The 144,179-nt window shown below is 49.7% G+C and overlaps 1 protein-coding gene across 5 annotated transcripts; it reads left to right on the top strand.

Annotated features, from left to right (window-relative positions):
* Positions 1-43,328: 43,328 nt before the first annotated feature.
* Positions 43,329-137,845, top strand: LOC140389354 (G-protein coupled receptor 55-like). Of its 5 annotated transcripts, XR_011934354.1 has the most exons (3): positions 43,329-43,456; positions 66,417-66,545; positions 137,694-137,845. XR_011934354.1 is itself a non-coding variant. In XM_072473520.1 (2 exons), the coding sequence occupies exon 2, from the start codon at positions 121,675-121,677 to the stop codon at positions 122,632-122,634; it is 960 nt and encodes a 319-aa protein (XP_072329621.1). In that variant the 5' UTR covers positions 117,585-117,883; positions 121,662-121,674; the 3' UTR covers positions 122,635-124,254. The 5 variants fall into 5 exon arrangements, 1 of the variants encoding a protein (XP_072329621.1); XR_011934355.1 differs by lacking the exon at positions 66,417-66,545; XR_011934356.1 differs by lacking the exons at positions 43,329-43,456; positions 66,417-66,545 and adding an exon at positions 117,585-117,883.
* Positions 137,846-144,179: the final 6,334 nt, after the last annotated feature.

Raw genomic sequence — 144,179 nt, 5'->3', positions numbered from 1 at the left:
GATCGTGCAGAGACTTTCTTGTTCAAAGAGACTGTCAATCAAGAAGGATTTCGGTTGGTGGAAGAAGAGCAAAGAAAAATGGACTATATTATTATGCCTGTTTACGTGTGTTGTTTTTTTTTGTGAAACAAAAAAGTATTTTTACTGTGTGCATTTCTTCGTCGATGGTGCAAAAGTGAAAAATTATACCATCTTGAAGTTGATAGTTTTTTTTTTCTTGGGGGGAGGTGTCATGTGAGAGTACCTTTAAGACATGGATGTTTAAGCAATGTACCTTTAAGAAAACAGTGATGTCAGAGAGTGGGTGGAGCTGAGCTCAGGGCAGCCATTTTGAAGTCAGTTTGGAGGAAAAGAGCTTGGGGAGTGTCTGTGTTTTGCAGTGAGCTGGATTTGCTGTGATCTCTGCCATGAAAGACTATCTCTGGATCATTTGGGTGATTTAAACTCATAATAGTAAAGCCTTTAACCTGATGTGATTCTGTTTAACGGTGTTAAGTCTCTTGGAAGTGTGAAGGAACATTTTTAGGAATTATTTACTTTGTTGTAATATTTTCGGAGTTATATTTGAAGTAAGGGGTGTTAAGAGATCCAATGTTTATTTGAGATGTTAAGTTGAGTCCATGGAATAAACATTGTTTTGTGTTTAAAAACCCACGTGTCCATAATTGTAATCCCACACCAAGGGAACAAGCCGTGTGCTAGGAAAAGCAACAAATACATTAAAGGGGGAGGTTGATTGAACTCCATGATACATTTTGGGGTTCTGAAAACGCTTCGCCCATAACACAAGATTCTATACAACTGTAGCATGACTTGCCAGTTTTTATACTCGATGCCCCGTCCAATGAAGGCAAGCATTCCGTATGCTTTCTTGACTACCTTGTCCAGTTGTATTGCCACCTTCAAAGATCTGTGGACATGCACGCCCAGATCTCTCTGACTTTCTATATTCCTAAGTGTATTGCCATTTACGGTATATTTCCCCTCTATGTTCGGCATACCAAAATGCATTACCTCACATTTGTCTGGATTCAACTCCATTTGCCATTTCTCTGCCCAAGTCTCCAACCTATCTATGTCCTGCTGTATCTTCTGACAATCCTCAACACTATCTGCCACTCCACCAACCTTTGCTTTGCAAAACTTGAACAAGTAAAGAAGAAACGTGTACCTCAAATATTATATAGTTACAATGGTACACCTACCACCTCACTCCTTGACAGGAAAATAATAAAACATTGCAACTTTCACCACTGAACCACAGTAGTCTTTTTTTAATATGGTACCATGACTGTATTTAGAGGAATGGCAACCAAACATTGACAAAATTAACTGCATTTCTATTCATCTTTGACCTTGATAATTCAAGAGTACCATCATTTCAGTGGGGCTGGTTAGTTTAGTTGGCTAGATGGCCAGAGTGTGGTAAAGTGAGATGTCAATGGTCCCGATTCAATCCCTGTACCTGCTGTGGTAGTTCAGAGATGCCTGCCTCTTTGCTTTGCCCCATACTGGATGAGGAGTGGTGCCTCTAAAGTTAGAAAACCACTCGTCCCTCCCTAACAAAGAGAGTAGCCTATGGTATCTCGTGAACTGGGGCTAATTACCTCCCTCATTGCAGTGGGTTGAATTTCATGCTTTAGGTAGTATGTGGATATCTTATGATGTTCTTTCCTCGTTGCTCAGTGAGGTGAGATATGACTGCGTAGAATGTGATGGGCTGGATTCTCCACTGTCGGCATTCTTCGTTGCGCCAGCAGTGCACCCACGCTTGGGGATTTCCCGATGGCGTGCGGCTGCCCACAATGGGAAACCCCATTGGCCAGCTGGCGGGATGGAGAATCCCGCTGCTGGCAGGGTGCACTGCACAACAAAACTGGTGCAGCGGGACGGAGAATCCCGCCCATTGTTTACTACGCAGCCTGGTTCACTCCCCATTATTTCTCCTCTGCATGGTCCAAAGAGCTGTTTTCTCTCGCAACCTAGGGCTTTAATATGTTCATGTGCTGTACCTGGGATTATTGGCAAACCTTCATTCCATAAACTCATCCAAAACAGTATCCTAACAGGCACCAAATTCAGTTTGTCTATCATCCTAGTTCCTGCGATCTACATTGGTTCCCAATGTAGTAAAGCTTTGATTTTAAAATTTTCAAGTTCTTCCAATTCTATCTCTGTAAACTCTGCCAGTCTGCAATACTCCGAGAACTCTACGGTCCTCCAAATCTGGCCTCCTTTGCAGACCTCATGGGCGAAATTCTTCATTCCCCGACGCCAATTTTGTAATCAACGATTTGGCGGAAAATCCCTTTTGACGCCAAAATCGTGGATGGCGCCTGTTTGACGCAGGTCTTGTATGCTCCACCCACTGCGAAACGGCATCATCACGGCACGCACCCCACGCCTTTGGGGCAGCCTCAGCGCGACACCTGAAGGCCCTCCCCGATGCTCCGCCCCCGATGGGCCGAGTTTCCAATGGCGAGGGACATGTGTGGTCGCGGCCATGGGCCCGGCCATTCTCCGGCCGTTTATTTTGTGGAAGCCGGGAGTTTTACGCAGGGCTTCTGCCAGCCCCTTGCCAGTCGCCGGATTGGTGAGAGGGTTTTGCCAATTCTTTCCATGTAAAATGCTACCGATCCTCAGAAACGGAGTCCTTCAACCACCATTGATGGCTGTGCCTTTTTATATATGGACCCCAAGTTCGGGAATGTCTTCCCTGAACCTCTTTGTCACCCTCTGTCTCTCTCTCTCTCTCTCTCTCACTCTCCCTGTCTCTCTCTGTCTCTCTCTCTTCCTTCAAAATGATTGTTAAAAGCTACCCTTTTGATGAGGCTTTTGGCCACCCGTTTTGAGTCCCCTTCTTTGGCTTGGTGTCAATCATCGTCTGATTACACGTCTATGAGGTACTTTTATTACTGTATTAAAGGAAATGTAAATGCATTGAGTTGCTTTGTGTTTGATTGGGGTTCTTGATAATATAACCTACTTTCACCGCTGGTAAAGAGATGGCAGTTGAAAGTTGTCATGCTTCATTGATAATAGAACTAAAACACACTGTTCACCTCATATTACCGATGCTTAATGCCACAGCTTGCAAACTTCTCTGTTGTTCTCTTATGCACGTCATATTAGCAACATCATTTTAACTGTACTTCAGTGCTATTCTGAGGTCTTCCCCGACTCGATCTCTGATTAATGGACTGTGAACTAATAAGAACATAAGAACATAAGAACTAGGAGCAGGAGTAGGCCATCTGGCCCCTCGAGCCTGCTCCACCATTCAATGAGACCATGGCTGATCTTTTGTGGACTCAGCTCCACTTTCCGGCCCGAACACCATAACCCTTAATCCCTTTATTCTTCAAAAAACTATCTATCTTTATCTTAAAAACATTTAATGAAGGAGCCTCTACTGCTTCACTGGGCAAGGAATTCCATAGATTCACAACCCTTTGGGTGAAGAAGTTCCTCCTAAACTCAGTCCTAAATCTACTTCCCCTTATTTTGAGGCTATGCCCCCTAGTTCTGCTTTCACCCGCCAGTGGAAACAACCTGCCCGCATCTATCCTATCGATTCCCTTCATAATTTTATATGTTTCTATAAGATCCCCCCTCATCCTTCTAAATTCCAACGAGTACAGTCCCAGTCTACTCAACCTCTCCTCGTAATCCAACCCCTACAGCTCTGGGATTAACCTAGTGAATCTCCTCTGCACACCCTCCAGTGCCAGTACGTCCTTTCTCAAGTAAGGAGACCAAAACTGAACACAATACTCCAGGTGTGGCCTCACTAACACCTTATATAATTGCAGCAGAACCTCCCTAGTCTTAAACTCCATCCCTCTAGCAATGAAGGACAAAATTCCATTTGCCTTCTCAATCACCTGTTGCACCTGAAAACCAACTTTCTGCGACTCATGCACGTGCACACCCAGGCCTCTCTGCACAGCAGCATGTTTTAATATTTTATCATTTAAATAATAATCCCTTTTGCCGTTATTCTTACCAAAATGGATAACCTCACATTTGTCAACATTGTATTCCATCTGCCAGACCCTAGCCCATTCACTTAGCCTGTCCAAATCCCTCTGCAGACTTCCAGTATCCTCTGCACTTTTTGCTTTACCACTTATCTTAGTGTCGTCTGCAAACTTGGACACATTGCCCTTGGTCCCCAACTCCAAATCATCTATGTAAATTGTGAACAGTTGTGGGCCCAACACTGATCCCTGAGGGACACCACTAGCTACTGATTGCCAACCAGAGAAACACCCATTAATCCCCACTCTTTGCTTTCTATTAATTAACCAATCCTCTATCCATGCTCCTACTTTCCCCTTAATGCCATGCATCTTTATCTTATGCAACAACCTTTTGTGTGGCACCTTGTCAAAGGCTTTCTGGAAATCCAGATATACCACATCCATTGGCTCCCCGTTATCTACCGCACTGTTAATGTCCTCAAAAAAGTCCACTAAATTAGTTAGGCACGACCTGCCCTTTATGAACCCATGCAATTTCCAATGGGACAATTTCCATCCAGATGCCTCGCTATTTCTTCCTTGATGATAGATTCCAGCATCTTCCCTACTACCGAAGTTAAGCTCACTGGCCTATAATTACCCACTTTCTGCCTACCTCCTTTTTTAAACAGTGGTGTCACGTTTGCTAATTTCCAATCCGCCGGGACCACCCCAGAGTCTAGTGAATTTTGGTAAATTATCACTAGTGCATTTGCAATTTCCCTAGCCATCTCTTTTATGGGATGCATTCCATCAGGGCCAGGAGACTTGTCTACCTTTAACCCCATTAGCTTGCCCATCACTAATGTCATATAAAATGGGCCCTGTAAGGAAATCTTGCATCGTTTGGCTCAGAGTACAAATGTAAGTTATGTGTCAGTGTGTCATCAAACCTCACTACAAACAACCAGTCTGAGGGATTTCAGACTGTTACAAAGAATATGATATAGAATATTAATGTAAAATATCATCAACTGGATATATACATTCTGTATATATTATACATAGATATAATATATGTCTTTTTGAAAATAATATTTTGGACCGAACAAGGACATTGTCCAACAGCAGCTTCCAAATTGAAGTTGTGAAGGACAAAAGCTACGTTATGGAGCAACAGGGGTCTCCGGAGTTATCAGAGATAATGGGCTGGATTCTCCCAAAATGGGACTATGTCCCCACGCCAATGTAAAAACGGTGGAGTTTTACGCGAGAAATTCCGAGAAACAGGTTGAGCTAATTCAATGCTCTGCAGGGGCCTAGCAGGGACCCGGAGTAAACTGCATTGGCAGTGGATACGGGCCCCCGCACTTCCGGTTTGGAGTCCGTGCATGCGCATGGTGGCGGCCTCCAGTGGCCGCGCTGAGCTCTACGGTGGATTAGGCCGCGGAGCCAGATGGAAAAATGAGACCCCCCCCGAAAGCCACCCGCCCGAGCATCAAACTGTGCAGATCTAACCCCCGGCCGCCTATAAACCCCCCCTCCCCAGTGTCCGATCCCCCCGCTCCCGACCGTGGCCAGCATCCTGACCGGCAATAGGTGGTTAGTTCCATGCCACCAGGACCTCGGCCAGTCGGGAGCGGAGGTTTGCTGGACGGGCCCCCAGTCGGGCGGTGGACTCTGCGGTCACGGCGATTTTCAGGTCCCGGAGAATCGCTGAACTGGTGCCGGCTGCGATTTCGGCGTGGGGCTGAGGAGAATCCAGCCCAGTGTCTAAGATAGACCCCAGATTTCAAACCAGAGAGAAGTCATGTGACCCAGGATGTGGATATAAAATATAGTGGTTTTGAACTAGCAGACTGAGTCCACCACAGGAAGAGTAGAAGCAACAGCCTTATTCCCTGTTTCTCAATGAACCTCTCTCAACAAAGCTGAACCTGACTTGTCGTTTGAAAACTGTGGAAGAGTGCCCCTTTAAGGGGGTGAGTTTCTAGAAGGTGATGTGAACCAAATCGGCCAATGGGGATGGAGCGTGTGAACCCCAGGGAACGGAGCATGGATTTTCCAGTTACTTAGGAATTTAGAGTCTTGGAACATGATAGCTTTTATCTCACTCTGTGTATAGTTTCTTACTTTAATAAACTATTCATTCGTTACTCTACCCGGAGGTCACCTGTCTGTCAGGATATTACCAAATCCCACTAGAAGACCTCATTGCTGTAAACCGCGATTTCTTGACAGGAAGATTCCAACTCAAAATCATTGTCTTTAAATGAAAGAGGAGCTGACCAGACATGACTGCAGAGTGGCTGCTCCAGCAAGAAACCAAAGTGCCAACAGTCATTGTGAACAAGCTGTGAACAAGCATTTGGACAATCCTTGAGTAATTTCTCTGACTTTACTTTATTTTGCTTGGCCAAGTTTTAAGTCTGATCTCTGGAAAGGTTTTGGGTGTGATTTCCCAGCCTCATCGTGCCCGTCTTGGTGACACAATAAGGCTGTTGAATCTCGCGAGAGGCCTATCACGAGATTCGCGACACTTGAGACGTCGCGTGAGATTCAACCGACCCTCACGGGACTTCACGATCTGGACCTTGCTCTCGCTGGGTGAGATTCAGATATGCATATTTACATGAGCCATTAGGCTCGTTTGACTATGTCTGCACTGGATTCTCCCAGTGGCCGGGACCAATGGCTGCGCTTGGGAGACCTAGCCAGGGCACTGTTTAGCACGAGTTTCCACAAACGTGGAGCAGGCCTAACAGCATCTAGGGGAAAGTCCCAAGCCATTAGAGACCCCAGGGTGTTCGGGCATTGGTCAGGGTTGTACCCTGGCACTCCCGCTGGTAGCTGGGCACGTTGGCACTGCCAGCCTAGGTACCCTGACATTGCCACCCATGAACCATCAGGGTACCCAGGCAAAGTTGGCAAAAGCACTGCCATGGTGCCAGGTTGGCAGTGCTAAGGTGCCTGGGCGTTAGGTTGCCCGTGCCAAGGGTTGGCACTCGGGGTGCCTTTCCCTTAAGAGTTGGGGGTGGGGAGGAGACCCGAAGTCCCCGGAAGAGGTAGGTTTGGTGCAATGGGGGAGGGGGGGGGGGGGGTTCCAGAGGCCGCAGTGGAGTCGCTGAGGAGGGTTGAAAGATTGGGATTGCCTTTAAAAATGACGCCCTGATCCGCGAGTAGTCCTCCTGCACTAGCGAGCTGAGTTCATCAGTACAGGAAATGACTAAAGTGTTCCTCGACGAGACCAAAAAAACAGCAAAGTGTCATTGAATAGCGTGCTCTTTCTCGGCGCTGGAGGCTCTGAGAAACACCCCACTAAACATACCCGAAAATGGACTCTGAACTTTTTTTGTGAATCCCGTCCTTTATTTCTATTTTGTGCAATCCTGGGGAGGTTGTATGTGTTTTTTCTGCATTAGGTGGAAGGTGGACAGTTGTATATGTTTTAAACCTCTTTGTTAATAATTTTTATAATTTTACAGAAGATACCTATCTCAGAGTGTGAGCTTGGGAATTCGATGCAGTGAGGTAGGAGGTGCTGCTCACGTAAATAGCTATCTTAAACTTGAGTTTGAAAAAGAAAGGAGGCTGGATGATCAATTTAAAAGTGCTCAGGGGCTCAGTCTGTCGACTGAAAATCAAAGTGTTACGTCACAGGGGGACAGATAAATGAGTTGAGTATTTTGTACATTTGTTTTTCAAAATACATGTAATTTATTAATAATTGTGAGGTTTTATTAGTGGTATACAAGCAATAGTAAAGCTTCTTAGCAGTAGTTGGGTTCATTAATTATCAGCTAATTAAGAAAATTATAATAAATTAATTGACACAAAATAAAGATATCAGGACAGGAGATGTTCTGCGAATACAGCATGTGGGGATTCACGTGGGCACCACTGTGATGCAGGGAAAACACATTTGTGTTAAGTGGCTTGAGGAGTTTTAGTGACTCAGAGTCAGTGAGATGGAGGCCGAGCTGCAGACACTGCGATGCATCAGGAAGGGGTAACTTACCTGGGCACTTAGACCCAGGAGGCGGTCGCACTCTTTGGGATCGGGCCTTCTGATTTCTTCAGTGGTCAAGGACAGGACAGTGTGACAGAGAGCGAGGCAAGGAAGGGGGGATTAAGAATGTAGAATTGAAAGGAGCCTCAGTCCTTGCAATTGTCCAAAAGGTTTGAAGTTCTTACAGTTCGTGAGGATATAAGTGCGGGTTTCAGGGTGGATGAGCAAAATGGTCATGGCACAGTTGCACTGGAAACTTTTCAAGTAGGAGTATACTTACAGTAGGGGATTGTATAATCAGAGGGGCAGACACGGTTCTCTGCAGCCGACAACAAGAGCCCAGAAGACTGCGTTGCCTGCCCGATTCTAAGATTTGGAATGTCAGCTCAGGGCTGGAGAGGAACTTAGGGGGAGGACCTAGTTATCTCAGTCCATGTAGGTACCAAAGACATAGGTCGGACTGGGAAAGAGATTCTGCTTCGGGTGTATGTGCAGCTAAATTAGAAAGCAGAACTTCAAAGGGTTATTACCATAACAAAAGAAAACATCCTTTAAAATATTAAGGGCAGGATTCTCCGTTGGCTGACGCTGAAATCCCAAATCGAGATTGGGCGGAGAATAGGTTCAGACGCCAAAATCGTGGCGGCTGCTGATTTGGCGCCAAATCGCTATTCTCCGTCACCTCGACAGCGGCGTCAATGCATTCGGGAACACATGTTCAGTAGACACCGTTTGCATGGCTGTTTAGCACAGGGCTAAATCGCTGGCTTTGAAAGCAGACCAAGGCAGGCCAGCAGCACGGTTCAATTCCCGTACCAGCCTCCCCGAACAGGCGCTGGAATGTGGCGACTAGGGGCTTTACACAGTAACTTCATTTGAAGCCCACTTGCGACAATAAGCGATTTTCATTTTTCATTTTCAGTTTTCATATCATTAGCGGGCCTAATCTGGTATTCTCCGGGGCCTCCAAAATTCTCTGCCTCCAATGGATGGAGTTCCTGGTGCCGTGGTTCACTTGTGCTTTTAAACATTGCGAAACCGGCGTTGTGGCTGCTGAGGGCAGGGGGAGGGGGGTACGGAATGTGTCCAACGTCACCATAATTTGCTTAAAGTTGTGCCTCTGGCCGGGGGGAGGGGGGGGGGGGGGGGGGACGTTCGGCCAGGGCAGGAGGGAGTGGCGGGGAGTTGCCAGCAGGTGGGCTGTGGGGTTGGGGTGGACGGGCACGGAACACCATTGCCGCAGCCGGAAAGGCAGCTATGCAGCTGCGCACGCCGCTGACTGCCCACTGTGAACCTAGGGCCACGGGTCGTACAGGTATCCCCCTTGGCCACTCCCCTAGGCACCCCCTGGTACCAGCCGACCCATCAGTTTTATGGGAGTGCTCCAGCACAACCAGTGCCACCTTGCTAGCTCGGATGAGTGTGTGTGGAGAGTGTAATGTGTATATGCGGCTGCAGCTCATCAGCTTCCTGAGTGTCAGCCACGGACCCAGCGAATCCTGCACCGTTTTTCATTGGCATCAATTGCTAGCCCCTCTAAAGTCACTGAATCAGTCCAGGTCCGGCACCAATTTTGCTGTCGTGAAAGTCCACAAATTCTGTGTTGGCATCAACACTTAAGGCCCGATTTTCCCAAAATATTTGAAAGTTCATTTGTGGCGCGTTTTTCAGGGAGTTTCTTGCCGGCTCTGCTATTTAATGACACTTACTCACTTTTTTGGGCTCTGGGGAATTTCTCACTGGTTTAGGTCACACTTAGAATTTTTTTAGCACTGGGGAGCTGACATCGGGCCGCCATTTTGAAACGGTACCCCCATCTCTAAGTGAGCTTGTGGGCACCCACATAACTCACCCATGGGCAATGTCACCTGAACACACATGGACACTACCCCACACATCCCAAGTGTGGACACCCCGCTATGAGGTCCCTGTGGACTCTCCTCTTCAGGCCCTCCCATGCCCCATTACAGCTCCCTCTCCCTTCCAGGACCCCCACCCATCACCTCCCTACTTACCTGCCATGCAATCTCCCACCCTTCAAACCCTTCCTCCACCCTCACCCCCTGGCCCTTGACAGGGCCACCTTGGCACTCAGGTAGTGCTCCTGCTGGCTTGGCTGTGCCATCCGGGCACCTTGGCAGTGTGAGATGTCAGTGGGAAGGTGCCAGCTGGGCAGTGCCAAGGTGCCCACGTTCCGGGGGAGAGCCAGGGAGCCACACTGCACTTACTCTGACCACCCTGGGGTGTCCGATGGCCGAGGAGACCACTCCTCCACCGGGTGCCATTCCTTCTGGTCCACATTTGTCTCGCTGGAGGACTTTCCCAACATTCTCCGGCCACGTTGCGCTCAAGCGAGAGCACAATGCGGCCGGAGATTCGCACCCAGTGCCTCAGAAACGGAGAATCCCGCCCTCAATCTTTTACCATTTATACCAATCCCACTTAATAGGATTTTCTGATTTGCTTAATGCTTTGTTCAGTGGCCAACAATTGTTGGGCTTGAAGGCAGCTCTCCCACCAGACTCTGTGGATCATGGGTGGTCTTCAGGCCGTTCCTGATGACTCCAGGTATACTCAGTTGTAAATCTGCGGTTTGATGAAAGGAACTTCTTATACCTTTGGGGATAGTGGGAGCACACTGCTGAATTCTTCAACTTTGCAAACATTGCACACTGTAAATCATGATTAAAAAGTGCATCCACTCCAGGGGTCCCTGACGAAGCAATGCGGGTTAGGTCACCCCTTACTTGGGGATGGGGAGGGGGGGGGGGGGAAACGCAGGCAATCCTGTGCTGCTGTGTAATGGGGGCAGGGGTGTTGGGGCCGAGTTGCGGTGCCAGTGTGGGGTGACCGGCCGCAGGACCTTGCTATCAGGCAGCCTGGTCAAGATGACGGCCTGAAGCGGGATTCCCTGGGAACCCCCTGGATTCCACGCCATGCCATGAAATGCATCTTGGTTTACGATCGCAAGGGGATCGGAAAATTGGTGCAATTCAGCTCTGGTGGAAGAGCAATCTCCCAAATGGAGAAGCCCTCTCCTTATCTTGGATTTGCTTTTTATAGGACCCCCACCGTAAGTGTTCGCACAAACACCTTGAGCTCGGTTGAACAGGGGTACGAGGCAGGGTTGTCCATTGCCTCCACTTCTGTTTGTATTGACAATCAAACCACTTGCCATAGTGTTAGGATGTTCCACTGAGTGGAGGGAGATAAAGCAGGGAAGGAGGGAGCATAGAGTGTCCTTGTATGCAGATAATCTGCTTCTTTATATCACGGACACAGTCTCCACTATGGATGAGATAATGAAGCTACTTAGGAGTTTTGGCTCCTTCTTAGGGTATAGGTTTAATTTGGACAAGAGTGAATGCTTTCCAGTTAACTCCCCCCACCCCCACCCCCCCCTTCCCCTCCCCCCCCTACCCCCACCCCCCAAGTCAGCTTCTGGGCCTCCTTCTTTAACACCATGTTAAAAAGATGGCATGGTGGCATAGTGATTAGCACTGCTGCCTAACAGAACCAGAGTTCAATTCCGGCCTTGCGTGGAGTTTACACTTCCTACCTGTGTCTGCATAGGTTTCCTCCGGGTGCTCCGGTTTTCCTCCCAAAGTTGTGCACTTTAGGTGGATAGGCCATGCTAAATTGCCCCTTAGTTTCCAGGGATGTACAGGTTAGGTTATGGGGATAGGGCGAGGGAGTCGGCCTGGGTGTGGTGCTCTTTCAGAGGTTCGGTGCTGACTCGATGGGCCGAATGGCCTCCTTCTGCACTGTAGGAATTCTATGATTCTGTAAGAATTCTAGGTCAGGGATTCTTGATATCGAGTTGGAGCTTTGTTCACCGATGGCCACTTTCACGGCTTCAGACTCGTCGGTGCTGCAAACAGGAGCGATGTCCTCACCTTTGCTTCGTTGATGGTCCGGAGGCGAGCTCTGCTGGGGTGGAGATCTCCTACTCCCCCCAGTACCTCGACTTGGCTTGGCGACCTAATGGAGTTCCTATATCTAGAGAAGGTTAAGTACACGATTAGGGGGCCGGTCGGTGGGTTCTACTCGAGATGGCAGCTAGTCATTCCCTTTTTCAGAGAGTTAGTCACTGTCAGCTGTTGGGGGGAGGGTTTTAGTTTGAACTTATATGTTGAAAGGTTGAGTTTAGTGGGGTTATTAAATATTGATTGTGCTATGTGTTGTACCTTTATATTTTTGTTGTTTAGTGCGGCTTTATTTTGTTATAATGAAAAATTTCTTCAATAAAAGTTATTAAAAAAAATAAAGCAACTCCAGGCTGATGCAGAGATTTATGCTCTGCTGTGTCCAGCTATACCGAGGGTGGTATAAAGACGACTCTATAAAGACATTCAACAGTCCTTGGCTTATGTGAACTCCATGGAAGGCAATAATTTGGAGTAATAATCTGCAACTCACTGTAAAATCCCGACTCTATCCCTGTCATAATGCGTTGTGCCTGATCTTATGTTGCTATTTATCATGTTAGCAGGGATGGGTTACCAATTGAGCTCTGTAGTGAATGTTTTATCCTTACGAATGTCTCTTGAATGTTCCTTCCAGCTAAGGGTTGTGCTGTGTAGGTGGTATGGTAGTGGGGCTGCACGATAGATATCCACCATTTCTTCTTCTTATCTGTATATTTACAATGGTAATCCATGTTTTATGGTCTCCTTAATTTAATCCTGATAAATATGAGTAGTGCCATTGCTGGGAGGTGATTTAAGTCTTCATGGGTGGGGTAAAAATGCAGGAGGGGCATTTGGCACCCATTCCCATTTTGGCATATCTTTTCTCCTCTTTTCTGAGGATTATGTCTTGTGAGACGAATGAAGGGGCGGTTGTATTGAGTCGATTTCGGCGGCATGAGAACAGCTGGTGAGTGGTGAGTCAGTTTCAGCGGGAGCATTGCGGAAGGAGGTTGCTGGGAGGTAAGTCAACCTTTAAAAGCACTTGTCTTTGCAGGGGCAGGCCAGTCGATTTCGGCGGCGTGAGAACAGCTGGTGAGTCAGTTTCAGCGGGAGCATTGCGGAAGGAGGTTGCTGGGAGGTAAGTCAACCTTTAAAAGCACTTGTCTTTGCAGGGGCAGGCCAGTCGATTTCGGCGGCGTGAGAACAGCTGGTGAGTCAGTTTCAGCGGGAGCATTGCGGAAGGAGGTTGCTGGGAGGTAAGTCAACCTTTAAAAGCACTTGTCTTTGCAGGGGCAGGCCAGTCGATTTCGGCGGCGTGAGAACAGCTGGTGAGTCAGTTTCAGCGGGAGCATTGCGGAAGGAGGTTGCTGGGAGGTAAGTCAACCTTTAAAAGCACTTGTCTTTGCAGGGGCAGGCCAGTCGATTTCGGCGGCGTGAGAACAGCTGGTGAGTCAGTTTCAGCGGGAGCATTGCGGAAGGAGGTTGCTGGGAGGTAAGTCAACCTTTAAAAGCACTTGTCTTTGCAGGGGCAGGCCAGTCGATTTCGGCGGCGTGAGAACAGCTGGTGAGTCAGTTTCAGCGGGAGCATTGCGGAAGGAGGTTGCTGGGAGGTAAGTCAACCTTTAAAAGCACTTGTCTTTGCAGGGGCAGGCCAGTCGATTTCGGCGGCGTGAGAACAGCTGGTGAGTCAGTTTCAGCGGGAGCATTGCGGAAGGAGGTTGCTGGGAGGTAAGTCAACCTTTAAAAGCACTTGTCTTTGCAGGGGCAGGCCAGTCGATTTCGGCGGCGTGAGAACAGCTGGTGAGTCAGTTTCAGCGGGAGCATTGCGGAAGGAGGTTGCTGGGAGGTAAGTCAACCTTTAAAAGCACTTGTCTTTGCAGGGGCAGGCCAGTCGATTTCGGCGGGAGAACAGCTGGTGAGTGGTGAGTCAGTTTCAGCGGGAGCATTGCGGAAGGAGGTTGCTGGGAGGTAAGTCAACCTTTAAAAGCACTTGTCTTTGCAGGGGCAGGCCAGTCGATTTCGGCGGCGTGAGAACAGCTGGTGAGTCAGTTTCAGCGGGAGCATTGCGGAAGGAGGTTGCTGGGAGGTAAGTCAACCTTTAAAAGTACTTGTCTTTGCAGGGGCAGGCCAGTCGATTTCGGCGGCGTGAGAACAGCTGGTGAGTGGTGAGTCAGTTTCAGCGGGAGCATTGCGGAAGGAGGTTGCTGGGAGGTAAGTCAACCTTTAAAAGCACTTGTCTTTGCAGGGGCAGGCCAGTCGATTTCGGCGGGAGAACAGCTGGTGAGTCAGTTTCAGCGGGAGCATTGCGGAAGGAGGTTGCTGGGAGGTAAGTCAACCTTTAAAAGCACTTGTCTTTGCAGGGGCAGGCCAGTCGATTTCGGCGGCGTGAGAACAGCTGGTGAGTCAGTTTCAGCGGGAGCATTGCGGAAGGAGGTTGCTGGGAGGTAAGTCAACCTTTAAAAGCACTTGTCTTTGCAGGGGCAGGCCAGTCGATTTCGGCGGCGTGAGAACAGCTGGTGAGTCAGTTTCAGCGGGAGCATTGCGGAAGGAGGTTGCTGGGAGGTAAGTCAACCTTTAAAAGCACTTGTCTTTGCAGGGGCAGGCCAGTCGATTTCGGCGGCGTGAGAACAGCTGGCTGGTTAGTCAATTTCAGCAGGAGCTGAGAATTTTTCTTTTTTTTTATATTTTAAATTAGTTTTTGAGGCGGGAACAGGAAGTCGACCCGCGGACGTCTGGGAAGACCCTCCCCAATAAATTCTGGTGGAGAGGAAACCCGAGACACTACACGTGTAGTGTCTCCCACCCGCCCTCCTCCTCTAACCTAATAATAAAACCCATTGGTCTGAGGTAAGTACCATATTTTATTATATTATTATTATTTTTTAGCCAGATCTTGGTAGAAAGTTAGAGGAATGGCAGGGAAGGGAGTGCAATGTTCCTCCTGCAGGATGTTTGAGGTGAGGGATGCAGTTAGTGTCCCTGCTGATTTTACCTGCAGGAAGTGCTGCCATCTCCAGCTCCTCCAAGACCGAGTTAGGGAACTGGAGCTGGAGTTGGAAGAACTTCGGATCATTCGGGAGGCAGAAGGGGTCATAGATAGCAGCTTCAGGGAATTAGTTACACCAAAGATTGGAGATAGGTGGGTAACTGTAAGAGGGACTGGGAAAAAACAGTCAGTGCAGGGATCCCCTGCGGTCGTACCCCTGAGAAACAAGTATACCGCTTTGGATACTTGTGGGGGGGGGGACTTACCAGGGGTAAGCCATGGGGTACGGGCCTCTGGCACGGAGTCTGTCCCTGTTGCTCAGAAGGGAAGGGGGGAGAGGAGCAGAGCATTAGTAATTGGGGACTCTATAGTCAGGGGCACAGATAGGAGATTTTGTGGGAGCGTGAGAGACTCACGTTTGGTATGTTGCCTCCCAGGTGCAAGGGTACGTGATGTCTCGGATCGTGTTTTCCGGGTCCTTAGGGGGGAGGGGGAGCAGCCCCAAGTCGTGGTCCACATTGGCACCAACGACATAGGTAGGAAAGGGGACAAGGATGTCAGGCAGGCTTTCAGGGAGCTAGGATGGAAGCTCAGAACTAGAACAAACAGAGTTGTTATCTCTGGGTTGTTGCCCGTGCCACGTGATAGTGAGATGAGGAATAAGGAGAGAGAGCATTTAAACACGTGGCTACAGGGATGGTGCAGGCGGGAGGGATTCAGATTTTTGGATAACTGGGGCTCTTTCTGGGGAAGGTGGGACCTCTACAGACAGGATGGTCTACATCTGAACCTGAGGGGCACAAATATCCTGGGGGGGAGATTTGTTAGTGCTCTTTGGGGGGGGGGGTTTAAACTAATGCAGCAGGGGCATGGGAACCTGGATTGTAGTTTTAGGGTAAGGGAGAATGAGAGTATAGAGGTCAGGAGCACAGATTTGACATCGCAGGAGGGGGCCAGTGTTCAGGTAGGTGGTTTGAAGTGTGTCTACTTCAATGCCAGGAGTATACGAAACAAGGTAGGGGAACTGGCAGCGTGGGTTGGTACCTGGGACTTTGATGTTGTGGCCATTTCGGAGACATGGATAGAGCAGGGACAGGAATGGATGTTGCAGGTTCCGGGGTTTAGGTGTTTTAGTAAGCTCAGAGAAGGAGGCAAAAGAGGGGGAGGTGTGGCGCTGCTAGTCAAGAGCAGTATTACGGTGGCGGAGAGGATGCTAGATGGGGACTTTTCTGCCGAGGTAGTATGGGCTGAAGTTAGAAACAGGAAAGGAGAGGTCACCCTGTTGGGAGTTTTTTATAGGCCTCCTAATAGTTCTAGGGATGTAGAGGAAAGGATGGCGAAGATGATTCTGGATATGAGCGAAAGTAACAGGGTAGTTATTATGGGAGATTTTAACTTTCCAAATATTGACTGGAAAAGATATAGTTCGAGTACAATAGATGGGTCGTTTTTTGTACAGTGTGTGCAGGAGGGTTTCCTGAAACAATATGTTGACAGGCCAACAAGAGGCGAGGCCACGTTGGATTTGGTTTTGGGTAATGAACCAGGCCAGGTGTTGGATTTGGAGGTAGGAGAGCACTTTGGGGACAGTGACCACAATTCGGTGACGTTTACGTTAATGATGGAAAGGGATAAGTATACACCGCAGGGCAAGAGTTATAGCTGGGGGAAGGGCAATTATGATGCCATTAGACGTGACTTGGGGGGGATAAGGTGGAGAAGTAGGCTGCAAGTGTTGGGCACACTGGATAAGTGGGGCTTGTTCAAGGATCAGCTACTGCGTGTTCTTGATAAGTATGTACCGGTCAGACAGGGAGGAAGGCGTCGAGCGAGGGAACCGTGGTTTACCAAGGAAGTGGAATCTCTTGTTAAGAGGAAGAAGGAGGCCTATGTGAAGATGAAGTGTGAAGTTTCGGTTGGGGCGATGGATAGTTACAAGGTAGCGAGGAAGGATCTAAAGAGAGAGCTAAGACGAGCAAGGAGGGGACATGAGAAGTATTTGGCAGGAAGGATCAAGGAAAACCCAAAAGCTTTCTATAGGTATGTCAGGAATAAGCGAATGACTCGGGAAAGAGTAGGACCAGTCAAGGACAGGGATGGGAAATTGTGTGTGGAGTCTGAAGAGATAGGCGAGATACTAAATGAATATTTTTCGTCAGTATTCACTCAGGAAAAAGATAATGTTGTGGAGGAGAATGCTGAGCCCCAGGCTAATAGAATAGATGGCATTGAGGTACGTAGGGAAGAGGTGTTGGCAATTCTGGACAGGCTGAAAATAGATAAGTCCCCGGGACCTGATGGGATTTATCCTAGGATTCTATGGGAGGCCAGGGAAGAGATTGCTGGACCTTTGGCTTTGATTTTTATGTCATCATTGGCTACAGGAATAGTGCCAGAGGACTGGAGGACAGCAAATGTGGTCCCTTTGTTCAAAAAGGGGAGCAGAGACAACCCCGGCAACTATAGGCCGGTGAGCCTCCCGTCTGTAGTGGGTAAAGTCTTGGAGGGGATTATAAGAGACAAGATTTATAATCATCTAGATAGGAATAATATGATCAGGGATAGTCAGCATGGCTTTGTGAAGGGTAGGTCATGCCTCACAAACCTTATTGAGTTCTTTGAGAAGGTGACTGAACAGGTAGACGAGGGTAGAGCAGTTGATGTGGTGTATATGGATTTCAGCAAAGCGTTTGATAAGGTTCCCCACGGTAGGCTATTGCAAAAAATACGGAGGCTGGGGATTGAGGGTGATTTAGAGATGTGGATCAGAAATTGGCTAGCTGAAAGAAGACAGAGGGTGGTGGTTGATGGGAAATGTTCAGAATGGAGTACAGTCACAAGTGGAGTACCACAAGGATCTGTTCTGGGGCCGTTGCTGTTTGTCATTTTTATCAATGACCTAGAGGAAGGCGCAGAAGGGTGGGTGAGTAAATTTGCAGACGATACTAAAGTCGGTGGTGTTGTCGATAGTGTGGAAGGATGTAGCAGATTACAGAGGGATATAGATAAGCTGCAGAGCTGGGCCGAGAGGTGGCAAATGGAGTTTAATGTAGAGAAGTGTGAGGTGATTCACTTTGGAAGGAATAACAGGAATGCGGAATATTTGGCTAATGGTAAAGTTCTTGAAAGTGTGGATGAGCAGAGGGATCTAGGTGTCCATGTACATAGATCCCTGAAAGTTGCCACCCAGGTTGATAGGGTTGTGAAGAAGGCCTATGGAGTGTTGGCCTTTATTGGTAGAGGGATTGAGTTCCGGAGTCGGGAGGTCATGTTGCAGCTGTACAGAACTCTGGTACGGCCGCATTTGGAGTATTGCGTACAGTTCTGGTCACCGCATTATAGGAAGGACGTGGAGGCTTTGGAGCGGGTGCAGAGGAGATTTACCAGGATGTTGCCTGGTATGGAGGGAAAATCTTATGAGGAAAGGCTGATGGACTTGAGATTGTTTTCGTTGGAGAGAAGAAGGTTAAGAGGAGACTTAATAGAGGCATACAAAATGATCAGGGGGTTGGATAGGGTGGACAGTGAGAGCCTTCTCCCGCGGATGGATATGGCTGGCACGAGGGGACATAACTTTAAACTGAGGGGTAATAGATATAGGACAGAGGTCAGAGGTAGGTTCTTTACGCAAAGAGTAGTGAGGCCGTGGAATGCCCTACCTGCTACAGTGGTGAACTCGCCAACATTGAGGGCATTTAAAAGTTTATTGGATAAACATATGGATGATAATGGCATAGTGTAGGTTGGATGGCTTTTGTTTCGGTGCAACATCGTGGGCCGAAGGGCCTGTACTGCGCTGTATTGTTCTATGTTCTATGTTCTATGTAGGGATAGCCCTATAGATCCTCACATGCATTGAAGGATGCCCCCTTGGAGTTAGTGTCGTGGTGAATTTGTTGTAATTTTATTGTTTTGGGGTTAAAGAATTGTTATCCTGTAATTGTTCAGGTAGGCCTCTTATCTGAGAAAAATATCTGTGTTGTATCTATGATGCCTCTGGCACGACTGGAAATGGGGGAGGTATGTTTTGGTGCACACCTGAATATGGCATGAAAATCTTATCCTATATTTTCTCTGGTTGATTGAGCAATGGCGGTAGCTACATTAAAAATTTGCTTCTGGAATGTACGGGGAATACATCATCCTATTAAGAGAAAAAAGATTTTGTCATTCCTTAAAAAGAGAAAGTTGACATAGCTTTAGATGGCAAGGAACACGTAAAGTTGAGGCAGGATTGGGTGGGGCCTTGTTTTTTAATACAAGCGCTAAACAGAGCCTTAACCCCACACCCAGCCCCAAAGCTTCCACTCCTTCCTCCCCAGGAGCATGCAAATGACCCACCACCCTAAGGAGCAGCTAACAGACCCTCCCACAACACCAAACAGATAACAGACCCCTGACCTCCCCATACTGCTGTTGGTATCTAAGCCAGAAGTTTCTCTTCCCGCTATTATTGATGTGGTGGTTAGATTTAGCCTTTTCTCGGGCTACAAAATTAATTTTACAAAATCTGATGCTATGCCATTGGGTTGGCTCAGAGGGAGACCGCCTCCCTTTCCTAATTTTTCATTCAAGTGGTCCCTTTCAATGTTATCTGGGTATTGTGGCTACCCCCTCCTTTAAACATTTGTGTGGGGCAAATTAATAGGATGCTTAGCTCTTTTATATCTTTTTCTTTGGCAATCACTCACTAACGAGTATGATTGTCCACCTAAGAAACACTGTGTTACTGGTCATGGGTTCTTTGGGTTTTTGTGTGGCTGAAGAGCCTGATCCTAGAGCTGCACCTTTGACCTTACACTTGGCATGTTTCCCGGAGGTGGTATCGGTCCTTGGACTCTAGATCAGTGGTATTCCTTTCTCAAGCTCCTTTTCCGGGCCTCCTCATGTGGTCGGGTGTCATTGAAGAATTGTGTCCCTTCAATTGGAAGGTTTATCCAAATAGGTCTCTTCTGAGCAAGGATCTCCCAGACGTTGACGTCGATGTTGCATTTCTTGAGGTAAGCCTTCAGGGCCTCTTTGAAGCACCTCTGTCCTCCTTTAGTTTGGGAGCTTTCTTGAGCTGGACCAAGAAGATTTGCTTTGGCAGCTGGTACTCTGACACCCTAAACACATGGCCAGCCCAACGAAATTGGTTTTGGATGGTCATGGCCTCGATGCTGATGTTCTTGGCTCCTTCAAGGACACTGATGTTAGTACGCCTGTCCTCTCAACTGATGCAGAGAATCCATCTCAGATAGTGTTGATGGTTCCTCTCCAGGGCCTTGAGGTGGTGTCTGTATGTAGTCCATGTTTCTGAGCCATGTAGAAGAGTTGGGAGGACGGCCGCCTCATACACAGATGTCACGGTTGTCAAAGACTCTTGTCCTTAGGCTTCTGAAGGAGGTGTTCACGGATTGGATACGATGTTGGATCTCCGCATCGATATCAGCCTTCGAGGAGAGGTGGTTCCCTGGGTATGGGAAATGATCCGTGTTTGGTAGGGATTCTCCATTGATCTTGATGGAGGGAGAGACTGGATCTTGCCCTGAGGCGGGTTGATAAAGAATTGCTGGTTTCCTCTAGGTAGACACTTGGTGCGGATCACCTTTTAAAGTGGGCATGCCATTGCACATCAGCAGACACACGGTCCTTGACAGAGGGTGGGTCCAGTTGCAATGGCAAGAGAAGCTTGATTCAGTGACTGGGGATTACCATGTTGCTGCAGCCTTCTTCTGCTATTGCAGCCATTGACACTATATGAATATCTTCCGCATGATGTGCTGTTGAGGGCTTGTTTTGTATTGCATTTTTTCTGGTTCCTCCCCTCCAACTTTAGCATCATAGATGACCCTGCCAAGAGCTTAACACTCCCGACAGCATTGCTCTCCATGGAACATTGAAACTTCTCCACCACGGCAATGTGTCAATCCAAATAAAGGAGTTCTTTGTATGGAACAAAAGGAAACCTTGCTTAAAACTTGCCAAACTGCAGCTTCCCAGTTCTGAATAGGGTTCGGGGTGTTCAATATTAAAATGTATCAATTAGCCTCGCATCTTCGGTTTATAAGGGGTTGGGTCAGAGAAGCCCCCTCCTCCATTTGGCTCGGCATTGAAACGGGCCTGCTTGTAAAATCCTTACAAGTCCTGTTGTCGTTTCAAGGCTGGCTCTGCCAAGTGTGAGAATCCTAAAATTATCAGCACTCTTAGAGCGTGGAGATGGTCCGTCAGCTGGAAGGGTGATCAAATTAACTCCCACTCCCTCTCCCATTCAGGGCCACCCAGATATCCCACCAGGTCATATGGACCATGGATTCGCTATCTGGAGAGATAGAGGTATTCGTAGGGATACATGTTCAGCAGTGCTACCATGTCATCTTTTCAGCAGCTATGCCAACAATTTGATATCCCAAGACACTCCTTTTTTAAAATATCTGCAATTTAGAGACTTTATCCACAATAAGACAGCTATGCATCTTGATGCTTCAGTCTCTCTGGTGGAACAAAATCCTGATTCCTGCAGGATCTATGCAATTAATTATGACACTCTCTGTTCTCGATCCTGTGTGAAGTATATTAGAAACACTGCGGTCTTGGGAAAAAGGCTTTGCAGTCAGTATTGATGAAGAGACCTGGGGTAATATATGGGAAAATGCCAATAAAACTTCAGTCTTAAATAGAACGAAAGAGACTCGGTTTAAAATATTACACCGTCTGAATATCCGACACAACCGACAGATTACCCTTCGTCGTCCAGTACTTTCCCGGAGCGGAGAAACTACGACATCTTCTTCGCAGCCTTGAACACGTCATCGATGAAGATGAACATCTTGCCAAGGTCATCCCCACACCCCCACTACTTGCCTTCAAACAACCGCGCAACCTCAAACAAACCATTGTTTGCAGTAAACTACCCAGCCTTCAGAACAGCGACCACGACACCACACAACCCTGCAATGGCAATCTCTGCAAGACGTGCCAGATCATCGACATGGATACCACCATTACACGTGAGAACACCACCCCCCAGGTACGCAGTACATACTTGTGTGACTCGGCCAACGTTGTCTACCTCATACGCTGCAGGAAAGGATGACCCAAAGCGTGGTACATTGGCGAGACCATGCAGACGCTGCGACAACGAATGAACGGACATCGCGCGACAATCACCAGGCAGAAATGTTCCCTTCCAGTCGGGGAACACTTCAGCAGTCAAGGGCATTCAGTCACTGATCTCCGGGTAAGCGTTCTCCAAGGCGGCCTTCAGGACGCGCGACAATGCAGAATCGCTGAGCAGAAACCTATAGCCAAGTTCCGCACACATGAGTGCGGCCTCTACCGGGACCTGGGATTCATGTCGCATTACATTCATCCCCCACCACCTGGCCTGGGCTTGCGAAATCCTACCAGATGTCCTGGCTTGAGACAATTCGCACCTCTTTAACCTGGGGTTACCCCTCTCTCTGGATCTGTAAAGACTTAATCACCTGCTAATGCTCGCATTCTAAGCATTGTCTTGCATCTTTGAATCTGTCTATATATATGTTTCTGGAACATACCTCTTCATTCACCTGAGGAAGGAGCAGTGCTCCGAAAGCTAGTGTTTGAAACAAACCTGTTGGACTTTAACCTGGTGTTGTAAGACTTCTTACTGTACCAAGCTTGAGACACAGGTTTGACCCTGCTATATCCTCAGTGCGCCAAAAGTGCCAGGTAGTTGAGGGCGACTACCCTCACTGTGTGTGGTACTGTGACAAAATCCAACACCACTGGTCTGGTATACTTAAAGAACTTGAGAAGATATTCGGTACGGCCTTAGAATGTGACCCTTTATTTCTAATTCTGGGGCTCCCGGATAGGAGATTCATTGATGCTAATCATAAAATCATAAAATTTACAGTGCAGAAGGAGGCCATTTGACCCATCGAGTTTGCACCGGCCCTTGGAAAGAGCACCCTACTCAAGCCCACACCTCCACCCTATCCCCGTAACCCCACCTAACCTTTTTGGACACTAAGGGCAATTTACCATGGCCAATCCACCTAACCTGCTCATCTATGGACTGTGGGAGGAAACCGGAGCACCCGGAGGAAACCCACGCACACACGGGGAGAACGTGCAGACTCTGCACAGACAGTGACCCAAACTGGGAATCGAACCTGGGACCCTGGAGCTGTGAAGCAACTGTGCTAACCACTGTGCTATCGTACCGCCAATGAAAAAGGTTGTATAACATCATAACCTTTGTGGCATGGAAGAAAATCCTTTTCTCATGGATTAGTGATAAATCTCCTTCAATTCAGAATTGGAATAAAATTATTATTAGAGGTATTATTAGAGGCTGCCAAACTCTTGTCTGTAGTAACCGAGCTAAAGCTGCTTGGGGCGAATTGGGGTCCATCTCATCATTCCGGATGAGCCTGAACGAATTGTCTCGGTGCCAGAATCGTGTGTTAAGTTTGGAGCTACTATGCTTCAATCCGTAATCGTCGGGCGGTGGGTCTGGGTCAGGGGCTTTGATATAAGTGATTTCGAATGGGTCAGTAGAATCATGTTCAGATTCACTGGGAGTGGGGCCTGGTGCAGGGGTGTAGTCGTATCGTGGTGTGCTGTGGCTGTCGTCATTGTGATCGCTATCACTGTCGCTGCTGGTTGAGAGAAGGGAGAGGCGGAGTCATGCCTCTGGGGGCGGAGTTGAAGTCGTGTCTGAGGATGGGCTGGAGTGGTTGGGGGAGGGTAGGAATACGTCATCTGTGGGCAGGGCGTGATCGTCTGTTTGGGCTGTTTGAGTATAAGAATTGGCAAGTCATGTTGCAGCTGTATAGAACCTTAGTTAGGCCACACTTGGAGTATAGTGTTCAATTCTGGTTGCCACACTACCAGAAGGATGTTGAGGCTTTAGAGAGGGTGAAGAAGAGATTTACCAAAATGTTGCCTGGTATGGAGGGCATTAGCTATGAGGAGCGGTTGAATAAACTCGGTTTGTTCTCATTGGAACGACGGAGGTTGAGGGGAGACCTGATAGAGGACTACAAAATTATGAGGGGCATAGACAGAGTGGATAGTCAGAGGCTTTTCCCCAGGGTAGAGGGGTCAATTACTAGGGGGCATAGGTTTAAGGTGCGAGGGGCAAGGTTTAGAGTAGATGTACGAGGCAAGTTTTTTACACAGAGGGTAGTGGGTGCCTGGAACTCGCTACCGGAGGAGGTGGTGGAAGCAGGGACGATGGTGACATTTAAGGGGCATCTTGACAAATACATGAATAGGATGGGAATAGAGGGATACGGATCTAGGAAGTGTAGAAGATTGTAGTTTAGTCGGGCAGCATGGTCGGCACGGGCTTGGAGGGCCAAAGGGCCTGTTCCTGTGCTGTACTTTTCTTTGTTCTTTGTTCTTTGTTGTCTGCTGCTGCGAGCAGGATGTGGTGCGTGTGGTTATTCTGTGAGCCGTAAGCCTTGAGCTGGTTTATCTGACTCTCACCCCTGTAATACACGGAACCCCGAGATAACTAGCCCAGCGACAGTTAGCAATACCCCGACCTGGTGTGATAAGTTTATCGCAGACGTACCATTGGGATAGGTTATTTTGTATACTGAGGGGCTGACTTCGTCCGAAATGGAGTATGGTCCGGAAAATTTTGGGGAGAGGAATGAACTGGGGTTGTAAAGGGAAAGCATAACTTGTTGCCCTACTGTAAACTCAGTGGCGTGTACTGTTTTGTCGAAACAGGCCTTGCTCTGTTTCTTCCTGGTTCCAAGTCTCAGTGCTGCGGCGAGTTGGCTGCCTTTATGTTCTGTACTAGTTGTGTGACCGCATTTTCATGCGTGAGGACTATAACTGCGGGGCTGGCCAAATCAAGTCCTAGTAAATACTCAGTGCCTTTCATGGGGCGTCCGGTCATGAGGGTGTGGGGGTGTAACCTGTGGATGTAGATACCGTGTTTCTTAAAAACATCAAAGCAAATGGGAGTACTGAATCCCAGGTGCTATTATTTTGCTGTACCATTTTCCTGAGGGTGGCTTTCAATGTCCTATTCATTCGTTCTACAATACCACTTGACCGGGGGTGGTATGCGATATGGAACTTTTGTGTAATGCCGAAGATCATGAGGATGTTTTTCATTACACGTCCGGTGAAATGGGAGCCTTGGTCGGACTCTATACTGCGTGGGAGGCCCCATCTTGTAAAGATGTGGTGTGTTAATATTTTAGCCGTCGTCTTGGCCGTATTAGTTCGTGATGGAAATGCTTCCACCCATTTTGTGAAGGTGTCTATGACCACCAACACATACTTGTAACCATTTCTGCACGGGGGTAGGGGTCCTATATAATCTATCTGGAGATTTGTCCAGGGTCCATTAACAGGCGGGTATGGCTAAGTTGAGCCTTTTTAGCATATCTGTCCGGATTGTTCTGGGCACAGATTAAACAATTCTCTACGTAGTGTGTGACATCGATTTTTAAATCAGGCCACCAGCAAAGCGGTCTGAGGTGGGCTAAGGTGGGTTCAATTCCTTGGTGTCCATGATTGTCATGGAACTGACAAATGATCTGGTTCCTGTCCATGCTGGGAACTATATAAAGGCCATCCTTTAAAATCACACCGTCGTGTGTGGTGATTGCATTTCTAAACTTGTTGTACGGGGCTGGGAAGGTTCCCTTTAAAACTTCCCTGAGTTTCTTGTCCTCTTTCTGGGCCTTTGCTAAATCCTGAATGTTGGTCTGTGAGTCCTGAACTGCGTGTACTGGGGTGCTTTCGGGGGGGGGAGGGTTCCAGAAATAACCATGCCTGGAGCCTGCCTTCGCTAGGGCGTCTGCTTTAACATTTCAAGGGGGGGGAAGAACGGTGATGACTGCAAACCTTAATTATGCCGTACTTCCTATCCTTCGCTGTCTCTAAGATATGGCGGAGTAATGGGGCTGAGGGTAGGGGTTTACCGTCCGCGGAAACAAATCCTCTTGTTTCCCAGAGTGGTAGGAACTCTGTCAAACTATTGCAGACATACAAGCTGTCTGAGTAGATGTCTGCTGGGGTCAGGAACGAGTCTGGGTGGTCTACAATGTAAGCAATTGCTGCCAGCTCTGCTGCCTGCGAGCCTAAGTGTCCTGGCAACTTCAAGGAAATTTCATCTAGGGCGTGCCCCTGCGCGTCCTCGACATATATACCGCAACCGGTAATTCTCTTTCCGTTTAACACTGTGGATGAGCTATCTGCTGTGTTGGGTACTCTGCTACACAAATGAACCAACACGGTTGCGAATGGTACAACTCAGTTTTATTGCTATCATTTCTTTACAGTGGTAAACTGGTTACTGAGGTTCGATCATAACCCTAGAATCTGTGGACCTATTCCTAACACTATCTTGTAGTGCCACTCAGCACATGGTGGATGTCTGAGTGGCTTGCTATGAGCTCTGTGCCCTGAGCTGTCTCCTGCTGGAATGCTCAGGAAGTGTGGTGTTCCCTGTTTTGTACTGTGTATGCTCTTGCCTGTGATTGGCTGTGGTGTTGTGTGTGTTGATTGGTCCGTTGATCTGTCCATCAGTATGTATGTCCTATGATGTTGACCTGAATATCATGACATCCCTCCTTTTGTACAAGAACATGTGCCTATGTGATTATAAATAGAGATGTGTACTGAGTGCAGCTGAATGTGTGTATGCAATATCTACAGCATGTACATGGGGCTAAACTATATACAAGGGGCGATGTCGGGTGCGACATAACAACGAGGTTGTACCATAAACAAAGAACGGGGAAATGTTGAACGACAAAAACGAAAAACCTGTAACGACAAGGAAGAACAGAAACATATTAACACAGTGGTATTATGAGTTCAATGTACAAACAGGCTCATAAGTCCAGTCTATTAGGTGGGCGACGAATTCGGGTTGACCTCCTCAAGGGCGGGTCTGGATCCACCGGCTGAGGAATGGGCCTGGCCACAGGCGACGACGGAAGGGGCATGGTGGCAGGAAGCTCCACAAAGTCGATATCAGGAACAACAGGAGGGCACGGTGTTGGTGTAAGTTCCCGTAGCGAGCGTGGAAGTAGGCGAAGAGCCTGGCGATTGCGCCTACAAATGGAGTCATCAGGCATGCGAACCAGGAACGAGCGGGGAGCCACGCGTCGGAGAGCTTCGGCAGGTGCTGACCAGCCACCTTCTGGTAGGTGGATGCAGGCGTCGTCTCCAGCCGCCAGGGCGGGAAGATTAGTTGCCCGTGTGTCATATGCCATCTTCTGGCGAACGCGCTGCTGTTGCATTCTGTGTAGTACCGGAGCATGGTTGGTTGTGGGTACCAGAATGGATGGCACAGTGGCCCTGAGGGCGCGACCCATCAACAGCTGGGCTGGTGAGATGCCAGTGGCTAGAGGGGCCGAGCGATAGGCCAGCAGGGCTAGGCAGAAATCCGATCCAGCAGCAGCAGCCTTGCAGAGGAGCCACTTGACGATGTGAACGCCCTTTTCCGCCTTTCAATTGGACTGGGGATGCAGAGGGCTGGACGTCACGTGTGTGAAGCCATACGAAGCAGCAAAGGACGACCAGTCCTGGCTGGCGAAACAGGGCCCGCATGGTATGTTGCCTGCCCGGTGCCAGGGTGAGGGACATCTCTGGTCGGCTTGAAAGGATTTTGGAGAGGGAGGGGGGGGGGATCCAGTTGTTGTGGTCCACGTTGGGACTAACAACATAGGTAAGACTAGGAAAGAGGACCTGTTTGGGGATTATCAAACACTAGGGACTAAATTAAAGAGCAGGTCCTCCAGGGTTATAATCTCTGGATTACTACCCGAGCCACGTGCCAATTGGCATAGGGTTGAGAAAATTAGAGAAGTTAACACGTGGCTAAAGGAGTGGTGCGGGAAAGAGGGATTCCATTTCATGGGGCACTGGCATCAGTACTGGGGCAGGAGGGACCTGTACCGTTGGGACGGTCTTCACCTGAACCATTCTGGGACCAGTGTTCTAGTGAATAGGATAAATAGGTTGGTCACAAGGACTTTAAACTAACAAGTTGGGGGGAAGGCAAGTGTAAAGCTATGGACAGTGTAATGGTTAATGGAGATCAAGGCAGCAGGTTACGTGACAGGTTATTATGTAGAGATATGGGTTCAAAGACAAGGAAAATTAGGAGAAAGGGTAAGAGGAAAAATAAATTGCGAAAAGTTACTGATCAAGGTGTTAGGATTCATAACAAAGACATAAAAAACAGCATAAGTGTACTTTACCTGAATGCTCGTAGTATACAAAATAAGGTAAATGAGTTGATGGCGCAAATCATCGTGAATGACTATGATTTAGTGGCCATTACTGAAACATGGTTAAAAGATGGTCACGACTGGGAGTTAAATATCCAAGGGTATCAGACTATACGAAAGGATAGAATGGACGGTAAGGGCGGTGGTGTAGCTTTGTTGTTTAAGGATGGCATCCGGGCAATAGTAAGGGATGATATTGGTGCTATGGAGGACAAGGTTGAATCAATTTGGGTGGAAATCAGGAATAGTAAGGCGAAAAGGTCACTGATAGGAGTAGTCTATAGGCCACCAAATAGTAACAGAATGGTAGGGCAGGCAATAAGCAAAGGAATAACGGATGCATGTAGAAATGGTACTGCGGTTATCATGGGAGATTTTAATCTGCATACCGATTGGTTTAACCAGGTTGGTAAAGGCAGCCTTGAGGAGGAGTTTATAGAGTATGCCCAGGATAATTTCCTGGAACAGTATGTAATGGAACCTACAAGGGAACAAGCGGTCCTAGATCTGGTCCTGTGTAATGAGGCAGGATTGATTAATGATCTCATAGTTCGGGATCCTCTTGGAAGGAGCGACAACAATATGGTGGAATTTAAAATACAGTTGGAGGATGACAAGGTAAAATCAAACACTAGTGTTTTGTGCTTAAACAAAGGCGATTACAATGGGATGAGAGAAGAACTAGCCAAGGTAGACTGGGAGCAAAGACTTCATGGTGAAGCAGTTGAGGAACAGTGGAGAACCTTCTGAGTGATCTTTCACAGTGTTCAGAAAAGGTTCATACCGACAAAAAAGAAAGACGGTAGAAAGGGGAAAAATCGACCGTGGATATCTAAGGAGGTGAGGGAGAGTATCAAATTGAAGGAAAAAACATACAAAGTGGCAAAAATTAGTGGGAGACTAGAGGACTGGGAAGTCTTTGGGGACAACAGAAAGCTACTAAAAAAGCCATAAAGAAGAGTAAGGTAGACTATGAAAGTAAACTGGCTCAGAACATAAAAGCAGATAGTAAAAGCTTCTACAAATATATAAGACAAAAAAGAGTGGCTAAGGTAAATATTGGTCCTTTGGAAGATGAGAAGGGAGATTTAATAATAGGAGACGGGGAAATGGCTGAGGAGCTGAACAGGTCAGTCTTCACAGTGGAGGACACAAATAACATGCCTGTGACTGATGGAAATAAGGATATGATAGGTGAGGACCTTGAGATGATTATAATCACTAAGGAGGCAGCATTGGGCAAGCTAATGGGGCTAAAGGTAGACAAGTCTCCTGGCCCTGATGGGATGCATCCCAGAGTGTTAAAAGAGATGGCTAGGGAAATTGTAAACGCATTAGTGATAATTTATCAAAATTCACTCGACTCTGGGGTGGTCCCAGAGGATTGGAAAGTAGCAAACGTGACACCACTGTTTAAAAAAGGAGGTCGGCAGAAAGCGGGTAATTATAGGCCAGTAAGCTTAACTTCGGTTGTAGGGAAAATGCTGGAATCTATCATTAAGGAGGAAATAGCGGGGCACCTGGAGGGAAATTGTTCCATTGGGCAGACGCAGCATGGGTTCACAAAGGGTAGGTCGTGTCTGACTAATTTGGTAGAATTTTTTGAGGACGTCACCAGTGCAGTAGATAACGGGGAGCCAATGGATGTGGTATATCTGGATTTCCAGAAAGCTTTTGACAAGGTGCCACACAAAAGGTTGCTGTATAAACTAAAGATGCATGGCATTGAGGGTAAAGTGGTAGCATGGGTAGAGGATTGGTTAACTAACAGAAAGCAGAGAGTGGGGATAAATGGGTGCTTCTCTGGTTGGCAACCTGTAACTAGTGGGGTCCCTCAAGGATTAGTGTTGGGCCCGCAGTTGTTCACAATTTACATAGACGATTTGGAGTTGGGGACCAAGTGCAATGTGTCAAAGTTTGCAGACGACACTAAGATGAGTGGTAAAGCAAAAAGGGCAGAGGATACCGGAAGTCTGCAGAAGGATTTGGATAGGTTAGGTGAATGGGCTAGGGTCTGGCAGATGGAATTCAATGTTGCCAAGTGTGAGGCTATCCATTTTGGGAGGAATAACAGCAGAATGGATTATTATTTAAACGGTAAGATGTTAAAACATGCTGCTGTGCAGAGGGACCTGGTTGCTGGTGCACGAGTCGCAAAAAGTTGGTGTGCAGGTGCAACAGGTGATTAAGAAGGCTAATCGAGTTTTGTCTTTCATTGCTAGAGGGATGGAGTTCAAGACTAGTGAGGTTATGCAGCAATTGTATAAGGTGTTGGTGAGGCCGCATCTGGAGTATTGTGTTCAGTTTTGGTCTCCTTACCTGAGAAAGGACATATTGGCACTGGAGGGAGTGCAGAGGAGATTCACTAGGTTGATCCCAGAGTTGAGGGGATTAGATTATGACGAGAGGTTGAGTAGACTGGGACTGTACTCATTGGAGAAGATTGCGGGGGGATCTTATTGAGACATATAAAATTATGCAGGGAATAGATAGGATAGATGCGGGCAGGTTGTTTCCACTGGTCGGGGAAAGCAGAACTAGGGGGCATAGCCTCAAAATAAGGGAAGGTAGATTTAGGACGGAGTGTAGGAGGAACTTCTTCACCCAAAGGGTTGTGAATCTCTGGAATTCCTTGCCCAGTGAAGCAGTTGAGGCTCCTTCTTTAAACGTTTTTAAGAAAAAGATAGATGCCTTTCTAAAGAATAAAGGGCTTCGGGGATATGGTGTACAGGCCGGAGAGTGGAGCTGAGTCCACAAAGATCAGCCATGATCTCATTAAATGGCGGAGCAGGCTCGAGAGGCCAGATGGCCTACTCCTGTTCCTAGTTCTTATGTTCTTATGTCCGACATGACAGTAATCGGAATGCCGTGGCGAGCGAAGGTGTCTTTGCAGGCCCATATGACAGCGGACGATGTTAGATCGTGCAGGCGTATGACCTCTGGATAGATGGAAAAGTAATCAGTGACAATTACATTGTCCCTGCCAAGCGCATGAAAAAGGTCCACACCCACCTTCGCCCAGGGGGACGTCACCAGCTCATGGGGCTGAAGCGTCTCAGGAGGCTGCGCCGGTTGAAACCTTTGGCAGGTGCGGCAGTTGAGCACCATATTGGCAATGTCATCGCTGATGCCCGGCCAGTATACTGCCTCTTGGGCCCTCCGTCTGCACTTCTCGACCCCCAGATGGCCTTCGTGTAGTTGGTCGAGGACCAGCTTGTGCATGCTGTGCGGAATCACAATCCGGTCCAGCTTTAGGAGGACACCATCAATGACGGCCAAGTCGTCTCGGACATTGTAGAACTGCGGGCACTGTCCTTTGAGCCACCCACCCGTCATGTGGCGCATCACCCATTGTAGAAGGGGGTCAGCCGCAGTTTCCTGGTGAATACGGGCCAGACTGGAGTCTTCAGCTGGCAGATTTGACGATGTGAAGGCCACCTGCGCTTCGACCTGACAGACAAACCCCTCCGAATCGGGCGGTGTGCTCACAGCTCTGGATAAGGCATCCGCAATGATAAGATCCTTTCCCGGGGTGTAGACCAGTTGGAAGTCATACCTCCTGAGTTTAAGTAGGATGCGCTGGAGGCGAGGGGGTCATCTCGTTCAGGTCCTTATTTATGATGCTGACCAGGGGGCGATGGTCAGTCTCAACGGTAAACTGGGGGAGACCATACACGTAGTCATGGAACTTGTCTATTACGGTTAGCAAACCCAGGCACTCCTTTTCGATCTGCGCGTAGCGCTGTTCTGTGGGGGTCATGGCCCGCGAGGTATAGACGACCGGAGCCCATGACGCAGTGTCATCCCGCTGTAGGAGTACCGCCCCAATGCCGGATTGGCTGGCATCAGTCGAAATTTTAGTGTCACGAGATGTGTCGAAAAACGCCAATACCGGGGCTGTGGTGAGCTTAATTTTGAGCTCCTCCCATTCCTTCTGGTGTGTGGGCAGCCACTGGAACTCCGTGGACTTCTTGACGAGGTGGCGCAGAGCCGTCGTGTGGGAGGCAAGGTTGGGAATGAACTTCCCCAGGAAGTTGACCATGCCGAGGAAGCGTAGCACTGCTTTCTTGTCTGCCGGCTGCGGCATGGCTGTAATGGCGCTGACCTTGTCTGCATCCGGTCGGACCCCTGACCGGGATATGTGGTCCCCCAGAAACTTCAGCTCGGTTTGGCCGAAAGAACACTTGGCTCGGTTGAGGCGCAGGCCGTTTTCCCGTATGCGTGCAAAAACGCGCTGGAGACGATTGATGTGCTCCTGTGGTGTGGTGGACCAGATGTTGATGTCGTCCACATAGACGCGCACCCCTTCGATGCCCTCCATCATCTGCTCCATGATCCTGTGGAAGACCTCGGATGCCGAGATGATGCCAAATAGCATTCTGTTATAGCAGAACCTGCCGAAAGGGATGTTGAAGGTGCACAGCTTTCGGCTGGACTGATCCAGTTGGATCTGCCAAAAACCCTTCGAGGCATCCAGCTTTGTGAAGATTTTAGCCCGGGCCATTTCGCTCGTGATCTCTTCCTGTTTGGGTATGGGGTAGTGTTGGTAGTGTTCCCTCATTATGTTGTTGTTGATGTCTTTTGGATCAATGCAGATCCGTAGCTCGCCGGAGGGCTTCTGAACACACACCATGGAGCTGACCCATGGCGTGGGCTCCGTGTCCCGGGACAGCACCCCTTGGTCCTGGAGATCCTGCAGCTACTGCTTGAGGCGGTCTTTGAGTGGGGCTGGGACCCTGTGAGGTGCGTGAACGACCGGGATGGCGTCCGGTTTGAGCCGAATTCTGTAGGTGTATGGCAGTGTGCCCATGCCCTCGAATGCCTCCTGGTTGTGGGCGAGGAGCGATTGGAGCTGTGCCCTGAATTCTGCATCCGGGAAGTAAGATGTGCCTTCTGGAGACAGAGCGTGGACTCGTTGCACGAGGTGGAGAACATTGCATGCCTGTGCGCCTAGCAGGGAGTCCTTTGATGACCCGACTATCTCGAATGAGAGTGTGGCCGTGTGTGTGTTGTGTATCACCTGGAGCTGGCAGGATCCCATACCCGGGATAATGTTCCCATTGTAGTCGACCATCTTGCAACGGGATGGCCGAATTGGTGGTCTGACCTTGATGGCGTAGAAGGCTGACCATTCTATGAGGTTGGCGGAGGCGCCAGTGTCCAGACGGAATGTTATCGGTGATCGGTTAACCGTTAGGGTGGCACACCATTCATCACCCGGATTGACAGTGTTCACTTGCAACGGCTGGTGGGTCCTGGCTGGAGACATCCTGTTCCCATCAATGAGCGCAACACTGTGTCACTGGTCTGGATATCGTCTGGGCACGACTCGTAGTACGGAGGCTGAATGGTCCGCACGTCCCTGCGAGGTTGTCGGAATTGGGGAACATTGGCAGGTTGAGCTGCGCGACAGCAGGCAGCGTAGTGGCCCATCTTGCCACAGCGGAGGCATTGTCGGTTTCTTTCGGGCCATTGCCGCTTTAAATGTGCGGCTCCACAGTTGCCGCACGTCGTGACGTCATGGCGTTCGTTGCGCCACCGCGCATGCACAGTTCGGTTTTGCGTCGAGCACGCCTGCACATCACGTCCCTCTGTGTCGACGTCATTTTTGGCGCGCACAAACGCGGGAGGCCTCGAAAAGCGCGCGAAATGGCCGCCCTCGTCCGGGCCGCTGGCCGGGAGGAACTCGATTGCCTGGACCCGTTCGGCTTCGTAGGACGCCTGCCTCGCCGATCCGGCCATGTAGGACCCCTGCCGCGCCGATTCGGCTGCCTGAAATTGGTGTAGCGGCTAGTCGCGTTTTCATGCAGGACACAGGCTTCGATTGCGGAGGCTAGGGTGAGGCCTTTTATTTTTAAGAGCTGCTGGCGTAGGGTGCCCGAGGTGACCCCAAAAACGATCTGGTCCCGAATCATGAAATCGGAGGTGGTGTCGTAACCGCAGGACTGCGCGAGGATATGGAGATGCGTAAGGAAGGATTGAAAGGGCTCATCCTTACCCTGCAGGCGCTGCTGGAAGAGATACCTCTCGAAACTCTCGTTGACCTCGACATTGAAGTGTTGGTCGAGTTTGAGAAGGACCGTCTTGTACTTGGTCTTGCCTCACCTTCCGCGAACACCAGGGAGTTGTAGACATGGATGGCGTGTTGACCTGCCGTGGAGAGGAGGATGGCGATCTTTCTGGTGTCTGAAGCGCTCTCCTTTTCGTTGGCTTCCAGGAAGAGCTGGAAGTGCTGTTTGAACAGCTTCCAATTAACGCCGAGGTTTCCAGCGACTTGTAGTAGCTGCGGTGTGCTGACGGTGTCCATGGCGCAGGATGGCAGATTCCGGAGGATCCGTAGGTAGGTCCCACAGTTACTCCTGGTACTATGATGTGTTGGGTACTCTGCTACACAGACGAACCAACACGGTTGCGAATGGTACAACTCAGTTTTATTGCTATCATTTCTTTACAGTGGTAAACTGGTTACTGAGGTTCGATCATAACCCGAGAACCTATTCCTAATAATATCTTGTAGTGGCACTCAGCACATGGTGGATGTCTGAGTGGCTTGCTATGAGCTCTGTGCCCTGAGCTGTCTCCTGCTGGAATGCTCAGGAAGTGTGGTGTTCCCTGTTTTGTACTGTGTATGCTCTTGCCTGTGATTGGCTGTGGTGTTGTGTGTGTGTTGATTGGTCCGTTGATCTGTCCATCAGTATGTATGTGCTATGATGTTCACCTGAATATCATGACACTATCCACATAAATCTTAGGGGTGCGCACGTGTCTGTGGGCTGGGGTCTTTGGCGTGTACTACCTGTTTTCCTGGGAGGTGTTTTGGGAATAAATAGGCCTGTGTTGTGTTTTGTGGTGATGATCTCACATTTGTGACGGGTGGCTGCATACTGCAAATTATCGGCAAGGAATGTGTGGGTAGGGTCCAATGGGCTGCGCGGATTTGGCTGACTGTGCCATCTTTAAGTCGGCCATCTAACAATAGCTGTGTTGGGGTGTGTTCTGTGAGGATGGTGATGGGGTTGAGTCCTGTAATGTAGGCAAAGTACTGTACTGCCCAAAAAACTGCGAACAGGTGCCTTTCACAGACAGAAATTCCTTGCTCTACGGGGTCTAACACGCGTGAGGCGTATGTTACGGGGCGTAATTGGTCATGGCATTCTTGGAGGAATACGGCCGAAAGGGTTCGGTCGGTGCTTGCTACGTCGATAGAGTACGGGGAATGTGGATCTGGGACCTGTAGTGCGGGGGCTGTGCTGAGTGCTCTTTTTAAAGCGTCCACGGCATCTGTATGCTGTGGAAGCCATTCCCAAGGTGCCTGCTTCTTGAGAAGTTCGGAAAGTGGCAAAACCGTCAATATGGTTTCGGCAGTAACCAACTAGTCCTAAAAATGACCGGAGGGCTGAGACATTGTGGGGAAGGAGCAATTTGACGATCGAGTCAATTCTCTTTTGCTCGATCTCGCGTTTACCACGAGTGATCACTGTTCCCAAGTAAATCACTTTTTCTTTCAGAATCTGGGCCTTCTTGGGGTTGACTTTACAATCAATTTCTTTTAGGAGTGCTAGGAGCTCGGCGAGAAGCAAAATGTACTCTCCCTTTGTGTCTTTCTGTAGTAACAAGTCGTCTACATACTGGACCAGACAATCGGTGCGGGAAAATTTTGCTAATCCATTTGCCAGCTGTCAGTGGCAAATGGAGGGGGAGTTGTGGAAGCCTTGTGGAAGGCACGTCCACGTGTACTGTTGCCCTTGGAATGTAAAGGCGAATTTGTACTGGCACGCTTTAGCCAATGGATCGGACCAAAAGCCATTACTAATGTCCAAAACCGAAAAAAAGTTTGACTGGAGTCCCTGTTTGAGCATGGTCTCGGGACTCGTGGCTATGGTGGGGGCTGCTGCTGGGGTTACTTTGTTCAGTTTCCGGTAATCAATGGTCAGTCGTCATGATCCATCGGGCTTCCTGACGGGCCAAATTGGTGCGTTGTTTGTGGAGGCTACTGATCTGAGTACGCCTTGATCCAACAAACTCTATTACTTTGGAGATTTCTCCCTCTGCTTCCTGGGGAAATCCGTACTGTTTCTGGGGTTTAGGGTCGGGACCTGTAATGTTCACAAAGCCAGTCAAACTGCCACAGTCGTGCTTGTGCTGTGCAAATGCTGTTTTGTGTTCCTGCAGGACTGCCCTAACCTGTTTGTCTGCGCTAATGGCTCGAGGGTCGAACCAGAAGTTTCCTACTGAGCTAATCCTATTTACGTATTCTCCTACTGAGAGCGTTGCGGGGGCTCGTGCTGCCTTTGCCATTTTCCATACACACTTGTTCACTGGGTCGAAAGAAAGGTTATGGGAGCTCATGAAGTTGATCCCAAGGATATGTTCTGCTGTCTGAGGCAGATCAACTAAAACTACGGGGTGCTTGGTTGCGTTGTTCCCTATCTGTATTGCTATAGGGGCTGTGATGCAAATGGCCTGTAAAACTGCGGAGTGTAATGGTGTCTGTTGAGGGCCATGTGTCTCGCTGGAACATCGTGGAGGAATTGAGTGTGGTGCGGGACCCTCCTGTGTCCCAAAGAAATTCCACGGGTTGTCCCCGAACTCTGCCTGCCACTACCGGTCTACCGGACTTGTCCCAAAGGGTGTCGCAGACCCAAGTTGGGGAGCCCGAACACCGTCAGTCAGTGCCGTTCATGTCTGTACTCTCTGAACGGCGCTAACGCTATGAATCGGGTTTTGCCCTATTCTTGTTTAGGGTGCCTGTCTGTTGCCTTCTCTGCTGCTTCTGGGGCGCGTTGCACTCTCGTGCAAAGTGTCCTAGCTGTCCATTGTGGTATTATCGGGTATTGCTGTACCTAAGAGTCTGATGACCATTGGTTAAACCTAGGAGTTTACCATTGGCTGTTGATACGTAGCTCCACCCTGACAGGCGGAGGATAAGAACCGGTGCCGGCCCAGCAGCCTTCACTTTCTGTACCGAAGCTGCTGGGGAACAAGTTCTAGTCGATTAAAGCCTTCAGTTATGAAATCACTTTGTCTTGAGTGTAATTGATCGCGCATCAATTTAATCGACTAGACTTAAGCTGGAATGATGGATCTCCGAATCAAACCGGAGTGCCTACAACTCAGCCCCCACGCGGAGAACGCGGCTGCAATATTTAAACACTGGCTGGCGTGCTTTAAAGGCTACCTCGAGACGGCCGGAGGCACCCCCTCAGGAGAACAGAAAATGCATCTCCTGCACTCAAGGGTCAGCCCTGGGATCTACACTCTTATCGAGGAGGCGGAGGACTGTGATGCCGCGATTGAACTGTTAAAAGGACATAATATCCGCCCTGTAAATCAGGTCTACGCACGTCACCTGCTTGCAACTAGACGGCAAAGCCCCGGGGAATCGTTGGAGGATTTCTACCGGGCGCTACTGGTGCTGGGCCGAAACTGTGGCTGCCCGCAAGTTTCGGGGAGCGAGCACATGGAACTTTTAATCAGGGATGCTTTCGTAGCAGGTATGAGCTCCTCAGAGATCCGCCAAAGACTCCTAGAAAAGGACACCCTGGGACTTAGAGAGGCACGGGCCCTGGCAGGGTCCATGGACGTAGCCTCCCAAAAAGCGCAGTCCTATGTGCCTGACCGCATGGCGGCCCCCTGGGCTGCGTGGCACCCCGCAGCGGCAGCCCCACAGACCTTCCCCCTGACCCCGCAGGCCTGCGCTGCAAGACGGCACGCTAACGCCACTGGGCCCCGCTGTTTCTTCTGCGGGCAGGCGAATCATCCCCGCCCGCGTTGCCCGGCCCTCACCGCCACCTGCAAAGGGTGCGGCAAGAAGGGCCATTTTGTGAGGGTCTGCCAGGCCCGCGCCGTGGCCATAGTCTCCAGTGACTCCGGACCCCGCCGCGGCAACCCCCCCTTTCAGGCCCCGACCGGCCAGCGCTCACCGCCACCCCCCTATCCTAAGGCCACGTGCGACCCACGGGCCACTTGCCCCTCGGACACCACGCTGGACGGGTGGGCGCCACCATTTTGTCCATCCTCGCCGCCATCTTGTCCATCCCCGGCCACCATGTGCGACCCATGGGAGACGCCTACTTGGATGGGGCCCCAGGCCCCCAGCACGGCCGACTACACGCTGCCCAATCAGAACTCGCAATTGCTTCATCTGGCCTTGGGGACACTGGATCAAAGTCGACCTCGGACACTTGCAACAGCAACAACGACGGTCTTCATCAACGGCCACGAGACGTCTTGCCTGATTGACTCTGGGAGCATGGAAAGCTTTGTTCACCCCGACACGGAAAGGCGCTGTTCACTTGTAAACCAAAGGATCTCCCTGGCTTCCGGGTCACACTCGGTGGAGATAAAGGGGTTCTGCCTCGCGAACCTCACTGTCCAAGGCAGGAGATTCAACAATTTCCGCCTTTATGTCCTGCCGCACCTCTGCGCGGCTACACTCCTGGTGTTGGACTTCCAATGTAACTTGCAAAGCCTGACCTTTAAATTCGGCGGCCCTATACCCCCCCTTACTGTCTGCGGCCTTGCGACCCTTAAGGTCGACCCGCTTTCCCTGTTTGTGAACCTCACCCCGGATTGCAAACCCGTCGCCACCAGGAGCAGATGGTACAGTGCCCAGGACCGGACCTTCATCAGGTCAGAGGTCCAAAGGCTACTGAGGGAAGGGGTCATCAAAGCGAGCAACAGTCCCTGGAGAGCTCAAGTAGTGGTGGTAAAGACTGGGGAGAAACATAGGATGGCCATTGATTACAGTCAGACCATCAACAGGTTTACACAGCTGGACGCGTACCCTCTCCCCCGTATAGCCGACCTGGTAAACAAGATCGCGCAATACAAGGTTTTCTCCATGGTGGATTTCATGTCCGCCTACCACCAGCTATCCCTCCGTAATATTGACCTGAAGTACACTGCCTTCGAAGCAGATGGGCGGCTCTATCAATTTTTAAGAGTTCCCTTTGGTGTCACTAATGGGGTCTCGGTCTTCCAGTGAGAGATGGACCGAATGGTTGACCGGTACGGCTTACGCGCAACGTTCCCGTAACTGGATAACGTCACCATCTGCGGCCATGACCAGCAGGATCACGACACCAACATCCGCAAATTTCTCCAGACCGCGAAAATCCTTAACTTAACGTACAATAAGGATAAATGCGTATTTAGCACCGACCGTCTAGCCATTCTAGGCTACGTAGTGCGAAATGGAGTTATAGGCCCCGACCCTGAGCGCATGCACCCCCTTATGGAGTTCCCCCTCCCTCACTGCCCCAAGGCCCTGAAGAGCTGCCTCGGGTTTTTCAGATACTACGCCCTGTGGGTCCCTAACTACGCAGACAAAGCCCGACCCCTAATCCAGTCCACAACCTTCCCCCTGTCGATGGAGGACCGCCAGGCCTTCAGCCGCATCAAAGCAGACATTGCAAAGGCCACGATGCGCGCCATCGACGAGTCCCTCACTTTCCAGGTCGAGAGCGATGCTTCCGACGTAGCTCTGGCGGCCACCCTCAACCAAGCGGGCAGGACCGTGGCCTTCTTCTCTCGTACCCTCCATGCTTCCGAAATTCGCCATTCCTCAGTCGAAAAAGAGGCACAAGCCATAGTCGAAGCTGTGCGACATTGGAGGCATTACCTGGCCGGCAGGAGATTCACTCTCCTCACGGACCAACGGTCGGTTGCTTTCATGTTCGATAATGCACAGCGGGGCAAGATTAAAAACGACAAGATCTTGCGGTGGAGGATAGAACTCTCCACCTTCAACTACGAGATCTTGTACCGTCCGGGGAAGCTAAACGAGCCTCCTGATGCCCTGTCCCGCGGCACCTATGCCACCGCACAAGTGGACCGCCTCCGAGCTCTCCACGAGGACCTCTGCCACCCGGGGGTCACTCGTTTCTTCCACTTCATCAAGACCCGCAACCTGCCCTACTCCATCGAGGAGGTCAGGACAGTCGCCAGGGACTGCAAATCTGCGCGGAGTGCAAACCTCACTTCTATCGGCCAGAGAGGGCGCACCTGATAAAGGCTTCTCGTCCCTTTGAACTCCTCAGCATGGATTTCAAAGGCCCCCTCCCCTCCACCGACCGCAACACGTATTTCCTGAATGTGATTGATGAGTACTCCCGGTTCCCATTCGCCATCCCCTGCAAAGACATGACCGCAACCACCGTCATCAAGGCCCTCCAGGGTATCTTTACACTGTTCGGTTTCCCCGCGTACATACACAGTGATAGGGGGGACCTCCTTTATGAGCGACAAACTGCATCAATTCCTGCTCAGCAGGGGCATTACCTCAAGCAGGACGACCAGTTACAACCCCCGGGGAAACAGACAGGTGGAGAGGGAGAACGGAACGGTCTGGAAGACCGTCCTACTGGCCCTACGGTCCAGGAATCTCCCAGTCTCCCGCTGGCAAGAAGTCCTCCCGGAGGCCTTCTACGCCATCTGGTCGCTGCTCTGTACAACTACCAATCAGACACCTCATGAACGTCACCTTGTTTTCCCCAGGAAGTCCTCCTCCGAGACCTCGCTCCCAACCTGGCTAGCGACACCCGGACCCATCCTGCTTCGGAAGCACGTGCGGGCGCACAAGTCGGACCCGTTGGTCGAGAGGATCCACCTGCTGCACGCTAACCCCCAGTACGCCTATGTGGCGTTCCCTGACGGCCGGCAAGATACGGTCTCCCTTCGGGACCTGGCGCCCGCCGGAACCCCACGCGCACCCGAACGATTACCCCCCCCCCCCCCACAGCATCTCACTGGAGGGTCAATACTCCCGCCGCCCCTTCCTAGGCCCGCCCACCCACTGACGCCCCTACAGGCGCCCCCACCCGTGTCAACCGTTTGCCCCAACAGCGTCGCCTAGGGGTGACGAAGCTGCCAGGGAGGCCGAAACCACCCTCCCGGAGTCGTAACCACCTGGACCCCCACCAGAATCACCACCGAAGCCCAGACGATCCAGAAGGACGACCAGGCCACCCGATCGATTGATTGCTTCGCTGTGACTTTAACCGAGAACGAACACTTTGTAAATATTCTCGACAGCCCTGTAAGGAGGTATCACGGTACCTCCATATCTGATCATACCATGTTAAAGGCGACTGTTACCACTGGCCACCACCCCCGCCGGACTCTTTTTTAACAGGGGGTGAATGTGGTATTATCAGGTATTGCTGTACCCAAGAGGCTGATGACCATTAGTTAAACCTAGGAGTTTACCATTGGCTGTTGATACGTAGATCATCCTGACAGGCGGAGTATAAGAACCGGTGCCGTCCCAGCAGCCTTCACTTTCTGTACCAAAGCTGCTGGGGAACAAGTTCTAGTCGATTAAAGCCTTCAGTTATGAAATCACTTCATCTTGAGTGTAATTGATCTTGCATCAGCCACAATTATAACATTCTTGAGGTTTTGGCTGGGGTTGGCTGTTCCTGCCCTCATTTACCCAGTGTGCCTTAACTGGGTTCATTTCTACCTGCTCTTCATCGGGTGTTATAAATGCGGTTTTGCCTGCAATTGATTGCTCCCAAGCGTGGGACAATCTCTTCAAAACCCATTTTTCATTGTGGGCCTCATCTGAGGGGTCATAATTTGCGTCAGCTTTTCGTCCTGCGTCTGTGGCGTGGGAGACTAGAATTCGGGTCCATTTGGCCATATTATCTGGGGCAAATGGGCACGGGCTATCTCTCCAAAAACTGCGGTACAGTGAATCCACTAACGTCCAGCAAACGCTGTGGGATGCTCTGTCTTCTTTTGCCTACACTTATTTAGGCCTTCTACGGGGTCTCCTCTGTTAAAGCCGATCGCATCAAGGATCGCTGTGTGCATCTCTTGGAGTGTGCCTCCTCCTACATTCTGTGGGTCGGGAAGGGCTGCTACGACTGAAGGGTCGAGACTTAAAACTGTGAGCTTCACTTGCTCCTTTTCGTCCAGGCCGTACATGGTAGCCTGTTGTCTGACTTTCATGAAAAATTGGTGGGGGTCTGAAGTGGGAAGGAACGGTGTAATTTTTCCACGCGCGTCCCATAATTGGGTTATGGTTAACGGGGTTGTGTAAAGGAAATCTGCTTCTGCTTCTCCTGCGGCCCTGCGGTGTGTGGTTACAGGGTTCATGGGGGTGTGTTCTGCCTGTTCGGTTGGGGGTTGGGACGCTCTCCTTTTCTGGGGGTTTTTCCTGCGTACATGTCCCATGTACATATCTATGGGCAGTCTTGTTCAATTCCTGCCAATCGGGGCCGTTTTCTTGATCTAATTGGGGTCCGAATGTACTCTGAAAGCCATTTTGCACGACAGCAGAGATTGCAATTCTGCAATTTGCTTCCGGCACTTTGCATGATCTACGGAGCTCTGCCTTTGTTCCGTTGTGGAAGTATGGAGTGCTCGTAGGGTTGCTTTTAAATCATTGCACTGCTTCTGCAATTTCTCAACTTGCTGTTCTGTTTCTTGTCTTACCAAGACCGCATGTTGAGTGTCCTGGTGACTGTCAGTCAGCTTTGTCTTGGCTTCTTCTGGCGCCGGGGAGTCTGGCCTAACATTGTGTTTCCCTTTTCTCCCCGGAGATGGCTCATTAGTATGTAAATCGTTTGGTAGTTTCTGTCCTGTCTGAGCGTTTAAGGTTCTAATCAACAGACAGAGCTTGCACCTGCCTGTTTCTTAGCATTGTCCAATTTTCCCTGCAGTCTTTGCAAGTGTCCATTTTGTAATCGGGACGTGGCCATCCCAGATGGCTACAGTGTGCACCACATTGCCATGTTTATATGGCTTTAACTTCTTCTCCCCTATTCTCCAGCTTATCCACTCATTCTTTTTTATTGTGTAGTTGAAGACACCAATTTTAATGATTAAGCTGAATAAATTATGTCCTGTGTTCTGTCTTTTTCCGTACTCATGTATGGAGAAGTATTCCTGCTGTACTGTACCAGTTTAGAGGGTTTGTTGCATTACTTGTAAAAATGGAAACACTCTAATAAAAATATATCTTCTTTATTTATTTATTATTTATTTTAAAAACATTAATCTAATTAACAATCCAACCAACATCTCGACTTGGATGCCCTGCCCTTAACACTTAATTCACATTATTCTAACTCCCACGCCTGCCTCAGTCTCTATAGCTTCTTCCAGGAAGTTTGATTTAATCGCTGAAACCAATCACTTCCTTTGCCCGTAGCAACGCCTAGTTCTCTATCAAGTTCCCACTGAAGTTCCTTCTACATCAAGTGTGCTAGCTGCTCTCAGTAGCACTGTTACATCGTGCCATATTGTGCTTTATTCAACTGGGAAACCAACATTAAAAAGAGAAGATGAGGCAAAACTGGAAGCACTAGTTAGGAAACTTCAGGAGAAAAAGAAAATAGAATGAGGTAAGGACATCTAATCTCCTGAGTCAGAACAATGTGGAATCGGAGCGAGTTTGGTGAGTCTTAGTTTTGACGTAGATGGATGGAGTACAAATGTTGTGTAAGACGGGCATTGGAAGGAATTAGTTGATGTGTTGGGTGCTCTGCATCCATGGAACACATACAGGCCACCAACACTTAAAATAGTGCAACACTATTTTATTCAGTCAGAAATTGTTTAACATACTTTCACTGTGGGTTAACATGATGTTAGATTAAACTAAAGACCTATGCCTTGTCCTAACCAGTCTATGCACTCAGCACATGGTGAAGATCTGTGCTGCAGGCTGTGAGCTCTGTCCTACTTGGAGCCTGCAGCTCGAATGAGCGGAAACTCTGATGCCCCCTGTCTTTATAGTGCGTGTGCTCTAACTGGTGATTGGCTGTGGTGTTGTGTGTGTTGATTGGTCTTGTTGTGTGTCCATCAGTGTGTGTGTGTCTGCACCATGATATACTGGTGTATATTATGACATTTGTGAAGTACTTTCAAGGGGAACACTGCTTAGCAGTGTGGATAAAACAAAAGAGGCACAAAGGGTATGGTGGAGTGAGGAAAGATTGCAATTGATGCTGGAAAGATCTCCCACCAGACATCTAGTTCTCATTGTATCCTGCCCAGGGCTGAAAGGAGCCTCTGTATATTTCGGAGCAGTATTCACATTTTGGATACACTTGAGCTTGGTAGAGAGTTAGAAGTTACTGGGAGAGAAGGAAGTGGTTTGGAATGAATAATGAAACCAAACTCCATAAGGGCAGCACAGTGGCGCAGTGGTTGCCACTGCTGCCTACGGCACTGAGGACCTGGGTTCGATCCCGGCCCTGGGTCACTGTCTCAGTGGAGTTTGCACATTCTCCCATGGGTTTCACCCCCACAACGCAAAGATGAGCTGGTTAGATGGATTGGCCACGCTAAATTGCCCCTTAATTGGATAAAAAAATAATAGGGTACTCTAAACTTACTGTGGTGTACAAGTGGCTTAACTTAGAGTCCATAAAGGGAAAGATAAGATTTAAAATTATATTTGCCTCCACAGTGGAGCCTCCTCTTTCTTAGTCCACTTTCAAAGCATGTGGACTACTGTCAGTCACCGCTTTACCGTCCACCTTTTTCAATCCCTACCATTGCCAACCTTCACCCTGCTCACCATTGCTCCTACTGTCGGGAGGTAAGTTTATGATTTAAAAACACTTGCCTGACAGGAGCAGTCCTCAGAATTTCGGCGGGAGCAGAGTGCAGGGGCCTGTCGGGAGGTAAGTTTTTGATTTAAAAAACACATACCTGGTCCCGATTCTGTTCTTCTTTTCTGTTTTAAAAAAAAAAAAAATTTTTAATATAAGGCGGGAACCGGAAGTTTGACCCGCGGACTTCTGGGAAGATTCCTCCCCCCCCCAACCAATAAATTCTGGCGGAGAGGAAACCCGAGACACTACACATGTAGTGTCTCCCACCCGCCCTCCTCCTCTAACCTAATAATAATACCCATTGGTGTGAGGTAAGTGCCATATTATATTATTTTATTTTTTAAAAATTTATTTATTAACTAGAACTTGGTTGAAAGTTAGAGGGATGGCAGGGAAGGTAGTGCAATGTTCCTCCTGCAGGATGTTTGAGGTAAGGGGTGCCGTTAGTGTCCCTGCTGATTTTACCTGCAGGAAGTGCAGCCATCTCCAGCTCCTCCAAGACCGAGTTAGGGAACTGGAGCTGGAGTTGGATGAACTTCGGATCATTCGGGAGGCAGAGGGGGTCATAGATAGCAGCTTCAGGGAATTAGTTACACCAAAGATTGGAGATAGATGGGTAACTGTAAGAGGGACTGGGAAGAAGCAGTCAGTGCAGGGATCCCCTGCGGTCGTTCCCCTGAGTAACAAGTATACCGCTTTGGATACTTGTTGGGGGGACGACTTACCAGGGGTAAGCCATGGGGTACGGGCCTCTGGCACGGAGTCTGTCCCTGTTGCTCAGAAGGGAAGGGAGGAGAGGAGCAGAGCATTAGTAATTGGGGACTCGATAGTCAGGGGCACAGATAGGAGATTTTGTGGGAGCGAGAGAGACTCACGTTTGGTATGTTGCCTCCCAGGTGCAAGGGTACGTGATGTCTCAGATCGTGTTTTCCGGGTCCTTAAGGGGGAGGGGGAGCAGCCCCAAGTCGTGGTCCACATTGGCACCAACGACATAGGTAGGAAAGGGGACAAGGATGTCAGGCAGGCTTTCAGGGAGCTAGGATGGAAGCTCAGAACGAGAACAAATAGAGTTGTTATCTCTGAGTTGTTGCCCGTGCCACGTGATAATGAGATGAGGAATAGGGAGAGAGAGCAATTAAACACGTGGCTACAGGGATGGTGCAGGCGGGAGGGATTCAGATTTCTGGATAACTGGGGCTCTTTCTGGGGAAGGTGGGACCTCTACAGACAGGATGGTCTACATCTGAACCTGACGGGCACAAATATCCTGGGGGGGAGATTTGTTAGTGCTCTTTGGGGGGGTTTAAACTAATGCAGCAGGGGCATGGGAACCTGGATTGTAGTTTTAGGGTACGGGAGATTGAGAGTATAGAGGTCAGGAGCACAGATTTGACGTCGCAGGAGGGGGCCAGTGTTCAGGTAGGTGGTTTGAAGTGTGTCTACTTCAATGCCAGGAGTATACGAATAAGGTAGGGGAACTGGCAGCATGGGTTGGTACCTGGGACTTCGATGTTGTGGCCATTTCGGAGACATGGATAGAGCAGGGATAGGAATGGTTGTTGCAGGTTCCGGAGGGTTTAGGTGTTTTAGTAAGCTCAGAGAAGGAGGCAAAAGAGGGGGAGGTGTGGCGCTGCTAGTCAAGAACAGTATTACGGTGGCGGAGAGGATGCTAGATGGGGACTCTTCTTCGGAGGTAGTATGGGCTGAGGTTAGAAACAGGAAAGGAGAGCTCACCCTGTTGGGAGTTTTCTATCGGCCTTCTAATAGTTCTAGGGATGTAGAGGAAAGGATGGCGAAGATGATTCTGGATAAGAGCGAAAGTAACAGGGTAGTTATTATGGGAGACTTTAACTTTCCAAATATTGACTGGAAAAGATATAGTTTGAGTACATTAGATGGGTCATTTTTTGTACAATGTGTGCAGGAGGGTTTCCTGACACAATATGTTGACAGGCCAACAAGAGGCGAGGCCACATTGGATTTGGTTTTGGGTAATGAACCAGGCCAGGTGTTAGATTTGGAGGTAGGTGAGCACTTTGGGGACAGTGACCACAATTCGGTGACGTTTACGTTAGTGATGGAAAGGGATACATATACCCCGCAGGGCAAGAGTTATAGCTGGGGGAAGGGCAATTATGATGCCATTAGACATGACCTGGGAGGGGTAGGTTGGAGAAGTAGGCTGCAAGTGTTGGGCACACTGGATATGTGGAGCTTGTTCAAGGAAAAGCTACTGCGTGTTCTTGATAAGTACGTACCGGTCAGGCAGGGAGGAAGGCGTCGAGCGAGGGAACCGTGGTTTACCAAAGAAGTGGAATCTCTTGTTAAGAGGAAGAAGGAGGCCTCTGTGAAATTTCAGTTGGGGCGCTTGATAGTTACAAGGTAGCGAGGAAGGATCTAAAGAGAGAGCTAAGACGAGCAAGGAGGGGACATGAGAAGTATTTGGCAGGTAGGATCAAGGAAAACCCAAAAGCTTTCTATAGGTATGTCAGGAATAAAAGAATGACTCGGGTAAGAGTAGGGCCAGTCAAGGACAGGGATGGGAAGTTGTGTGTGGAGTCTGAAGAGATAGGCGAGATACTAAATGAATATTTTTCGTAGTATTCACTCAGGAAAAAGATAATGTTGTGGAGGAGAATGCTGCAACCCAGGCTATTAGAATAGATGGCATTGAGGTACGTAGGGAAGAGGTGTTGGCAATTCTGGACAGGCTGAAAATAGATAAGTCCCCGGGGCCTGATGGGATTTATCCTAGGATTCTCTGGGAAGCCAGGAAAGAGATTGCTGAGCCTTTGACTTTGATTTTTATGTCATCATTGGCTACAGGAATAGTGCCAGAGGACTGGAGGATAGCAAATGTGGTCCCTTTGTTCAAGAAGGGGAGTAGAGACAACCCCTGCAACTATAGACCGGTGAGCCTCACGTCTGTTGTGGGTAAAGTCTTGGAGGGGATTATAAGAGACAAGATTTATAATCATCTAGATAGGAATAATATGATTAGGGATAGTCAGCATGGCTTTGTGAAGGGTAGGTCATGCCTCACAAACCTTATCGAGTTCTTTGAGAAGGTGACTGAACAGGTAGACGAGGGTAGAGCAGTTGATGTGGTGTATATGGATTTCAGTAAAGCGTTTGATAAGGTTCCCCACGGTCGGCTATTGCAGAAAATACGGAGGCTGGGGATTGAGGGTGATTTAGAGATGTGGATCAGAAATTGGCTAGCTGAAAGAAGACAGAGGGTGGTGGTTGATGGGAAATGTTCAGAATGGAGTTCAGTTACAAGTGGCGTACCACAAGGATCTGTTCTGGGGCCGTTGCTGTTTGTCATTTTTATCAATGACCTAGAGGAGGGCGCAGAAGGGTGGGTGAGTAAATTTGCAGACGACACTAAAGTCGGGGGTGTTGTCGACAGTGCGGAAGGATGTTGCAGGTTACAGGGGGACATAGATAAGCTGCAGAGCTCGGCTGAGAGGTGGCAAATGGAGTTTAATGTAGAGAAGTGTGAGGTGATTCACTTTGGAAGGAATAACAGGAATGCGGAATATTTGGCTAATGGTAAAATTCTTGGAAGTGTGGACGAGCAGAGGGATCTCGGTGTCCATGTACATAGATACCTGAAAGTTGCCACCCAGGTTGATAGGGTTGTGAAGAAGGCCTATGGTGTGTTGGCCTTTATTGGTAGAGGGATTGAGTTCCGGAGTCATGAGGTCATGTTGCAGCTGTACAAAACTCTGGTACGGCCGCATTTGCAGTATTGCGTACAGTTCTGGGCACCTCATTATAGGAAGGACGTGGAAGCTTTGGAACGGGTGCAGAGGAGATTTACCAGGATGTTGCCTGGTATGGAGGGAAAATCTTATGAGGAAAGGCTGAGGGACTTGAGGCTGTTTTCATTAGAGAGAAGAAGGTTAAGAGGAGACTTAATGGAGGCATACAAAATGATAAGAGGGTTAGATAGGGTGGACAGTGAGAGCCTTCCCCCGTGGATGGAAATGGCTAGCACGAGGGGACATAGCCTTAAACTGAGAGGTAATAGATATAGGACAGAGGTCAGAGGTAGGTTCTTTACGCAAAGAGTGGTGAGGCCGTGGAATGCCCTACCTGCAATAGTCGTGAACTCGCCACCATTGAGGGCATTTAAAAGTTTATTGGATAAGCATATGGATGATAATGGCATAGTGTAGGATAGATGGCTTTTGTTTTTTGACTTCCCATGTCGGTGCAACATCGTGGGCCGAAGGGCCTGTACTGCGCTGTATTGTTCTATGTTCTATGTTCTATGTTCTACTCCTGGTCCAATTTGAGGACTTCCCTGACGATCATGACCGACGACTCTTTTGGCCCATCTTCTCTCGCGAGCTGCCTTAGGATGGTGATTATGTTGTCTGCAACTTGCCAGTTTGATGATGATGAAGCCAAAAGTCCAATATCAGGTGGGCCAGGCACAACATCAGGCACGTGAACACTTGCTAGCGTGTCATGGTGCTTTTAGGTTAAGGTCGTTAAATATCGCAGAAATATTCTGCAGCCCTGGCCACGGGTCCATCGTGGTAACTTTGAGGGGGGTGGGGGGGGAGGTTGGCATTAAGAGCTAGCCTTACCCAGCATTGGACTGGACTGCTGGTTTGTGGTCTGCAGTGACACCAACAACACGGGTTCAATTCCCATACCAGCTGAAATTATTCATGAACCTTGCCCATCACCTGAGGTGACCCTCAGATTAAAATCACCACCAGTCAACTCACAAAGGAAAGAGCCTTTGTTCCTCTGGGCCTGTGGCGACATTTATAGCTCCAGCGCAAAACCTGAGGAAATGGGGCACCGAACAGAGCGCCAAGTGAATTGGCACTGGAGCAAACCACCAGAATCCCGATAGAGAATAAATAGAATTTTAATTTCTATACGACCTTTTGCAACCTCAGAACATCCCATTGTGTTTTACAAACACTGAATTTCAAAGCAGAATCACCTGTCGGCAACACAGCAGCCAACTTGCATACAGTAAGTTCCCAATTTGAAAATGGCCAGGTCACCTCTTTTAGTGATGAATATTGGCCAGGATACTGTAGAGAACTCCCTTGCTCATCTTCAAAGTAGTGCCGTGGGATCTTTAATGTCCCATGAGCTCCAATGTCCTAGGCAGCTCGGGTTCCCCTTCCGTTCCACTGTCCAGTGACTCCAGCTAGAATCTGTGCATCTGTGGGCATTGTTTGAAGGCAGGAACAAGATTGACTGTCATATCCCTGTTGTCTTATAGTCAAAAGTCAGTGCTGGATCTTCCTCTGCTTCAGGGTGAGTTTTTTTTTAATGTGCTTGGCTGTTATTAATTACAACTATCACCTAAACTCGTGATGCCATTTCCTTTAAACCACCTACAGCCTTCTTGGTGCCACCTTTAAACAGGAGGTTCGGAGGTGATTGCTAGTCCTTTGAGCAGGAGTCTGTGGGGACACAGGAGGCCCCGGGAGGAGGGGGGGGGGGGGGGGGGGGGGGTGGCCAGGATGGAGTTGATGTGGTTAGGGTTATGCAGTCGTGGACCACGTGCCCTTGGCTAAGGCAAGGCCAAACTTGCCCTTGTTGTCTTCAACAACATGTTCAGGCATTTTTACTGAATGATAAACTGATCTATAAACATCCTACAGAGCAAACAGAACCATTTCATATCCACACTGCCACTGTCTCTTTAATCCATCGGCTTCAATTTTGCTCACATGTTTGTTATCGGGGGTATGGCATTGAGATGGAGGAGCAGCCATAATCATGCTGAGTGGCAGAGCAGGGTCGAAGGTCAGAATGGCCTACTTCTGCTCCTATTCTTTTTATTATGTGGTATTTCATTGAATGCTTTTTGAAAGTCACCGCAACGTCACCCCCATGACCCTCATCGTCCCTCTTCATTGTCATATAATAGTCCAAATATTCCGATATGGGAGAGGCGAATGACTCAGCTTAAGTCTTGCAGCATGTCATTGTGCACGATACTGCCAGGGGAAGTTTAAACTTCCAGTTGCTGCTTTAACACAAACTGGATTGCTGCCTGTTTCCCGAGGGCAGTGGTATCAGATTGCCAGAACCACAGAAACTTGGGCTATTTGCCCTTCACAGGTATAAAACCTGCTGAGCAGTGTAACTCGAAGTGAATCAGTTGGAATGTCAAAACGCAATGACATCTTGTGGTGAACCACTGTAATAGGGGATGTGAGGTGGGACCTGCACTACAGGTTCGCCGGTAGCTCCTGCCGGCTGGCTCCGCCCACGGAGAACTGTATAAATATGCATGACCTCCAGTGCACTGCCATTTCGCCAGCTGCAGCAGGAGGCCATGCATCTGACTGTAATAAAGCCACAGTTGTACCCAACTTTAGTCTTTGTGCAATTGATTGTGCATCACACAACGTTCAAGTCCGTTCCGATTCTGCTCAGCATGCCCCTAACAGTGTTCCCCCCTAGACCTGGCATACCCTACCCCCATACCCACTGCACTCACCTCTTCCTGACAAAGCTCACTCCCCGCTCCCAGCAATGTTCACCCCACCTGCCAGAGATTCTCCACCCACACTCAACAACATTCACCTTCACCCTCCTCTTGGCAATGTTGATCCCCCTTCCGATCGACCCGCCTCACTCTCTCTCCCTCAGCTCTGGACACTATTCAACGCCTCCCGTATCTCTCCAACTCATCCTCCTCAATTCTTGGCTCCTGTCCAGCTCTTGTTTAAAGAGTTAGCATTGTCAGGGGGATGAGGATTGTCAGCGGGGTGAGAAGGGGGATAAGTATTGTAGGGGGTGAAGGAGGGGGTGAGTATTGTCAGGGGATGAGGGAGCGGTGAGGATTGTCAAGGGGGTGAGCATTGTTGAAGTTGAGAGAGGGAGAGAGGATTGTCAGGAGTGAGGGTGGGGTGAGTATTCATGGGTTTTTGGGGAAGATGAGACGGTGAGTATTGTTAAGGGGGTGAGCATTGTCAGGGATGAGCGAGGGGTGACTACTGTCAGGAGGTTCAGGAAGGGAGTGAGTATTGTTGGGGTGAAGGAAGGGGGTGAGTATTGGCCGGGGTGAGGGAGGGTGAGTATTGTCAGGGAGGATGAGGGTGTGAGCATTGACAGAGGGTGCGAGTGCTGTTGAGATTGAGGGAGGGAGGGAGTATTGCCAGGAGTGAGAGTGGGGTGAGTATTCTTGGGTTGTTGGAGAAGATGAAGGCTGGGTATTGTCGGGAGGTTGAGAGAGTGAGTATTGTTGGGGTTGAGGGAGGGGGGTGAATATTGTCGAGGGGGTGAGAATTGTCAGGCGTGAGGGAGGAGGTGAGTATTGTCGGGGGTGAGGGAGAGAGTGGGTATTGTCGGGTTGAGGGGGGTGAGCATTGTCAGGCATAAGGGAGGAGGTGAGCATTGTTGGGGGTGAGGGAGAGAGTGCGTATTGTCAGGGAGAATTAAGGGGTGAGTATTGTCGGGTGTGAGGGAGGGAGTGAGTATTGTCGGGTTGAGGGGGGTGAGCATTGTCGGGGTGAGGGAGGGAGTGAGTATTGTCAGGGAGAATGAAGGGGTGAGTATTGTCGGGTGTGAGGGAGGGAGTGAGTATTGTCGGGTTGAGGGGGGTGAGCATTGTCAGGGGCGAGGGAGGGAGTGAGTATTGTCAGGGAGAATGAAGGGGTGAGTATTGTCGGGGGTGAGGGAGGGAGTGAGTATTGTCGGGTTGAGGGGGGTGAGCATTGTCAGGCATGAGGGAGAAGGTGAGCATTGTTGGGGGTGAGGGAGAGAGTGAGTATTGTCAGGAAGAATGAAGGGGTGAGTATTGTCGGGGTGAGGGAGGGAGTGAGTATTGTCGGGGAGAATGAAGGGGTGAGTATTGTCGGGGGTGAGGGAGGGAGTGAGTATTGTCAGGGAGAATGAAGGGGTGAGTATTGTCGGGGTGAGGGAGGGAGTGAGTATTGTCGGGGAGAATGAAGGGGTGAGTATTGTCGGGGTGAGGGAGGGAGTGAGTATTGTCAGGGAGAATGAAGGGGTGAGTATTGTCGGGGTGAGGGAGGGAGTGAGTATTGTCAGGAAGAATGAAGGGGTGAGTATTGTCGGGGTGAGGGAGGGAGTGAGTATTGTCAGGGAGAATGAAGGGGTGAGTATTGTCGGGGTGAGGGAGAGAGTGAGTATTGTTAGGAAGAATGAAGGGGTGAGTATTGTCGGGGTGAGGGAGGGAGTGAGTATTGTCAGGGAGAATGAAGGGGTGAGTATTGTCGGGGTGAGGGAGGGAGTGAGTATTGTCAGGGAGAATGAAGGGGTGAGTATTGTCGGGGTGAGGGAGAGAGTGAGTATTGTTAGGAAGAATGAAGGGGTGAGTATTGTCGGGGTGAGGGAGGGAGTGAGTATTGTCAGGGAGAATGAAGGGGTGAGTATTGTCGGAGTGAGGGAGGGAGTGAGTATTGTCGGAGAGAATGAAGGGGTGAGTATTGTTGGGGTGAGGGAGGGAGTGAGTATTGTCGGAGAGAATGAAGGGGTGAGTATTGGAGTGAGGGAGGGAGTGAGTATTGTCGGGGAGAATGAAGGGGTGAGTATTGTCGGGGTGAGGGAGGGAGTGAGTATTGTCAGGGAGAATGAAGGGGTGAGTATTGTCGGGGTGAGGGAGGGAGTGAGTATTGTCAGGAAGAATGAAGGGGTGAGTATTGTCGGGGTGAGGGAGGAAGTGAGTATTGTCAGGGAGAATGAAGGGGTGAGTATTGTCGGGGTGAGGGAGAGAGTGAGTATTGTTAGGAAGAATGAAGGGGTGAGTATTGTCGGGGTGAGGGAGGGAGTGAGTATTGTCAGGGAGAATGAAGGGGTGAGCATTGTCGGGGTGAGGGAGGGAGTGAGTATTGTCAGGAAGAATGAAGGGGTGAGTATTGTCGGGGTGAGGGAGGGAGTGAGTATTGTCAGGGAGAATGAAGGGGTGAGTATTGTCGGGGTGAGGGAGGGAGTGAGTATTGTCAGGGAGAATGAAGGGGTGAGCATTGCCAGGGGTGAGGGAGGGAGTGAGTATTGTCAGGGAGAATGAAGGGGTGAGTATTGTCGGGGGTGAGGGAGGGAGTGAGTATTGTCAGGGAGAATGAAGGGGTGAGTATTGTCGGGGGTGAGGGAGGGAGTGAGTATTGTCGGGTTGAGGGGGGTGAGCATTGTCAGGGGCGAGGGAGGGAGTGAGTATTGTCAGGGAGAATGAAGGGGTGAGTATTGTCGGGGGTGAGGGAGGGAGTGAGTATTGTCGGGGTGAGGGAGGGAGTGAGTATTGTCAGGGGCGAGGGAGGGAGTGAGTATTGTCAGGGAGAATGAAGGGGTGAGTATTGTTGGGGGTGAGGGAGGGAGTGACTATTGTCAGGGAGAATGAAGGGGTGAGTATTGTCGGGGTGAGGGAGGGAGTGAGTATTGTCAGGGAGAATGAAGGGGTGAGTATTGTTGGGGGTGAGGGAGGGAGTGAGTATTGTCAGGGAGAATGAAGGGGTGAGTATTGTCGGGGTGAGGGAGAGAGTGAGTATTGTTAGGAAGAATGAAGGGGTGAGTATTGTCGGGGTGAGGGAGGGAGTGAGTATTGTCAGGGAGAATGAAGGGGTGAGTATTGTCGGGGTGAGGGAGGGAATGAGTATTGTCAGGGAGAATGAAGGGGTGAGTATTGTCGGGGTGAGGGAGGGAGTGAGTATTGTCAGGGAGAATGAAGGGGTGAGCATTGCCGGGGGTGAGGGAGGGAGTGAGTATTGTCAGGGAGAATGAAGGGGTGAGTATTGTCGGGTGTGAGGGAGGGAGTGAGTATTGTCAGGGAGAATGAAGGGGTGAGTATTGTCGGGGGTGAGGGAGGGAGTGAGTATTGTCGGGTTGAGGGGGGTGAGCATTGTCGGGGGCGAGGGAGGGAGTGAGTATTGTCAGGGAGAATGAAGGGGTGAGTATTGTCGGGGGTGAGGGAGGGAGTGAGTATTGTCGGGTTGAGGGGGGTGAGCATTGTCAGGCATGAGGGAGGAGGTGAGTATTGTCGGGGTGAGGGAGGGAGTGAGTATTGTCAGGGAGAATGAAGGGGTGAGTATTGTCGGGGTGAGGGAGAGAGTGAGTATTGTTAGGAAGAATGAAGGGGTGAGTATTGTAGGGGTGAGGGAGGGAGTGAGTATTGTCAGGGAGAATGAAGGGGTGAGCATTGCCGGGGTTGAGGGATGGAGTGAGTATTGTCAGGGAGAATGAAGGGGTGAGCATTGCCGGGGGTGAGGGAGGGAGTGAGTATTGTCAGGGAGAATGAAGGGGTGAGTATTGTCGGGGTGAGGGAGGGAGTGAGTATTGTCAGGGAGAATGAAGGGGTGAGTATTGTTGGGGGTGAGGGAGGGAGTGAGTATTGTCAGGGAGAATGAAGGGGTGAGTATTGTCGGGGTGAGGGAGGGAGGGAGTATTGTCAGGGAGAATGAAGGGGTGAGTATTGTCGGGGTGAGGGAGGGAGTGAGTATTGTCAGGAAGAATGAAGGGGTGAGTATTGTCGGGGTGAGGGAGGGAGTGAGTATTGTCAGGGAGAATGAAGGGGTGAGTATTGTCGGGGTGAGGGAGAGAGTGAGTATTGTTAGGAAGAATGAAGGGGTGAGTATTGTCGGGGTGAGGGAGGGAGTGAGTATTGTCAGGGAGAATGAAGGGGTGAGTATTGTCGGGGTGAGGGAGGGAGTGAGTATTGTCAGGGAGAATGAAGGGGTGAGTATTGTCGGGGTGAGGGAGGGAGTGAGTATTGTCAGGGAGAATGAAGGGGTGAGTATTGTCGGGGTGAGGGAGGGAGTGAGTATTGTCAGGGAGAATGAAGGGGTGAGTATTGTCGGGGTGAGGGAGAGAGTGAGTATTGTTAGGAAGAATGAAGGGGTGAGTATTGTCGGGGTGAGGGAGGGAGTGAGTATTGTCAGGGAGAATGAAGGGGTGAGCATTGTCGGGGTGAGGGAGGGAGTGAGTATTGTCAGGAAGAATGAAGGGGTGAGTATTGTCGGGGTGAGGGAGGGAGTGAGTATTGTCAGGGAGAATGAAGGGGTGAGTATTGTCGGGGTGAGGGAGGGAGTGAGTATTGTCAGGGAGAATGAAGGGGTGAGCATTGCCAGGGGTGAGGGAGGGAGTGAGTATTGTCAGGGAGAATGAAGGGGTGAGTATTGTCGGGGGTGAGGGAGGGAGTGAGTATTGTCAGGGAGAATGAAGGGGTGAGTATTGTCGGGGGTGAGGGAGGGAGTGAGTATTGTCGGGTTGAGGGGGGTGAGCATTGTCAGGGGCGAGGGAGGGAGTGAGTATTGTCAGGGAGAATGAAGGGGTGAGTATTGTCGGGGGTGAGGGAGGGAGTGAGTATTGTCGGGGTGAGGGAGGGAGTGAGTATTGTCAGGGGCGAGGGAGGGAGTGAGTATTGTCAGGGAGAATGAAGGGGTGAGTATTGTTGGGGGTGAGGGAGGGAGTGAGTATTGTCAGGGAGAATGAAGGGGTGAGTATTGTCGGGGTGAGGGAGAGAGTGAGTATTGTTAGGAAGAATGAAGGGGTGAGTATTGTCGGGGTGAGGGAGGGAGTGAGTATTGTCAGGGAGAATGAAGGGGTGAGTATTGTCGGGGTGAGGGAGGGAGTGAGTATTGTCAGGGAGAATGAAGGGGTGAGCATTGCCGGGGGTGAGGGAGGGAGTGAGTATTGTCAGGGAGAATGAAGGGGTGAGTATTGTCGGGGTGAGGGAGGGAGTGAGTATTGTCAGGGAGAATGAAGGGGTGAGTATTGTTGGGGGTGAGGGAGGGAGTGAGTATTGTCAGGGAGAATGAAGGGGTGAGTATTGTCGGGGTGAGGGAGGGAGGGAGTATTGTCAGGGAGAATGAAGGGGTGAGTATTGTCGGGGTGAGGGAGGGAGTGAGTATTGTCAGGGAGAATGAAGGGGTGAGCATTGCCGGGGATGAGGGATGGAGTGAGTATTGTCAGGGAGAATGAAGGGGTGAGCATTGCCGGGGGTGAGGGAGGGAGTGAGTATTGTCAGGGAGAATGAAGGGGTGAGTATTGTCGGGGGTGAGGGAGGGAGTGAGTATTGTCAGGGAGAATGAAGGGGTGAGTATTGTCGGGGTGAAGGGGGGAGGGAGTATTGTCAGGGAGAATGAAGGGGTGAGTATTGTCGGGGTGAGGGAGGGAGTGAGTATTGTCAGGGAGAATGAAGTGGTGAGCATTGTTGGGGTGAGGGAGGGAGTGAGTATTGTCGGAGAGAATGAAGGGGTGAGTATTGGAGTGAGGGAGGGAGTGAGTATTGTCGGGGAGAATGAAGGGGTGAGTATTGTCGGGGTGAGGGAGGGAGTGAGTATTGTCAGGGAGAATGAAGGGGTGAGTATTGTCGGGGTGAGGGAGGGAGTGAGTATTGTCAGGAAGAATGAAGGGGTGAGTATTGTCGGGGTGAGGGAGGGAGTGAGTATTGTCAGGGAGAATGAAGGGGTGAGTATTGTCGGGGTGAGGGAGAGAGTGAGTATTGTTAGGAAGAATGAAGGGGTGAGTATTGTCGGGGTGAGGGAGGGAGTGAGTATTGTCAGGGAGAATGAAGGGGTGAGCATTGTCGGGGTGAGGGAGGGAGTGAGTATTGTCAGGAAGAATGAAGGGGTGAGTATTGTCGGGGTGAGGGAGGGAGTGAGTATTGTCAGGGAGAATGAAGGGGTGAGTATTGTCGGGGTGAGGGAGGGAGTGAGTATTGTCAGGGAGAATGAAGGGGTGAGCATTGCCAGGGGTGAGGGAGGGAGTGAGTATTGTCAGGGAGAATGAAGGGGTGAGTATTGTCGGGGGTGAGGGAGGGAGTGAGTATTGTCAGGGAGAATGAAGGGGTGAGTATTGTCGGGGGTGAGGGAGGGAGTGAGTATTGTCGGGTTGAGGGGGGTGAGCATTGTCAGGGGCGAGGGAGGGAGTGAGTATTGTCAGGGAGAATGAAGGGGTGAGTATTGTCGGGGGTGAGGGAGGGAGTGAGTATTGTCGGGGTGAGGGAGGGAGTGAGTATTGTCAGGGGCGAGGGAGGGAGTGAGTATTGTCAGGGAGAATGAAGGGGTGAGTATTGTTGGGGGTGAGGGAGGGAGTGAGTATTGTCAGGGAGAATGAAGGGGTGAGTATTGTCGGGGTGAGGGAGAGAGTGAGTATTGTTAGGAAGAATGAAGGGGTGAGTATTGTCGGGGTGAGGGAGGGAGTGAGTATTGTCAGGGAGAATGAAGGGGTGAGTATTGTCGGGGTGAGGGAGGGAATGAGTATTGTCAGGGAGAATGAAGGGGTGAGTATTGTCGGGGTGAGGGAGGGAGTGAGTATTGTCAGGGAGAATGAAGGGGTGAGCATTGCCGGGGGTGAGGGAGGGAGTGAGTATTGTCAGGGAGAATGAAGGGGTGAGTATTGTCGGGTGTGAGGGAGGGAGTGAGTATTGTCAGGGAGAATGAAGGGGTGAGTATTGTCGGGGGTGAGGGAGGGAGTGAGTATTGTCGGGTTGAGGGGGGTGAGCATTGTCGGGGGCGAGGGAGGGAGTGAGTATTGTCAGGGAGAATGAAGGGGTGAGTATTGTCGGGGGTGAGGGAGGGAGTGAGTATTGTCGGGTTGAGGGGGGTGAGCATTGTCAGGCATGAGGGAGGAGGTGAGTATTGTCGGGGTGAGGGAGGGAGTGAGTATTGTCAGGGAGAATGAAGGGGTGAGTATTGTCGGGGTGAGGGAGAGAGTGAGTATTGTTAGGAAGAATGAAGGGGTGAGTATTGTAGGGGTGAGGGAGGGAGTGAGTATTGTCAGGGAGAATGAAGGGGTGAGCATTGCCGGGGTTGAGGGATGGAGTGAGTATTGTCAGGGAGAATGAAGGGGTGAGCATTGCCGGGGGTGAGGGAGGGAGTGAGTATTGTCAGGGAGAATGAAGGGGTGAGTATTGTCGGGGTGAGGGAGGGAGTGAGTATTGTCAGGGAGAATGAAGGGGTGAGTATTGTTGGGGGTGAGGGAGGGAGTGAGTATTGTCAGGGAGAATGAAGGGGTGAGTATTGTCGGGGTGAGGGAGGGAGGGAGTATTGTCAGGGAGAATGAAGGGGTGAGTATTGTCGGGGTGAGGGAGGGAGTGAGTATTGTCAGGAAGAATGAAGGGGTGAGTATTGTCGGGGTGAGGGAGGGAGTGAGTATTGTCAGGGAGAATGAAGGGGTGAGTATTGTCGGGGTGAGGGAGAGAGTGAGTATTGTTAGGAAGAATGAAGGGGTGAGTATTGTCGGGGGTGAGGGAGGGAGTGAGTATTGTCAGGTAGAATGAAGGGGTGAGTATTGTCGGGGTGAGGGAGGGAGTGAGTATTGTCAGGGAGAATGAAGGGGTGAGTATTGTCGGGGTGAGGGAGGGAGTGAGTATTGTCAGGGAGAATGAAGGGGTGAGTATTGTCGGGGTGAGGGAGGGAGTGAGTATTGTCAGGGAGAATGAAGGGGTGAGTATTGTCGGGGTGAGGGAGAGAGTGAGTATTGTTAGGAAGAATGAAGGGGTGAGTATTGTCGGGGTGAGGGAGGGAGTGAGTATTGTCAGGGAGAATGAAGGGGTGAGCATTGTCGGGGTGAGGGAGGGAGTGAGTATTGTCAGGAAGAATGAAGGGGTGAGTATTGTCGGGGTGAGGGAGGGAGTGAGTATTGTCAGGGAGAATGAAGGGGTGAGTATTGTCGGGGTGAGGGAGGGAGTGAGTATTGTCAGGGAGAATGAAGGGGTGAGCATTGCCAGGGGTGAGGGAGGGAGTGAGTATTGTCAGGGAGAATGAAGGGGTGAGTATTGTCGGGGGTGAGGGAGGGAGTGAGTATTGTCAGGGAGAATGAAGGGGTGAGTATTGTCGGGGGTGAGGGAGGGAGTGAGTATTGTCGGGTTGAGGGGGGTGAGCATTGTCAGGGGCGAGGGAGGGAGTGAGTATTGTCAGGGAGAATGAAGGGGTGAGTATTGTCGGGGGTGAGGGAGGGAGTGAGTATTGTCGGGGTGAGGGAGGGAGTGAGTATTGTCAGGGGCGAGGGAGGGAGTGAGTATTGTCAGGGAGAATGAAGGGGTGAGTATTGTTGGGGGTGAGGGAGGGAGTGAGTATTGTCAGGGAGAATGAAGGGGTGAGTATTGTCGGGGTGAGGGAGAGAGTGAGTATTGTTAGGAAGAATGAAGGGGTGAGTATTGTCGGGGTGAGGGAGGGAGTGAGTATTGTCAGGGAGAATGAAGGGGTGAGTATTGTCGGGGTGAGGGAGGGAGTGAGTATTGTCAGGGAGAATGAAGGGGTGAGCATTGCCGGGGGTGAGGGAGGGAGTGAGTATTGTCAGGGAGAATGAAGGGGTGAGTATTGTCGGGGTGAGGGAGGGAGTGAGTATTGTCAGGGAGAATGAAGGGGTGAGTATTGTTGGGGGTGAGGGAGGGAGTGAGTATTGTCAGGGAGAATGAAGGGGTGAGTATTGTCGGGGTGAGGGAGGGAGGGAGTATTGTCAGGGAGAATGAAGGGGTGAGTATTGTCGGGGTGAGGGAGGGAGTGAGTATTGTCAGGGAGAATGAAGGGGTGAGCATTGCCGGGGATGAGGGATGGAGTGAGTATTGTCAGGGAGAATGAAGGGGTGAGCATTGCCGGGGGTGAGGGAGGGAGTGAGTATTGTCAGGGAGAATGAAGGGGTGAGTATTGTCGGGGGTGAGGGAGGGAGTGAGTATTGTCAGGGAGAATGAAGGGGTGAGTATTGTCGGGGTGAGGGGGGGAGGGAGTATTGTCAGGGAGAATGAAGGGGTGAGTATTGTCGGGGTGAGGGAGGGAGTGAGTATTGTCAGGGAGAATGAAGGGGTGAGTATTGTCGGGGGTGAGGGAGGGAGTGAGTATTGTCAGGAAGGATGAGGGGGCGAGCATTGTTGGAGTGAGGGGGGGTGAGCTTTGTCAGGAGTGAGGGAGCGCATTGTCAGGAAATGAGGGCAGGCCTGAGTATTGCCTTGAGGGTGAGGGAGCGAGGGAGTATTGACAGGGGTGAGGGTGGGGGTGTGGCGGTTGTCAGTGAGAGGGAGGTTATGTGGTGTTGTGGTAAATAGGTCCATTTAAAACAATGTAAGTCAATGAATTGAAGTGGGACCATAAGAGGGGGGGGGGGGTGTATGTCCTCAGTTCATTATGAGAACAAGGACTGTTTTTTCCCAGCATCCTTGCTGAAGCCAATCTGCAAAGACTCCAGTGTAAAATGATAAGTGGTCAGATCAAATCACAGGCAGTGGCTGGCACATTCGCTTCATCACTGACTGGATGGTCTAGACCCAAACAACGTAATTAGTTAGTCAAATGTGATTTGTATTCAACAAATGAATGCTTGTTTTAATGCATTCACCCATATTTTTCCATGCAACGATTAATTTTGTCCAGTCTCTACAAGTTTTTCACCACTGGTGTAGGCTGATGGGCCTGCAGTTGCTGTGGTTTTCCCTGTTATATTCTTGATGAAGAGTTGGAAGCTATATTGTTAGGCGCATATGTTCATGTGTGCCAGGATTCCACATTCATTGATGCACTGCAGTCAGGTGCCAAGCAACAACCTAACTGTCCGCAGCACATGTCTAATCAGTGAAGAGATTTGAAGAGAGCTTCAGTCTTTTGTGCCTAAAGGACTGATGATTTAAAATCAACGCATTGTGCTGGGAACAACAAGAGATCACCATCCCTCTCCCCATTTTTAAAACAGAGATTTAGCACCAGCAATCCTCAGTCCTCTGACACCACCCCACATCAAAGGAGTATTGGAAGATCCACAATTCTCATCCTTTCTCATCACATGTCCGTAGCCCATCCCCCGATGGACTATCAATTACGACGAGACGAGAGTAGAGTGTAATCGAGGCTTTATTACGCAGATATGTGTAGTCTCCCGCAGCTGCTGCCAGAATGGCTGCAGCTCGGAGAGCCCACACATTTATACTCCGCCCACTGGGCGGCGCCAGCAGGCAGGGGTCTACCCCTGTACCTGTAGTACAGGGGCCTTACCGTAATACCTCTCGTATGCAGTATATACAATACAACAGTGGTGACTACCACATTCACCCCCTGTTAAAAAAGAATCCAGTGGGGGTGGTAGAAAACTATTTACATTCAGGTGTTTAACATTTTAAGGAAAGGTTTACAAATTCAGACGATCGGGCGCCTTGATCCGCCGTTGCGAGCGCCGTAGGTCTGGTGCCGATTTCAGCGTCGGTTCGGTCGTCAGTGACTCCGGGAGCGTGTCGACCTCATTTTCATCCCCGGGTGGGACCAAGGGGAGGACGGATCGTCCTGGAGCGGGGGCTGTGGTGGGGTGCGCTGGGGGGAGGGAGGGTGGCGCCGGGGCAGAGGTGGGGGGGGGGGGACCCAGCTGGTGCCAGGTCCCTGAGGGAGACTGTGTCTTGGCTGCCGTCAGGGTACGCTATGTAGGCGTACTGCGGGTTTGTGTGAAGTAGCTGTACCCTCTCAACCAACGGGTCCGCCTTGTGTAGCCGCTCGTGCTTGTGGAGGAGAACGGGTCCTGGAGCTGCCAGCAACGTTGGGAGCGAAACCCCGGAGGTGGACTTCCTGGGGAAGTCAAAGAGACGTTCATGGGGAGTTTCGTTAGTCGCAGTGCAAAGGAGCGACCAAATGGAGTGAAGGGCGTCGGAGAGGACCTCCTGCTAGCGGAAGGCTGGGAGATTTCTGGATCGTAGGGCCAGCTGGACGGTCTTCCAGATCGTCCCATTCTCCCGCTCCACCTGCCCGTTTCCCCGGGGGCTGTAGCTGGTCGTCCTGCTCAAGGCAATGCCCCTGTTGAGCAGGTACTGGCGCAGCTCATCGCTCATAAATGAGGATCCCCGGTCGCTGTGGACGTAGGCGGAGAAACCGAACAGAGCGAAGATGGTGTTGAGGGCTTTGATGAAGATGGCAGACGTCATATCGGGGCATGGGACGGCAAAGGGGAATCGGGAATATTCGTCGATCACATTAAGAAAGTACATATTGTGGTCGGTGGAGGGGAGGGGTCCTTTGAAGTCCACGCTGAGGCGTTCAAAGGGGCGGGAGGCCTTCACCAGGTGCGCTCGGTCTGGCCGGTAGAAGTGCGGTTTGCACTCTGCGCAGACCTGGCAGTCTCTGGTGATAGCCCTGACTTCCTCGATGGAGTAGGGCAGATTGCGGGCCTTTATGAAATGATAAAAGCGGGTGACCCCTGGGTGACAGAGATCGTCATGCAGGGTCCGGAGTCGGTCCACTTGTGCGCTGGCACAAGTACCTCGGGACAGGGCATCAGGAGACTTGTTGAGCTTACCGGGCGATACAAAATCTCATAGTTGTAGGCGGAGAGCTCGATCCTCCACCTCAAGTTCTTATCATTTTTGATCTTACCCCGCTGTGTGTTGTTGAACATGAAGGCAACTGACCGTTGGTCAGTGAGGAGAGTGAATCTCCTGCCGGCCAGGTAATGCCAATGCCGCACAGCTTCAACGATAGCTTGGGCCTCCTTTTCGATGGAGTAGTGCCGAATTTCATAGGCATGGAGGGTGCAGGAAAAGTATGGCATGGGCCTGTCTGCCTGGTTGAGGGTGGCGGCTAGAACGACGTCTGATGCATCGCTCTCGACTTGGAAGGGGAGGGTCTCGTCGACCGCGTGCAGCGCGGCCTTGGCGATGTCGGCCTTGATACGATTGAAGGCCTGGTGAGGCTCGGCCGTCAGGGGGAAAACGGTGGAGTGAATGAGTGGGCCGCAGTGTTAGGGACCCACTGGGCGTAGTAGGAGAAGAAGCCCAGGCATCGTTTGAGGGCCTTGGGGCAGTGGGGAAGGGGGAGTTCCATGAGGCGGCGCATGCGATTGGGGTCGGGCCCTAGCACTCCGTTCTGGACCACATAGCCGAGGATGGCTAAGCGGTTTGTGCTGAACACATACTTCTCCTTGTTGTAGGTTAGGTTGAGGAGTTTAGCGGTGTGGAGGAATTTGGAAAGGTTAGCGTTGTGATCCTGCTGGTCGTGGCCGCAGATGGTGACGTTATCCAGGTACGGGAAGGTGGCCCGCAGTCCGTACCGGTCAACCATTCGGTCCATCTCCCGTTGGAAGACCGAGACCCCATTAGTGACGCCGAAGGGAACCCTAAGGAAGTGGTAAAGGCGGCCATCCGCTTCAAAAGCGATGTATGGGCGGTCCGCCTAGCGAATGGGGAGCTGCTGGTAGGCAGATTTCAGGTCCACTGTCGAGAAGACCTGGTACTGTGCAATCTGATTGACCATATCAGATATGCGTGGGAGGGGATACGCGTCGAGCTGCATGTACCGATTGATGGTCTGACTGTAGTCAACGACCATCCTGTTTTTCTCCCCCGTTTTCACCACTACCACTTGGGCTCTCCAGGGGCTGTTGCTGGCCCCGATGATACCTTCCCGCAGCAGCCGCTGGACCTCAGACCTGATGAAGGTCCTGTCCTGGGCACTGTACCGTCTGCTCCTGTGGTGACGGGTTTGCAATCCGGGGTGAGGTTTGCAAACAGAGAAGGCGGGTCGACATTAAGGGTCGTGAGGCCGCACACAGTAAGGGGTAGTAAGGGCCCCCCAAATTTCAGGGTTAGGCTCTGGAGGTTGCACTGGAAGTCCAGGCCGAGTAGCAAGGCAGCGCAGAGGTCGTTGAGGACGTATAGCCGGAGGCTGCTGAACTCTACGCCCTGGATGGTGAGGGCGGCGGTGCAGTACCCCCAGGTCGCCACGGAGTGGGATCTGGAGGCCAGGGAGATTTTCTGGTTAATGGGGTGTACTGTGAGGGAGCAGCGCCTTACTGTATCAGGGTCGATGAAGCTCTCAGTGCTCCAGAAGTCCAGAAGGCAGGTTATCTTGTGCCCGTTGACCTTCACCGTCGTCGACGCGGTCGCGGGTTTGTGCAGTCGGGGCTGGTCGATAGTGATGGAGGCACGATGCGGCTGGTCGGCGGCGGTTGCAGGCGATGAGTGGCCCGATGAGGAGGCCGGCGAGCACGTGTCCTGAGGCAGGCAAGATGGCGGCGCCCACGGGCCGCACGTGGTCTGAGGCGAGGAAGGTGGCGGCCTCCACGGGTCGCACGTGGGGGGTGCAGGGATAATAACGGCGATCGAGCGGGCCTGGCACACAGCAGCGAAATGTCCTTTCTTCCCACCTTGCAGAGCGTGCTCCGCGCCGGGCAACGCTGCCTGTGGTGTTTTGGCTGTCCGCAGAAGTAGCACTTGGGTGCCCTGCGGTTGGTTGGCTGCCACGCGGCGTAGGCCTGGTTTGGCTGGAGGCGGTCGCTGATGGGGTCCACGATGGGGTGTTCGGTGGTGGGGTCCACGATGCCCAGGAGGGGGGTGCCGTGCGGTCAAGGACATACGCCTGTACATTGCGTGTGAGTGGTCACACATTTGGTGGCTCTCGCTCGAGGGATTCTTTCGGTCCATCCCCATTCAAATTGTGTGGGATTTGATGGCAAAAGATGCATGAGCACTGAGGGAATGTAAAGCTCCTCTGGTGGGAAGTTTTATGGCTTATCGGATGATAAGTGCAACGAGGAAGAGACAGCAACTTGAGCAAGAACAGTTTTGTGGTGAGACATAGAAGATAGCGACGGGCAGGAGGGCAGTGTTGTCCACCCAGTGGTCGACAGAGCAGCTGGTGGAATTCCTCAATGGCAAATTCCAGCACAAGAGGAAGGAGGCCTTAGAGGACTTGGCGAAGGTGGTGGAGCTGCTTGGAGTAGAGTTCAAGCGTGTGGAGCAGAGGTAGGAGGCTCAGGGCCAAAAGGTGAAGGAGTCGGCGGTGCAACACAAGGATCGGCTGACCTCGCTGGAAGAGGAGATGGGGATGTTGCTGAGCAGCCAGAAGAGGCTCATGGAGAAGCTGGAGGATCTTGAGAACCGCTCCAGGAGGCAAAACCTCTGGATGGTGGGAATGCCTGAAGGCATTGAAGGTGCAGAGGCCGCAAAGCATGTGGCAAGCTTGCTGGAGAAGCTGATGGGGGAGGGGGTCTTTGACTGGCCACTCGAGATGGATCCGGTGCATGGGGCCCTGAAGAGGAGGCTGAGGGCGATGGTGGTGAGGCTGCATTGGTTCCTTGGTAAGGAGAAGATCCTGAGGTGGGCGAGGCAGACCAACAAATGCATCTGGGAGGAGAGCGAGCTGCAGCTATATCAGGGCATGGGAGTGGAGTTGGCCGGTACAACCGATCAAGGCTCCCTCTACAAGAAGGGGGTGAAGTTCAGGGTTCTTTACTCTGCCCGTTTGTGGATTACGCTCCAGAAGCAAGAGTTTTCTTTTGACTCGCCGGAGGAAGCGACGGAGTTTATGAGGGATCATGGACTGGGAGGAATGTGAGGGCATTGAACTCTGGAGTGTATTTTTGAATCAAATGGGGGCGTGCAGGAGGGCTGGATTGGCAGGTTACGACGGGGGGAGCAGAGATGGTGAGTGTGCTTTTTGTTTTCCCCTGTATGTTTGTTGTTTGGAGAGATTGGGGGCGGGGTGGATTGGGGGGGAAGAGGGGTCGTCAGGGGTTTTTGGTTTGGTTATGGGGAGGGGGTTGGGGGCGAGGGCTATTGACATAGGTGTGGTTAGTGTGGCGCAGTTGGATAACGAGGGATGGCAGCGGATACCTTTGGAAGGGCCTGACACGGGCCGGGGGGGGCGGGGGGAGTGGTGGTGGAGTAGGATAAAGAAGGGGTATGACTGATGGGCAAGGGAGAGGGGGGCGCTGGGAGCCCCTGACCAGGCTGATTACATGGAATGTGCGAGGGTTAAATGGGCCGGTTAAACAGTTGCGTGTTTTCATGCACTTGAAGAGTTTGAAGGCAAAATTTGTGTTTTTGCAGGAGACGCACCTGAAGTTGTGAGATCAGACGATGCTGAGGAAAGGATGGGTAGTACAGGTGTTCTACTCGGGGTCGGACATGAAGATGAGGGGAGTGGCTGTGCTGGTCAACAAGAAAGTGGCTTTTGAGGTGGGTAGTGATGCGTTGGGTATGCCGGGTCTGCGAGGACTGCGTTTGCTGCAGCAGTGAGAGAGACAGGCTTCCAACACTTGAAGAAATGCAACTCGATTTTATTGAACTCTTAAATATCATACATACTTGAACTGTGGGTTGACACTATGCTGAGTTGACTGGAGACCTGAGGCTAACCTGACCAGACTATCTTACTACCACATGGTGTATGTTCTAGTTGCTGCTCACGGGCTCTGACTGTCTCAGAGGCTGGATCCCAAGAGAGCGGGAAAACTAGTGCCCTCTGGCTTTATAGTGGTCGTGTCCTGTCTGGTGATTGGCTGCTGTGTTCTGTGTGTTCACTGGTCATCCAGTGTGTCAATCACTGCCTGTCTGTGCACCATCATATACCTGTGTGTATATTATGACATTTCCCCCCCTTTTTTTTCTTATTAAAAAAAATGTGTGTAGGTCAATAAATTGTGAGTGTGTGTGTTTACAGGAGCCTGACTATATACAAAGTATGTTAACGTATCCATATGGGAAGGTGTCTAGTGCAGATCGAGGACAGATAACAAATTAGGAAGAAACAATATGTACAGATGTGTTAACGGATCACAAGGTAAAACGGGCGGAACTGCCTCCAATGTAGAGGTGGGTAAAAGAACTGGCAGATCGATGGCCTCGTGGAACGGCGCGTCCTGAGGAACCAGCATGTGAGGCGGGACATCACGTTCAGGTGGCGGGTGTGGAAGTAGCCGCAGTGCCCGCCTAAAACGCTGAAGAAAGGGGCCATCAACGAGGAACGACCTCGGTGCTTGCTTAACCACCACAGCCGTGGCAGACCAGCCACCGTCAGGTAGCTGAACACGAACTCGGTCAGCAGGAGCCAGAGCAGGGTGATCTGTGGCGTGGGCACGTACGCCGACTTGCATTGAGCCTGAGACTGTTGCATCCTCTGCAGGACCGGAAAATTGTCAAGGTCCGGGATGTGGATAGCCGGCACCGTCGTCCGTAGTGTGCGGTTCATTAGCAACTGTGCTGGTGACAGGCCAGCGGACAAAGGAGTCGCCCGGTAGGCTAACAGCGCCAGGTTAAAATCCGAACCCGAGTCAGCAGCTTTGCAGAACAGTCTTTTAACAATGTGGACCCCCATTCGACTGGGGGTAGTGGGGGCTTGAAGTGACGTGCGTAAAATTGTACCGCCGGGCAAAATCCGTCCACTCCTGGCTGAAGAAACAAGGGCCATTATCAGTCATAACTGTAAGTGGAATGCCATGACGGGCAAAAGTCTCTTTGCATGCCTTGATGACCATTGCTGATGTGAGGTCAGTCAGTCCGACCACCTCGGGGTAGTTGGAAAAGTAGTCCACGAGGAGGACATAGTCTCGGCCCTTTGCATGAACGAGGTCAATACCAACTTTGGACAATGGGGAGGACACCAGTTCATGCAGCTGTAGAGTCTCTTTGGGCTGAGCCGGCTGGAACCTTTGGCACGTTGGACAACTGAGGACCGTGTTGGCGATATCCTGACTGATGCCTGGCCAATATACTGCCTCTTGGGCTCGACGGCGACACTTTTCGACCCCCAGGTGACCCTCGTGGATTTGGCCGAGGACCAGCTCGCGCATGCTCTGTGGAATTACTATCCTATCCAGCTTCATTAATATGCCGTCCACTACCGCTAGATCGTCCTTTATATTATAAAACTGGGGGTACTGCCCCTTTTGCCAACCATCTGTGTGAAATGTGAAATGTTGCATTACCCGCTGGAGTAAAGGATCCCTGGCCGTCTCTTGACGAATTTGCACGACCCTTTCATCAGTGGCCGGAAAGTTGGATGCATAAAACTTCACCTGAGCGTCTATCTGACAGACAAAGTCCGACTGCTCACGTGGCGTGGTGATGGATCTAGAGAGTGCGTCAGCCACAATGAGCTCTTTGCCTGGGTAGACCAGGTCGAAATCATAGCGGCGGAGTTTGAGGAGAACACGTTGTAGCCGTGGCGTCATATCATTGAGGTCTTTTTGGATGATGTGAACCAAAGGCCTGTGGTCTGTCTCGACCGGGAATTTGGGAAGACCATACACGTAATCATGGAATTTGTCAATCCCTGTGAGGAGGCCCAGGCATTCTTTTTCAATCTGAGCGTATCGTTGCTCAGTCGGTATCATGGCTCTAGAGGCATATGCGACTGGGGCCCAGGAGGAGGATTCGTCCCGCTGGAGGAGTACTGCCCCAATGCCAGCCTGGCTCGCGTCGGTGGAGAGCTTTGTCTCCTTGGCGGAGTCGAAAAAGGCCAGGACCGGGGCCCTGGTCAGTTTTGCCCTGAGCTCACGCCACTCTTGCTCATGAGCGGGGAGCCACTGAAAGTTCGTAGTTTTTTTGACAAGATTGCAGAGCGCTGTGGTGTGGGATGCAAGGTTGGGGATAAACTTCCCAAGGAAATTGACCATACCTAGGAAGCAGAGGACCGCCTTCTTGTCCTCCGGGGTCTTCATGGCATTGATCGCCGCCACCTTGTCTGCATCTGGCCGCACACCGAACTGCAAAATATGGTCGTCAAGGAACTTTATTTCTGCTTGACCAAACGAGCATTTGGCTCTATTGAGTCGGAGGCCATGCTCGTGGATCCTGTGGAACACTCGCTTGAGGCGATCGATGTGCTCCTGCGGAGTTGTGGACCAGATAATAATATAATCGACGTACACTCGCACCTCCTCGATGCCCTCCATCATTTGCTCCATTATGCGGTGGAACACATCCAATGCGAGATGATGCTAAAGGGCATTCGGTTGTAACAGTAGCTGTCATAATATACACCAGTATCTCATGGTGCAGCCACACACTGATGGACACACAATGGGACCAATCAACATACACAACACCGCAGCCAATCACCAGTGAGAGCACACGCACTATAAAGACAGGGGGCATCAGAGTTCCCGCTCATTCGAGTAGCAGCCAGCTAGGAGCACAGAGCTCACAGCCTGCAACACAGACATTCACCACGTGCTGAGTGCATCAACTGGTTAGGACAAGGCAAAGGTCTTTAGTTAAAGCTGGTATCGTATTTACCCACAGCTCAAGTATGTTTAAATAGTTAACCTTTTAATAAAATAGTGTTGCACTACTTCAAGTGTTGGTGACCTGAATGTGATCCAGAACACCCAACACATCATGGTACCAGGAATGGTTGCATACTAGCACTTCTTAGACCTACCTGCAAGTGATCTGCCTTCCGCCAGCATTCCGTCATTCTGCAACATGGACAACATCAGCCCGCCGCCGCCGCTCTGCATCGCCGGCAACCTCGGGGCCAACTGGAAGATTTTCAAACAGCGCTTCCAGCTCTACCTCGAAGCCACAGACAGGGAGGGCACCTCGGACACCAGAAAGATTGCTCTTCTGCTCTCCACGGCCGGGGACCATGCCATCCACATTTTCAACTCTCTCACCTTTACAGATGACAAAGACAAGACGAAGTTCAAGACGGTTCTCCTCAAATTTGACACTCACTGCAGCGTAGAGGTGAATGAAAGTTTCAAACGCTACGTATTCCAGCAGCGTTTGCAGGGTAAGGACGAACCTTTCCAATCCTTTCTAACGCACCTCCGCATCCTTGCGCAATCTTGCAGCTACGGGCCCACCTCCGACTCCATGATACGCGACCAGATCGTTTTCGGTGTTCAGTCGGACCCCCTACGTCAGCAGTTCCTCAAAGTAAAGCAACTCACCCTAGCGACCGCCATCGAGACCTGTGTCCTACATGAAAATGCCACCAGTCGGTACTCCCATATACAAGCGGCTGAAACGGCGCAGCAAGGTCCCCACGAGGCAGAACGGGTCCAAGTGATTGAGCACCTCCAGGGCCTCAGCCTGGATGAGGGTGGCCATTTTGCGCGCTTTTCACGGACTCCCGCGCTTGTACACACCAAACGAGGGGATATCGACATGGAGGAACATAATGCGCAGGGGCGCACCACGCATGACTGCACCGCGCATGCGCGGTGGCGCAGCGAATGTGCTGACATCACGACGTGCGGCAACTTTGGCTTCGCCCATTTAAAGCGGCAATGCCCCGCAAAATCTCGACAATGCCTACGATGTGGAAGACTTGGCCACTATGCTGCCTGCTGTCGAGCAGCTCAGCCTTCCAATTCATATCGCTTTAGCCAGCCCCGCAGGAATGTTCGGGCAATTCAACCCACTGTCACCAAGTCAGTTGCGGACCTCCCACACAGCAGTGACACCGAGGACCCGAAGGCGCCTTTTCGAGTCGGTGTCGTAACGCAAAACAGGCTGTTCCCGAAGCAAAGACACCAGCCGCTGTCGGTATACAGCATCGATCCAGACGATGAGTGGTGTGCCACCCTGACGGTCAACCGGTCCCAAATATGATTCCGCCTGGACACTGGTGCCTCCGCCAATCTCATGGCGTGGTCTGCTTTCCAAAGCCTTCGTGTCAAACCAACCATTCTCCCATCGGCCTGCCAGCTATTGGACTACAATGGCAACATCATTGCTGCTACCGGCTGATGCCAACTCGAAGTGACGCACAAGTCACGAAAAGCCATCCTACCTTTTGAGATCGTGGGCTCCTCGAAGGACTCTCTGCTTGACGCACAGGCGTGCAAGTTGATAAACCTCATTCAAAGAGATCACTCTCTCTCTCCTCTCTCTCCTGATGACACGCCTGCCTTCCAGGATGCTGACTTCAATGCGCAACTCAACGCCATCATCAACCAGCACCGCGACGTCTTCAAAGGCATGGGCACACTCCCATATACTTACAAGATCCTACTCAAACAGAACGCCACGCCTGTGGTGCATGCACCTCACAGAGTCCCAGCACCCCTCAAGGACCGCCTCAATCAGCAGCTGCAGGACCTCCAAGACCAAGGAGTGATCTCCAGAGTTACGGAACCAACCGACTGGGCCAGTTCCATGGTGTGCGTAAAAAAGCCTTCCGGCGAGCTCAGAATCTGCATTGATCCAAAGGATCTGAATCGCAACATAATGAGGGAGCATTACCCAATCCCCAAGCGCGAAGAGATCACATGCGAGATGGCTCGGGCCAAGCTCTTTACCAAACTTGATGCCTCGAAAGGATTCTGGCAAATTCAACGAGACAGATCCAGCAGGAAACTGTGTACCTTTAACACCCCTTTTGGCAGATATTGTTGCAACAGGATGCTGTTTTGGATCATATCGGCGTCAGAAGTGTTCTACAGGGTTATGGAACAAATGATTTCTGGGCATGGTCAACTTCCTAGGGAAGTTCATCCCTAACCTCACCTCTCATACCACAGCTCTCAGGAACCTGGTCAGGAAGACAACAGACTTCCAATGGCTTCCTGCCCACGAGCGCGAATGGAGAGAACTTAAAACCAAACTTACCACGGCCCCGGTATTAGCCTTTTTTGATCCAGCGAAAGAGACAAAAATTGCGACCGATGCCAGCCAATCTGGCATTGGGGCATTGCTCCTGCAATGCGATGAGGCCTCATCATGGGCCCCCGTTGCATATGCATCACGCGCCATGACCCCCACGGAACATCACTACGCGCAGATAGAAAAGGGGTGCCTGGGCCTTTTGACCGGTTTCATCAAGTTTCATGATTATGTGTACGGCCTTCCCCAATTCACCGTCGAGACCGACCATCGCCCTCTGGTCAATATAATACAAAAAGACTTGAACGACATGACGCCTCGCCTCCAGCGCATTCTGCTCAAACTCCGGCAATACGACTTCCAGCTCATATACACCCCCCGCGGGCAAAGACCTGATCATCGCCGACGCTCTGTCCAGGGCAGTTAACACCCCGTGTGACCCAGCGGGATCCGTCTGCCAGGTTGACGCCCATGTGGCCTCCAATCTACCGGCCAAGGATGAACGCCTCGTCCAAATTCGCCGCGAGACTGCAGCTGACTCCCTGCTACAACGTGTCATGCGCCACCTAACAGACGGGTGGCTCAAGGGCCAATGCCCGCAGTTCTACAACATCAGAGACGATCTGGCGGTAGTCGATGGTGTCCTCCTGAAGCTGGACCGCATTGTTATCCTGCACAGCATGGGCCAGCTTGTCTTGGAACAGCTACACGAGGGCCATCTTGGCGTGGAGAAGTGCCGACGACGGGTCCGAGAGGCAGTGTACTGGCCCGGCATCAATGATGACATCGCCAACACAGTTCTCAACTGCCCCACCTGTCAGCGGTTCCAGCCGGCCCAACCACGTGAGACCCTACAACCCCATGAGTTGGTCACGTTCCCTTGGTCCAAGGTCGGCATCCACCTGTTCCACGCGCTGGGCAGGGACTATGTTCTGATTGTAGACTATTTTTCAAACTACCCGGAGGTGGTACGTTTGCACGACATCACATCGTCTGCAGTCATCCGTGCCTGTAAGGACACCTTTGCTCGTCACGGCATCCCACTCACTGTGATGTCGGACAATGGCCCCTGCTTCGCAAGCCAGGAATGGTCCAACTTTGCCAGGAGGTACAACTTTGTGCCTGTGACATCCAGTCCCCTGTATCCCCAATCCAATGGCAAAGCGGAGAAGGGTGTCCACATCGTCAAACGGCTACTCTGCAAGGCTGCTGATGCGGGATCCAACTTCTACCTCGCCCTGCTGGCTTATCGCTCGGCCCCACTGTCCACTGGCCTGTCGCCAGCCCAGCTGCTCATGGGTCGCACCCTGAGGACGACGGTGCCGTCCATTCACGTCCCAGACCTCGACCACGTTCCGGTCCTTCAATGAATGCAACTGTCTCGTGCACCGCACAAGGCGGCTCATGACTCCCGTGCAGCTGATCTCCCTGCTCTGGCTCCAGATGACAACGTCCGCATCCATCTTCCGGATGGTGGCTGGTCTGCAACTGCTGTGGTTCTTCTGCAGGTGGCTCCCCGCTCGTTCCTGGTTCGTCTACCAGATGGTTCCATTCTGCTCCGTAATCGACGTGCCCTTCGTCTCATTCCACGCTCGCTACGTGATTCTCCATCAGTGCCACGCCCTCCTGTTGTCCCTGAACTGGACTATGCGGAGATTCCAGTTACTCTGCATCCTCCTCACTGTGACGCAGTCCAGCCCGCTCCTCAGCTGGTGGCTCCTGACCCACCCTTGAGGCGGTCAGCCAGAATTTGTCGCCCACCTCAGAGACTTAATTTGTGAACTTTGCACTAATGGACTCTCTGGTCTGTTCTGTTCTTCCGTTTAATCGTTCAAGTGGTTTGTATATAGTGTTCATCTCGTTATTTGTGTGACACACTGTTTTTTTCTGCACCAGGCACCTTCCCATGTAAATAGCTTAGTTTTATGTACATAGTCCTGTAAATATTTCGCACACACGTAGTCAGGAACATTCACCACACACTATTTATTGTCACGCAGGCACATTTTAAAATATAAAATGGGGGATGTCATAATATACACCAGTATATCATGGTGCAGACACACACTCATGGACACACAGTGGGACCAATCAACATTCACAACACCGCAGACAATCACCAGTGAGAGCACGCGCATTATAAAGACAGGGGGCATCAGAGTTCCCGCTCATTCGAGTAGCAGCTAGCTAGGAGCACAGAGCTCACAGCCTGCAACACAGACATTCACCATGTGCTGAGTGCAACAACTGGTTAGGACAAGGCAAAGATCTTTAGTTAAAGCTAATATCATATTTACCCACAGTTCAAGTATGTTTAAATAATTAAACTTTTGATAAAATAGTGTTGCACTACTTCAAGTGTTGGTGACCTGTATGTGATCCAGAACACCCAACACATCAGTAGCGACCGAACGGGGTGTTAAATGTACACAACTTTCGACTGGACGTATCCAGCTGCATTTGCCAAAACCCCTTGGGGGCATCCAGCTTCGTGAAAAGCTTGGTGTGAGCCATTTCGCTGGTGAGCTTTTCTCATTTAGGTATAGGGTAGTGTTCCCTCATGATGTTACTGTTCAAATCCTGGGGTTGATACAAATGCGAAGTTCCCCTGACGGTTTTTTGCACAGACCATGGAACTAACCCAGTCCGTGAGTTCAGTGACCTTAGAAATGACGCCCTGGTCCTGGAGGTCTTGCAGCTGCTGCTTGGGGCGGTCCTTGAGGGGTGCCGGAACCCGACGCGGTGCATGAACCACAGGTGTGGCATTCGGCTTCCGCAGTATCTTGTATCGGTAAGGTAGTGTACCCATACCTTCGAAGATGCTGTGGTATTGTGCTATGATGTCATCTAATTGGGCTTGGAAGTTGACATCTGGCGAGGCCGTTGCCTCTGCGGACGACATGGTGTGAACCCACTGCACAAGATTCAGGATTTTGCAGGCCCGAGCACCGAGCAGAGAAGCTCTGTTGGGTCCGACAATTTCAAAACGCAGGATTGCTTGTGAAGAACGATGGGATACCGCAAGCTGGCATGAGCCACTGGCAGCAATGGCATTGCCATTGTAGTCGAGGAGCTGGCAGGCCGGTGGAAGAATGCTTGGCTTGACACGGATGGTGTCAAGGTCAGACTTTGAAATGAGGTTTGCTGAAGCGCCGGTGTCCAGCCTGAAGCATATGCGAGCCTTGTTGACCGTGAGGATGGCACACCACTCATCGTCCGGATCAATGCCCAGTACTGGGAGTTGTTTCACCTTCTTCGCTGAAAGCATCGTATGCATGGTGATGATGCCCACCCGGAATGGGGATGTGAGGCTCTCGGTGTCAGAATCTGGAACCATGTCGGAGTCGGAGTCTGCAACTGGTGGCTGTACTGACCAGACGTTCCTGCGCTGCAACTGGGATCGCTGTGTATTGGGCAGTTGAGCAGATCTGCGCAGGGCTGCGTAGTGGCCAAGCTTGCCACACTGGAGACAGCATCGAGATTTCGCGGGACATTGCCGCTTTAAATGGGCGGAGCTACAGTTGTTGCACGTCATGGCATCGACGTCAGGATGCTCCGTGCGCAACCATGCATGCGCGGTGGTGTTGAACGATGTGCGCACCTGCGCAGTTCGGTCGTCGGCCTCGCCGTCCCCTTGGTCGTGGCGCAGGAGCCCGGGAAAAGCGTGCAAAATGGCCGCCCTCATCCAGACTCAGGACCTTGAACTGTTTTACGGCCTGCACCCGCTCCGCATCGTGGGGGCCTTTCCGTCCCATCTCTGCCGCCTTGATATGGGAGTACCGGTTGTCAGCGTGCTCGTGGAGGTTTCAATGGCGATGGTAAGGGTGAGCTGCTTAACTTTAAGGAGCTGCTGGCGAATGGGATCGGAGTGGACCCCGAAAACGATCTGGTCGCGGATCATGGAGTCGGAAGTGAAGCCGTAGTTGCAGGACTGCGCGAGGATACGGAGATGGGTTAAGAAGGACTGGAAAGGTTCATCCTTACCCTGAAGCCTCTGCTGGAACACATAGCGTTCAAAGCTCTCGTTGACTTTGATGTCACAGTGGCTGTCGAACTTCAGCAGGACTGTTTTAAACTTTGTCTTGTCCTCGCCTTCAGCAAAGGTGAGGGAGTTGAAGATGTGGATAGCGTGGTCCCCGGCTGTAGCGAGGAAGAGAGAGATCTTCCTGGCAACCGATGCGGTTTCGAGGTCGGTGGCGTCAAGATACAGCTGGAACTTCTGCTTGAAAATCTTCCAGTTAGCTCCGAGGTTGCCGACGATGCGGAGCTGCGGGGAAGGGCGGACGCTGTCCATGTTACCGGATGGCTGATCGCTGGTCAAAGGCAGACTATCTCAAGGTAGGTCCGTCAAACTCGAGCATGACTCACTGGTACCATGATGTGTTGGGTATGCCGGGTCTGCGAGGACTGCGTTTGCTGCAGCAGTGAGAGAGACAGGCTTCCAACATTTGAAGAAATGCAACTTGATTTTATTGAACTCTTAACTATCATACATACTTTAACTGTGGGTTGACACTATGCTGACTTGACTGGAGACCTGAGACTAACCTGACCAGACTATCTTACTACCACATGGTGTATGTTCTAGTTGCTGCTCACGGGCTCTGACTGTCTCAGAGGCTGGATCCCAAGAGAGCGGGAAAACTAGTGCCCTCTGGCTTTATAGTGGTCGTGTCCTGTCTGGTGATTGGCTGCTGAGTTCTGTGTGTTCACTGGTCATCCTGTGAATGGTGTAATATGATGGTGCACTGCCTGTCTGTGCACCATCATATACCTGTGTGTATATTATGACAGGTAGTATTGTGGCCGTTCTGAGGGGTAGGTATTTGATGGTCAGTGGGAAACTGGAGGGGATGCCAGTAGTCCTGGTGAATGTTTATGCTCCGAATTGGAATGATGCAGGTGTTAGGGAAGATCCCAGATCTGGACAAGCACTGGCTGATAATGGGGGGGGGGGGGGGCGATTTTAACATGATTTTGAATCCAAGGTTGAATTAGTTGTGTCCCAGGTTGTTGAAGGGTTTGGGGGTGGCGAGAGAGTTGAGGGAGTTCATGGACCATATGGCGGGGGGGGAGGGGGAGGGGGGTGGTGGGGGGGGACCCATGGTGTTTTGAGAGGCTGAGGGCGAAGGAGTTCTCGTACTTCTCGTATGTGCACTGGGTGTACTCCCGGATGGAAGGGACACTGCTGGCGGAGAAGCCGACTCGGAGTATTCGACGATTGTGGTCTCTGACCACACACTGCACTGGGTGGATTTGTGGGTGGGTTGTACAGGGCAAGGCCCAGAGGTTGCAGTGGAGGTTGGATGTGGGTTTGTTAGCAGATAAAGGTGTGTGTGAGAGGATGACGGCTGCCATCCGTTGGTAAGTGGAGCGGAATGACATGGGGGAGGTCTTGGCCTCCACGATGTGGGAAGCACATAAGGCGGTGGTTAGGGATGAATTTATCTCAATCCAGGCGAAAAGGGAAAGGGTGGAGCGAGAAGAGGGAGAAAGGCTAGTGGATGACGTTTTAAGGGTGGATTAGAGGTACTCGGTTGTGCTGGAGGATGGGCTATTAAAGGATAAGCAGAGGCTCCAGATGGTGTTTGGGTTGGTGTCCACGGGGAAGGCAGTCGGGCAATTGCGGAGGGCCAGAGGTGCAGTATACGAGTACAGGGATAAGGCGAGTAGGATGTTGGCACACCAACTGAGTGGTGAGAGGGGCAAGGTGGTGTCGGACCCAGAAGGGGTGAATGGGATGTTCGATGCCTTCTACAGGAGGTTGTATGAGTTGGAGCCTCTGCCTGGGGAGGAGGGTATGAGGTGATTCTTGGGCTGTTTGGAATTCCCTAGGGTGGAGGAGGAGAGGGTGCAGGGATTGGGGGCCTTGATTGGACTGAGGGAGGTGATGGGCAGCGTTAGATCGATGCAGGCAGGGAAGTCCCCGGGGCCGGATGGGTTCCCAGCAGGGTTTTATAAGAAGTTTGGGATGGGGTTGGGGCCTCTGCTAGCGGGGATGTACAACAAAGTGAGGGAAAGGGGGAAGCTCCTCCCCAACATTGTCGCAGGTGTCCATTTAGCTGATTGTAAAGAAAGATAAGGACCCGGAGCTGTGTGGGTTGTGCCAACCAATATCGCTGCTTAATGTGTATGTGAGGTTTTTGGCGAAGGTGGTAGCATCGCGGATAAAGGATTGTGTGCCTGGGGGAGGATAGGGGAGGACCAGAAGGGAAGGCAGTTGTCGGCAAATATATGCAGGCTGCTGAACGTTATTATGATGCCCTCGGAGGGGCAGGAGGTAAAAGTGGTAGCGGCAATAGATACGGAGAAGGCCTTTGATCGGGTGGAGTGGCTGTATTTGTTGGTGGGGCTAGGTCAGGAGGTGGGGGCGAGCTTTCGGTATCTAGGAATCCAGGTTGTGCGAAGTTGGGAGTAGCTACATAAATTGAATTTGGCATGACTGGTGGAGGGAATGAAGGTGGACTTTGAGAGGTGGGATGCGCCGTCGGTGGTGATTGTTAAGGTGGTCCGGTGCAGTTTGGTGAGGCCGTGGCTGCCGTGTCCGGGGCTCGTGGGACTTATGCTAACAGGTGAGGCAAGGACGTCATGGAGGGTGTGCCAGTCTTCCAAGTCACTTGGCATCTCCTGGTCGGTTCATGTATGTCGGGACGTTTCGAGCGTTGAAGGGGCTGTTGGCTATGGTGGGGAAGTGATATAGGAGTCGGGGCGTGATCGGGGTGTCATCTTTTCCCAGCGCTACCTCAAGGTGATGGACGTGGTTGTTTTGAGTTCCGTATGCTACAGGGATGGTGCAGGCGGGAGGGATTCAGATTTCTGGATAACTGGGGCTCTTTCTGGGGAAGGTGGGACCTCTACAGACAGGATGGTCTACATCTGAACCTGAGGGGCACAAATATCCTGGGGGGGAGATTTGTTAGTGCTCTTTGGGGGGGCTTAAACTAATGCAGCAGGGGCATGGGAACCTGGATTGTAGTTTTAGGGTAAGTGAGAATGAGAGTATAGAGGTCAGGAGCACAGATTTGACGTCGCAGGAGGGGGCCAGTATTTTTCATCAGTATTCACTCAGGAAAAAGATAATGTTGTGGAGGAGAATGCTGAGCCGCAGGCTAATAGAATAGATGGCATTGAGGTGCGTAGGGAAGAGGTGTTGGCAATTCTGGACAGGCTGAAAATAGATAAGTCCCCGGGACCTGATGGGATTTATCCTAGGATTCTCTGGGAGGCCAGGGAAGAGATTGCTGGACCTTTGGCTTTGATTTTTATGTCATCATTGGCTACAGGAATAGTGCCAGAGGACTGGAGGACAGCGAATGTGGTCCCTTTGTTCAAAAAGGGGAGCAGAGACAACCCCGGCAACTATAGACCGGTGAGCCTCACGTCTGTAGTGGGTAAAGTCTTGGAGGGGATTATAAGAGACAAGATTTATAATCATCTAGATAGGAATAATATGATCAGGGATAGTCAGCATCGCTTTGTGAAGGGTAGGTCATGCCTCACAAACCTTATTGAGTTCTTTGAGAAGGTGACTGAACAGGTAGATGAGGGTAGAGCAGTTGATGTGGTGTATATGGATTTCAGCAAAGCGTTTGATAAGGTTCCCCACGGTAGGCTATTGCAGAAAATACGGAGGCTGGGGATTGAGGGTGATTTAAAGATGTGGATCAGAAATTGGCTAGCTGAAAGAAGACAGAGGGTGGTGGTTGATGGGAAATGTTCAGAATGGAGTACAGTCACAAGTGGAGTACCACAAGGATCTGTTCTGGGGCCGTTGCTGTTTGTCATTTTTATCAATGACCTAGAGGAAGGCGCAGAAGGGTGGGTGAGTAAATTTGCAGACGATACTAAAGTCGGTGGTGTTGTCAATAGTGTGGAAGGATGTAGCAGGTTACAGAGGAATATAGATAAGCTGCAGAGCTCGGCTGAGAGGTGGCAAATGGAGTTTAATGTAGAGAAGTGTGAGGTGATTCACTTTGGAAGGAATAACAGGAATGCGGAATATTTGGCTAATGGTAAAGTTCTTGAAAGTGTGGATGAGCAGAGGGATCTAGGTGTCCATGTACATAGATCCCTGAAAGTTGCCACCCAGGTTGATAGGGTTGTGAAGAAGGCCTATGGAGTGTTGGCCTTTATTGGTAGAGGGATTGAGTTCCGGAATCGGGAGGTCATGTTGCAGCTGTACAGAACTCTGGTTTGGCCGCATTTGGAGTATTGTGTACAGTTCTGGTCACCGCATTATAGGAAGGACGTGGAGGCTTTGGAGCGGGTGCAGAGGAGATTTACCAGGATGTTGCCTGGTATGGAGGGAAAATCTTATGAGGAAAGGCTGATGGACTTGAGATTGTTTTCGTTGGAGAGAAGAAGGTTAAGAGGAGACTTAATAGAGGCATACAAAATGATCAGGGGGTTAGATAGGGTGGACAGTGAGAGCCTTCTCCCGCGGATGGAAATGGCTGGCATGAGGGGACATAGCTTTAAACTGAGGGGTAATAGATATAGGACAGAGGTCAGAGGTAGGTTCTTTATGCAAAGAGTAGTAAGGCCATGGAATGTCCTACCTGCTACAGTAGTGAACTCGCCAACATTGAGGGCATTTAAAAGTTTATTGGATAAACATAAGGATGATAATGGCATAGTGTAGGTTAGATGGCTTTTGTTTCGGTGCAACATCGTGGGCCGAAGGGCCTGTACTGCGCTGTATTGTTCTATGTTCTATGTTCTATGTTCTATGCTTTGAGCCAGTTGATGTGAAACCAACCAATCTTCCCGTTGGCGTACAGAATTTTGTAGACAGAGGGACTTATTTTATCGACTATGGTGTATGGGCCTGCATCCTTTGGAGATAAGAAAGAACTTGGGTTGTACAGGGAAATCATGAACTGCTGTCCAATTGTATGTTCTATGGGGTGTACCTGTTTAGCAAAATAGACTTCACTCTTTTTTTCCTCGTGCCTAGTTGGATAGCCGCAGCTAACGGGCCGCTTTAATATTGTCAGTGAGTTGTGGTCAGCCTTCTCGTGGGTGAGGGCTGTGAGAGTGGGGTCAGTGAGATCGAGGTTTAACAAATATTCTACACCCTTCGGCCTGTCATTAGTATGTGGGGTGTGAATCCAGTAGAGCTGGAAATGGTATTGCGGATTATCATGAGGGCAAAAGGAAGCTCTGTATCTCAGGTGGTGTTATTTTGTTGGACAGATTTTGAATAATGGTTTTAGCGTCCGATTCATTCACTCTACGATTCCACTGTATTGTGGATGGTAGGTGCTGTTTAATGCCAAACATGGCTATGACATTTTGCATGCACCCGGTGAAGTGTGTGCCTTGGTTGGACTCAATGCTGCGTGGAAGACCTCGCCATGTGAAGATCTGCTGAGCCAGTTCTTTGGTGGCGGCCTTGGCTGCATTAGACTGAGTAGGAAATGCCTCAACCCATTTGGTAAAGGTGTCTATAATCACCAGGACATACTTAAAGCCATTCCTACAGTGTAATCCACCTGGAGTTTTGTCCAGGGGCCTCAGCTGTCCCTTCCTGCCATATCTGTCCTGGTTATTTTGGGCACAGATGAGTCAGTTCTCTCTGTAATTCTGGCCATCAGCATAATTCTTTGAGATTTTCTGTCATGGTGTCTATGCCCTGATGTCTCAATCCATCGTGGAACTGATAGATGAGCTGATTTCTGCCTTGGGTGGGGACTACGTAAGTACCTTCTTTTAAATTAACCCATCATGAATTCGGAGTTTGTCCTTCCATTTGTCATGTGGGGCTGGGTAGATTCCACCCAAGATTTTCTTGAGTGAATCATCAGTATTCTGGGCCTGGGCTAGGTTGGCTACATTAGTTTGGAGCACAGTCACGGCATTTATTGCTTTTCCTACCGGTGGTTGCCAAAAGTGTTCGGTACGGGCGCCAGCTTTGGCCAGGGCATCTGCCTTGCAGTTGCCAGGTGAGGAGGTTCTGAGATGGCTTTTAACTTTTATTAAGCCATACCTGTGGCCATCGGTGGCCTGTAGGATGTAGTTCAATATGGGGCTGAAGGTAGGGGCTTTCCGACTGCAGAGACAAAATCTCGGGCTTCCCATAACGGGAGGAACGTGGTGAGTCTATTACAAATGTACATGCTGTCAAAATGTATTTTGGCGGGGGGTAGGAAATGAGTCTGAGCGAGTGACCGCATAGGCTACTGCGGCCAGTTCGGTGGCTTGGCCATCCAGGTGACCAGATAATTGGAGGGCGAGTTCTATTAGTGGGCGTTCCTGTGCGTCCTCCATATAGATCCCACAGCCAATGATCCTACTTCCGTCACATAAATTTGTAGGGCAGTGTCTGTCTGCTGTGCAGTTGTATGTTTTGTCCCTGACCGTGGATCTTGTTGTTTGGGAATCAATGCACCTCTGGGGTCTTTGGTGGCTATAACCTGGCACTCATGTGGGGTTCCCCCATAATGTAGGTTGTTGGCTAAAAATGTGGGCGCTCTAGTTCTTTTAACTGTGATGTCCCTACCCTGCAGTAGCAGTGTCCAGTGTGCAGCGCGGACCTTAAGTCGGCCATCCAGCAAAGGTTGGTTTGGGGTGTGTTCAGTAAAAATAGTGACGGGATTTAGTCCAGTGATGCCTGCAAAATACCCGAGCAGGTGCCGTTCGCACCCGGAGAATCCATGTTCGACTGGGTCCAATACTCGGGAGGCGTATGCTACGGGGCCTAATCTATTGTGTCGCTCCTGCAGTAATACTGCTAAAAGTGTATGGTCAGTGGCTGCAACTTCTGAGGCATATAGTAATTCTGGGTCAGGAACTAATAGGGCTGGTGCTGTGGCAAGGGTGCGTTTTAAATCTGTTACTGCAGCTGTGTGCTGTGGGCGTTTTTCTTTAAGAGGTCAGATAGTGGAGCTCCTTTAGTGGCAAAGCCATCTATGTGGTTTCTACAGTACCCTACCTGACCTAGGAAGGATCGGAGGGCACTCACGTTTCAGGGTAGTGGGGCCTTATACTGCATCACTTGTGCCTTTTTCGGGTTGACCTTACATCCTTTTGAGTGGAGCAGTGCAAGCAATTCACCTAACAGAACTACATTCACCTCTCTGGTGTTGGTTTGCAGCAGTACGTCATTGAAATACTGGACCAGACAATCGGGTCGGGATAATTTTGCTAATCCGGTAGCTGTGGAAAATGGAAGGGGAATTATGGAAACCCTATGGTAAGCAAGTCCAAGTGTATTGTTGGCCTTGGAAGGTGAAAACGAACTTGTACTGGCAGGACCAAAATAAGGGGATGGACCAGAAACCATTGCTGATATCCAGCACAGTGAAACATTTTGCCTGCACCCCTTGTTGAGGGCTGTGAGTGGGGTGGCTTTATCTATTCTCTGTAGTCGATTGTTAGACGCCATGATCCATCTGGTTTTCTCACCGGCCAAATTGGTGCATTGTTGGTGGAGACTACGGGTCTCAGTACACCCTGCTGTAGTAGGCTATCAATCACCTTAGCTATCTCTGCCTTCATCTGTCTGGGGAAGCCATATTGTTTCTGGAGTTTCGGGTCCAGCCCCTCAATTAGCACTTCCCCTGTATCTGGCCACAGTCATGTTTATGCCTGGCAAACACCTCTTTGTTCTATTGAAGGACTTCCCTGGTAGTTGGATCACTGCTAATCACTAAGGGATCAAACCAGTATTCTCCTATTGTGGTAGTGCGCTTTACATATGTCCCAACTTGGAGGGTTGATGGGGCTCTGCTAATCGTTAACATCTGCCAGATGCAGTGATTTACTGGGTCAAAAGATGCACAGGAACGCCACCATCTGCAAGTTCCCCCTCCAAGTCATTCACCATCATGACTTGGAAATATATCGCCGTTCCTTCATTGTCGCTGGGTGAAAATCCTGGAACTCCCTCCCTAACTGCACTATGGGTGTACCTACACCACATGGACTGCAGTGGTTCAAGAAGACGCTCACTGCCATCTTCTCAAGGGAATGGATAGATGGAAATAAAATTGCCAGCGACACCCACATCCTCTGAAGAAATACAGTTTAAAAAGGATGAAAATCCACTGGTTCTATAGGTAACTTTGGAAATTCCTCAAGAAAGGCATCCAGTTGTCCAATTACAAGTTGTCATCCACCTTTTACAGAATACCCAGTAGTATATCGACACTTCCACTCATTCAGGATTAGTGCTAATTGTGGTAATTAGCCAGCCAGAGTGGTAATTAGCCAACCTTGGGGGGTTTGTGCTACTTGGAGCTTGCAATTTAAAATCTGATGGACAGTAGGGCATTGATTGGAGCCAGTCTAGGTGATCAGCTATTATTGGAACACCAGTTGCAGTGTCAATTTTAAACTTGGTGTCAAGGCCTTTAACTTAGAATCACAGAACCAGTGCAGGAGGCCATACAGCCCATCGAGTCTGCACCAACCCCCTGCAAGAGCACCCCACCTAGACCAACTCCCCTGTCCTATCCCCTTAAACCCGTAACCCCACCTAACTTGCATATCACTGGACACTAAGGGGTAATTTAGCATGGCCAATCCACCTAACCTGCACATCTTTGTACTGTGGGAAGAGAAAACCCACGCAGACATGGGGAGAACGTGCAAACTCCACACAGTCACCCAAGGCCAGAATTGAACCCGGTTCTCTGGTGCTGTGAGACAGCAGTGCTAATCATTGTGCCACAATGCTTGCACTGACACTGGTAAATAGTCTTGATTAAGATCATTTACTTACCCGAGAACGCTGTAATTTTACCTGTCATTATTTTCAAATTTTCGGATAGTTTTTATTACATAAATACTCTTTTGTCTCCTTCCATTATTAAAGGTGTTGACTTCCAGAAGCGCTTGAAGCGTCCTGTCTTGCCACACTGGAAAGACTCTGCAGCCCCCCCCCGCCCCGCTCCAGGTGTCTGCGCTATATCTTTGCGCTGCAACGTAAACACCTCAAGATGGTTGCTGTAGGGATTGCCCATTTGCCATGCTTTCTGAGTGGGTGGAACTGTTGCTCTTGACTACCGAGCAATGTCATGGCAGATTGTAGCATGATTTATCCTTGCTTTTGGCCTGCATAGCATACCGGTTGCTCGTTTATGAGGTTCCGTGGCGGACGGAGATATTGGGGAGAAAGCAGGATTAGGCTATTGAGTTGGATGATCAGCCATGATCATAATTGATATGCCATCAATAAACAAATGACGAGTGATGAACGTAACTGAGGCTTTAATACACTAAACAGAAAGCCTCCTGGCCTCTGATCCTGAACTGGATCGGAGGCAGAGACCAGCCACCTTTATACATGAGCCCGAGGGGAGGAGCCACAGGCGGAGCCAGCCGGGACAAGCCCAGGCATGTACAACACAATACAATGCAATACAGTGGTTTACCACATCCACCCCATGTTAAAAAAAAGAGTCCAGCGGGGGTGAAGTGGTCTTAAAGGTCAAGTCTGTCGGGGGCCTTGACCTTCCGCCGTGATTGCCTCAGTCCCGGCTGTGGTGTGGGTCCCGGTGTCGAGACCTGCGCGTCCGGGAGCGTGTTGTCCACTTCCTCACCCAGTTGTTGAGTCGGTGGAGGGGGGGGGGGTGGTGTATGGGCGGAGGTGGTGGTGATGGTCGCCGGTGGGCCTTCGGGTGCCAGTTCTTGAGGTAGGTGGGTAGAGATGGGGGAAGACAGTGTAGGGTCGGGGGTGGTGGTGATGGTTGCTAGGGAACCTGCAGGTGCCAAATCCCGAAGGGAGACTGTATCCTGTCGCCCGTCCTGATGTGCCAAGTAGGCATATTGGGGGTTTGCATGGAGGAGCAGGACCTTCTCGATGAGGGGGTCTGATTTATGGCTCCTCGCATGCTTCAGGAGGAGGACGGGCCCTGGGACTGTCAGCCAGGACGGGAGCGAGACCCCGGAGGTGGACTTCCTGGGGAAGGCAAACATACGTTCGTGAGGAGTCTCGTTGGTGGCAGAACACAGGAGCGACCGGATGGAGTGGAGCGCATCGGAGAGGACCTCCTGCCACCGGGAGACTGGGAGACATCTAGAGACCGTAGGGCCAGGAGGACGGCCTGCCAGACCGTCGCGTTCTCCCTCTCCACCTGTCCGTTTCCCCAGGGGTTGTAGCTGGTCGTCCTGCTGAAGGCGATGCCCTTGCTGAGCAGGAACTGGTGCAACTCATCGCTCATGAAGGAGGACCCTGATCTCTCTGGATGTAGGTGGGGAACCCGAATAAGGTGAAAAGACTGTGCAAGGCCTTGATGATGGTGGCGGATGTCGTGTTGGGTGTTCTGGTCTACAAACAGGTCAACACGGCTGGAGGTGGTGTAACTCTATTTTATTGACAACTCAACTGTAATAACATACTGCATACTTGGGTACGTGCATTACCAGCTTATCTGTGGACCCTGTCCTATCACTATCTAGGTGAGGCACTCAGCACATAGTGAATGTCTGAGAGGCAGGCTGTGAGCTCTGTGCTCTGAGCTGGCTGCTGCTAGAAAGAGCGGGAACTCTGGTGTCCCCTGTCTTTATAGTGCGTGTGCTCTCACTGGTGATTGGCTGCGATGTTGTGTATGCTGGTTGGTCCTACTGTATGTCCATCAGTGTGTCAGTGTGTGTGTGATTGCACCATGATATGCTGATGTATATCATGACATCCCCCCTTTTCTAAAGAATATGTGCCTACATGAGAATAAAGGGTAGTGAGTGTGTCTGATCATGTGTGTGCATTATTTACATCAATATGTACATGTGGCTATACTATATACACGGGAAGATGCCAGGTGCAGAGGAAAACTATGTTACACCAAGAACGGAACAAATGCTATGAACAAATGATGAAAAACTCTTAAACAGTACGGCAGAACAAGTCAGTGAGTCCAATAGTGCAAGGTTTAGAAATCAAGTCTTTGGGGTGGGCGACGAATTTGGGTTGACCGCCTCAAGGGTGGTTCAGGATCCACCGGCTGAGGAGTGGGTCGGGCCACGGTCGAGTGAGGAGGAGGCAGGATATCCGGAAGCTCGACAAAGTCCATGTCAGGGACAACAGGAGGGCGTGGCACCGGTGCAGAATTTCGTAGCAAGCGTGGAACCAGACGAAGGGCACGCCGATTGCGGCGGCGAATGGAGCCATCAGGCAAACAAACCAGAAACGAGCGGGGAGCCACCTGTCTAAGAACCTCAGCGGTTGCCGACCAGCCACCCTCCGGAAGATGTATGCGGACATGATCTCCAGGCACCAGGGCAGGAAGATCAGTCGCCCGAGCATCATGAGCCGCCTTGTGTTGCTCACGCTCTTGTTGCATTTGCCGAAGTACCGGAGCACGGTCGAGGTCTGGGACGTGAATGGACGGCACAGTGGTCCTGAGGGTGTGTGTGAGAGAGAGAGTGTGAGAGAGAGTGTGTGTGAGAGAGAGTGTGTGTGAGAGAGTGTGAGAGAGAGTGTGTGTGAGAGAGAGTGTGTGTGAGAGAGAGTGTGTGAGAGAGAGAGAGTGTGAGAGAGAGAGAGTGTGTGTGAGAGAGAGACCCATAAGCAGCTGGGCCGGCGATAGGCCCGTGGACAGTGGGGCCGAGCGATAGGCCAGCAAGGCGAGGCAGATGTCAGATCCTGCATCAGCAGCCTTGCAGAGGAGCCTTTTTACAATGTGGACGCCCTTCTCTGCTTTGCCATTTGACTGAGGGTGCAGGGGACTGGACGTCACGTGTGCAAAGTTGTATGCACTAGCGAAGGAAGACCATTCCTGACTCGCGAAGCAGGGGCCATTGTCTGACATCACGGTGAGCGCTGTTTCCAGGTCCTCAGTTCCAGACTCCAGGATGTTGACCTTCCTGGCCACCTGCTCCCATTCCCTTCTGTGGGTTGTCCTTGTGCAGCACACCCCCACCCTCCTGCAAACCCTGTGAAGCCATGACATCTCCCCTCCTACCCACTTCCATCACTAAAGCCTCCAGCACCCACATCAGTCTGCATTCCTTTGCATGCCCTGTATTCATTTTTCAAGATTTTTCATTCCGGCAGGACTTTCCCCCACCTTGCCTTTAAGGGGCAGCCTTCCTTGAAGGAGAATGAAGGCTGCCTGCAGCATGTGACTGGGAAACCACGTTGCCGGTTGCACTTACTGTGTCGAGACCACACTGCCAGCGTTGCAAAGAGGAGACCAGTGCTGGAGGCACAAGTTCCTTTTTAAAAAAATCATAGGGCGCGACTTAATGGAAATATTTCTGAGAGTCATTTTGGGTGCGATTGGCGAAATCGTGGCCTGCACTTAACCGCACTTAGTACCGGAAATGGGCCCCCATGAGCTCCCCGCCATGACTGGCTGTCTCGCCAGACTCACGCCTCAGAGTCTTGCCGCTAACAAGGGGGAGCTGCTATTAAACGCTTCCTCACCACTCACCCCCAGTCAACACATCAGCAAGGCTGCACGAAGACCTGCTCCTCGTTTTGAGGATGCTGACCTGGTGAGGCTTCTGGATGCTATGGAGGCGAGACTGGACGTCCTGTTCCCCTGAGGGGGGCCGGATGCCCAGCAGCAGGGCCACTAATGCTGCCTGGAGGCAGTGGCAGTGACTGTCAGTACGGGCAGCATGGCCTGGAGGACCAGTGTCCAATGTCAACTGTTGTGTTATGTTACATCAGCTGCTACTTGATGTAGGCTCTGCTGAAAGATGCTCCAGACTCGGAGATAAGTTTAACGTTTTTATTGAACGATTAACAATGCTCTTAAATGAGTTCGACACTCTACTAATCTGCCTCTAGTAACTCAGTCTATTCTGCTAACTATACAAGCTTGTTCTCGACCATGTGCTCGGGTGTGAGGTTGCTGATAATCAACCCTGTCCTGCTCTCTTGGTTTCTGCCGGTGGAAGAGGCAGAGCCTGTGTGCCTTGTCCTTTTTGTATGGGTCGTGTAGTGCCCCCTCTGGGTATCCTGATTACCCATTGGTTGTGTCCTGTTTTAATGTGTCTGCATGTCATGACATCTCTGGTGCTCCCTCTAGTGGTTACTTAGTTGTAGTGTATTTACTTTAACCCCCCTGTGTATATACAGTGATGCATTTCACTACATCAACGACCTCCACCGAGCTGCAACGGAAGGTTACCATCTCTCTCCTGGCATCAGTTCTGCCTGCCACCCCTCAAATTCCCAATGCACCCAGCCCCCTCTAACAAATCACTGGCTGACACCTCGCACCCTACCCACATCCGATCTTCGTGCATTTTTCTTAGCACACCCTAGCACCTGAGGGGGGGGGGGGCTGGAATAGGGAAGGGTATGGGAATGGGGAATAGGAGGGGATTGGGGGAGGGCCAGGGAATGGGAGAAGGAGGGGAATAGAGGATGGGTCGGGGAATGTGGGAAAGGAATGGGGGGGAGGTAACAGACAAAGCCTCGTCCTATGAGAATCGGGCGATAATGAGGGAGTTCCTGGACCTTGCGGACCCTTGCCGCCATCTGTCCTCCATCGTCCAGCTCCTTCTAAGGCTCGTCCCCAGGCTCGTCCTCCAGCCCCTCCTAGTCCGCCTCCTCCATCTCCTCAGACAAGGCCGCATGTCCCTCCTCTTCCAGCATGTTGCCCTGTAGCCGTGCTAGGGTGTGGAGGGCACAGCAGACCACCACAAAGCAGAAGACCCTCAGAGGGGTGTACTGCAGGGCAGCACCAGAGTGGTCCAGGCATCGGAACTACATTGTGAGCAGTCCGATGCACTGCTCAATAACAGCGAGGGTGGCAACATGGGTCTCGTTACATTAGGTCTCCACCCTTTCTCCCGCCTCCACACTGACGTCATTAACCAGGACCTCAGCGGGTACCCCTTAACTCCAGGAGCCAACCCGTCATCCTGGGGTGGTCCTCAAAGACGCCTGAATCTCTGCGTGGCCCAGGATGTTGCTGACATGTATGCTCCCTGGGAAGCGTGCACACACGTTCATGATCCGGAGGCGGTGGTCTCACACGGGTTGAACATTCAGGGAGTGGAACCCCTTTGTGTTAATGAAGGGCACTCCCTGATGCCCTGGTACGCGCAACCAGAGATGTGTGCCAGCAATTACCCTTGGACCCAGGGCATCCCGGCGGAGAATCCTGCAGCCCCGGCATCTTGGTGGGTTTGGTCCAGCTCAAAGTTAATATGGTCAGCTGCCTGGGCATACAGGCCATTTGTTTTTTTATTAGTTTTTCCAATTAAGGGGCAATTTAGCGTGGCCAATCCGCCAACCCTGCACATCTTTGGGTTGTGGGGGTGAGACACAGGGAGAATGTGCAAACTCCACACGCACAGTGACCCGGGGCCAGGATCCATCCCGGGTCATCGGCGCCGCGAGGCAGCAGTGCTAACCACTGCATACAGGACACTCGTGACCTCATGGATGCACTTGCGAGCTGTAGCTTGTGAAATGCCATGTAAGTCCACACTTGAGCCCTGGAATGAACCCGTTGCATAAAGGTTCACGGCTGCGGTGAACTTCACGGCCACCGGGAGCAGGTGTCTTCCTCCTTCATGGACTGCCAATCCCACGAGGATGGTACCACACCACCTCCTTGTTGAGACAGAGCCTCCTGTGGCACACGCTGTTCCGTCATTTTATCGAATGACCAATGATGCCTGTACACCGTAGGCCATCGTTGGCGTCCCCCTCTGGGGACCTCAGCCTGATGGGTGGCGGGGTCTTCAGGGTGTGCGGCGGCCCTTTGCACATGGGGTGCCGCCTCCAGCCTGCGTCGGCGCTGCTGCGTTCACAATAATGGGCCACCTGTGTTGCCACCAGCACCGCGAGGACATCCTCTGTAAATTAAAATAGAAAATGCCGGAAATTATACTCAGGTCAGGCAGTGTGGAGAGAGAAACAGAGTTAATGTTTCAACTCAATGACCGTGCATTCAAAACTGCTGAATATTTCCCTGCACATCTTTAGACTGCAGGAGGAAACCAGAGCACCCGGAGGAAACACATATAGACACAGGGAGAATTTACAAACTCCACACAGAAAGTCAGCCAAGGCCGGAATTGAACTTGGGTCTCTGGCGCTGTGAGGCAGCAGTGCTAACCATTGTTCCTCCATGCCACCCCTAAGGTGTCCCATAAGCTGGAGTAACGCACACTCTCGTCAGATGAAATCCTCAGATAATTTCCAAAATAAATATTGCTCGAGATTTGGTGACATCTTGACAAAGTGTCCCAGAAAGCTTTTCAAAAGTCTTCTTCAAACCATCAGCAGCAACTGAACAATGAAAGGTGATTATAGCTTTTAATAGTCCTCAGTCACAGCTTGTATACTTTATTCAGCTGGTTGCTATGGGGAGAGGTTGTTAGATGAAGTATGAGCCAGCAAAGTGGTATGCAGCCTCCTTAATTGAAGGCAATTTAAGTGTCAATCAGCAATGTATTCATCCTCTGTACAGATAATCCCAAGACACGTGACGGTGTTATGGCACAGTGGTAGTGGCCCGAGAACCGGCTCCAAGTCCAGCTAGGGATTGTCAGATATTCAGCATTTGTGGTCATCAGCCTCTGAATCCACCCCAACTGATGCCAAAAGGATAATCACAACACAGGTTTCAACTCCTTTACCAAGATGGTGTCTTGACTCCTGAACACAGACAAAACTGGCATTTCAGCGAAAGACCTGGGGCGGGATTCTCCGACCCCCCGCTGGGTGGGAGAATCGCCGGGGGTCGGCGTGAATCGCGCCGACCCCCGCCGTCCTCCTAATTCTCCCGCCCCCAAAAAATGTCCCCGGCGTGAGTCGCGCCGCCCGCCTCGGAGAATGGCGGGGACCGGCGCGACTCAATGGGTCCCAGGGCTGAACGAATTCTCCGGCCCGTGATGGGCCGATGTCCTGCCCGTTCTTTGCCAGTCCCGCCGGCGTAAATTAGAGTAGGTCCCTTATCGACCGGACCTGGTGGCGCGAGCGGGCTCTGGGCTTAATGGGGGATCGCGGGGGGATCTGGCCCCGGGAGGTGCCCCCATGGTGGCCTGGCCTGCGGTCGGGGCCCACCGATCTGCGGGCGGGCCTGTGCCGAGGGGGCACTCTATTGTTCCGCACCGGCGGCCGTGGTCCTCTGCCATTCCCGGTGCGGAAGCGAATCCCTCTGCGCATCCATGGGGATGATGCCAGCACGCGCTGGCGTTCCCACGCATGCGCTGACTCACGCCGGCCGGCGGAGGCCCTTCGGCGCCGGTTGGCATGGCGCCAAGCACCTTTCCCGCCAGCCAGCGGGGAGCCAACAACTCCGGGGCCGGCCTAGCCCCTGAAGGTGCGGAGGATTCCGCACCTTTAGGGCGGCCCGACGCCGGAGTGATTCACGCCACTCCATCCCGCCGGTACCCCCCCACCCCACCGGGTAGGGGTGAATCCCACCTGAAGTATCTGGGGAAAATTACCTCTCATATCTTTAGTCATTCAGGGAGCCCTTCTCTTATCCTTTGTGGGAAACTATACAAATCCAATACTGAAGCCTATCCTGGACTATCCATACCCAATGCTAATCAGTACTTTTTTTAAAATTTAAAGTGCCCAATTCTTTTTTTTTCCAATTAAGGGGCAATTTAGCGTGGCCAATCCACCTCCCCTGCACATCTTTGGGTTGTGGAGGTGAGGCCCACACAGACTCAGGGAGAATGTGCAAACTCCACCCGGAGGGTGACCCGGGGCCGGGATCGAACATGGGTCCTTGGTGCCGTGAGGCAGTAGTGTTAACCACTGTGCCACCGTGCCGTCCCCATGCTAATCAGTACTTTAAAAAATATATATTTTTATTAGGGTATTTGCAAGTTTTTATAATAATAACAATAACAGCGACATAAACATGGTACAATAAACATTTCCACCCCCATCACAATCTTCACCCACCCCAACCATAAACCAACAGTCCGGCCCTCTCCCCCACACCTTTGGAATTCTGCTTCTGCTGACATTTTAATTTTCCCCGAGAAATTCGACGAACGGCTGCCACCTCCGGGTGAACCCGACCATTGACCCTCTTGAGGCGAACTTTATTTTCTTGAAACTGAGAAACCCAGCCATGTCACTAACCCAGGTCTCTACACTCGGGGGCTTTGAGTCCCTCCACATTAATAAGATCCGTCTCCGGGCTACCAGGGAGCCAAAGGCCAAGACGTCGGCCTCTTTTGTCCCCTGCACTCTTAGCTCTTCCCACACTCCAAAGATCACCACCTCCAGACTCGGAACCGCCCGTGTTTTGAGTACCGTGGACATTGCCGTAGCGAAACCGTGCCAAAACCCTCTAAGCTTGGGGCATGCCCAAAACATCATGCTAATCAGTACTGACAAGTAATACGTTAGCAATGATTTCACCCTGGCCTTCTTTGCAGCTTGTTATCAATTGATGAGACTGAAATGCTGCACAACAGCTCTTGACATCAACTTTCTGAAAATCGATCTCAAGTCTGTTCCTGTTTTCCAGCTTGGAACAGGCAGCATTGATTAAGATTAAAAATAAAAGTGTTTTGAGGGGTAAATGAACCCCAATTTGAGATCATAAAGAAAGCAATAATTTGGCCCTATATGGCACCTTTCTCAACTACCGGATATCCCAATGTCGTATTTCTTGGAGTATGGCCTCTGTTGTGACATAAGTTGACAGGACAGCAGTTCTGCGGTTTCACAAACACCACTGAGGGCAATGACCACAGCGTCTGTTTGCTGAGTGATAATTATTGGTCAGGACTCTTGGAAGAACTCCTCTGCCCTACTTATGAAACTAATGTGGGATTTCTATCACCCAGTTGGAAATGCAGAAAAGCCCCAGAAAGATGGTAGTTCTGACATTGCAGCATTCCTTCATTACACACCGAGTGGGCATGTGATGATGCGGCTCCTTAAAAGGTCACATGTCACCTCGGACCATGGGCAGAGTGAAAATGTGTAAGAGCTGCTCGGAGCTCTCAATAAATTATTGATATAAGTCCTTGGTTGCCAGTTATTAGAAGCCAGCACTTCTACATGGGTGTCAGGAGTTGGCAGGATGGCACAAGTATTTCTCCACATTTGTGGTATTATCATAATTGTAAGAACTGCAAGGGTTAATGAAGTGTCTAGAGTAGCCACTAGATGGAGCTACAGCTGCAACTATATAAGGCAGTGATGCTAAGCCTTGTGGGAGAATGTGTGCAGGAGTTAGCTTGAGAGTCAGAAGTACAGATAGTGTAAGTGACAGCAAATCATAGTGTGCATTCTTAAAAGGTCACATGTCACTACGGAGCTTGGGCAGAGTGAAAATGTGTAAGAGCTGCTCGGAGCTCTCAATAAATTATTGATATAAGTCCTTGGTTGCCAGTTATTAGAAGCCAGCACTTCTACATGGTGTCAGGAGTTGGCAGGATGGCACAAGTATTTCTCCACATTTGTGGTATTATCATAATTGTAAGAACTGCAAGGGTTAATGAAGTGTCTAGAGTAGCCACTAGATGGAGCTACAGCTGCAACTATATAAGGCAGTGATGCTAAGCCTTGTGGGAGAGTGTGTGCAGGAGTTAGCTAGAGAGTCAGAAGTACAGATAGTGTAAGTGACAGCAAATCATAGTGTGCATTCTTTAGGAGTATGTGGCAAATCCAAGTTAGTAGTTTTAATAAATATATAGCTTTGTTTAAGTTCAAGCTACTTTGTGGTCTTTGTGAACACTACGCCAACCATCCTGAAATAAACAACACAAAGAACACCACAGCATTGGCCATCTCATGTTCAAGAAAAATATAGTGGACAATTGGGCCAAGTTGGAAAAGGAGTGGCATATCTACTGCGGTGCCAGATTATCAGACAAACCAAGAAAGTTACAAGCTTACACCCTACAAAATCTAGTGGGCCCTGAGGACGTTGAGGAGTTTGAATCCTTTGTCTTTCAAAGAAAGGAGGAGAAAGTGGGCCCAAAACACTCTGAGAAAGGTTTGAAAATATTTGCATGCCAGTGAGGAACATAATACGCGACAGGCACGGAGGGTTCAACACGCTAAACCAAAGATCTGATGAATCGCTATAGTCATATACGGCAACAAAGAAAACAGGGGACAAAATACGCATTTGGCACCGTTACTGAGTCAGGGATCACATAATCTGTGAGGCTCACTGTGATCTTGTTCACAAGCTGCTGCTGCGAGAGAAAGATCGAATATTGCAAACAACTTCATGTTAAACGAACAGTCTGAAAAAAAGCGGCAAGGTGTTTAGGCAGGAAACAGACGTGTTCACGGTACACACGGTACAGGGCATGCCCTGACGTAACTGTGGTGACCATCACCCTCAGAACATAGAAACATAGAAAATATAGAAGCAGGAGGAGACCATTCGGCCCTTCGAGCCTGCTCTGCCATTCATTAATATCATGGCTGGCTGTTCATCCAACTCAATAGCCTAATCCCGCTTTCTCCCATCTCCTTTGATCCCCTTGCCCTAAGTGCTATATCTAACTGCTTCTTGAAAACATACAATGTTTTGCCCTCAACTACTTCCTGTGGTAACAAATTCCACAGGGTCACCACTCTCTGGGTGAAGAAAGTTCTCCCCATCTCTGATCTAAATGGTCTATCCCATATCCTCAGACTGTGATCCCTGGTTCTGAACACACCCACCATTGGGAACATACTTCCTGCATCTACCCTGTCCAGTCATGTTAGAATTTAATAGGTTTCTATGAGATCCCTCCTTATTTTTCTGAATTCCAGCGAACACAACCCTAACCGATTCAATCTCTCCTCGTACGTCAGTACTGCCATCCCAGGAATCAGTCTGGTAAACCTTCTCTGCACACCCTCTACAGCTAGATCATCCTTCCTCAGATAAGGAGGCCAACACTGCTTATGATATTCCAGGTCTGGCCCCAACCAGGCAGCAAGACATCCCTGCTCCTGTACGCGAATACTTTCACAATGAAGGCCAACATACCATTAGCCTTCTTTACCGCCTGCTGCACCTGGATGCTTACCTTCAGTGACTGGTGTAGGAGGACGACCAGGTCTCGTTGCATATTCCCATCTCCTAGTTTATGGCTATTCAGATAATAGTCTGCCTTCTTGTTTTTGCGACCAAAGTGGATGACCTCGCATTTATCCAAATTATACTGCATCTGCCATTCATTTGCCCACTCACTCAACTTGTCCAAATCACACTGAAGGATCTCTGCATCCTCCTCACAGCTCACCCTCCCACCCAACTTGTTGTCATCTGCAAATTTGGAGATACGACATTTTGTTCCCTCATCTAAATCATTAATATTTATTGTGAATAGCTGGGGTCCTAGTACCAATCCCTGCAGTACTCCACTAGTCACTGCCTGCTAATTTGAAAAAAAATCCATTAATCCCTACTCTTTGTTTCCTGTCATCTTAATACACTACCCCTCATCCCATGCGCTTTCATTTTTCACGTTAATCTCTTATGGGGTACTTTGTCAAAAGCCTTCTGAAAGTCCAAATACTTTCAGTAACCTCCAGGCTTAACATCACAAGGGGGTCAATGGGAAGGTTCACCCGGAGGTGAACCAATTGGAGTTCTGTCAGTGCAACCAAACCACTGAGCCTCCAACAACACTCTACTGTGAGAGTGGCGGCGTTGTCACAGAGATCTTCACCATCCTGAACATGATATGCAGCAATGCAAAAAATAAAGTAAAGATTAACATGGAGCAAAATGTAACATGTTGCCCAGGCAAATGCTGTGGGAACTAAACCCATATGCAGCACCGGACCCCCATACCCAGATTGATCAATGGTAGACAAACCACCACACTGAAGGTGTGGCCACACAGTTTCATATTTCACATCATCGACCAGAATGTAAGGCCACTGCTAGATTTTAGGGACAGTATCACACTGGAGTTCGTCCAACTTGGTCCAGAGGTACATACTCTGCAATATCAGTCCCAGAAATGATTTTTTAACAAACAATTTTTAATGAGGTATTTTTGGCATAACAAACAACCTCAGTACAAAAACAATAGAGTACAAAGAACAGTAATCAAAAAGCAACCGCCGACATCCGTCCCTCCAAGGACCACCTATTTAACCCCCTACTCTATACTACCCTAACCCCCCTTCCCCCCCCCCCCCCTCCCCCCGCTGACGATTAATTCTCCGCAAAGAAATCGATGATTGGTTGCCACCTCCAGGCCAACCCCGACATCGACCCTCTCTAAGCGAACTTGATCCTTTCCAGGCCGAGAAAGCTCACCATGTCAGTTAACTAGGCCTCTGACTTCGGAGGCCTAGACTCCCTCCAAGCCAGTAATATCCGTCGCCGGGCTACCAAGGAGGAAAATGCCAGAACATCTGCCTCTCTCTCCTCCTGAACACCCGGGTCTTCCAACACCCCAAAGATCGCTACCCCTGGACTCATTTCCACCCATGTCTTCAATACCCTGGACATGACATCCGCGAACCCCTGCCAATATCCCCTAATTTTTGAGCATGCCCAGAACATGTGGACATGGTTCGCTGGTCCACCCGCACACCTGACACACTTGTCTTCCACCCCAAAAAATCTACTCATCCGGGTCACTGTCATGTGCGCCCGGTGCACCATTTTAAATTGGATCAAGCTGAGACTTGCGCATGTAGCGTTCGCGTTGACCCAGCTCAGCGCCTCCGCCCAAAGGCCATCTTCCATCTCACTCCCCAGTTCCTCCTCCCACTTATGCTTCAGCTCTTCTATATGCGTCTCCTCCGCCCCCATTAATTCTTTGTAGAAGTCCGAGATGCTCCCCCCCCCCCCCCCAGCCCCTAGACATTACCCTATCTTGAATCCCTCTTCGTGGCAGGAGTGGGAAGGATGATACCTGCCTGCGCAGAAAGTCCCGCACCTGAAGATATCTAAAATCATTCCCTGCTGTCAGCCCGAACTTCTCCTCCAGCGCCCTCAAGCTGGGGAAGTTCCCTTCCAGAAACAGGTCCCCCATCTTCTCAATTCCCGCCCTTTGCCATACCCGAAATCCCCATCTAGGTTCCCAGGAGCGAACCGATGGTTGTCACATATTGGGGACCAAACCGATGCACCCACTGCTCCAATGTACCTCCTCCACTGACCCCAGATCCTCAGGGCCACCACCACCACGGGACTGGTAGAATATCTCGCCGGCGGGAACGACAACGATGCCATTAGCAACGCCCCCAAGCTGGTGCCCCTGCATGAGGCTGCCTCCATCTGCTCCCAAGCTGCACCCGTCCCCATTACCCACTCAGACCTCATCACCATATGAAGACAGTGGGTGGAATAGGCGATAGCAGACATGCCAAATACTAAGGTGTTCAGCATCCTGGATGCGAAATGTTCCAGCAAATTCCACTAAATGAAGAATCCTCAAAACTTACCACACTCATGTTTCCAGTAGACAGATATAGTTTTCTTCATATGCCCTTTTGGATCTCCACTGGCAGTGAGATCTTGCAGCAGTGCATGGTGCAACTCTTTGCAGACCAACCCTGTGAAATCATCATCAGTGACATCCTGGTCTGGGTCATACTGTGCAAGTGCATGGTGCATGTCTTCCTCTCGTCCTCAACAGAATCAGGATATACAGCTGAAATTCAATCCTGCCAAATGGAGATTCAGTATCAACCAGGTTCCCTACATGGGTCACTTACAACCAATGGTGTGAAGCCAGATCCAGGCAAGACAACGGCTATATGACAGAAGGCCATTCCCATGGACCAACACATGTTACAATGCTTCCTTGGCATGATGAAATAATGCAATGTTCATTCCTTGTTACAGTGAAGTCACTGGACCTCTTCGTCAGCTCCTCCACCAAGATGTTGAATGTTATTGGCAGGAGTGCCACACAACAATCTTCAACAGACTCAAAACAGGCACTCTCAACCCCACTGTTGGACGATATTTGACATTCGAGCACCTGTACTCCTATCAACAGACGTCTCCCAGCACAGACTTGGTGCAGTCTGTATCCAGCCTTTGCTGTCACTGGGACACGTTATGCACAGATCGAGAAGGAACTCCTTGCTTTTGTGTCCGCCTGTCAGAAATTTGATGACTTCATATATGATCTTCCTGCAAGTTTTGAAACTGACCATCAGCTTCATAACTATTTTTAAAAAGCCTCTTCGCACTGCGTCTGTGCATGATATTAAAGCTACATTGCTACAACCTCAGTGTCATCTACAAACGTGGTAAGGAGTTTCAATTGGCTGATGCCCTTTCCATGCTGTCCTACCCACCAAAGACCAGTCAGATTGAGAGGAAGAAATAGACATCATGACTACAGATTTGTTCTCTCATCAAATCCAGGAACTCAAAGATGCTCTCAGGCAGACATCATAGAGTCATAGAGTTTTACAGCACAAAAAGAGGTTCTTTGGCCCATCATATCGGTGCTGGTCATCAAGCAACTATCTATTTGATTCCGATATTCCTTGTATGCTTAGGCATTTCAAATGCTCATCTAAATGCTTCTTAAATGTTGTGAGGATTCCCGCCTCTACCACCCTTTCAGGCAGTGAGTTCCAGATTCCCACCACCTGCTGGGGAAACAACTTTGCCTCAAATCCCTTCTGCCCCTTCCTTAAATCTGTGCCCCTTGTTATTGAGCCCTCTACAAAGGGGAAAAGTTTCTTCCTATCTATGTCCATCATAATTTTGTACACCTCGATCAGGTCCCCCCTCAGCCTTCCATACTCGAAGGAAAACAACCCCAACCTAACCAGCCTCTCCTCATAGCTGAAACACTGCAGCCCAGGCAATACCCTGATGAATCTCCTCTGCACCCTCTCTAGTGCAATCGCATCCTTCCTATGGTGTAACAACCAGAACTGCACACACTACTCTAGCTGTGGTCTAACAAACATTTTATAGCTCCATCATAACCTCTCTGCTCTTACTTTCTATGCCTCGGCTAAAAAAACAAGTACCCATATGCCTCCTTAACCATCTTATCTACCTGCCCTGCTGTCTTCAGGGGCCTATGGACATGCATACCAAGGTCTCTAAGGTCCTCTGTATCCTAGAATCCTGCCGACATTGTATATTCCCTTCTAAGTCCTCCCAAAATGCAGCATCTCACACCTTTGAGAGTTAAATTCTATTTCCCACTGTCCTGCTCATCTGATGCCTGTCTCTCTCATCTTGTAATCTAAGGCTTTCCTCCTCCCTGTTTACCACGCCACCAATTTTCGTGTTGTCTACGAGCTGACTGATCATACCTCCGCCATTCAATAAGATCATGGCTGATCTTTTTGTGGACTCAGCTCCACTTATCCGCCCACTCACCATAACCCTTAATTCCTTTAATGTTCCAAAGAAGATGTCGTATTTCTCCGCTCCGGGGGAAGTACTGGACAACAAAGGGTATTCTGTCGGTCGTGTCCCATGTTTGTCTTCTGAGGAGGTCGGTGTGACTTTTTGCTGTGGTGCGTTGGAACAGTTGATCGATGAGTCGAGCGCCATATCCGTTCTTATGAGGACGTCTTTCAGCATCTGTAGATGTCTGTTACGTTCCTTCTCGTCTGAGCAGATCCTGGGTATCTGGAGGGCTTGTCCATAGGGGATGGCTTCTTTAATGTGTTTCGGGTGAAAGCTGGAGAGGTGGAGAATCGTGAGGCGGTCTGTGAGCTTGCGGTAAAGCGAAGTGCTGAGGTGACCGTCCTTGTTGCCAATGCATGTGTCCAAGAATGCAACCGATTCTGGAGAGTAGTCCACGGTGAGTCTGATGGTGGAATGGAACTTATTGATATAATTGTGTAGTAGTTTCAGTGATTCTTTGCTGTGGGTCCAAAGGAAAAAAATGCCATTGCTATATCTGGTGTATAGCATCGGTTGACGGTCCTGTGTGGTGAAGAGGTCTTGTTACAACTTGTGCATGGAGATGTTGGCGTATTGAGGTGCAAATCTGGTCCCCATGGCTGTTCCGTATGTCTGGATGAAGAACTTGGTGTTGAAGGTGAAGATGTTGTGATCCAGGATGAAGCGGATGAGTTGTAGAATTGCTTCTGGAGATTGGCAGTTGTCGGTGTTGAGTACTGAGGCTGTTGCAGCAATGCCTTCGTCATGGGGGATGCTGGTGTAGAGTGCCGAGACATCCATTATGACGGGGAATATTCCTGGTTCAACTGGTCCATGGGTGTTGAGTTTCTGTAAGAAGTTTGTAGTGTCGCGACAGAAGCTGCGGGTTCCTTATACGATGGGTTTCAAGATATCCTTGATGTTGCCAGAGAGGTTCTCACATAGTGTCACATTGCCTGAAACGATAGGGTTGCCTGGTGTGGCTCACATTTACCAACATTGTACTCGACTAGGGGCTTTTCACAGTAACTTCATTGAAGCCTACTTCTGACAATAAGCGATTTTAATTTTCATTTCATCTGCCAGACCTTTGCCAACTCACTTAAACTATCTATACCCCTCTGCAGACTTTCACTGTCCTCTCTGCACACTTTGCTCCTCCACTCATCTTAGTGTCATCTGCCAACTTTGACACATTATACTTGGTCCCCAACTCCAAATCATCTACATAAATTATAAACAAATGCGATCCCAACACTGACCACTGAGGCACATCATTAGCCACTGAGCGCCAACCAGAAAAATGCCCATTTATCCCCACTCTTTGCTTTCTTTTAGTCAACCAATCCTCTATCCATGCTAATACATTACTCGTAATGCTATGCACCTTTATATTATGCAGCAGCCTTTTGTGCGGCACCTTGTCGAATGCCTTCTGGAAATCCAGATACAACATCCACCGGTTTCCCGTTGTCCACCGTTGTCAACCGTGCTTGTAATGTCCTCAATGAATTCGAGTAAATTAGTTAAACATGACCTACCTTTCATAAACCATGCTGCATCTGCCCAATAGGACAATTTATATCCAGATGTCTCACTATTTCTTCCTTGATGTTAGGTTCAAGCATTTTCCCCACTGCAGAAGTTAAGCTAACTGGCCTATAGTTATCTGTCTTTTGTCTACCTCCTCAGGACGTCACCTGAAGGCCCTCCCCCAATGTTCCACCCCGGATGGGCTGAGTTCATGACAGTGGACTGTGTCCAGCACCGCCACAGTTGGGCGGGAGCCGTCCTGCTGGCCGGCGGGCGTCTGTGGGGGCTGGGAGTACTGGTGGGGGGTGGCCAAGGGATGGCGAGGAGGTGTCCAGGGGGGTACTATCTGGCAGGCCGGGTCCACGCATGGCCGGCGCCATGTTGTACGGGCCGACCACTGCAAGTCGTCGCCGTGCACATGCACGGCCACGCACCTGGCAATTCTCCAGCCGTTTTTTCATGGAGGCCGGGCGTTTTATGTGAGCTGTTAGCCCCTCACTGGTCGGAGGATTGGTGTGGGGGCGCCGCCGATTTTTTCCCACGTAAAACGCCACGGATCTTCCAGACATAACCTCAAAATCAGAGATCCTAGCCCAAGGTGTCTGGACTAATCTATAATGGGCCTTCAACGCTCTTCAATGAAACAACAAAATGGGGCAGAGGGAGGAGACGAGATGGGCTGTGCACCGGTTGCAACAGCTTAATCTGTGTTTCCCCCGATGTAAATAGTTACGTATTGTTAGCCTGTTCAATCTGTAGGTTATTAAATGGTTTGCACATATTTACTGTTCACGAACACTGTTACATCTCAGTACCACCAATTGTGCCAACTCAAACGGGGAAGCTGTAGACCGAGTGGTCATGTGATGATTTGATGATGCAGCTACTTAAAGGGTCACATGACTGAAGAGCAGGAGTTCTCCCCAGAAAGTGGGTAGAGTAGAAGCATGTGAGAGCTGCTCAGACTACTTAATAAACTATTGTTATTATAAGTCCTTGGTTGCCAGTCATTGGAACTCAGCATTTTTACAGTTCCCTCTGTTTTCTGTATACTGGCTGGGCTACAGACTTTCCTGAGCACTGATATTTTGTCCGTGAACAGCTTACATTTTAGAAGTCACTGAACTTCCACAAAACCGTGAATTGTCTGTTTATTTCAATATGTGGTATATGTGACACACACAAACACAGACAAAGACATACAGACACAGAAACACACACAAACACAGACAAACACACACACATACAGAGACAGAAACACAGACAAAGACATACAGACACAGAAACACACACAAACACAGACAGACACACACACATACAGAGACAGAAACACAGACAAAGACATGCAGACACAGAAACACACACACACACACACATACAGAGACAGAAACACAGACAAACACACACACATACAGAGACAGAAACACAGACAAAGACATACAGACACAGAAACACACACAAACACACACACATACAGACACAGAAACACAGACAAAGACATACAGACACACAAACACAGACAAACACACACACATACAGAGACAGAAACACAGACAAAGACATACAGACACAGAAACACACACAAACACACACACATGCAGACACAGAAACACAGACAAAGACATACAGACACAGAAACACAGACAAACACACACACATACAGAGACAGAAACACAGACAAAGACATACAGACACAGAAACACACACAAACACAGACAAACACACACACATACAGAGACAGAAACACAGACAAAGACATACAGACACAGAAACACACACAAACACACACGCATACAGAGACAGAAACACAGACCAAGACATACAGACACAGAAACACATACAAACACACACACATACAGAGACAGAAACACAGACAAAGACATACAGACACAGCAACACACACAAACACAGACAAACACACACACATACAGAGCCAGAAATACAGACAAAGACATACAGACACAGAAACACATACAAACACAGACAAACACACACACATACAGAGACAGAAATACAGACAACGACATACAGACACAGAAACACACACAAACACAGACAAACACACACATACAGAGACAGAAACACAGACAAAGACATACAGACACAGAAACACAGACAAACACAGACAAACACACACACATACAGAGACAGAAACACAGACAAAGACATACAGACACAGAAACACACACACACATACAGAGACAGAAACACAGACAAAGACATACAGACACAGAAACACACACAAACACACACACATACAGACACAGAAACACAGACAAAGACATACAGACACAGAAACACAGACAAACACATACAAACACACACACATACAGACACAGAAACACAGACAAAGACATACAGACACAGAAACACACACACACAGACAGAAACATTCCAGACACACACAAACAGGCACACACACACACAAAACATGCACGCACACACACACAAAACATATACAAACACATACACACAAATACAGATGCACACAGACAGACACACACACTTTAGAGGGATTCCTACACTAAAACATATCTGAGAGAGATGAGAGTTCTTGTGTTGAACTCAGGTTAATACTATTCTTTCCTTCTATTCTTACCCAATGAATCCCTACACTAAGTGAGGACAGTATTCAACACAAAGTTTGAAAAGCTTCTGTGTGCTTCATGTCTGACAATGAATTTTCATTTGGGTAAACTCTCCATTGGTTGGAGTCATACCAGGCACAAAGGTAGATGGTTGTGATGGTTGGAGGTCAATCATCTCAGCTTCAGGACATCACTGCAGGAGTTCCTCAGGGTAGTGTCCGAGGCCCAACCATCTTCAGCTGCTTCATCAATGACCTCCCTTCCATTATAATGTAAGAAGTGGGGATGTTTGTGGATGACTGCACAATGTTCAGCACCATTCGCAACTCCTCCGTCAATGAAGCAGTCCATGTCCAAATGCAGCAAGACCTGGACAATATCCAGGCTTGGGCTGACAAGTGGCAAGTTACATTCACGCCACACAAGTGCCAGGCAATGATCATCTCCTACAAGAGAGGATCTAACCACTGCCCCTTGACATTCAATGGCATTAACATCGCAGAATCCTCAACAATCAACATCCTGGGGGTTACCATTGATCAGAAACTGAACTGGACTAGCAATATTAATACTGTGGCTACCAGGGCAGGTCTAAGGCTAGAAATCCTAGGGCGAGTAACTCACCCCCTGACCCCCCCCCCCCCCCCCCCCCCCCACACCCCACACAGCCTGTCCACCATCTACAAGGCACAAGACAGGAGTTTAATGGAATATTCTCCACTTGCCTGGATGAGTGCAGCTCCAACAACACTCAAGAAGCTTGACACCATCCAGGACAAAGCAATCCGCATGATTTCTCCCCCTTCCACAAACATTCAAACACTCCACCACCAACAAACAGTAGCAGCAGTGTGTACCATCTATAAGATGGGCTGTAGTAACTCACCAAGGTTCCTTAAACAGCATCTTCCAAATCCATGAGCACTACCATCTAGAAGGATAAGAGCAGCAGATACCTGGGAACCCCACCACTTGGAGGTTCCCCTTCAAGTCACTCACCACCCTGACTTGGAAATATATCGCCATATATCGTCACTGTCGCTGGGGCAAAATCCTGGAACTCCCTTCGTAACAGCATAGTGGATGTAGCTACACCTCAAGGACTGCAGCTGTTCAAGAAGACAGCTCACCGCCACCTTCTGAAGGGCAACTAGGGATGGGCAATCAATGCTGGCCTAACCAGCGATACCCATATCCCGTAAATTAATTTTTTAAAAAGCTACTGGAGGATGATTGTGGAATCATTGAATCAAAAACCCAGTATGAGTTGAAGTGTGATTGGGAGTAGTCGCAGCTGAGAAAGCAGGCAGCCACGAGGGAAATAGCGCAGATGAAAGATAAAAACTGCAGGCTAGACATGGCTTAGACAAGATCAACCAGGTGTTTGCGACCTACTACCAGGGGTTCCCTTGGGGATTCGAAGATGCAACAGTTTTTTGACGGACTGAACATGGGGGAGGAAAGAAAATGGACAGAAACATCACTAGCACTGGGGAGATCATAGAGAATATCAACACTGTGCAGTCTGGGAAGATACCGGGTCTGGACGGATTCCCGGTGGACTTCTTTAAAAAATTTGCAGCAGCACTGGTCCCACACCTAAGGGCAGCACGGTTACTCCAGGGTCCCAGGTTCGATTCCCCACTGGGTCACTGTCTGTGCGGAGTCTGCACATCCTCCCCGTGTGTGCGTGGGTTTCCACCGGGAGCTCCGGCTTCCTCCCACAGTCCAAAGATGTGCAGGTTAGGTGGATTGGCCATGATAAATTGCCCTGAGTGTCCAAAAACGTTGGGTGGGGTTACTGGGTTCCGGAGTTCCGGGGAAAGAGTGGGGATGTGAGCTTAAGTAGGGTGCTCTTTCCAAGGACCGGTGCATTCACGATGGGCCGAATGGCCTCCTTCTGCATTGTAAATTCTATGATTCAATGAAGGAAGTATGAATGCACTCTGACCTGGATGTAGATTAAAGCTCACAATTCCACAAACAGAATTCTCTTCATCTCCAACAGGACATGTTAGAGATGTTAAGAACTCTGCTGAAGTTGAATGCGAGGGCACCCCAAAACCCAGAAGGGTAACTTGGAACATTGGTTCTTAGTGGCGTATATTTTCAATTTGGTATAATGTGAGAAAAAAATTTGCAAACCAGGGAGAAATAGTACAGTCATTTTGTGATCAATTAATACAGAATATTTATTATTTAAAAGCAAAACGTACGACAAGAAGGACCGCAATACACTACAACAGCACACTTAACTTTTTTTTATTCGTTCATGGCATGTGGGTATTGCTGGCTGGGCCAGCATTATTGCCCACCCTGAGGGCATTTAAGAGTCAACCACATTGCTGTGGATCTGGAGTCACATGTAGGTCAGACCAGGTAAGGACAACTGATTTCATTCTCTGAAGGACATTAGTGAGCCAGATGAGCTTTTACGACAATCGACAATGGTTTCCTGGTCATCATTAGACTTTAAAAAAAATCTAATTCGAATTTCACCATCTGCTATGGCAGGATTTAAACCCAGTCCCCAGTGGATTAACCTGGATCTCTGCATTACTAGTCCAATGGCAATACCACTATGCCACTGCCTTCCCACTGATGGCTATATACTCACACAATTACATGAAGTTACCCCTTTGTTCTCAAATACCTATGCTCCCTGAACTCTGAGATGCCCCTTGTTCACAAACAACATCTAGTATTATATAACTCTATCAACTCAATCCAGCAGATAATTACCATGCACAGGTTATTTGTCCACATTTGGAAAAACTGTCTTCAGCTTCACCAAAGGTGTAATCTTCTCAGTTCAAGTTTTAGATGTTTAACTACCTGCCTTTTAAAGAATAACTTGTTTTCAGGGGAGATGTGATGGTGGCTGCTGCTACTGTGTCCCTTTCTCCAGTTATTGTGTATGGATATACCATTCTTTCCCTTTGAGGTTACCCACCCTGTGGGCCTGGCTTTTTAACACATAAGTGCCAATTCCACTGTCGCTCAACTTTGAAGCTAATTCTTCTATATCCCATGGTTTTCTCCAAGTCACATAGGTAACCACTTGCTTTTCGCATAGTATGTTAATTTACATATCAAAACCCACTTCAGGCAGCCCGCTTTATCAATTCCCCTTTTTATTTTATCCCAATTTCATGTAATTATTTTCATTTTTCCCCATCCTTAACAGGGAACAGAAGCAAAAAAAATCCAGAACTTTCATCCAGCATCCTAGTTGCAATATTTGTTCATGGTGTGACACCTGCTGCTGTGACCACCCATTCTGTACCTCCAAACCCCTCCTCTATACACTGTCCCCCCATGAACTGTCTGTCATCTCGGGCGTTGCCAAGTCCACTGTTAATAAAGTTATACAAAAACTTTCAACACGTTAAAGCAACAGGAAGCCAAGCTCAAGTGATCAAGGGGGAATAATTTCTATATTTGGTTTTGGAAAGAGGTTTCTGATGGTGGTACTTGTAGATATGCTGCAGTTTGAAGGTGTTTTTACAGTAAATCAATGTGCATTAATGATCTTAATCATTAACCACCTTCCAACAAAATTACTGAGTGATTTTGAAGCTTTCATTATTACTCAATGACGTGCAGTTGCTGCACATTTAGAACAATTGTGATTTGTTACTCAATCCAAACGGGAAGTGGTTAAGAATAACACGTATAGGTCTTCCCACAAGTCATTCGCAAAACCACCAACTCATCCTCAGATGTCCTGTGCAATGCAGTTGTTGTTTCATATATTTCTACTAGTTACTGAATGAGGTTAAATCGGGGAATTATCAGCCCAGTTTTCGCAGACCCCAATAAACCAGGGCATTAACAGCTCTCACTTCAAAGACCCTAATAAATCAAAGAGTAAACAATATGCTCGCTGCAAACCCCAATTAAAGCAGGAGAAGCTTGGGCTTATTCTTCATGAAGAAGAGAAGGTTGTGAGAAGGTTTGATTGAGCTGTTCAAAGTCATTAGGAGTCTGAAAAGAGTAGCTGGGGGGTGGGGGGGGGGGGGGGGGGGGCGACCTGTTCTTATTGGCGGAAGGGGGGAGAACCAGAAGACAGTGATGCATGGTGAGTGGCAAAATAACCAAATGTGACATGGGGAAAAGGTTTTTATGCAAGGGGTGGTTAGGAATGCAATGCATTGCTTGAGAGTGTGATGAAGACAGATTCAATTGTGGTTTCCAAAAGGGGAATTGGATACTGATCCAAAGAGAAAGAAATTGCAGGACTAAGGTAGCACAATGGTTACCATCGCTGCTTCACAGCGTCAGGGTCCCAGGTTCGATTTACGACTTGGGTCACTGTCTGTGGAGTTTGCACGTTCTCCCCGTGTCTACGTGGGTTTCCTCTGGGTGCTCTGGTTTCCTACCACAAGTCCCAAAAGATGTTCTGTTAGGTGAATTGGACATTCTGAATTCTCCCTCAGTGTACTCGAACAGGCGCCGGAATGTGGCGACTCGGAGCTTTTCACAGTAACTTCATTGCAGTGTTAATATAAGCCTATTTGTGACAATAATAAAGATAATAATAAAAGGCAGGGAAGTGGGACTATCTGAGCTGCTCATGCACAGAGCTGACACAGGCACAATGGGCCGAATGGTCTCCTTCTATGCCCTACCCATTTTATGATTCTATGAGATAAACAGCTCACACATTGAAAACGCCAATTAACCAGGGCTGTAAATAGATCTCAATAAATCAGGGCGTAAACTGTTGTCCATGGGTAGTCTGGTCTGTGCATTGATTTAAAGATAATGAAGATTGTTTCTCGGTAAATATGCTGAAACTAAACCCACCTCACTAGATTGATATATCTATGTGGAAATATTAGCTGCTTTCACCTTCCAAACCCATGACCACTAACATCTAGAAGGACAAGAGCAGAAAATACCTGGGATCCCACCACCTGGAGGTTTCCCTCCAAGTCGCTCACCACCCCGACTTGGAAATATATTGCAGTTCCTGCACTGCCGCTGGGGCAAAATCCTGGAACTCCCTCCCTAACAGCACTGTGGGTGTACCTACACCTCAGGGGCAGCAGCAGTTCAAAAAGGCAGCTCATCACCACCTTCTGAAGGGCAACTAGGGATGGGCAATAAATGCTGGCCTAACCAGCGACGCCCAGATACCGACATTTTTTTTAAATTGTGGAAATGGATGTCTTTCTCTTTCTATTTGAAAGGCTCAGCTTTTGTGCTTTTGCCTCCGAATGAAAAGGTTGTGGGTTCCGACCCCTTGTCCAGAGCTTCAGCATAAGAATCAGGACTGGCACTGCAGTGAGGGCATGCTATATTGTTGGATGTGTGGTCGTTTGGATGAGACATTGAACCTAGGCGCTGTCTGCTCGCTCAGGTACACATAAAAGACTCCATTACTTTTCAAAAAAGATCCGGGGATTTATCCCTGGTGTCCTAATCAATATACATCACAAAGGAAAACAGGTTATTTTGGTCTCTTTGTTGTTTGTGTGAGTTTGCTGTGTGAAAATTGGCAGCCATGTTCCCTGCACTACGGGCAGCACGGTGGCACAGTGGTTAACACTGCTGCCTCACAGTGTCAGGGAGCCGGGCTCAATTCCGACCTTGGGTGACTCTCTGTGAGGAGTCTGCATTTTCTCCCCGTGTCTGCGTGGGTTTCCTTCACATGCTCCGGTTTCCTCCCAAAGTCAAAAGATGTGCAGGTCAGGTGGATTGGCCATGCTAAATTGCCCCTTGGTATCCAAAGGTTAGGTGGGGGTTAGAGGCATGGAGCAGAGGAGTGAGTCTAGTTGGGGTGCTCTTTCGGAGGGTCTGCTGACTCGATGGGTCAAATGGTCTTCTTCTGCACTGTAAGGATCCTATCATTACAATATATGTATGACACTTCGACTTTGCTGACAAGCAACACATGATTAAGGAATAGAAAAGGGGGAAGGTGGTGCCTACACCCAGCTTACATCAGGATGACATCCGGGCAATAGTAAGGGATAACATCGGTGCTATGGAGGATAAGATTGAATCCATTTGGGTGGAAATCAGGGATAGTAAGGCAAAAAAGTCACTGATAGGAGTAGTCTATAGGCCACCAAATAGTAACATTATGGTGGGACAGACAATAAACAAAGAATTAACTGATGCATGTAGAAATGGTACAGCAGTTATCATGGGGGATTTTAATCTACATGTCGATTGGTTTAACCAGGTCGGTCAAGGCAGCCTTGAGGAGGAATTTATAGAATGTATCCGCGATAGTTTCCTAGAACAGTATGTAATGGAACCTACGAGGGAACAAGTGGTCCTAGATCTGGTCCTGTGTAATGAGACAGGATCGATTAATGATCTCATAGTTAGGGATCCTCTCGGAAGGAGCGATCATAATATAGTGGAATTTAAAATACAGGTGGAGGGTGAGAAGGTAAAATCAAACACTAGTGTTTTGTGCTTAAACAAAGGAGATTACAATGTGATGAGGGAAGAGCTAGCTAAGGTAGACTGGGAGCAAAGACTTTATGGTGAAACAGTTGAGGAACAGTGGAGAACCTTCCAAGCAATTTTTCACACTGCTCAGCAAATGTTTATACCAACCAAAAGGAAGGACGGTAGAAAGTGGGAAAATCGACCGTGGCTATCTAAGGAAATAAGGGAGAGTATCAAATTGAAGGAAAAAGCATACAAAGTGGCAAAGATTAGTGGGAGACTAGAGGGCTGGGAAATCTTTAGGGGGCAACAGAAAGCTACTAAAAAAGCTATAAAGAAGAGTAAGATAGATTATGAGAGTAAACTTGCTCAGAATATAAAAACAGATAGTAAAAGTTTCTACAAATATATAAAACAAAAAAGAGTGACTAAGGTAAATATTGGTCATTTAGAGGATGAGAAGGGAGATTTAATAATGGGAGATGAGGAAATGGCTGAGGAACTGAACAGGTATTTTGGGTCGGCCTTCACAGTGGAAGACACAAATAACATGCCAGTGACAGATGGAAATGAGGCTATGACTGGTGAGGACTTTGAGATGATTGTTATCACTAAGGAAGTAGTGATGGGCAAGCTAATGGGGCTAAAGGTAGACAAGTCTCCTGGCCCTGATGGAATGCATCCTAGAGTGCGAAAAGAGATGGCTATGGAAATTGCAAAAGCACTAGTGATAATTTACCAAATTTCACTAGACTCTGGGGTGGTCCCGGCAGATTGGAAATTAGCAAACGTGACACCACTGTTTGAAAAAGGAGGTAGGCAAAAAGCGGATAATTATAGGGAGTTAGCTTAACTTCGGTAGTAGGGAAGATGCTGGAATCTATCATCAAGGAAGAAATAGCGAGGCATCTGGATGGAAATTGTCCCATTGGGCAGACGCAGCATGGGTTCATATCGGGCAGGTCGTGCCTAACTAATTTAGCTAACTTTTTTGAGGACATTACCAGAGCGGTAGATAACGGGGAGCTAATGGATGTGGATTTCCAGAAAGCTTTTGACAAGGTGCCACACAAAAAATTGCTGCATAAGATAAAGATGCATGGCATTAAGGATAAAGTAGTAGCATGGATAGAGGATTGGTTAATTAATAGAAAGCAAAGAGTGGGGATTAATGGGTGTTTCTCTGGTTGGCAATCAGTAGCTAGTGGTGTCCCTCAGGGATCAGTGTTGGGCCCACAATTGTTCACAATTTACATAGATGATTTGGAGTTGGGGACCAAGTGCAATGTGTCCAAGTTTGCAGACGACACTAAGATGAATGGTAAAGCAAAAAGTGCAGAGGATACCGGAAGTCTGCAGAGGGAATTGGATAGGTTAAGTGAATGGGCTAGTGTCTGGCAGATGGAATATAATGTTGACAAATGTGAGGTTATCCATTTTGGTAGGAATAATAGCAAAAGGGATTATTATTTAAATGATAAAATATTAAAACATGCTGCCGTGCAGAGAGACCTGGGTGTGCTCGTGCAAGATTCGCAAAAAGTTGGTTCACAGGTGCAACAGGTGATTAAGAAGGCAAATGGAATTTTGTCCTTCATTGCTAGAGGGATGGAGTTTAAGACGAGGGAGGTTATGCTGCAATTGTATAAGGTGTTAGTGAGGCCACACCTGGAGTATTGTGTTCAGTTTTGGTCTCCTTTCCCTGAGAAAGGATGTACTGGCGCTGGAGGGTGTGCAGAGGAGATTCACTAGGTTAATCCCAGACCTGAAGGGGTTGGATTACGAGGACAGGTTGAGTCGACTGGGACTGTACTCGTTGGAATTTAGAAGGATGCGGGGGGATCTTAGAGAAACATATAAAATTATGAAGGGAATAGATAGGATAGATGCGGGCAAGTTGTTTCCATTGGCGGGTGAAAGCAGAACTAGGGGGCATAGCCTCAAAATAAGGGGAAGTAGATTTAGGACTGAGCTTAGGAGGAACTTCTTCACCCAAAGCGTTGTGAATCTGTGGAATTCCTTGCCCAGTGAAGCAGTTGAGGCTCCTTCATTAAATGTTTTTAAGATAAAGATAGATAGTTTTTTGAAGAATAAAGGGATTAAGGGTTATGATGTTCAGGCCGGAAAGTGGAGCTGAGTCCAAAAAATATCAGCCATGATCTCATTGAATGGCGGAGCAGGCTCGAGGGGCCAGATGGCCTACTCCTGCTCCTGGTTCTTATGTTCTTATGTTCTTACATGGTATTGGAGAATAAGCAGGTGTGCTGGCCATGTCAGGATTGTCCAGAAAGATACAAGGAGTTCGGATTGGGCCATGCATGGGAAGAGTCACCGTAGCAAACCACAGGGAAGAGGTTTTGGAGGAAGACAGTGCTTTCAACTGTGCCAGAGTCAGCTGAAAGAATGAGCAAGGATAATCCACTTCGCTACAGTTTCACAAAACGCCATTGGTATCGCTGCTCAGAATTGTCTCAACATAATGATTAGGTGTGACACTACACTGAAGGGATCTAAAGATGGAGTGGCGGAGAGGTGTGCATGGGGCTGAGTATCTTTAGAAAGACGAGGTTTGAAATGGGCACGAGATAAAGCAGCTTTGAAATGACGGGCACTACACTTCAGGTTCTGGAAGAGTTACCAGTGCTAGAATGGAGGATTATGGGAGGTTTGATGCGTGCTCAAGGGTTGAGCCCAGAGGCAGTAAAGGGAACAGGAGATGAGTCTAATGGATGGTCCACATCTGTTCTTCATTCTGAATTCCTAATAAATATTTTGCATCCAAAATGTGTTGGTAGGTAATCGTTATGTTATTGGACGAGTCATTCTGAAATCTAGACTAATTATTTGGAGTCATGAGAAAATGACAACTGGAGAATTTAAATTTAGTTATTTGAATAAATCTGGAATAAAACAATAGTCTCAATGGTGGTGACCATGAAACTATTGGGTTGTCACACCCACCCTGTTCACTAATGTATTTTTAGGGAAGGAAATCTACCATCCTTGCCTGTTCTGGCCCCTATGTGACTCCTGATCTGCAGCAATGTGTTTGACTCTTAATTGCTCCCTGAAGTGGACCAGCGAGCCACTCAATTGGATTAAACTGCTACAAAACCTTGCAAAGTCCTTTCCACTAACATCTGGGAATTGTGCCAAAATTGAGAGCGGTGTCAAAGAACAAAGAACAAAGAAAAGTACAGCACAGGAACAGGCCTTTCAGCCTCCAAACCTGTGCCGATCATGATACCCTAACTAAAAAAAAACCTTCTGACTTTACTCTAATTCCTCTATTTCCTCCCTATTTCTGTACCCATCCAGATGCCTCCTAATGTTGCTAATGTGCCTGCTTCCACCACATCCTCTGGCAGTGGGTTCCAGGCACCCACCACTCTCTGTGTGCAAAATATACCCCGCACATCTCCCTTAATCTTTCCCCCTCTCATATTGAACATGTGCCCTCTTGTAATTGACACTTTCACCCTTGGAAAAAGCCTCTGACTATCCCCCCTGTCTGTGCCTCTTATAATTTTGTATCAGGTCTCCTCTCAGCCTCCATCTTTCCAGTGAAAACTATCCTAGTTTATTCAACCTCTCCTCATAGCCAACACCCTCAAGACCAGGCAACATCCTGGTGAACCTTCTTTGCACTCTCTCCAAAGCTTCCATGTCCTTCTGATAATGTGGTGACCATAACTACACGCAATACTCTCTGCCATTTACAGTATATGTACATGAGCATAAGTGTATTCATCCATTTCCGAGAGTATTTGTCCATGTGTACACGTGTGTGTGTGCATGTGTCTATCTCTGCAACTGAGTAAATGTGTCCTACAAACTAGTTCCGCAATAGTCTGACAGTCATATTCCTCGACCATTCCTCACAGCCAATGCCCCAGACACCTCCATCACCAAACCTGGGTATGCCACATCCCACTAGGAGGACAGACCTAGTAGTGGTGTCAGCACAGTGGTATACAGTCAGGGGGGAGTGGCTCTGGAGTCCCACAACATTGACTCCAAACCTCATGAAGGCTCGCGGCATTAGGCATCAGGTCAAACTTGCACAAGGAAATTCCCTGCATATTGCCACCTTACCCCCAGCTCCTCCCCCCACCCCTCTCTACCCTGCCTCTCTCGGCTGATAGATTAATATTCTTCGATGTTCAGCACACTGGGAAAAAAATATTGAAGGTATCAAGTTCCTGGGATGTATTCTGGAAGGGGAACATCAGCAAGAGTGGCTCAGCAGCACTACTACTGAGTGAGCCGACCAACCTCCGAAGGCATGTCTGCCAGAATATATAGACCTGCAACATGTGGCGAGAAAAGCAACAAGATGGAAAACCTTACTTAGCCTCACCCTGACCAATCAATCAGTCACTGACACTTCTGTAAATGACAGTATTGATCGGAGTGTCCACTGCAGACATTGTGGAGACAAAGTGCCGTCTTCTCACTGAACACCCTTCATTGTTTTGTGTGGTATTAAAGGGTCAGCTGTGCCTCAGTTGGTACTTCTGAGTTGCAATTGGTTCTGAGTTCAAGCCCCACTCCAGGACCTCGAGCAACAAAATCTAGGCTGACACTCCAGGGAATGCTGCACTGTTGGATGTACTATCTTTTCGCTGAAACTTCCAACCAAGGACCGGAGAACATAAGAGATTATTTTGTAGAAAATCAGGGGAGTTAACCTCAATATCCTGGCTAATATTTATCCCTCAATAAACATGACAGATTATCTGACATTAACACATTATTATTTGTGCAAGATTGCAATACACTTTCCGGTTTCCTCCTGAACAATAGCAACTACCCTACAAAAGTACTGAACTGGCTGTAAAGTTCTTTGAGATATGCAGTGATAATGAAAGGCGCTTTATAAATACAAAGCTTTTTTAACCACTGTGTTGTACGGGAGCAGCTGAAAACTGGGTATCCAAGAGATGCTGTGGACCATCAATAGTGGAATTATATTCCACAACACTGTCATCTGATTAGCCATTATATGCCTCATTTTGCCATTATCATCAAATAGGGGACCAACCCAGGTTCAGTAAGGCCTTTCAGAGAAAATGCCTAGAGCAGCCTTGGGTACATCTAGTATTGAGGTAACAACTTAGGAGGCTACAAAAAAGGACTACATGCATTCTAAACAGTGGAAACAAGATGAAGCTAAGTCATCCCACAACCAACTGATACATCAAAGCCCTGCAGTTTTACTGCATTCAGCGATGTTCAAATAAACAGTGAACAGAAGGAGGCGGAGGATCCATAAATACCCACATCCTCAATGCTGACAGAGCCTATATTCTCTGGAGTTTAGAAAAATGAAAGGTGGATATCACTGAAACATACAAGATTCTGGGAGGTTGATTCCCATAGTGGGGGTGCCGAGAGCCGTGGCTCTGTCTCAGAATAAGGGGTCATTCATTACGGACTAAGAGGAGGATAGATTTCTGCACTCATATGATTGCGAATCTTTGGAATTCTCTACCCAGGGGGCAGTGAATGCTTGGTCATTGAGTATATTCAAGGCTAAGAGTAAGAGATGTTTGGACTCGAAATGAATCAAAAGATATGTGGATTGGGCAGGAAAGTAGAGCTGAGATCGAAGACCTATCATGGTCATGCTGAATTGTGGAGCTGGCTCAAGGGACTGTACAGTCTATTCCGTCTTCTGCTTATCATGTTGTTATGTTGATGATTCACCTCGGCCTCCTGCTAATGAACTACCTTCATAGAAGCCAGGTTTTGGATGCCCTTCCTTTCCCCCTTGTGGGAATGTGTCTAGTCTGGCCACAAACTATCTTCGTTGTTGATTTACTATTTTACCTGCCAATATTTGATTCCAATGCATCTGGGTCTGATCCCTTTTCAATTAACTATAATTAACCCGCTTCCAGTTTAGTATTTTCACCTTTTGTTCTTCTTTGTCCTTTTACACAACCTAATGACATTATGATCATTGTTTCCCAAATGCTCTCCCACTGAAACATACTTCAATATCCACACTTCATTTCTTAGAACTTGATGCAGGATATGTTTTCCTCCTCATATGGCTGGAAACAGACTGATCAAGAAATTTCTCCCATACACACTTCAGATATTCCTCTGCCTTCTTCCCACTTTGCACTGTTTTCCCCCCAGTCTATATTAGAACAATTGACACCCCCCTCCCCCATTTTCCCAACTCTATTGTTTTACCTCCTCCTCCTTCAGATAACATGCCCTAAGAAGGCGTTGGTGACTATGGGCTTCCAATTGGATTGATGCATGATTAAGCTTGGCAAGGTGCTGCAGTGTTTTTTGCCATTGCCTCCTGCAGTCTGGCTGACCAGGAATCTCTCCCACTCATCTGGCATATTGGATGGATTTACAAGCTGATAATCCACCTGTCGGGCCATGGCAAGAACGTACCCTTCAGTGGCCATCAAGTCCTGAACTGGGATTTAAACACAAAACTTCCAACCAATCACTGTGCCACAAGACCTCTTTACTATTGTTTCATATCCTTCTGAAAATTTCTGCCATGTATGAGATAATTTAGTTTGCTAAGCTATTAAAAATTGCCCACATTCCTGCTTCAACAGCATTCCTTTAAATAACCAGAAAATCAATAAATTTTGGTTTCAACCTCCATGTCTCCGGAGAGGTTCCTCATGCATAGTTCCCCATACTTTGGTTGCTTGAGCTAGGTGTACTTATAATATTGCAGCTTACTGCTGTCGGTCTGGTGTTTGCTGTTCCTTTCCTGGGTTGAATCTGAACAACAGTCAGGCTTAAGCTAGATTTATTAAGTGTGGTGCTCTGTATTTCTTCTGTTGAGTGCGAGTCACAGATTGCTTCTGGTTTCATTGTCTCGCTGGGCACGATATTCTCAAAACGCTCTTTCATTTTCAAAGGCTGTAATGACTCTTTAACACCCACATGAAGACAACTTGTTAACCACTACATTTTTCTCAGTCACGCCAGGAATATTTACGAGCCTGCTGTAGACCCTAAACTGGTTAGAGGGAGAATGAAGAAAAGGACGCAGAGCAGGGGCTGAGGCAAGCTGAGGATTAAGCTTGAGTTCCGAATCACTCTAAAATGGACACAGTTTGCCTTCAGGCTGAAAGGGAGAATAGCCTGATATCATTCCAACAAAAAAAGGAACGTGAATCAGAAATCATCTAAAAAGGAATGGATCTGGAGAGTTGCAGGGATGTTGGTAGGTTCATTTTATTGAATTGTAAAGAAGGCTTACTGGCAAAAAGAACTCGGGGAGAGAGACATTGGGCATAGGATGTGGTTAAAAGTTCTTGTGCTATCAAGTGCCGTTTTAGGTGACTACTGATAGTCAGACAGGGGTGGACGAGGTATACTCATCCACATTTTGGCAAGCCTACTATTGACTAATATATTGTGAGTATAATTATGTATTTAGAAATAATTTGAATTCAGTGGAATTATGTGCGTGTATGTGTTTGAGAAGTTAACTTGTCATATTGGTGTGTCAGTGGCAGCTTTCTCTGATTTCCCATTTTCAGTGAGGTGGAAAGATTTGACGACTGGAATGGGCTGGATAAATTGCGTGCACAATGCTTATAAAATATACTTGATATGTTATCATGCACATAATTAGCTCTTCACTTTTGGAACTTATAGAGGGAGACATTTTCACAAAGCCGAATTTGATTTAACTCAGTTACAAACACCGCAAAACCATGACTAATTCAACAGCGTAAAATAGTTGATTTTCAGGGGATGCCAGGCTGGGAAGAGAATCAGTTTGGGGAGAGAGAGTCAGGCTGGGGAGAGAATCAGTTTGGGGAGAGAGAGTCAGGCTGGGGAGAAAATCGGGCTGGGGAGAGAGTCGGAGTAGACAGAGAGTCAGGCTTGGGAGAGAGTCGAGCTGGGGAGGGAGTCGGACCGGGGAGGGAGTCGAACTGGGGAGGGAGTCGGACTGGGGAGAGAGTTGGACTGGAGAGAGAGTCAGGTTGGGAAGAGAGTCAGGCTGGGGAGAGAGTCGGACTGGGGCGAGAGTCTGACTGGGGAGAGAGACAGGCTGGATAGATTCAGACTGGGGAGAGAGTCAGGTTGGGGAGAGAGTCGGATTGGGGAGGGAGTCAGGCTGGGGAGATGGTGGGGCTGAGGAGAGAACGGATTGTGATTAAGTGAAAGGACAATTATTCTTGAACTAACATATTAAATTTGATTATCTCAACAATGCAGTTTACTGTCATATATGTTACTCAATTTGTAGCAGACAAATCATACAAAAACTATAATTAAAAAACAGATACAAGGGTATGTGGATTGACCACACGACATTGTTCCTTAATTGGAAAAATAAAATAAAAAGTACAAAAAATAAATACAAAACAATATACCTTCGGTCAAAAAATCTATCAAGGGTACTAAGCCCACTGACTGGGGTCTACTCATCATGGTTGTCCTTTTGGATCCTGTACTCAAAAGCAAGGTAACTCCATCCACAAGAATTTACTCAGTTGTGTGGGCCATTGAATTTCAATTTGATCTCAACAGTTGTGTGACTGATGTCGAATTCTTTTGCCTCATTATCTCTGACTTTTGGCAGTTCTGGACACTGCTATTTTCACTCTGCCTGGTTGATCTTATTCAGCTGATTATTTAGAAGGCATTCTGTCTTTGTTGCCGCACAGAATGCTCTTAATTTATTACTTATTACAGATGACGAAAGAAGCCGCCACAGAAAACTGGGTGTCTAATTGAAGGAATACTTGAAACAGTTGATTAATAATAATAATAATATTTTTTATTAGTGTCACACTAACATTAACACTGTTTCTGTGAAAAGCTCCCAGTCGCCACATTCTGGCGCCTGTTCGGGTACACTGAAGGAGAATTCAGACTGTCCAATTACCGTTACAATCGCGTCTTTCGGGACTTGTGGAAGGAAACCGGCGTGCCCGAAGGAAACCCATGCAGACACGGGGAGAACGTGCAGACTCCACACAGACAGTGACCTAAGCCGGGAATCAAACTGGGGTCCCTGGTACTGTGAAGCAACAGTGCTAATCACAGTGCTACCGTGTCGCCATTTAGCACCATTGATACAAGTAGGTGTGGGTGGGGTTGTCGGAGGACAACCAAGGTTCAGGCAGCTAACAGGGGAAAGAAATGAAGCATGGTACCAAAATGAACAGTTGGCTTTTTGAACAAAATATTTAACGAGTTAGTTGCGTTCAGTTTAACATTGATAACATTGATAAATCAAATAACATTGATTTATAACCAGAAGTTTAAAAAGTAGTTGGTGTAGTGGTTATTTCAGTGTTTGAGAATATCCAACTGTAATGCATTGAGCCTAGTGGTTCAGAACATCGACAAATGTTAGAGGTTGAAATAAACTTCAGGGGCGAAATTCTCCTACCCGCCCCGCCACATTTCTGCGTCGACCGGCCGGCGGGACTCTCCGTAACACCGGCCGGTCAATGGGGTTTCCCATTGTGGGGCAGCCCCACGCCGTCGGGAAACTCCCCGGTGCCGGCAGAACGGAGACTCCCGCCGGCGGAGAATGACGCCCCAGATGTGTAATTATCTGCAAGTTAGAGATGGTAGATTTTGCGAATAATATTCGAGATTATACAGCACACGGAATCAGACAGAAGGGAGACACTTTGGCCCACTTTGCTTCTGCCAGCTATTTGAAAAAGCTATTCAATGACTCACTCATTCCTTCTCACGCAGCCCTGTAAATGTTTTCCTTTTCAAGTATATATTCATTTTGAAAGTTACTATTGAATCAGCTTCCAACACTTTTTGAGGCAGCTCATCTCAGGTCACCACATGAGGGGTGCGATCTACGGGCCACGTCACGTCCAAATGTGCGGAACGGCTGGTAGATACCAGGTGATCCCTCTTGCAGGATCTACCCGGCTCACCACACCTTGTGAGATCGAACACGATCACCTTTTAGCAGATCTGCATATTAGAATAAAACAGCTAGTCTCAATCTAATATGCACTCCCACTATCTATCCAGGCATGGGATCTAATCCCCTTGCCTTGGACATTTCGGACGAGGGTCATTCAGTAATGGTCTCCACAAAGGGGGACCAATGGAACGGCACTCATGGGGGTCTCCAAGAGGACCGGAGGTCCCCAGGTGTTTGCCCTCTGGCAGGATGGCGCTCTGCCACTGCTGATGCCACCTTGGCATTGCCAAAGTGCCACTGCCAGCCCGGAACCATGGCGGTGCCAACCTGAAGGTGCCCAGGTGGCACTGCCAGCTGGCATGGGTCCTGCAACAGGGATTGGGGCCATGGGGTGCCTTGTTGCAGGTGAAGGGGTGTGTGAGGTGGCCTGAGGACCCCCTTATAGGTGAGTGGAGGGTTCGTAGGTCATGTGGGGGGGTTGAGAGATCGGGACACCATTTAAAAATGGTATTCCGATCTCCTTCTGCACTGAGGAGTTCCGTAAAGCGGAGCCCCTCAGTGCCGAAAACTGGACTAAGTGAGGCCTCATCGTGGTATTCCCCGCTGAGGCCCCATATGTACCTGAATGAGGATTCAATAGCGTAGTGTTTCCCAGTGTTCCAAGTGGCGGGAAACATCTGGCTAAATGAGTTCACTACAGGAATCTGTTCCCAATCAGGTAGATCTCTCCCGAGATGTGAGAGAACTAGTACAAAAGGTAAAAAAGAATGTTGCTGGTGCTATCGTTTAAATGCTCAACAAACCTGCCCCAGCACTCCTCTTTCCACTATTTTAATAAAAGATTTGACCTGTTTATTAATGTCTCTATTATAAAAGCAGAGGGAGGAATTTCATATGAGTGCAGTAAAAAGGCAACTTATGAGTCTGTGCTGTCTGAATTTCCATGTGTGCTATTGACAGATTAAGCTCTCTGGCGGCAATGAGGACTTATCACCTGTCTTTGTAATGTAACATTATTGGTCATGATTTCTACCCTCTTGATTTAAAATAAAGTGCCTGGGCTCTAAGTCATGCTTTCCCTTTGCAGGATTAACCAAGCCATGGATCTGGGCCACCAGAGAAAGTCTAATGTGTGTGAATTTGACACGAGTGAGGAGGAGGAAATTATGCAACTGGTGATCTACATCCCCACCTTCATCCTGGGGCTGCCCTTCAACCTCCTGGCTCTCTTCATGTTCTGCTGCAAGATCAAGCGATGGACCGAATCCACCATTTACATGAGCAACCTTGCCCTGGCAGACATCCTGCTGCTGTTCTCCCTTCCTTTTAAGATGCTTGATCAGGATGGGGGCTGGCCCTTCAACGTTGCTTTCTGTTCCTTTATGGAGTCCCTCTACTTTGTCAACATGTATGCCAGCATCTTCATTATCACCTCCATCAGCATTGATCGCTATCTCGCCATCATCCACCCTTTGAAGGCGAGGGTTTTCCGCTCGCCCCAGAACACTGTGATAATTTGCCTTGTCATTTGGGCCTTTGTGTGGTTGGGGAGCATCCCGATCTATGGGTTCCATGACAGCACGGGTTCCACTAACTCCACCATCGTCTGTTTCCACGGATTTTCTGATAAGTCATGGAACCCGGCTCTGATAGCTTTCGTGGAGCTGTTGGGGTTTGTCATCCCGATGGCCATTATGGTCTTTTGTTCAGTCCGAATCATCAGGAAACTTCTGCAGAGAGAAAACGACATCCCCGGAAACAGCCAGATCTGCATCAGAATCATCATTGCCAATTTGGCAATCTTCATCTGTTCGTTTGCACCCACCCACCTTGGCATCTTGCTCCAATTTTTAGTGCGGCGGGACATCATTGGCAGAGATTACTGTTCGATGCGGCGCAGCATCAGTTTATTTGTTCAAGGTGCCATGTGTTTAGCCAATGTCAACTGTTGCCTAGATGCCGTTTGTTACTATTTTGTCGCGAAGGAATTTCGGGACCAGGGCTTACGCACCAAGAGGTCCTTGGTTTCCATTTTCTCAGTCAATGATGTGAGTGTTTAGCCAGATTCAGGACTACTTTACCACATTTACCATGCGGTTTGTGTCATGTCTTTTTCTTACACACTGCCCTCGGTGTTTCATCCAACTGCAGTTTTGTCAACATCATGGCTTATTCATCATAGACCCAAGATGATTTCTTTAGTACTTTCTCTTTAGAAAGAACAGACATTTATGTAGCACTTTTCACAAACTTAAGGAGTGTTAAAAAGCAATTTTCAGCTAATTAAGTACTTTTGAAGTGAAGTCAATGTTGCCATGTGGGAAATATGACAGCCAATTTGCGCACAGCAAAATCACAGAAGCAGCAATGCGGCAATCACCAGATAGCCTTTTTGGGTGAGGTGGTTGAGGGATAAATATTGACTGGGAAACTGGGAGGACACTCGCAATCTTTTTTGGATGGTTCCAAGGGTCTTTTATTCCCTTAAAGGGCAGATGGGACACTTAATGTCTCCAGCTAAAATGTTTTCAACAATGCAGTGCTCTCTCAGTACTGCGCTGGGGTGCCAGCCTATATTTGCGTGCAAGTTCCCAGAGTGGCATTCTTTCAGGGGATGTGGGTGCCAGCATTTGCTGCCGAACCCTCATGGCCCTTGAGAGCAGTTAAGAGTTATGTGCATAGCTGTGGGCCTGGAGTCTGGGTGTGAAGTCAATAAATGCTGTCCTGGGGGCAGAACAGTGGCGCAGTGGTTAGCACTGCTGCTTCACAGCACCGAGGGCCCGGGTTCGATCCCGGCACTGGGTCACTGTCCGTGTGGAGTTTGCACATTCTCCCCGTGTTTGCATGGGTCTCACCCTCACAACTCAAAAAGATGTGAAGGGTAAGTGGCGACGCTAAATCGGCCCTTATTTGGAAAAAAAATGAAATGGGTACTCTAAGCATGAATAAAAAATGTAGGGCAGCAGATTTCCCTGTTAAAGATGGGATTTTACAACAATCAATAATAACTTTCAATTCCAATTTGTTTTGTAGCCAATTAATCCAAAGCATTAACTAACTGAATTTAAATTCAACCCGCAGCCATTTGAACCCGTCTACCCAGAGCATTAGTCTGGACTTAGTGGATTACTAAATCCAACAACATTATTATTATGCCACTGTTTCACGGTCTCCTGACTCAGGAGAAAGACTACCTTTGCGTCATGATTGACATCCGAACTCCACAGCTCCCATCTGCAATCCTATAGATCGCCAACTCTCACATTTCCTAACCCTGCAGATTCTTGGAAGGTTGGGTATTTATTGTGCGTAGTTTTTGATTGCAGGTGCAATTATACATTTTGTGGCATGGCACCTTTAAGTACAGTGGTGAGGGCAGTGAATTACATGCGACTCCAGTCTCCCTTGACTCTCAGTGCTGTGAATGCCCTTGTCCCAGATTGATGGAACAAAACAGTAAAGCATTAACAATCCCATCGTCATCCAGCATTATTCAAAAACAACCAGATTGCAAACTCAAAATGTGAGCATTAACTTCAGTTAGAGACAGTCACAGGTGTCGAGTGGATTAAGGCTTTCGCTCTACAAGAAAACAGGAAGTATGTTAATCTCAGTCCACATCTTGTAGTCAGAGTCAAAAATGTTGTCTTAAATTCATTTTGCGGATTTTATAAAGTTCCTTCCAGCCTCTCTGTGTGTTGAATTTTTCTTTCATGGTTTTAAACCTCCACCAACCCCTTCATTTTTTCCCACTTCAAACATTTCCGTCTCTTGCCCCTTGATGGTTGGCACTTGGGCTATTTGTGCGCAACTCCTTTGGCTCCTTCCTAACTGAGTTGTTACCCTCTTTACTTTAAATTGGCAGAAACTGCTTTTAAAAAATAAAGGCTCAGGAAAGGAGGCAGCATGGTAGCACAGTGGTTAGCACAATTGCTTCACAGCTCCAGGGTCCCAGGTTTGATTCCGGCTTGGGTCACTGTCTGTGCGGAGTCTGCACATTCTCCCCGAGTGTGCGTGGGTTTCCTCCGGGTGCTCCGGTTTCCTCCCACAGTCCAAAGATGTGCAGGGTAGGTGGATTGGCCATGCTAAATTGCCCTTAGTGTCCAAAAGTGCACTTAGTGTTGGGTGGGGCTACTGTGTTATGGGGATAGGATAGAGGTGTGGACCTTGATGTGGGGTGCTCTTTCCAAGAGCCGGTGCAGACTCGATGGGCCGAATGGCCTCCTTCTGCACTGTAATTTCTCTGATTTCTATGAAAGGCAAGTGTTCATTTTTTTCTCTAAAAATATCCTTTATCCACAAAATTTTCCAAAGCTACTTTACGTAATGGTTCAAGTTTGACACTCCACAAAGTGTAATCTTCCTCCCCTTTCAGGTACCATGCCCTAAGAGAGCAATGGCAACCATGGACTTCCATTGGATTGATCCCTGATTATGCTTGGTAAAGTACTGCATTGGTGTTGCCATCACCTTCTGGCTGACCAGGAAACTCTTCAACTCTTGCTGCCTGTCATCAGGTCTCTAGGAAGGATTTCAGGGTGATAATCAACTTGTTTGGTCACATTATCAAAATTACCTTCCATGAACATCAAGTCCTGAAGTGGAACTTTAACCCAGATCTTCTGGCCACTATCCACAGAACCACAGCTCAGTGATGAGCACTGCTGCCTCACAGCGCCAGGGCGCTAGGTCCGGTTCTGGCCTTGGGTCACTGTCTGTGTGGAGCTTGCACATTCTCCCCGTGTCTGCGTCAGTTTCCACTAGGTGCTCTGGTTTCCTACCACAGTCCAAAGATGTGCAGTTTAGGGGGATTGGCCATGCTAAATTGCCTCTTAGTGACCAAAGATGTGCAGTTTAGGGGGATTGGCCTTGCTAAATTGCCTTAGTGTCCAAAGATGTGCAGGTTAGGCGGATTCACCATGATCAATACACAGGGTTATGGGGATAGGGCGGGGGGAGTGGGCTCAGGTAGAATGCTCTTTCAGAGGGTCGGTGCAGACTCGGTGAGGCGAATGGTCTCCTTCTGCACTGCAGGGATTCCATGGACATTCACAAAGTGATACAATTCAATTTCCTTCAATATGGTATGGACCACTCTGAGGTGCCTCATGACATTTACAATTAAAGGATGTATTATAATATAAATTTCATGTCAAGTGTTCTCTGATGTACACAATCCAAGGGTTGTTTCACAGGTTCCAGCCCTTTTGTGTACTAGTAAGAGGGCCTGAGACTTAGAGTGTGGCCTTTCCCCATTGAGTCTTTGCAGCAGCTCCCTCAAGGTCTAGTGTGTTGGCCAGCGTGTGGTCCAGGATCTTGGAAAGCCGAGTGTCAAATGTTTTTCGCCGAGTATTTGATGAGAGTGTATTCAAGGTATTCAGGTTTTTCCAGATATCTCAGCGGATCCAAGCATTCCTCAGGTCGCTGCTGAGCCAGACAGATTGCCACATTCCCAGAATCAATTCCTGGTATTTACCGAATTATCTGGTCTCAGCAGAGCAGTGCTGATGGCAGAATTGCAATAGGCTTCGTTACCCCCAGACCAGTGAGTAGCTAAATTAGCAATGGTACCTGATTTCTGTTTGAACTGTTTGTGTGAGTGTGCACTGGGTAAGGACGTTCCCCACTGTCAGCGCTCAGGCATGTTAGGCTCAGGCATATAGAATGGGTATTTCAGTGAGGCATCAGATGAATGTAGATGACCAGGAACAAGTCTTTGGAGGAGCCACATACCCGCACCCTCTCTCACCCCACCCTCCACAAACCGCTTACTATCACCCATTGGGCAGCACACATGGTGGTATTTAAAGGGACTACCGTAGGCTGGCTGAAGCGCAGCCTGCTCCGGAATTACGACCTTAGCCCATCTGCAGTAACCAAATTAGGTCCCAGTTCGCAAAACAGCTCGAGCCTCGTGTGCAGGGCTTTGGGCTGTGATCCTCCCACAATCTGCCTGAGGAGGGAAAATAAGTAACCAACAGCTCACATTTACACAGCCTCCGGAGCTTTAAAAACGGCCTGACAGTGCTTTGAATCCATCTCACCAAAGTTTTTACAGTAAATTTTACAGTGGGCCAGTACAAGAACGGGTTTGAAAATTAATCTGACTGTCTGTTGTAGCCAGTTGCAAACAGTATCCGAAGGTTATGATGGCAAAAAATGGGCTGGAGGGCTTAACACAACTGTGATTCTTTCAGTAAATTCCCAGAAATGGAATTATGACCAAAGCAGAAGTAACTTATGCCATTTCCCCCACACCCGCCAGTTCACAGCAGACTACGCCCTCAAGCAGATCCAATACAGGACGGACTGACAGTCTAAACTGGGCAAACATTCTCAAGAAGCTACATTCCCCTCTCTTGGAAAAAATATAGGCACCTGGTGACAGGAGTAGTTTTATAATTCTTAGTACAGTTAACTAAAAAAATTCTATCAATTTCAGTTTTGAAATGCTCATTTGAATTAATCAGTAACTATTTGGTTAGTAGATCATTCCTGTTAAGACAAGGGTTGGGCGAAGTAACGTCTTTTACTTATCTGGGTGGTGCAGTAAGTACTACTGATAGGATAGACGAGGATGTAAAGACCAGAATTAGGAAGGTTAGAACAGCATTTATCACACTCTCCAACATCTGGAAATCAAGAGAGATCACCAAGGCCAAAAATCTTCAACTGCAAAGTAAAGTCTGTTCTCCTTTAAGGCTCTGAAACATGGAGAACCACCAAAACAATGTTGCTCTACATAGAATTATAGAATTCCTACAGTGTAGCAGGAAGCCATTCGGACCATCGAGTCTGCACCGACCCTCTAAAATAACACCCTATCTAGGTCCACTGCCCCACCCTATCACTGTAATCCCACCCAACCTGCACACCTTTGGACACTAAGGGACAATTTTAGCATGGCCAATCCACCTAAACTGCACACCCTTTGGACTGTGGGAGGAAACCGGAGCATCCGGAGGAAGCCCACACAGACACGGGGAGAAGGTACAAACTCCAGACAGACAGTCACCTGAGGCTAGAATTGAACTCGGGTCCCTGACACTCTAGGCAGCAATGCTAACCACTGTGCCACCGTGCCGCCCCTTTAGGGCAACAATTGCGGAGTTTGGCCCAAGACAGGATTAGATGGAGAGAATTTGTCGGTGGCCCTTGCTCCTTCAAGGAGTGAAAAGGCTAAGAAGAAGAAGATAATTCCTGTCATATCTTCAAATTAGAGAATAACAGAGGCAAAAGAGTTTGGAAACACTCAGCAGCTCACTCAGGTGTGTGGAGAGAGAAACAAACGTGACATTTCAGGTGACTGACCTTTCATCACAACTGTTGACCTGAAATGTTAAGGGTACATTTCTCTCTCCACAAATTCTGCATGACTTTCTGAGTGTTTCGAGCATCCATTTTTTATTTATGATTTCCAGCACCGGCAGTATTTTTCTTGAAAGAATATTGAAGGTTAATTTGAAGGATGTAGCAGCCTGTTTGTTCATTTGTTTAAAAATGAAGGCACGGTGGTGCAGTGGTTATCACTGCGGCCTCACGGCGCTGAGGACCCGAGTTCAATCCCGGCTCCAGGTCACTGTCCGTGTGGAGTTTGCACATTCCCCCCGTGTCTGTATGGGTCTCACCCCCACAACCCAAAGATGTTCAGGGTAGGTGGATTGGCCACGTTAAATTGCCCCTTAATTGGAAAAAAATAACAATTGGGTACTCTAAATTCAAAAAATATAGAGCATATTGCAATCTGAAAGAAAAATGACGGAATTTCAACAATTAATAATGGGGAACATGGGGCGAAATTCTCCCCCAACGGCGGGCTGTCCGCCGACTGGCTCCAAAGCCGGCGCCAATCAGACAGGCATCGTGCCGGCCCAAAGGTGCGGAAGGCTCCGCATCTTTGGCGGCCTAGCCCCAACATTGAGGGGCTAGGCCGACGCCGGAGGGATTTCCGCCCCGCCAGCTGGCGGAAATGGCGTTTGTTTCCCCGCCAGCTGGCGCGGAAATGCGGCGCATGCGCGGGAGCGTCAGCGGCCGCTGTCAGTTTCCCAGCCCATGCGCGGGAGCGTCAGCGGCCGCTGTCAGTTTCCCGCGCATGCGCAGTGGGGAGAGTCTCTTCCGCCTCCGCCATGGTGGAGGCCGTAGCGGAGGCGGAAGGGAAAGAGTGCCCCCACGGCACAGGCCCGCCCGCGGATCAGTGGGCCCCGATCGCGGGCCAGGCCACCGTGGGGGCACCCCCCGGGGTCAGATCGCCCCGCGCCCCCCCCACAGGACCCCGGAGCCCGCCCACGCCGCCTGGTCCCGCCGGTAAATACCAGGTTTGATTTACGTCGGCGGGACAGGCAATTGCTGGGCGGGACTTCGGCCCATCCGGGCCGGAGAATCCAGCGGGGGGTCCCGCCAACCGGCGCGGCCCGATTCCCGCCCCCGCCCAATCTCCGAGAGCGGAGACTTCTGCGGGGGCGGGATTCACGGCGGCCAACGGCCATTCCCCGACCTGGCGGGGGGTCGGAGAATGACGCCCATGATATCCAGCGTTAAACAATGTAACTGTTTGCCTACAGTCTTACAAACTTTAGTGCAAATCAATTTAATGGAGTTGCACCCCTGTATTTAAAATGTGTTAAAGAAAGAACTTTATTTATTCAGTGTCTTTCACAACTTCAGGGTGATCCTCACTGTACAGACACGAAGCAAGAGTCACTGTTGGAATATAATAAACAAAGCAGCTAATTTGGACATAAGGGGCAGGATTCTCCGCAAACTGGCGAGAAATCCGCTACCTGGCACCAAAAACGGCGCGGATCACTCCGGCGTCGGGCACCCAAAGGTGCAGAAGTCTCCGCACGTTTAGGGGCCAAGCCCTCACCTTGAGGGGCTAGGCCCGCGCCGGACTGGTTTCCGCTCCGCCGACTGGCGGGAAAGGCCTTTGGCGCCACGCCAGCCGGCGCTGAAAGGACTTTGCCGGGCGATGCATGCGCGGGAGGGTCAGAGGCTGCTGACATCATCCCCGCGCATGCGCAGGGGAGGGGGTCTCTTCCGCCTTCGCCATAGTGAAGACCATGGCGAAGGCGGAAGAAAAAGAATGCCCCCACGGCACAGGCCCGCCGGCCGATCGGTGGGCCCCGATCGCGGGCCATGCCACTGTGGGGGCACCCCCCGGGGCCAGATCGCCTCGCACTCCCCCCAGGACACTGGTGCCCGCCCGCGCCGCATTGTCCCGCCGTTCACAAGGTGGTTTAATCCACGCCGGCTGGAGAGGATTGACAGTGGCGGCGCGGCGCGGCGCGATTCCCACCCCCGCCGAATCTCTGGTGGCGGAGAATTCGGGACACTGCGGGGGCGGGATTCCCGCCAGCCCCTGGCGATTCTCCGACCCGGTGGGGGGTTGGAGAATCGCGCCCATGAAGTTTACACAAGCAGCAATGTGATATTGACCAGATAATCTATTTGAGTAATGTTGTTGAGTGATAAATATGCCAGGGCATAACAACTCCTCTGTTGTTCTTCAAAATGGTGGCTTGATGGAGCCTTGGTTTATCCTTTCCCATCTGAAAGACAGCACCTTTGACAGGGTGGCACTGAACTTACAGCCTAGATTCTGAGCTCAAGTGCTTAAAGTGGGCTTAAAACCCACAAATTCCTGACTCTGAGGCGAGGGTGTTACCACTGAGCTGGCACCTTCACTTATTTGTTGCTTGATGTACAGATAATGCACTATGATTATTCATGAAGGCCCCGCCGGGGGCAGCACGGTGGCGCAGTGGTTAGCACCACTGTCTTACGGCGATGAGGACCGGGTTTCGATCCCGGCTCTGGGTCACTGTCCGTGTGGAGTTTGCACATTCTCCCCGTGTTTGTGTGGGTTTCGCCCCCACAACCCAAAGATGTGCAGGCTAGGTGGATTGGCCACGTTAAATTGCCCCTTAATTGGAAAAAATGAATTGGGTTCTCAAAATGTTTTTTTTTTAAATGCCTTCTCAACCTTGCCCCTCGCCTGAGGTGTGGTGATCCTTAGGTTAAATCTCCATCAATCACCTCTCCCCTCAAAGTGGAAAGCAGCCGATGGTCATCTGGGACTGTGGCGACTTAAATCTTTACTTACTATTGCACTGCATACATTTTAAAAGCTGCTGTACAAAGCATTATGTGCCATTGACAGATAAGGACTGGAGACCACAAAGAACAAGAAATACAGTCAAGAATCTGTTTTTTTAAATATTGGACTGCAGCCAAGTGAGATTGGGATCTGTGGGCCCTTCCACCAACTAATAATATATCTTACCCACCCTGTTGAGCTGGTAAAACGTTCAGGGCTAAGTTTGAGAGGAAAGCCACCAAGATAAAGATTTCAAAATGCAAACATTTATGAAGATTGAAGTCTGTGTAATTTTTCTCGAAAGCTTGTAAGTTCTCAACACAGCCATCAGTAGTAATTTGCATGCCATACACGTGCTAGCATAGTCATATTTTGCAGTCACCAGTGTGAATAAAAGCTTGTACCTATCAGCCAATTGAACTTAAAGAAAGGGGAGTGTCATGATATCCACATTAACATATCATGGTGCAATCACACACACACACTGATGGACAGGTAGATGGACCAATCAACACACACACACAACATCACAGCCAATCACCAGTGAGAGCACACGCACTATAAAACAGGGAACACCACAGTTCCCGCTCATTCTACCAGGAGATAGCTCAGAGCACAGAGCTCACAGCGTGCCACTCAGACATACATCATGTGCTGAGTGCCTCACTAAGATAGTGCTAGGGCCGGGTCCACAGGTTAGCTGGTGAAGTACGAACCACAGCCAGAAGTTAATAGTTATTATTGTACAGAATAATAAAACAGAGTTGTACCATCTACAACCGTGTTGGTTTGGTTGTGTATCGGAACACCCAACACGACATAGTACCAGGATTGGAAACTCCCCAGCAACTGTGAGACTTACCTGCACCTCTTCAGAGATCCGCCATCCTGCGCCATGGACACCATCAGCCCGCCACAGCTGCTCCAAATCGCTGGAAATCTCGGCGTCAACTGGAAGCTGTTTAAACAGCGCTTCCAGCTCTTCCTAGAAGCCACAGACAGGGAGAATGCATCGGACACCAGGAAGATCGCCCTCCTCCTCTCCACGGCAGGGCAACACGCCATCCACATCTACAACTCCCTGGCATTTGCGGAAGGCGAGGACAAGACGAAGTACAAGACGGTCCTTCTAAAATTTGAGGAACACTTCAGCGTGGAAGTTAATGAGAGCTTCGAGAGGTGCCTGCAGATTCAGAGTAGGAAATAATATTGATTGTGTTTTCTTTGCAGGGCCAGGTTGTATTTAAACATATATTTTCAGGAAGTATTTTAGCAGGAGAAGTCACAGTGTCAAAAGGCTGTGGCAAAAGTGCATTAGCCATGGGGTCTTCTTGCTGATGTAGCTGTAATTAATTTTCAGTACAATGAAGATGATTGACTATACTTGGTGGTCTAACAGACAGCAGAACTCACTTCCCTAAAATATTTATAAAACAGTTTATATTGAAATCAGAGCTTCTTCCTGTCAGGACCCAATGTCCTTTTTTGTTCTCGGGATGTGAGTGTCACTGGCAAGGCTATTATTTCTTGTCCGTTCCCAATTCCCCAGAGAAAATGGTGGTGAATCACCTACTTGAACGTCTGCAGTCCATGTGGGGTAGGTACACATTGTGTTTTAATGTCTGCTATTTGTTGCAATTAGAGTCAGAGAGGTTTACAGCATGGAAACAGGCCCTTCTGCCCAACTTGTCCATGCTGCCCAGTTTTTACCAGTAAACTAGTCCCAATTGCCCGCATTTGGCCCATATCCCTCTACACCCATCTGACCCATACAACTGTCTAAATGTTTTTTAAAAGACAAAATTGTACCCGCCTCTATTACTGCCTCTGGCAGCTCGTTACAGACACTGACACCCTCTGTGTGAAATAATTGCCCCTCTAGACGCTTATGTATCTCTCTCCTCTCACCTTAATCCTATGCCCTCTAGTTTTACCTTTGGGAAAAGTTGTTGACTATCTACCTTATCTATGCTCCTCATTATTTTATATCCTCTACAAGGCCACCCCTAAGCATCCTACGCTCCAGGGAAAAAATTCCCAGGCTATCCAGCTTCTCCTTATAACTCATTTAATTGAATGGCTTAATGATATTAATGAGAAGACCATTTTGTTCCATATTTATAAATTAAATGAATTTGAATTCCCCCCAGCTGCCATGATGGGATCTGAACACTAGGCTTCTCAATTGCTAGTCCAGTAAAGCTGCCAGTATGTTACCAGCTCCTCACACTTAATCAACATGTTCAACAACAACTGAACCATGCTGGTTCGAAATTTCAATGCAAACTCTCACCTGCCCCATGCATGTTCCTTCAGTGCAGCTATTCAGTCTTAATATATTCATCGAAGGATGACAATGAAATGAAATGAAAATGAAAATGAAACTTATTGTCACAAGTAGGCTTCAAATGAAGTTACTGTGAAAAGCCCCTAGTCGCCACATTCCGGCGCCTGTTCGGGGAAGCTGGCACAGGAAATGGGTAGGTTAGAGAGATCTGCAGATAGTCTATAGGATGAGGTGATGGTTATGATATGAATTGCAATAGTTTCGGATGATCTGAACATTACAGAAATTGAAAAATGTGAGACTAGCAATAAGCGCACTGGGGTAGCCAAGTCTGGGATGATGAAGACATGAATGTGGTGACGTTGAGGTGGAAGTGAACTACGCTGTGGAGCTGAAAGCAGGCTGTTTCTTTGTTGGAGTGAATGTCGATTGGGAGTTCAATTCAGGGTTCAAAAGGCACAGGGCTAAATCGCTGGCTTTGAAAGCAGACCAAGGCAGGCCAGCAGCACGGTTCAATTCCCGTAACAGCCTCCCCGAACAGGCGCTGGAATGTGGCGACTAGGGGCCTTTCACAGTAACTTCATTTGAAGCCTACTTGTGACAATAAGCGATTTTCATTTCATTTCATTTCAAGGTTGGGAAAAGTATAACTCAACCTGAGAGAATAGCTTGGGTTAGCTTCAAGGGCAATTAGGGCTTGGAGCTGAAGTTGAAGATAACACCTTTGATCTTGCTGAACTCCAGAAAGTCATGATACATCAGTTAATCAGGCTGACATGACAGAGACTTTTGTTTAAATATATTTTATTCCAAACCATACAGAAAGTTCCACATTCATTAAAACAAAATCAAATTACAAACAGTTTGCATTTTTCATTTTGTACAAACCTATCTCTACCTCCCAAACCCCCCGCCCCCCATCTACTCACTGCCGACAAACAGCTCCTTGAACAACCTCCATCCTGTCCATAACCCCTCTTCAGACCCCCGAAGGGAATCTTAATTTTCTCCATTTGCAGAAATTCTGCCACGTCCCTCAACCATGCCGACGGCCTCGGTGGCACCGCCGACCTCAACCCAGTAGGATTCGTCGCTGGGCAATCAGAGAGGCGAAGGCCACGACATCAGCCCCCTTACCCTCCAGCAGCACCGGCATCTCAGATATACCAAAGATTGCCACCAAAGGGCACGGCTCCACCCTCACACTCATTATCTTCGACAGTGACTCAAACACTGACGTCCAAAGCTCAGCAGTTTCGGGCAGGACCTAAACATGTGCATGTGATTCACCGGACCCACAGCGCACCTCTCACATCTATTGTCCACCTCTGGGACGAACCTGCTCATGCGTGCACGAGTCATATGAGCCCTGTGAACCACTTTAAATTGGATCAGGCTCATCCTGGCACAGGAGATGGTCGAGTTCACCCATACAATATTTCACATGAGACCTATCCCTCCCAGTGCCACTCCCAGCTCCTCTTCCCACTTCCCTTTTATCCCTTCTAATGAAGCCTTCCCTGTCTCAGGCAACCACCCACATATGTGACCGAGATACTCCCCTCCCCAGCTCATCGCTTGGACACAGTCTATTTAACAGTGTATGCTCGGCAGCTGAGGGACCAAAGGAAACGCTTTTTGAATAAAGTCCAACACCTGCGTGCACTGTAATTCACTCCTGTCGGGAGCTGATACTTCTCCTTCAATTGCTCCATCCCCGCTAACCTCCCCTCCACAAACAGATCCCAAATCTTCTCAACCCCCTTCCTACTCCAACTCCTATGTTGTGTCTATCCCCACGGGCGCAAAGCTATGATTTCCACAGATTGGTGACTGTACCGACATGCCTCCAACCCAAAGTGCCGCCTAAACTGTTTCCAAATCTTAAGGAATGCCACCACCGGGCTCGCTGTAAACCTGGTCAAGAGAGAATGGGAGAAGGGCCGTAACCAGCGCCTTTAAACATGCCTTCCCCCATATTCACCCACTCTGGCGCCTCCTCCCCCACCCCCCCACCCCCACCCCTGCCAACAACTGCACCTTTTCCACATTTGCCACCCAGTAATAATGTAGTAAATTTGGTAACGCCAGCCGCAACACCCCCCCCCCCCCCACCCCCCTCCCCTCCCTGGCCCCCACCACTGCCCCACCTTTCCCACATTCACCACCCAGTAATAATATAGTACATTTGGTAATGCCAGCACCCACTCCCCAAGTGCCCCATCTCCGTGTCCTCCGCCCGGGGCACGGACCTATACAACCCCCCAAAAAATAATACAAATGCCCTGTTAATTTTTTCTGGAGTAGTCACCAGCCCTCCACCCCATCCCTAACCTGTGCCATCTCCCGTGTGGCTGCCTGCCATCTCAACTGGTAGGCTAACAGGCAGCTGGCCTTCTCCACACACTCATAAAATACTTGTCTTGCCCGATAGAGCTGGCCGACTGCCTTCTGCTATCGATATCAGATCAAACTCCACCTGTAGTCACTTTCTTTCCGTGAACAGCTTTCTCGTCGGGGCTGCTTCCAAAATGGCCTCAACCAACCTCTGCCTCTCTGTATTCTCAACCTTATTCCTATGGGCCTTATAGGATATCACTTCCCCCTCAAATCACTGCCTTCAACGCTTCCCAAAACGTTGAGGGCAAAACCTCCATGGAGATTCACACAAAGGACCCCATTCACGACGCCCAAACTACCCTTCCCCCACTCCTCCTCACCAACTGTAGTGATATGCATCACTGTATATACACAAGGGGTTAATGTAAATACACTACAACTAAGTAACCACTCGAGGAAGCACCAGAGATGTATACAATAAACAAACAGGAAGTCCAAGGGGCACTCTTCACAGGAACGGCAGCTAGTGAGCAGATGTAACATCTAGTATAAGCGCTGGAGAGAGAATGAACTCACACAATAAAGCATCAAATTCAACTGTGAAACTACGAGCTTTATTCAGACACAAGGAATAATACACCAATCACCACTATTTGGAAAGAACCACCAAAACTCCCCTCCCATCAAAGCCCCCTTGCCTCCACCACCCCCCCGCCACCCCTCGCCTTCTCCAGCAGGAGGAAGAACCCGGGACTCGGAACCATCCCACCATCGACCATAACAAAAAGACCAACATGTGCAGCAATAATATTTCCCAACATTCACATTACAAAAACATCAAAAAATATACGCATTCCCTCCATTGGTCATCCCCCAAACCATGCTTCCTGTCAAAGTCATTTACCTCCTTTAGTGTGTTCAGATAATGTCTTTGCCCTTGTATGTTACCCACAGTTTCGCCGGGTACAACATCCCAAATCAGACCTTTCTCCGAAAGAGTACCGCCTTGGCCTTATTAAAGGCCGCTCGCTGCTTGGCCAGGTCACACCCAAGATCCTGATAGATCCGTGTCCGATGACCCTCCCAGCTCCAGTCCCATGTGGATCTCGCCCACCTCAAAATTCGGTCCTTCTCCTGAAACTTGTGCATCCGGCCGATCACCGCCCTCGGCGGTTCTCCTGCTCTCAGCCCCTTCTGCAGCGACCGGTATCCACTCTGAGACCCAATCCACCTCTGGGGGCTTTTCAAAGACCCCCTCCCTGACCAACTTCCCAAACATCTTTGCCACGTAGCCGGTAGCACTCGTAACCTCAACTCCCTCCAGCAATCAACTATTCGCAAACTTTGCCGCCTGGATGGATTCTCCTGGCCATCCACTCTTGCCTTCAACAACTTATAGGCCTTTCCCAGCATTACCACCACCATCTCCAAAGACACATCTGGTCACTGTGATCAGACACTGCCCTTTCCAGCTCTCTGGTCACCCTCCCCCACCAAGACTCCATTCACTGCTCCACCCATTCCACCATCCCGGGAAGAGGAGCTACTTATCCCTCGATCACCTTGTACAGGTTCTCGTGCATCTCCTGCCAATGCTTCTTAAATCTCCCTTTGATGAACTCCATAAAATGATCCAGAGGCAGTGGGGCAGGTGGCACGACAAGCTTCGCCATACTTTCTGCTGCTGTCCACGACGGCCATCTACCTCTTAAGCTGAGGCTTTATTCAATTTAAGTCGGGTGTTGCAACCCACCGACATTCCATATTGGAAGAGAAACCAACACACTCCAGATACTTTGCACTTTTTCCTCACAAAAACTCCCATTAACCGGGTAGAAAGGGCCAAAACGTGTCTCCAAGCAGGAGCCACCTTGTGTGCCTCATGGCCACCACCGGAAGTCAACATGGCAGAGACAGAGAAGGATTGGGAAAGGTAGTGCAGAGGCAGACTCATCAGTGTTAGTGAGGAATGTGTAGATATATGAAAGACGGAAGGGAGGAGGCCAAGGATAAATCCTGGAAAACACCATAGGAAATGTATATTAGTGGGAACGTAAGCCACAGGTTCTCTGGCTGTGACTGGCTTGTTAAGAATGGAACCAACCAGGGTTGATCACATTGAGTGAACAGTGATGGATGAGCATTTGAGGACAGCGATGTAGTCAAATGTGTTGAAGGCTGCAGGAAGGCTGAGGAGAACAAAGGGATCACACACAAAGAATGTCATCAGCAACTATAGCGGGGACTGTTTTGATGTTGTGGGAGAGTTGGAGACCTGGGATTGGGGAGTTTGTGATGACCCGGGGGCGGGGTGCTGGAAATTTGACTGCTTTGCGCCGGAGGCACATTGCTGCTTCCTGGGAGATGTGATTTATCACTGGACATTTTCTTCACAGTTGCAGGGGAAGGACTCATCTAAGAGCAGGAGCAGGAGTACGAACGTTTCCTGGGCATGCCGGAAGGTTTGGAATCAGCATAATCTTGACATCTCCAATCCAACAACAGATATGATGCTGAGATAATAAATTTGGATCAGTCTTCAAAAAAATCAGTGTGCGGCTACAACTAATTTTCCTTAAAGGGAAGGCAACTAAAGGTAAAGGGAGCGATTATCCGGCTGCATTGTGCACGGCGCCAATACCGCTATTCGTGGTGAATAACAGGAGAGCCCAAAAATGAGTTTTTGATCATGATGCTCCCAACCCGCGGCGCCCGATATTAAACTAATTTAAATATTCGCAGCCTATTGAGGCAGGAGTCTCCCGGGTACCGGGATTCACCGGCCTCAGTAACACAGCGTGATGCCGGCGCCAATCAGTACAGCTTTCCGAAAAAGGAAACCGACCGTAATGGGGGCTGGGAGGCCATTGGAGCCCCCAGGCGGTCTGAGAGGCACCGAGGCAGTGCCAGCCTGGGGTTGTCAGGGATGCCAGGTTGGCACCATAGAGTTATATGGTTGGCACTGCCTATGTGCCAGGAACAGTGCCCAGGGGCCAAGGGGCACTGCCAAGCCTGAGGGGGGGCCATTCCCATGAAAGGGAGATTGAAGGTGAGCATGAAGGAATGTATGAAGGGTGGGGAGGTGAAGTGGGGGCCTGAGGTGGGCGCATGGTGTGGGCATGAAGGCAGAGGCCTGAAAGCGGTTGGGGGGAACTGAAAGGGGGAATTGCCTTAAAGGTGGTAGGCCCTCAGCGACCCTGTACCAGGATATGCTCACTTGAGTGTGGGGCGGTCCCGCGATGCCGATGAGGATGGGAGGGGGTGGGATCAAGTCACCCTCATGCCTGGGTGATGTGGAGGCAGTGCGCGTGGAGATTTAGTGATGCAGGGAGGTTGCCCCACAATGATCGACGGTTCTGTGTGTTGCCCATGCCTGGGGGCTGGGGGGAGGGGGGGAGGGGGTGGTGGTAACTTTAAGATCTGGGGCTGGATTCTCCGTCACCTACTGCCGGTAATGAAGTTCCGGATGTGACTTGGAATCTAGCGTCGGCCCAAAAATTGATCGCCGCCGGTCCATTTCCAATGCTCCGGTCTCCCGCTGGCAGCAGCATTGAGGTTTGCACCCCATGACATGGGAGGGGTGGTGGGGGGGGGGGGGACAGAGCATCGGCTCTTCCCATTAACAGACGGGGCACCAGATTCTCCAAGCCCGTGTGAATCTCTGTCCTCTGGACTGGGATTCATGTGGGCAAGAATTAGTGCGGGTATTCCACAGCATGGCCCTGACATAGGGACCTCGCAGTGGCCAAGGGGGTAACTCTTTAAGAGAGTTGCCTCCAAAGTCCATTGGAGGGCCACCCTCCCTGAACATTGCAAATCTTGCCCACCCTACTCCCACCAGAGCCCCCCACCCCCTCCCCTACCAGAGACTCCCCCATAAGAGAGACTCCTGCCTGGAAGCCCTCAATTGCAGAGACTCCTGCCTGGAAGCCCCCCATAAGAGAGACTTCTGCCTGGAAGCGAGAGAGCAGTCCAGACAAAGGCAGTGAAAAAAACTCACAGTTTAGAACTCACCCATGCAATACACCTGCTGGCTCAGGCACAGGAAGCACCACCTGTAAATTCCAAGAAGGGGAAACCACATCACCTCAGTTTAAACCCCCTCAGATCTTTGATGTGCAAGGCTTTCATACATATCAATGTAAAATTGATTTAACTTGGCTGTGATTGAAAGCTTGTACACACAACCAGCAGTCTGGCATTTTTAATCACATTTCCCTTCATGCTTAAATGGATTTTAAGTAGTCCACAGTGAAACTAACTGGAATGTTTATAAACATCTAGTTATGATTGACAGCTCTTGGACCACATCAAAGACAGTTAAGTGCTCTCACTTCCTCTTTTTCTCTGCAATGATGTTGAAGGTTGGGATGCCATTTGAATACATTTAAATGTCATTGTCAGGCCTTTAATCTGATGGGCTCCCGCCTTTACATCTGATGGACTCCCATGCTAAATTATCCATTTACTCTGGCATGATGTGCACCTGGCGAGTAGAACCAGCTGGAGGTGCACAGGTGAGTACAGCCCCCAGGTAGGAGGGGTTCATGCCTGGGAAGTACCCTGGCACTGCCCCTGCACTGCCTGGGCAGTGTCCCCTCAGTCCCACTGGCAGTTCTTGAGCAGTGGTGAGGGGGGGGGGTGTTCAATGGGGAAGTGTTGTGTGTGTGGGGCAGTCTGATTGGCGTGAGGGCTCAGTGGTGTTGGTTGGTGGAGGACTAAATTCTGTGAGGTAAGTGCCAGATGAGGTAGGGGGGAATTCTGTGATGGGGAAGCGGGTTGTGGGAGTGAGTTCTATGGTAAGGAAAGGAGGGGGTTCTGTGGCGTGGGGAGGGTTGCGTCTTCCGCAGTTAGGGGGGGGGAGGGTGTTTATGTGGCGTGGGGTGGGTGGAATACCTTGAGACCTCAGAAGAGCCAGTGGAAGGAATAGTGAAGATCAAGCCAGGGATGAAGCAATATGAAATCTACAATAACTATTAAAGGAAAGATGGGAAGATGGTGATACACAATGGTTTAAATTAGACATTGCCTGGATTATCCACTGCACTCCGCTGGTAGCTAGGTCCTCAATGCAGCGGAGAATTGAAAAATCGGGATTGTGGCCAACCAATTTGTATTCATCTGGAGGACCTGGCACTCAATTCTCCGGCCCCCTGGGCTGGGTATCATGTGGGTGGGATTACTCACATTGTACTAGCAAACGTGAGTCTGCCGTGGTGGGCCTCGAGGTGGTCAAGGGGGTTAACTCCTTAAGGGAGTTGCAATCACACGCTTGAGTGATTGGAATGCACTCAGTGATTGGAATGCGCTTACCTTTTTCTGATGAGGTTGATGTTTGTAAACATTGGGGTTTCAGCACTTAGGGTCACTCACCCATGAACGGAGATGAGTGAATCAAGCTGCAGCTGTTTTGTGGGAGCTGTCAATCACAGCCCAATATGATATATTAATGCATGGCTTGCAGCAAAGGGATCTGAGGGGTTTAAATATAGGTCACAGCTGTTCTCCTTCCAGGAATGAACACGTGCAGCTTCCAAGTAAGTGTTTCAGCTGTATCTTTTTCACTGCCACTGGCTGGACTTCTCTCTAGGGTTGAGGGGTCCATTTGTGGGGTCCCTGTGGTGAGGGGGTCCTTTTTGATAGGGGTCTCTGTGGGGGATTCCTTCAGATAGGGGTTCCTTGTGGAGGGGGGTATCCTTTAGTTAGGAGGTCCCTAGGGAGGGTTCCCTATTAAGAGGGTCCCTGTGGAGGGTCCTTTAGTGAAGGTGTCTCTATGGGGGAGGGGGGTCTTTAGTTAGGGGGTGTACCTGGGGGAGGGGTCTTCTTATTAAGGGGGTCCCTGTGGGAGTCTCCCTATCAAGGAGGTACCTTGAGTGGGTCCGCCTATTGAGGGTCCACTGGAGTCTCCCTATTAAGGGGGTCCCTGGGAATGGTCTCCATATTAAAAGCATCCGGGGGGGGGGGGGGGTCTCCCTAGGTAGGGTGATACACAATGGCTTATAGTAGTCATTGCTTGGATTCTCTGCCGCCGGTATCGGGGGGGGGGGGGCGGTTTGGGTTGAGGGTGTGAGGGAGCACACATGTTTCATGGGAATCCCCGGCTGGCATGGGTGCTGGTGTGTAGGGCAGGGTGGGGCTTTGGCTGTCCCCTGGGGAGGTGGGGCTGGGTATGGATATGCAGCGGGGGGGGGGGGTTAGCCGACTCACCCTGGTCGCCCTGAGGAGATCGTGGAGTTTCTTCCGGCACTGCTGGCAGGTCCGGGCGACATTGCCCATGGCGCTGACCGCTTCTGCCACCTGCCCTCAGCCACGGCGAATGGCGGCGCAAGGTTACCTTCCTCCCGGGCCGGAGTACAGGGTCGTCCAACTCGCCACTCCTTCAAGGCGTCCATGAGGGTCTCCAGCTCAGTGTCCTTGAACCGTGGCGTTGCTCTCCTTCCAGCCATCTTGTGTGGGGGGAAAGGTCGTTTAAGTGCGGCTGCAGCATGTGAGCCTCATGAGTGGCAATCACGGACCCGGCGAATCCAGCACCATTTTCCATGGAATTGGTGGTGTTCCACATGGCGATGGTGCGAGCCCATTTAAAGTAGCCGAATCGGTTTTGCTGTTTGTATTTCCCCCACCCCCCCAGGAAAAGACCAGGCACAACCGCCGGGAGCGGGAGAAGACCAGAGAGGGACCACCAGGACTGCGACCCCTCACCGTGCCCGAGCAGAGGGCACTGGATGTGGTCAGCGGCCCGGAGGAAAGGGAGGTCGCCGAGGCGGAGTTCGGCGGTGAGCGAGCAAGTGAGACCCTGCTTAACTGCGGATCCCCATGACACATGTGTGCCCCCACCACCCACATCCTCCTGACCCCCCCACATCCCTCACCCCACATCCCTCACCCCCTCACTCCACATTCCTCACACCACCCCCTCACCCCCTCACTCCACATCCCTCACCCCACCCCCTCACCCCCCACTCCCCTCACTCCACATACCCACACCCCCCTCAACCCACACCCCCCTCACCCTCTCACCTCCCTCACCCCACACCCCTCACCCCACATCCCTCACCCCACACCCCTCACCCCACACCCCTCACCCCCTCACTCCACATCCCTCACCCCTCACCCCCTCACTCCACATCCCTCACCCCACCCCCTCACTCCACATCCCTCACCCCACCCCCTCATCACCCCATATACCTGCACCCCCCTCAACCCACACCCCTTTCACCCCCTCACCCCACACCCTCATCCCCCCCCCTCACCGCCAACCCCCCGCCCCCCCTCACCCCTCAACCCCATACCACTTCCAACCTCGCACCACTCCCACACTCCCCTGGCCCGCAGTCTAACCATACATGCCGTCTTGTGTCTTGCAGGACCTTCCGGAGATGGGGCTGCTCCATCCGGAGTCTCTGCCCCCAGCCAGTGCCAGAGCCGGTGCCCCCCAGACAACCAAGTACTGATGAGGAGAGCAGCCCGACCACCAGCCCTCTGCCTGAGACTCAGGATACCCTGGAGCTCGGGTTGGAGGATTGCACTGCTTTCCTGCCACAGCTGTCTCCTACACCCTCCACCATCCCAGAGACTATCAGCTCGTTTGGGCACATGAGGGAAGAGGCTCCTGGGACACTATCTGGTGCGCAGGTGGTGGTAGGAGCAGCCAAAGAGCCAGACGAGTGGAGGGCAGGCTAGCCCAGGAACCAGCTGCCATCCAGACGGGGCCCAGGCTCCTGGAACAGCCAGTCCCAGCCACAGTGCAGGTGCAGTCAGAGACCCAGGGACTACAAGAGGGGATGACGGCGAGCATCCAGCATTTGCGGGCGCAGGGAGTAATCCATCCACGTGCAGGAGCAGGGGGTGGTGCTGGTCATGCGTGCCACCCAGGCCAACACTGCACAGGTGGCATCTGCAGTGGTGGCATTGGGGACGATGGTTTTGGCTATGGATTAGCATGTCCAATGTCTAGGGCATTCTGTGCAGGCGGTCGCCGAGGCCCAGGACAGGGCTGCCGTCTCACAGGCAGCCATGTGTCTGAGCCACATGGACAGTGCAGCGGTGCTCCTCAGCATGGCTCAGTCACAGCAGGCCAGGGCCCACGGCGAGAACCAGAGCGGGCCTCCAGGACTGGCAGCGCGGGAGGGTCTCAGGCGATGGCTCCGCTCGCACCCCCATCCACTGGAGTAGCCCGGAGGCCGTGGGGCACCCCGAGGGAGGAGGAGGTGCTGCGGCCCGTGCTGGTGACTCGCACAGGGGCTGTGCCAGTACAGTGCAGCACCTCAGACTCCCCCCGTCCTGTCACTGGTGCATCTGGTGGGCAGTAGGCAGATTGGGGCAGCACCACACCACGCGGGACCCCTGAGCTGCGGCCAGGGCCATCCAGGCAGAGCCGCCCCAAGAAACGTGCGCCAACAGGGACTCTCATCGCAGGGCAGGAGTCACAGCAGGTCGCCTCCACTCCTGCTGTACCGTCTGGGGAACCACCTAGGCATAGTGTTAGGGCCCGTAAGGCCAGAAAGTTAGACACCAGTTAGGTTGGCATGGGTGTAGGGAACAGTTCAGTCATAGGGGTTAGGGCACAGACTGCATATATGTCTCCACAATAAACACCTGTTAACACCGTTGAAACCTGCCTCGGTGCTCTGTCTGATGGGTGTGGGTGTGGGCTGGTTCAGGCTGGCCGGAGGTCTGTATGCTCCCCCCCCCCCCCCCCCCCCCCCCGTGTCTCGACCGTCCCCAACACCTCCAACCCAGGGCTTCGACAGGACCGTGTGATGAACTGGCCAACTCACATGCAGGGATCACCCAGGTGGAAGGTGCTACTGTGGGCATGAGTCAGATGTTGTCGTACGATGTGGAGTACCGGAGCTCATCGCAGAGCGGGTTGTCATCAT

Source organism: Scyliorhinus torazame, chromosome 14 (assembly GCF_047496885.1).
Source record: "Scyliorhinus torazame isolate Kashiwa2021f chromosome 14, sScyTor2.1, whole genome shotgun sequence".
Lineage (NCBI taxonomy): Eukaryota > Metazoa > Chordata > Chondrichthyes > Carcharhiniformes > Scyliorhinidae > Scyliorhinus > Scyliorhinus torazame.
The sequence above is the reverse complement of the archived record's forward strand: the minus strand, read 5'-3'. Positions and strand labels throughout refer to the sequence as shown.

What these genes read in the sequence shown, in the direction of transcription:
- LOC140389354 (XM_072473520.1), top strand. Translation starts at nt 121,675, where the DNA reads ATGGATCTGGGCCACCAGAGAAAGTCTAATGTGTGTGAATTTGACACG.